Source organism: Grampus griseus (genome assembly GCF_964374135.1).
Source record: "Grampus griseus genome assembly, chromosome: 3".
Classification (NCBI taxonomy): Eukaryota; Metazoa; Chordata; class Mammalia; order Artiodactyla; family Delphinidae; genus Grampus; species Grampus griseus.
The window spans coordinates 8725482-8847931 of NC_139019.1; the positions used below are offsets into that span (position 1 = coordinate 8725482).

The 122450-nt window shown below is 46.9% G+C and overlaps 2 protein-coding genes across 4 annotated transcripts; both read left to right on the forward strand.

Moving 5' to 3' along the window:
- Nucleotides 1-15103: 15103 nt before the first annotated feature.
- ANKRD33B (ankyrin repeat domain 33B) lies at nt 15104-108745 on the forward strand (the record flags this gene model as incomplete). Of its 3 annotated transcripts, none has more annotated exons than XM_082651475.1 (5): nt 15104-15457; nt 61224-61353; nt 85737-85877; nt 101629-102465; nt 106186-108745. In XM_082651475.1, the coding sequence occupies 4 exons, from the start codon at nt 15104-15106 to the stop codon at nt 102459-102461; spliced, it is 1458 nt and encodes a 485-aa protein (XP_082507601.1). In that variant the 3' UTR covers nt 102462-102465; nt 106186-108745. The 3 variants fall into 3 exon arrangements, with proteins under 3 accessions (XP_082507601.1, XP_082507602.1, XP_082507603.1); XM_082651476.1 differs by lacking the exon at nt 106186-108745 and adding an exon at nt 104557-104584; XM_082651477.1 differs by lacking the exon at nt 15104-15457 and adding an exon at nt 53969-54101.
- On the forward strand, nt 86790-91012 carry LOC309821280 (son of sevenless homolog 2-like; the record flags this gene model as incomplete). The annotated part of the gene is given in 7 exon segments (XM_082652469.1): nt 86790-86916; nt 86919-87055; nt 87059-87090; nt 87092-87293; nt 87533-87694; nt 87698-88210; nt 88214-91012. Coding segments are annotated over 7 exon segments (3972 nt in total).
- Nucleotides 108746-122450: the final 13705 nt, after the last annotated feature.

The following is a 122450-nucleotide window of genomic DNA, read 5'->3' on the forward strand; positions in this document are numbered from 1 at the left end:
AAACAGTCCTGAATTCCAGATCCCCAGAAGGTCTGGAGCTGGGAGACGCCCTCCTCACACCACAGAGTGGGGTGGAAGCAGGAATTCCATTCTCAGCGGGGGGCTAGAGGAGGGTGGGCTCTATCCCAGAGGGTTCCTAGGAGGCCTTCTGTAGGGGCACAGCCTCCAGCTACAGGGATAAAAGGAATTTCTGGGGTGGGGAGAGAGCTGGGGCTCTGGGTTTATCCTTCTTTCACAAACCTTCACTGAGTGCTAATCATAAGGATATTAGCTAATATTAATGCAGCGCTCATTCAATGGCACTTTCCATGTTAAACCTTTCCCACGTATTGCTTTTCTGAATGTTCTCTTACAACCTTGTAAGGGAGGTGTTACTACCTGTAGAGAGGAATATGTAGCCCTACAGCGTTTAAATAACTTGCCCAAGCCAAAAAGAGCTGAACTTTTAGAAAATGTATTGAGGTATAGCATACATTTGGAAAAACCCTACGTGTATAGATGGATGAATCATCTCAAAGTGAACCCATCTGTGCAGCCACCTCTCAGGATCGCAAGTAGGACATGACATTCCAAGGGCCCCAAACCCCTCTCTGTACCCTTCCCAGCCACTACCCCCCCTCCTCCCCAAAGGTAAACACTATCCACCTTTCATACAGCAGACCACCTTTCATACAGCAGAGCTTAGTTTTGCCTGATTTTAAGCTTTCTATAAATGGAATCATGTGGCATGTGCTCTCTTTCGTGTTTGCCTCCTTTTGGCCAGCATCATGTCGGTGATATTCACCCATGTTGTTGAGAGCAGCAGAGTTCACCCATGTTCACGGCAGTATAGTGTTCCACCGTGTGAATACGCCACAACAAATTTATCCAGTCTCCTGTTGGTGAACATTTGTTTTCTTCTAGTCCTTGTTGTTTTGTTTCTCACCTCATTCTCCTCCTTCCTCCTCTTTCCTGTGATGAAGGAAGCTACCGTGAAGAGCCCAGTCTCTGTCTTGTTGGAAATATGTACACATTTGTGCCGGGTACGTGACCAGGAGTGGAATTACTGAGTCACAGGGTTGATGCTAAGTAGGGTTTTGAACACTGATGTGCCAAATCTCAACTTAACAACCATGCCATATGCCCCCATGTGCAATGGATAGTACCAGGCTGGGGATATGGACCTAAAACCCCAGACAGGCGTCCTGAGCAGACATCTGATGTGGCAGGGGACACAGAGAGAGGGGTAGGGAAAACAAGCAATGCTAGGGGAGGTCTGGAAGTCAGGAGGAGGACTGAGGCTCTGGCTTGGGTTTCTGGGCAGGTGGTGGTGTCACTAAACGTAAGAAGGGCAGAAGGAGAGCCAATTTGTGGGAGAAGAAGATGAGTTCAGTCTGGCCCAGAAAGACTCCTAAGATGCCTAAGGGACCTCCAGGAGGTGCTACCCAGAGTACATCAGGCTCTGTGTGTTTGTAAAGCTTACCCCAGGAGCCCTGTGTATGGGGGAAAGCCAGGCAGAAGGTGAGATTGCCCGGGGAAGATGGGCACGGAACGAAGAGCTTTGTGGACCACTGACGCTGGAGAGTCAGGGTGCCTGGTAAGACCAAGCCGGGGAGAAAGTGGCGAGTGTCTAGAGCGGCAAGAACCAAGAATGCACACAGACTTGTTGAGGGGCTCAAAGACTGGCCCCCACTCAGTGTGCAGACCACACCCACATTGTCAGGACCCCTGATGGGTGCGGTACTCAACAGCCTCGGTGATGTTCCAGCAGGGGGGTGGTAGGCGTGACCCCAGGGAAGGGGTTCTCTTGTTGTGGGTGGTGGAAAGTCAAGGGTAAGTTCTGGAGGCAGAGTCTGATATGAGAAGAATTTAGGTGAGACCTTGTAGAATTAACCTGCAACAGGGAAAGAGAAAGAGCAGGAACGAGGGTGTGGTGCTGAGTGATCGAAGAAGGGGTTGGAGGGTTCTGGGATGTGGCAATGCCTAGCAACAAGGTCAAGTGAGGCACGAAGAGTTGGGTTAGAGGCGGGGTGGGAAATGAGGCCACCAGAGGGTCCGCAGCTAGAACAGAACAAAGGCAGTCTCTCCCAGATTCGCAGAAAATGAATTCCACTCGATGTGTAGAATTCCACCATCTCAGTGTCAAGGGTCATTTACACAACATTTTAACTCTACTCTCTAGCGTCTGATTCTGCTGAGGGGCAAGTGTTCACAGATGACCCCACGGCAGAACTAGTGGAAGTAAATGTTACTAGGAGTATTTGCAAGGGGGTGATCCCACTTCATTTGAGAACTCTGAGACCCGAGCACACATTGGCTGCGGCGAGGGACGCGTTTTGATTCTCTGTTGTGTGGGTACAGCTCCACTTCCTGCTGCCAAGAGGGATCCCAGGTCGTGTGGTGGGGTTCAGTGGATGCTTCATCAACAGGGTCCCAGTGAGCACACCTGAAGTTTGGAGAGTCAGAGACATAAAGACAGGAGGTGGGGCAGGGGCACTGATAGGATGCCCAGAGCAAAGAGCCCGAGGCGGACTGGTGTGGGACAAACAGAAACGAAGTTCAGTTCGAGAAATTTGGGAGATTTTAGGGAAAACATTTTTAAACATAGACTGGGGACTTCCCTGGTGGTCCAGTGGTTAGGACTCCGCGCTTTCACTGCAGGGGGCATGGGTTCAATCCCCGGTGGGGGAACTAAGATCCCACAAGCTGCACGGTGGAGCCAAAAATAAAAATAAAAATAAATTAAAAAATAGACTGATATAGTTCAGACATCTTCAAAGGCTAGAATACCTGAGATTCTCCAGATGGAGAGCAATTTGGTTTCATTCCTCTGACAATCTAGCGAAGGGCAATCTGGGTCCAAGAACTGGGACTCAAAGAGAGAGTGGAGATTGACATGATGAGCAGTGAAAAATCATCCACAATAGAGAGCAAGAGAAGCATTAAGTCAAAACTGCTGTGATCTCTGTCCTCTACGGTGCGTGTGTTCCTGCCAGTTCAGCGTCAAAGCTCTTCTGGTTGAGACTGGAGGGTTTGGGGCAGGGAGTGTGGGGACAACCGGAGCCTGTCAGCCTACAAGACACAAAGGAGCCAGGTTCCCTTTAGCGCACCCAGCACCCAGACACACTCACGGTAAGGCTCCACTGAGGTTGAAGTGAGATGAAGTATTGACTTCTTTACATTATTCTGGGTCTAATGCCTGCACGTTCAATCAACTGGCAAGGCAGCCTCTGTCTGTCTACCCTGCCTCTGGTTGGGGTCACAAAGACTCTGGTCAGGCTACTCCCCTCGAGACAAGTATCCACTGGGCTCCACTATTGGAATCCAAGACAGTCTGAGAGAGATTTGCCATGGTGTCCTTCTTCAGTAGTGCTTGGAGCACCTGGCCCTCCTCCCCAACCCCAGCGGGCCCCTGCTCCCCGGGCCCTCAGACCCCCCAGGCCCCGCTGCCACCGCCAGGATACCTGCATCCCCCCGGCAAAGCCAGCAGGACTCCGGGCAGCCATCTACCTCCAGATCAACCTGGAGCTCTGTGCCTCGACCTCCCCGTGCCTTGACGACCTTGACCCGGTGATGTTGCTTTGAAGAACTTTGCAAAGTCTTTTCTTCACTGATCTCGTGAGGAGAGTGAGAAACCGATGAAGTTGCAGAACCAACGAGGTGGCCGAATCTTCCTTGAGGAGATCAAGAAACCGGGCCGTGACACCTGGGAGAACAGGCTGAATCTGCCGGAGTGTGCATTTTACATGGAAAAGAGCATGGATCTGTTATCACCAGAACCGCACAAACTGGCCGCTGACAAAATGACCCCCATTTGGGTGACTTCATTGAGACGCATGACCTGAATGAGCGGGTGAAATCCATCAAAGACCTGGGCGACCACATAACAAACTCGTGCAAGATGGGGGCCCAACTCTGGCCGGCAGACTGTCACTTTGACAAGCGCACCCTGGGAGACAGTGACGACAAGAGCTAAGCCTCGGGCTGGCTTCCAGAGCCACGGGGGTGACGTCCTGGGCACCAAGGAAGTGCATGCATGTTGGGGTTACCTTGACCTTTTCTAGAAGTTGCACCAAAACATCTGCTTAAGTTCCTTTCTTATACCATTCCTTCCAATAAAGTAATTTGGTACCTCCCCCTGCCAAAAAAATAATAAATTTGAGACCTTTATTAAGTCCTTCTCTCTTTGTGACATTGTTCAGCCCTTCCAGTGTGAGTCATCGACAGCCCCAGCGGTTGGTAGCTGTCGGGGGACCCTGGCTGCCTATGTCGTGAGCACACGGGCAGGTACAGGCATCTCATCGTCGGGAGCAAGTGCAAGCCTGCAGAGCAGGACCGTGCTGAGACGTGTTCTGTTCCACCCATTCCATCAATGCTTACTCAAGAAATTCTGTCGAGGAGAATGTTTGTGAGGGGTGGGAGGGGAAGAGAGAGGTCTGTGCTAACAGAGAAGAAACCAGAAACCAGAGACCAGGTCTCAAAGGGGAGCTGATCCCTAGAGCAGCCTTGCAGTCTGGTAAGGGGGACTCAGAAGCCAACTGCTGCTGCGGGGAATGTGGGCGTGAGTCACCAGCAGGGAGGATTCTGTGGAGGAATCTGTGGTACAATGTGCAAATTGAGATGCTGGTTGTGCATCTGCTTCCTCCAGAAACCAGGTGACTGAATAACTGCAGATTAGGAGAGGGAAGAACAGAATTGGGGGATTTTTATTGTCGTAAACTGGGGATATTTCTGGTCCAAGAATAAAATGCCAAAATGTTCTGGTGAATTCTCGAGACAATCTATACCATGGGACCAGAGGCAGTCGTAGTCAACTGTAAAAATGTGTCCAAAAAAAGTCATAACTGTGGGTTCACCACAGTTAATGTGGTAAGAGGTGGGTGTAGATCCCACAATCTTTGTACCGGGGGTTGTTTGTCTTTGGAATTGACGAGCTAATGTCTTCCGGGTCGGGTAGGATACTCCAGGTTGGGCAGGGTGAGTGAGTTGCTTTAGGTTTAGGATCTCAAGAAAGCTGGGATTGCTCAGCCATCTCTTTTATTTACTCAATCAGGAACGTTTCCTGAGCATCGTCTGGGCCACGTGCTGCTTTAGGATACAGCTGGACAGGTCTCTGTTCTTGAGATTCACAATCTGGTTCACACCCCTTGAGCCTTGCCCTCTGCAGTCCCACATGGGCAAAACTCCCACCTCCTTCCCATTCCTGGAGCCTCAGGAAGGACAGGGGTTTTGGAATATGGTGCGAGGGAGGCTTCTCACTTCCCAGCTTTGGACTGGAGAGCTGGGCGACTACCGTGCGAGCAGCCAGCGTGAGTCCAAGCGACGGCGTCTGTGTCTGCTGTAGATGGTCACTGTTCAGGCAGAGTATGGGGCTCGTGCTGATGTCAGATTTGGGTGAGGCTGGCAATGTCCATTGAATTTAAAAGAAAAGAAGCCCCTGCAGGACCCTTGGGAAAGGAGAGGAGGGGCAGAAGCACATGACAGTGATTCAAATAGTAACAGGGAGAACAGAGACGGGAGACATCTTTACTTTATACACTCAGAGTCTTGGGGGTGGAGGCGCAGAGTGTTTCCAAAAAGCACATACTACTTTTGCAATTTGCAAAGAAACATTATATATATATATTTTTTAATGAGTAAATAAAAGATGGAAAGTGGAGCTTGTTGAAGGAGATCTTTCTTGAGGAAGGTTTGGCTGGGACGGTGAGGCAGGTGGGACTGAGGTGGGTGGAAAAGGGTTGGGGGAAGCAGCAGAGTCTGGTTTAAGATGCAGAGCTGAGCGGGGTTGTGGATTGCAGAGGACAGTTGCCACAGGATGACATGAGGACCGTCGGGGGTTGGTTGGTGGTAGTATCCAGAATCCCCAGGGAGGAAGGCTCCAGGTTTAGCTGTAGGGGAGAGGTCTTTTCCACCGGAAACTGAGAAGTGACAAAGGTCAGGGACGCAGATAAATCTCAGCTGGGAGAGGGGGGTCTGGGGCGCTCCGTCTGGAAGAGATTGCTCCCCTTTCTCTGTAGAGCAGGAGGTGAGAGCTTTGGAGGAGGGTCGTGGCTTAGGCTTGGGGGAAGTCGGGGAAGATCTGAGGCCACCGTGGGGACTGAAGGAAGGATAGGGTGGCGGGTCCAGCACCCTGGGGAGTCCAAATTGCTGGAGCCGGGATTGGGGCGGGGAGAGGACGAGGCTCAAGCTGCTGGAGCAGGTAGGACAGGGATCACAGGACCCTCCCCGAGGGGAGGGACATGCAGACAGGAGACAGGGATGCATGGGGACCCCACTACCTGCATGGCTCACTCCCCCACTTCCTTTAAGTCTTAGTTCCAAAGCCCCTTCCTCAGCGGGACCTTCTCTAGCCTCCTCCACTAAAACTCTAACCCCAGGATCCTTCCCATTCTCTGTCCCTACTTTATCTTTGTTTCTTGGCAGGTAATACTATTTCACATGCAGTGCATTTCATGTATTTGTATTCCCAATAGAATGGAAGCCCTCCAAGGGCAGGGGTTATGGATTGAAATGTGTACCCCTAAAATTCATATGTTGAAGTCCTAATCCCCCAGAACCTCAGAATGTGACCTTACTTAAAAATATTGTTGTGGCAGATGTAATTAGTTAAGATGAGGTCATTAGGATGGGCCCTAATCCAATATGACTGGTGTCCTAAAAAAAAGGGGAGATTTGGACACAGAGACACACACAGATGGAGGTAGACATGGGGTGATGCTTCTACAAGCCGAAGAAAGCCAAAGATATCCAGCAAATCAACAGAAGACAGGGGAAAGAGCATGGACCAGATCCTCGCAGCCTCAGAATAAACTAACCCTGCCGACACCTTGATCTCAGGCCTCCAGCCTCCTGAACTGTGAGGGAACACATTCCGAGTGTTTAAGCCACTCACTTTGTGATGTTTTGTTACAACCGTACTAGTAAACTAATATGGCAGGGAATTAATTTTTACTTCATTTTTAAAATATTTGCCCAGTGATCCTCTCATCATGCACGGCACGTTCAGCCCAAATTCTCTCTGCCCTTAGCTTTGACCCCCTGAGAACATTTTGGCGTGAAATGCAGCCAGGAGAATTAGGCCAAGAATAGGTGGAAGCCAACCTGAATGATTCATCATAGTCATTTAAAATTCTGATTTAGTCTTTGCTTTGATTACTGAATTTAGGCTCAGTTAGGGAGAGCGATGGGGCCTGAAAGCCCTGCCCTAAGGACACGTGGGTCCAGGCTCAGAGCCGTGCGTGTCGCCCCATCCGTCCTGTTTCACAAGATGCCCCTCTAGAAGCAGGACCACCAGCACTGGGTGAGACCCGAGTCTCCTTAGCGTGTGCCCCCAGCAGTCTGATTGGTGGTTACACATGGCAAGATATTAATCCGGCTTTATAGAGAACCGCTGCTGGTCAGAAGCCGGTACAGAATGCAGACATCCCCAGGGTCCTATGTCTTCCTACCTTTGATAATGTTTTTTTTTTCTTTTGTTTGTTTTTAATTCCTGAAGATCCAAAGACTTAGACATGCAAGTGGCTAAAGAAAATTCAGTTTCCTGATCTGTGCTTGATCTTGTCTAAACTCAGAAGGACCTGACAGACAGCTGGGCCCTGGTTTAGGATGCCGTATCTTCTCTTTCATTTAATAGAGATCTACTGAGCATGAATCAAGATGCTGAGACACCCTCTTAGATGCTGGAGATTAAGTAAATTAATAATAAACGACAAGGTCCTGCTGTAGAGCACAGGGAGCTATATTCAATATCCTGTGATAAACCATAATGGAAAAGAAAATGAAAAATAATATATATATATATGTATATATATATATGTATAACCGAATCACTTTGTAGTACAGTAGAAATTAACACAACACTGCAAATCAACTATACCTCAATTAAAAAAAAAAAACCCAAAAACCAATAAGACCTGGTCCTTGAATTTGGTGAATTCTCAGTTTATGAGAAGGAAAATAGTTTTGCAAAAAATTTTGGGAAACAGGGTAATAGGAACTATTATAGGTGCATAACAAAGGGGCGGTGATGGGGAAAAGAGTGTTTGCCCTGTACCAGGGTGGGAGGCCAGGGTGGGTCGTGGAGAAGCCTTCTGTTCAGTAGGTCCTTTAATAGCTTTTCACATCACATATGACTTCCTAAATTGGCCTTAAAAATCCAACCACTTTTATTCAGATGAGGATCCAAGGCCTTTTGTCCTTGGAGTAAACATGGCTTCCCTACTGATACCCTTTTATCGTTAACTCCCATCAAGAACAGGAAAAAGGCAGAAGAACTGCCAGTTAGATGCACACATGCATATACTTCTTCCAAATATTTAATCACAAAAGCAGAAATCCTTCCTAAAAGAAAATGAAGTTCTTAAATGTTTACGCCAATCCAGATTACAATGGCAGGGATCTCGCAGCTGTCCACTGAATCGAGTTAGCACCAAAGACCTGCTAATCTCTTTAACAGGGAGACCCAGAAATACACAGGAGACTTTTTCTTGTATTTTTAAGTAGGTCAGAAGGGTAATCTGGCCCAGCCATTCTGTAGATGGACTTCAGGACACTTTTAATTTACTACAAAAAACTCAAGGAAATTTGCAAAAATTCCCAACCAAAAATGTTTGGTTTGCTTAAATTGTTTTTTGAAAAAAGAGTGACTAAGAAAAGTCCCATCCCCCATGCACTTCTACTTCTCACGTGGGCAGGGGGAGAGCTGGAGGAGCCTGCTGCCAACTTCAGGAAGTGATGAGCTTCTCTGAAGTCCATCCTTGAAGATGATTTATGAGAGGAAGGTGAGAGCAAGAAAGTAGAGTGTCTCAGCCTTCAAGCGCAGGGTCTCCCCAAGCCCCCATTTTCTTCCTTGACACCAACCCCAGGCACTGGGCTAGTTTTCTTTGCTTTTAACTGCAGCCGTCACTCAGTCCAGACCCCAAGCCTGCCTGGGGTGCCCTCGTCCACAGCCACTGAAACCGAGCAGGACCCTGTGGGGTTCCTGCGTACGGAATTCTTTCTATCCCCCATTTTCTCATTTATAGGGAACGGACCCCAACCTCCGTGACCTTCCGTGAGTTCCAAAGGGCAGACTCAACAGGTGCTAATCAAGGGAAGAGAAGCCAAGAAACCAACTGAGGCTACATGAAAAGAACCAGAGAAGCTCATCAAGAAGATTACCTGAGACCAGGTAATTAGAGGAGTGCAGGCCCTGCACACACCTTAATCTTATCAGCAACCCCAGCCTTGAACCTTTGCTGTAAAACTCCTCAACAAATCCTTCTGGGTTGGGACACATAGTTTTTTGGGGGCAGGAGCCCGCTGTATCCTCCTTTGCCTGACAAAGCTATTCTTTTCTACTTCACCCAAAATTCTGTCTCGGAGATCTGATTCGGCACCGGTGCACAGAGGCCCAGCTTTCAGCATCACCACCCAAAGCAAGAAACAGGCCTTTTCATTTTGGCAAGCTACATTGCCACTCACCAGGGTTAACAAAATAGATAGATATGCCCAGTGCTTTCTTCTTGATTTGCAGGCAATCTCCCTATATTCCAGCCATCAACCACTTGTAACAGGTGGCACAATGAATGTTTTTCCTACAGTTAATTTTTTCCCCCATTTGGCGTTTTTTGTTGTTTTGTTTATTTTTATTTTTTTAAATTGAAGTACAGTTGATTTACAGTATTGTGTTAGTTTCAGGTGTACAGCAAAGTGATTCAGTTATACATACATATATAACTATTCTTTTTCAGATTCTTTTCCCTCATAGGTTATTACAAAATATTGAGCAGAGTTCCCTGTGCTATACAGTAGGTCCTTGTTGGTTATCTATTTTATATATAGTAGTGTGTATATGTCAGTCCCAAACTCCTCTTTTATCCCTCACCCCTGTTGTTGATTCAAATATGCTTTATTTATTTATTTTTGCAGAATTAAAGTGCTTTTAGTTGCTGTTATGGAAACCAGCTCTGGAAGCTATAGAACAACAAAGGAAATTATTAGATGTGTATTATCTCATGAGATCTGCTTTAATTTGGTTGTGTCTACACCACCCCCAGCCCATGAATTTCCACTGGAATTTGGTGGTTTCTAGAACAGTAGGAGACAAGCAGGTTCTGAAACCAAGCAGGACCCTGTGAGGCTCCCAGGCACAAGTCCTTTCTGTGCCCCCCGTTTCTTGTTTGTAGGAAATAGGCTTCATTCAGCCTCCTTGACCTTCCCTGAGTCCCAAAGGGCAGGTTCGGACAGTTGCTAATTAGGGAAGGGAGGGGATGCAGAAACAAAGGAGGAGCGGTCAAGAAAAAACAGTGCAGCTTTGGAGCAGGGTCCTAGGAACTCCTCAAGGAATATATGTAGCAACACCTCTGAGTTTTTCTGCAGAACAAGGCCCTCACCCAGGGGCAGGATGGCAACTTCAGGTTAAGTGCAAGATTCCTGGATAACTGCTCTGTTACATCAGAGAAAGTCACATACCCTTCAGCCCTCACCCCAGATTTTGCCTATACAAACTTTTCCCCCAAAACCATCGGGCAGTTCAGGTTTCTGGAGTACGTGCCACCCGTTCTCCTTGCTTGGCTTTGCCATAAACCTCTCTCTGCTCCAAACTCTGACATTTTGGTTTACTTGGCCTCACTGTGCTGGGCACATGAACTTTGTTCAGTAACAATTTTCTTTTCATTCGAGATTTCCCATCTGAGATCATGGTATGGCTCTCCATTGACTCATGTCTCTTTCCTTGAGAACAGTTTTTATACATTTCTTGAATTTTTTCCCCAGTAGTCTAGACTTTGGGTTACCATTTTGAACACAGCAGTTAAGAAAATATTGAAGTTTAAGATGCTCAAGCCACCTGATGTGGGAGGTTCTCTCAAGAAAATACCAAGTAAGGATGCATTTGGATGTGTTGACTGAAATAAAAACACACAACATAAAAGTTGCAAGTGAAGTTTTATTCGGGGATCTTACTGAGGACTACAGTCTGGGAAACAGCCTCTCAGATAGCTCCAAGGTACTGCTTTGAAAGAGGTAAGGGGGGAGACTGAATATATACGAATTTTTTGCTGGAAAAAAAATGGAGTCGAACATCAAAAGATCACTGCTAATCACAAAGAACAGCCTCCTAAAATTAATGATTTTACTGCTTTTCTCTGTATGGGAAGGTGCAAGAATCTGGGATCATTGAAATTTTTCTTTAGATGTGTATTTTAACTATCTAGGGGCAGGTGTCCAAAGAACAGAATGCTTCCTCTCCCCCCCCACCCCATCCTGAATTTCCCTGTCAGTGGGTGACTGCAGTGGCTTATGACTTGATTTTTGTAGAACTGGAATGGCAAGCAACGTTTTTTTTTCTTTACAGATACGGTAAGAAAATGCTGGGAACGTCCTAAATATCAAGACTAGGAAATTGGTCAAATACACACTGGTATACCCAGTAATAGTCAAAATTTAGAACTATTATGGCTGCAACTCAGCAGTGGAGGAGACGGAATTGGAAGACAGTTCTGTCTGATATCACAATCTGCTCTTTATCCCCAGCTACACTGCCTTGCGAAAGAAAAAATAAAAAGCATTACTCATTCACCTCACGTGAGCTACTTCTCTGGCAAATAGAGCAACACGTTTGGAGAAGCAGCTCCTGCAGAGCAGTTTATATGATAAGTCGAATGGATACTTTAAATTTAATAATAATGAACGTTAACAGTCATTTGTGTGCTAAATTCCAGACAATGTGAAGTGTTTAAAATCACTCTGCCATTGGATCCAGGGGTGGGGTGTTATTTGGTGAGCAGTGGGGAGGGTTTGAGTTTGCTCCACCGTTAGGTCCCCCATCCTGCCCCCCCAGCACTTTGCCTTCTAAACATATTTGCGGGAGGAGGCCATTACAGGTGCATTTGGTTTTCAAGCTTTAAATACACCGCTTGTAATTTTGAAAGATCTTCCTGGTGTTACAGGTGCTGCAGTTAGGTGGCCTCTTTGAGAACCATAAAGTAGTGAATCTTTTTTTTAGTGGCTCAGAGACAAATTATTCAACTAAATCAGTAAGTTGCTTAATTGCCATACATATACAACACTTAAAAAATCATAAATTAAAATAGTTCATTGAAATTGAACAGTTCTGGATAAAATACAGTTTTGCACAATGTTACTCATTTAAGAGTTATTCTAAAAAAAAGAGTTATCCTGAGTGTGTTGGCAGTTTTGATAAGCTACCTTCACCTTCTTATGTAGATTTTGTACATATAAGATGCAACGTTGACTTTACAAAAAAATCTAAATGCCTAATTTTATGTTCTTTTATAACACCGAGACTCTCTTGTCTTTGTGGTAGAAGGGGTGCATTTTAAAAAATTTATTTATTTATTTATTTTTGGCTGCATTGTGTCTTCGTTGCTGCGCACGGGCTTTCTCTAGTTGCGGCGAGCAGGGGCTTCTCTTTGTTGAGGTGCACGGGCTTCTCATTGCAGTGGCTTCTCGTTGTGGCGCACACGCGGGCTTCAGTAGTTGTGGCATGCGGGCTCCGTAGTTGTGGCTCATAGGTTCTAGAGCGCAGGCTCAGTAGCTGTGGCACAAGGGCTTAGTTGCTCCGCGGCATGTGGGGTCTTCCCGGACCAGGGATGAACCTGGGTCCTCTGCATTGGCAGGCGGATTCTCAACCACTGTGCCACCAGGGAAGCCCCAAGGGGTGCATTTTTGAAAGAGAAAATAATCAGTTTAGATTTGGAGTCCGATCACTCACAAACGACGAGTCCTTATTTGGAGCAGGCTGTTTCAGAAGTTTACCTTTAAAGGCTAAACCATTTAGTGCTATTTGCACCCAAATTTCTGAGGAAGGAAAGGAGGAAGTGGTGAACTCTAAAGATAGAGCTTGAATTTTGTTGCTAAGTGACCAGGGATGAGGACCTAGGGGCTGCCCACTCCAGAAGAGGGTGCCCTGTGCTCCACTCCAGGACTGCAGCCAGGAAGGCCACTGCCCCAACTCCGCCGGGACCCTGTCACAGGCCACTGGGGTTCTTTCTTTAATACCACACGGTACCCTGCACTGGCTGGGGGAAAAAGAGGGCCAGCAAACCCAACCCACCTTGGGGGTGAGGGGGTGTTGGTCACTTCAACTTGTAAGTCCCCTGACTTCATTTAACAGGCCTCTGGAAACACCAAAACAGCCATCAACTTTGAAAGGGGGAAATTCCAAGTGGGAATGTACGTAAATACGGCTAGTTACAGGAAAAGGTAAAAAGCAAACAACGATCTGGGTTATTTTGGGCTTCGGAGAGAAAGCCCCGGACTACAGAAGGAGGCCAGTGCACGCAAGTTCGCTTCTGGCTCAGGGCTCGCTCAGGCGTCCAACTGTCTTCACGAGAAGTTGCTGTCCTCCGGCCGCGGCCCTCCCTGCCTCAGGAAGCCACGTTAGCCGGTCCCGAGGACACTGGAGGCCGGCGCGATCACCACCGCAGTTGCGGCCCAGCGCAGGGTAACGCCAGGGGCTCAAGACCAAGCGGCCTTCGGCAGGCAGTTCAAACTTCACTCTGGCCTCCACCGCCCACCCCGGGTATTTCTGACCGCGTTCCCCACTGTGGCCCTCAGCTTGCCCGCCCGGGGCCTGGGGTCTTCTAGTTTGTCCCCAGTGCCTGCGGCGGCCCGGTTTGGTTCACCTTTGCACCCCGAGGGCCTCTCACGCGCTGGCACCTGGCAGGCACGCTGTTAAGAGCGGTGGAAAGAAAACAAGGAAAGGAGGGAGAGGGGACAGAGAGAAAGAGGTGGTGTTTGCCTTGTGGTCTCTGCATCCGCCCCTGGATCTGCGATGCTTTCTGTCAAAGATGCAACACCGCCTACCCAGGCTCGGCGCGCCCTCACACCGCGCCTCCACGCAAAGACTTTCCAACGAGGATTTGGCCCACGGTGCATCCTCTTCCAGGAGGTCAGGGGCTCCCCGCAGCTAATCCTCAACCCCTGCACCGGGACCGACGGGGAGAGGCCAAGCGCCGGCCAGGGAGAGTCCGGCGATGGGACCACGGCCGTCGCCTGCGGGCCTGCTCTCTGGGTTTGGCGGCCAGCCGCGAGGTCAGCGCCCCGTCTCGGCTTCACGCAGTGAATCCGTCTCGACTCCGCAGATCCAGGGCACGGTGACATTGGCCAGGGGTGAAGGAGGAGGGAACCCTTCTGGCCGGGAGCCGCCCTTTCCCACCCAAATGTTACCCCCAGAGGCTCCTGGACACCTGCCCAGGGACGCTCTTCTAGGAGTAACCTGAAAGCGACAGCTGGTCCGGGTTCTGAGTGACCTGGGGACTCCGCGAATCCTCCCCCCGCACCCCACGCCCCGCCCCGGGTTGGGACAACCCCGTGGCAGCACGGAGCTCCCAGTTCAGAGGGGCACCGGGGTGGACACCACCTCCCACGCATCCACTTGTCCTCCGTGCCCAGTGCGCCCCGGGGATGCCCGGGTCTGAAGCCGGGAGTGAAGTTGGCCCCGGAGCCCAGACTCCTGGGAAGATGCAAAAATGGGCTCCGAACCTCGGATGCTGAAAAACTTCCCCCACCCCAGCCCGGAGGCCTGACGCCCTGGGCGGCTCCGGGCCTCGGGGATCTGGGCGTTCCCGACGCCAGGGCAGGCTCAGCCCGCGGCGTTCTCCGACCCCTACCTTCGCCCTCATCCCCGGGGCCGCCGGAGGGGAGAGGCGGGGCCGCCCGCCACAAGGGCGTTCGGGTTCTGTAGTTATTGCTTCTGGTTCTCCCGCGCGTGCATTTCTCCGCTCCCCGGCAAAGCAGTCGGGTGCGCTGTCCCCGCGGGGCCGAGGAGCCGCTGCTTCGCTCTTAACTTTTGGCAGGATCAGGCCTGCGGGCTCGGGACCCGGGGCGCGCACCTCCTCCTGCGCGGCCGCCCCGCCCCCGCCCCCCCCCCCCCCCGCGCCAGCCGGCCGCGCTCAGAAAGCCCCCGCGGCTCCGCCCACCCCTTAGGGGCTTTCTTCAGCCTCCAGCGACTGGAGTCCTGGAGCGCAGCCGCCTGGCGCGCGTTTCCGCCGAGCTGGGGCGCGCAGAGCATTGCTTTTCTGGGGCCGCCAGAGACAAGAGGCGGTGACCTCGGTGCGCGCCCCGCGTCCCCGGCTCCTGGCCAGCTCCCCGGTCCCCGGCCCGCGCCCCGGCCGCCAGCATGGTGCTGCTGGCCGGGCCCGGGCCGGAGGGCGGCGGGGCGCGCCGCGTGTCCCCGCAGTCGCCGTCCCCACCCCGGGACGCGCAGGCCGGGGAGGACCCAGCTGACTTCGAGGAGTACGAGGACTTCTCGAGTCTGCCCGACACCCGCAGCATCGCCTCGGACGACTCCTTCTACCCTTTTGGAGGCGAGGAGGAGTACAGCTCCGTGAGCGCGGAGAGCGTCCCGGAGGCCGTCCCGGAGGCGGCGACCCTCCTGCGCGCCGCCTGCGCCAACGATGTGGGGCTGCTGAGGGCGCTGGTGCGGCGGGGGCCCAGCGCCGAGGAGGTGCAGGAGACCGACCGCAACGGCCGGGTAAGCGAGCGTCCCCGCAGGTTTCGGGTGCCCTCCGCGTACCTCCTATTGCCCGCGCCACCCGGATCCTGACTCTCTTCAGCACCCGCGGTGAACCCTTTTCCTCGCTCTCTGGGCGTGGGGCACGTGTGGAGCCTTGGGTGGCCTGCCCATCCCGGGCTGGGGTGGGGCGGCACGATTGATCTGCCAGAGGTCACAGCGCCGCGGGGGCCAACGCTAGTCCCGGCGTGCTCACCTCAGCCCCCTCTCGTTTCCCGCCCCCGGAGTCCTCTTACTCCTGCCTGGGGCCCGCGCCGGGATCCGGGTTGGAAGCCTCTCGCCGGTTCCCTTCACCCTCGGTCCCCTCTGACCGTCATCCTTGCTCGCCTGCCGGGGAGAGCCCTTCTGCCCAGAGCCCCACTTGTCCCCAGTCCTCGGCCCTCGCGCTGCCCCTGCACTTTCCCTTCCACGCCCGAGCGCGGATTGGCTTGTTCCTGCCCCCCGGGTTCGGAGTTTCCTCTGGGACCCCCTGCTTACCCGTACCCCTCCCCCCTCCCACGCCCGGCCGCTCCTGGTGACCCACGCGGTGACCTGCCAGCGTGATGTCCGACTTGGCTGTCTGCACGGTCACCGCGGAGAGCCAGGCCCCGGGGAGGGCCGCGGAGGGGCGCGCGCCCAGCAGGTAAGGCAGGCGGGCGTGGAGGCGGGGAGAGGCACGGGGTACGCATCAGTCAGGGCGAGACTCAGAGACGATGAGAAACACTTAGAAAAAGTTGGCTTGAGAGGAACTGGCTCTCACAACACAACCCACCAAAGCAGCTGGAGGGAAAAACCAAAGGGTGCCCACGGTGGCCAAGTGCCCGTGGTCTGTGCTGTGTGCCTAGTGGCAGAGATCTCACCTGATTGTCACATTCCTCGGTCCCCGGGGGATCCGCAGCCTCAGCCTGGCACAGATCGGGAGGGAAAGTGCTTTTGCTCGGGAGCCCACGCCTGATAAGAAAGATGTGCGTTTCCTTGGGAACTGGTGGGACCCTGTGCCTTTGGTTTATCTCAGGGGGCCGGCTGGTTCGCCCCCGACTGTGGTCTGGGCCCGCTTTAGGCAGACAGGAGCCCTTAGGCAGACAGGAGCCCCGGGGAGGGTCATTTTCTGCTGCTACACGTATGGTCTAACTTGACACAGCATTTGAACTTGGGGAAGGTTCTGCACTTGGTGTGATGTGTCAGATGGTGCCGGCCCTGAGGCCCCTAGGGCTGGGGGAGCTAACCTGGGGTCTCCGTGGGCAGATCACCCTGGTGGCGCTGGGACACCCGGCAATGACTGCACCTCAGCCCTCCCTCTGGTGGCCAGGCGGTGGGTGCTGTTTCTGCAGGCTCTGCTTTCACTTTTACTAAGGTGGCTTTTCACAAACAGATGCTTATGTGAGACCTCACTTTGCTGAAGCAGGTACCCAGGGCTGCTTTAAAGGAGGCCCGATAAGCATCAGGAAGAACACGGGTGGGGTAGGTCCCTCCCGGGTTTCGGGCAGCCTGGGGTCTCCAGTGGGCAGGGGTGGGTCTGGCTCACCCAGCCCCCACTCTGAGGCTCCACTGGGCTGGGCTTTGTTTTTTCCTTTGGGGCCAAAAAATAAAAGCTGGAAAACAGCTGCATTGGAGACCACTGAGAACAGCGTAAACCATCCCCAAGGGGCTTGGGTCTGATGGACTGAGTTTCTGGGCCACTTTGAAAGCCCCTCCCTCAGTGCAGAGTCAGAGGAGGCTGGCTCCATCTTCCGAGCGCCCCTCTGCCTCAGTTTACCCGTTGTGATGTAGGGCTGACAGCAGCTCCAACCTCCCGGGGTTGTGAGCATGAGATGCCCTAACACACGGCGCTCTGACATGGCCGTGTTTACTGTCTTGTCCTGTTTTTCACTCACCTACCTTCTCCTTGCTCGGAAGAGCCATCCTCCAGCTTTTTACCTTTTTTCCTTCGGCCAGGCAAAGCTCTTTTTCTCTCTGCTTTTGCCCTTGATGAAAGAGCCTCCCTTTGTTTTTCTGCTTTGAGTCTCCTTTCTGCTCGCCACCAAATCTGGATGGAGAAATGGCACTCGGCCCACCAACAGCAAGACCCCTGGTTCTTTTATCTTCTGATCAGAAGGAGAGCGTCCTGGTTTCTTGGCTTTGAAGGCGTGAGGCGAGAGCTTCTGTTCTTCCCAGTGGCTTCTTGATGCTATTATCAAACAGTCTCTGTCTATTCTAAAACACTTTGAAAGAATAAAGTGTCTCAAGGTCCAAAACATGACCCTGTAGTGAATGGGAAAATGAGTGGTTATTGCAGACCTACTGTGTACAAAGCACCGTTTGGCGCTGCAGGAGACTCCAAGGTGAATCAAACAGTCTCTGCCTTTTAGTTGAGGAAGAACTCAGAGTAATAGTACCCAGTGCTTAGATAGTAATAGTACTCAGTGCTTATTGCCGAAGGCAGGATGTGAGAGGGGCCCTATAATAATGCAGAGTAAATGTCTTGGAAGCAGGGAGCTGAGGACAATTCTGGAAGCCCAGCAAGGGGAGCCTTTTGGAGATGGTGGTGGGAGTCTAGCCAGACAGATGGAACGAAGGGGGTGGTGGCAAGTGCCGTGTGGTTGGTTGCAGTGCGGGATGATGTGGGTGCTAAAGCCCGAGAGGCTTCCCGGGGCTAGCTGATGAGAGGCTGGCCTGGAACAGCCGGCTAAGAAACAGGAAATCGGGACACAATGTGGTTTCAGCGTGCCAGGGTCCGACCTTGGGGCTGTGGTGTGCCTCCCCAGATGGCCATTCACTCACTGCCTTCAGGTTCTGGTCTGAAGGGCATCTCCTCAGGGAGACCTTTCCTCCCATGCCTAGCCAAGCCAGTGGCACTGGGAGCTGGGGAGGACAATCCAGGTGTTCAGAAACTAAGGGCTGAAATTGTATATAGGTAGGGTGGTCATCTGAGAGGACATGTGACATTCAAGTAAAGATGTAGAGAAGATAACTCGGGAAGAGCACTCCAGACAGAGGGCACAGCATGTGCAAAGGCCCTGAGGCAGGAGCCCTTTGGGACTGGTCTATGATTAGTAGCAGTAAAAAAGCTTACAGAGAGCCCAAGAGCTTTTGCTGGAGGAGAGAGGTAATTGCATTAACTATAGAATTACAGGTGCTGCCGGCAGCAGCTTCGCAGAAGAAAAATGTCTCTAAATGTTTTTTTTGGGGGGGGGGTGTTTTTGTTGAGCTGTTGATCTCTGGTCAGTTGAGAGTTTTCCTGAGCTGAGAGGTTTCATTTGGTTGGAGTAACTAAGGATCATGTTTGTTTTAAGGTGTGTTCTTTCCTGGCTCCTGAGGTTTGTAGAATTTCGGGTGTGGCTCAACACAGTCTTCTAAAATATTTATTGCTCTAAAAGGATGGCGTAATTGAATATGCAACCTGTAAATATCTGTCAAACAATTCTTCAGCAGTATTCAAAGTGTGCTCTGCTGTCTCGTACATTTATGCGTGTTTTGTTCCCACTGACACTGGGGCAATGGAAGCTACCACACTTCTTCTTAATTCTTCACTTCTCTCTCAAGGTTCAGCCTTACAGCCCTGACAGCTCTGCAGACAGTACTGAAACCAAAGGAAGTGTCTGTGCTGTGTTCACTGTTACAGAACGGCAGTTTGAATGTCAGACAGCTGCTCTTGTACCAAATTAGGCCCAATTATGCTAAATTTAAAATATTGTACTCCTTTCTTTTCTTTTTAATTTTTAATTTATTTTTATTTATTGATTTTTGGCCATGGCCCGCGGCTTGCAGGATTTTAGTTTCCCGACCAGGGATTGAACCCTGGCCCCTGGCAGTGGAAGCGTGGAGTCCTAACCACTGGACCGCCAGGGAATTCCCACTCCTTTCTTGATATAATTCTTCTCATGCATGTTTAAATTCCAGGGCCTCTTGCTGAAGTTTTTCGAAGGCCTCTCCAGCCATTTGCTCTATGGCTCAGGAAGGCCCACACTGCAGACCCAGTATGGGGGCGTCTCCCTTTGCATCTGGGGGGCTTAAATGTTTCATAGATTTGTAGCAGTGACTGGGACCTTTAACTTGACATATACGTGAGAAATGTTTTGTTTCTGTTTTTGTTGGTTTTTTGAATGCCATAGTAAGATTTATAAACTTTGGAATCACCTTTCCCTAAAATGAGAATCAAGTTTGAACTCACACCCCCTTCTGCATTTACCAGGCCTCAGTATTCATGGGCTTGCATGCGCTTAGAACTGGCTAGTTGGTACTGACAGTGAATTCTGGCCTCAGGCCTCCATACGTCTGTCGAGGGTCATCCAGCAGAGAAGGAGCCTGGCTTTGCTGTTTAGGGATGTATCAGTATGTTAGTGTGTTAGCTGCACATTCTGAAGTGTGGGAAGGGGGGTGAGAAGGGAGAATAAGCAGATTAGACTGGGAGCCTAGGGGACCAGACCAGGGAAGCTGGAGTGAGCCTGGAAAGCCTGGGCTTGGGACGGGCAGGCTGACAGGTGTTGGCCTCTTCCTTTCTCCACTGACCAAGATGGCCGCTCTGGGCCCAGAAGCAGTTGAGAGGCTCATTTGTTTGTTTTTTTCATTTTTTTTTTAAAAAAGGACACAGTTTTTTAAAGAGCAGTTTTAAGTTCACAGCAAAATTGAGGAGAGGGCACAGAGATTTCCCATATACCCCCTACCCAGTCCCCCAGGCACATTCTGCCCCATGCCCCCATTGTCAGCATCCCCCATCAGAGTGGTACATTTGTTATAACTGATGAACCTACACTGACACATCCTAATTAGCCCAAGTCCACAGTTTACGTTAGGGTTCACCTTTAGTGTTGGACATTCTGTGGGTTTGGACAAATGCGTGATGATGCTTATCCATCACTGTAGTATCATATATCGTCCCACGTGTTCTTCGTGTAAGTGTATCAGTTATCTATGGCCACAGCAATGCTGCATAACAAAGAACCGTGAAACCTCATGGGTGTATACACCAGTCACATTTTGCTAAGGGTGGCCCAGCTCAGCCAGTCTCAGCTGGATTTGCTTTTAGCTGGGGTTGGCTGCAGATGGCAGGACTGGGAAGGTCTTGGCTGGGGTGGCTGGTCTCTGCTCCATGTGATTTCTTGTCCTCCAGCAGGCTGGCCCAGGTTTGTTCTCCATGGCAGGGCTCCCAGGAAGCAAGCAGAGCAAATAAGGTTCAGCGTCAATTCTGCTGAAGGAAGTTACAAAGCCAAGCCCAGATTTACCCTCTAAGTGTGAATTTGCTTTTGTTTGTAATGAATGCTGTTCACTAACCCTAAGCATTTCTGTTTACCTAAAATTTATTTTTATTGAAAAACATTTCAGATAGGTGCCCAAGAAGAGGATATCAAGACCCTCCCATGTCCTAATCATTCAGCATCAACAAGCGTCAGCCCCTGAAGGCAGGTTTTAATTTCGATGGAAAGGATTATAGGATTTAATGCCGCTTTTGGGGTGTGTGTGTGTATGAAGGTTTCAGAAACCTAGGAGGACAATTGTCAGGGGGTTTTGAAGCTGGAATGGATTTTAGAGGCTAGTGGTCCCCATCATTTTGTAGTAGAAGAAAGTGGGGCTCAGAGAAGAGGACAGCTAGATGTATCAGGGGAGCTGGGTTCTAGAATGACCCGGAAGCTATTCATGATCCTTCTTTTGACCCCCCGTGGGCCTCTCCAAGGGGCTTCTGAGCTTCCCCCCTTTGCCTCCTGGCTGCCCATGAGGAATGGGCTACCTAGAAATTCTGTGAGGTGGTTTGGGTGATTTTGAACATTTGATTTCTTTTCCACGCTATGCTTGTAAAGGAGACTAAGGCAGGTGTTATAAAAATCTAAAACAATAAGAGAACTTAGGGACCCTTTTGGAACCTCATTTATTCATCTAACATTCATATCAATATAATATGTGAGCTATTATTCAAAGCTATTTTGAATGACAACTTCTAGTAGATATGGCTACAGTTTAGGAAAAGCTTTAAATGTTATTTAGCTAATTGTAAGTTCAATTCCTCCAATCAGACCTTTAGGTCAGTAACTAATGGTTATAGGATTGTTCAAATTTTCTCTTTCTTCCTGAACCCACTATGGTAACCTCTATTTTTCTAGGAAACTGTTCCATTTTTTTCCCCCTGAGTTTTCAAGGTTAATAGTATGAAGTTTTTACAGAGTTCTCTTTTTAATCTCTGCTATAACATTATTATATCCTGTTTTTCTACATTTTTGAATTTATGCTGTTTATCTTTTGTGACATATTGTCAAAAATATTTTATTAGTCTTTTCAGAGAATCAACTTTTGTTCTGGATCTGTTTCCTTCCTCACTATTTCATCAATTTCTGCTTTTCTTTTTATTCCTTCCTTCCAATTCCTGCTTTTCTTTTTATTCCTTCCTTTTATTCCATTCCTTCTTATTCCTTCCTTTCTTTTTATTCCTTCCTTTTCTTTTTATTCCTTCCTTCCTTTATTCCTTTTCAGAGAATCAACTTTTGTTCTGGATCTGTTTCCTTCCTCACTATTTCATCAATTTCTGCTTTTCTTTTTATTCCTTCCTTCAGGTTTGTTCTACATGTAACTTTCAAAGTATCACTTTCATTTTTTTTCCCCACAAGTTTTGATATGTAATATTTTATTATTGCTGTGTTCTCATTTACGTTATGATTTCCTCTTTTTCTGACCTAGAAGTTATTTAGAATGGTATTTAAATTTTTAAAATACATATTGTTAAGCTTTATTAAAATATTTATTTATTTATTTTGGCTGCGTTGGGTCTTCGTTGCTGCACGCGGGCTTTCTCTAGTTGCGGCGAGCGGGGGCCACTCTTTGTTGTGGTGCGCGGGCTTCTCATCGTGGTGGCATCTCTTGTTGCGGAGCACGGGCTCTAGGCGCGCTGGCTTCAGTAGTTGTGGTGCGTGGGCTCAGTAGTTTTGGCTCGTGGGCCCTAGAGCGCAGGCTCAGTAGCTGTGGCGCACGGGCTTAGTTGCTCCGTGGCATGTGGGATCTTCCTGGACCAGGGATCGAACCCGTGTCGCCTGCAATGGCCCGCCGATTCTTAACCACTGTGCCACCAGGGAAGTCCCTAAAATAATTTTTAAAACCTGATTCAGAGACTATGGTCTGCATGATATTTTGAAATTTCTTGAGACTGCCTTTACAGCCTATTGGGCCAGTAATTCTAAATCATAACCATGTGACATTTTATGATTTCTCCAAATTAACTCAAAACAGTTCCATATGTAAAACAATATGTAATTCCCTTTAATTAAAGGAAATAAGAAGGATGTAGAGAAGTTGTTAAAATATGTGAACAAAGGAAATAGGCTTCACTCCAGATGGTTGGGAAGTAATTCTTTTAGACAGCTGGTCGAATGAAGGTATATATATGGCTCTGTGTGTGTGTGTGTGTGTGTGTTCTTATGAGGTCGGATTTTATGATGAAGTAGGATGTTAAGAATCCTGGATGTCACTCAGTATGTGTGTACAAAAAGAATAGAGCCTGTTTTTAATGGTGTTCCTGAATTTGAAAGACAGTTGAAGGTGGCATTTACTTATTTATTTCTTCTAAGTCAGAGACACAGAAATTCGGGTAGACGTGAAATCCCGAGCGACAGTTGGCTTGGTGGCAAAATTGGATTAGAGTGGTGGGATTTGAGAGCAATTTCAAAGTAACGGAAAAGCAATGTATGCTTACAAAGGCACATCTACGTCAGCTCCGAGGACGTTCACGTCCAAGGTAGGCATGTGATACGGCGGAGAACCAAGCATTTCCCTCTGGCTTCTGTTTCTGAAACTTAACTGACTCTTGGGTTCGAGGCCACCCCTGGTGAGGGACATCCAGCGGAGGGGGGTGTGGAGATGAGGCTGCCGAAGAGGCACGAGCCCTGCTCAGGGGCAGTGCCTGCCCAGTAAAGGGTGTTACATTCACAGTAGCACATTTTCCGGAATAAAGGAAGACACGTGAAGTCAGTTTAAAAATAAAGGAAGATGGAGAAATTAGGCTGAGTGAAAAAGAGTCCATCTCTAAGGATTATATGCTGTACGGTTCCGTTTATGTAACCTTCGCAAAGTAATGCAGTTGGAGGGATGGAGAACAGATTAGAGGTTGCTGAGGTTAGAGCTTTGGGGAGAGGAGTGGGTGGTACTCTAACTGGGACAGGCCTGCTGCTAGATTGTGTTGGTGGTGGTTATGGGGAGCTGCATGAGGGTTAAAATGGCAGAGAACCCCCCCGCCCACACACACACACGTGACTGGGGACACCTGAACAAGCTCTGTGGATTTCAGCCATGGCCATTTCATGATGTTCTTGTACTGTAGTTATGCAAGATGTTGGTACTGGGGAAGAACGCCCAAGGGGGCAACTTCCTGCCAGTCTATCACTATTTCAAAATCAAAAGTTTAGTAAAAATGAAGGAAGGCATGCATTACCTTTAATCTGCAGCCCTATCGCATGAATAGACTGGATTTTGGAAACTGAAGCAGGATCAGAGCTGGTTAGTACGGGGGAAGTGGGACCGACTGGGAGTATTGGGTGTTTGAACTACTGCTACTCGAGTGTGGTAAAACGAGTTAGCAGCATGGCTTCCTCTGGGCGTTTTTCCCAAATGCGGGATCCCAGGCCCTCCCTAGACATACAGAACCAGAACCGACACTCACTTTAGGCTGGTCTTGGTATGTACGCTTGTTGGAAGAGCTCTAGAACTTTATTCTGAGAGTAGAAAACAAGTGTGGTGGCCAAAGATAGCAGGCTTAGGTTGGTCACATGATCCTGGACAAGTCACATGATCTTTCCATCCTCAGTTTCCCCTAGATCCCCGTCTAGAAAACGGGGATGCTTTTTATGAGGCTAACAACACCTCACAGAGGTTCTAGGGCCTAAAAAAGTGACTTACACGTACAGCGGGTACCACATCACAGGCGCCTAGTGAGTGCGGCTGTTGTTTCTGTGGGTGAGTTAACCTCAAGATGGGTGTCCAGTCCTGCTGTTTCAATTTCAGCCAAGGGAAGAGATGGGAGCACATGAAACCTCTAACCAAAGAGGAGTGGTCGAGAAAATGGTGTGTCCGCTTGGTAAGGACCCTTTTGTAAGTGTAAGCATTAGTTAAGAGGGTCGATCTCCTGTTACGTGTTCATACCGCAAGGAAAGTGGCAATTGGAGCCATGGCCGCAGGTGAAGCAGGGTGGGAGCGGGCGGAGGGGCAGGGCAGGGGCTGGGGCCACATCTGGGCACATCTGGGGAGCACCTGTGATTGCGGGTGGGGGGAGGCAGAGGCTTGGAGGCGAATGAGCGGGCTCCAGACTGATGACCAACGAGGAAGCAGAGCGCCCCAAGCAGGGCAGAGATAACCGTTGTGCCAGGGACGGTCACGAGCCCTTGTCCTTTCTTCAGCATTTCCCGTGAGTTCAGGTTAGGGCAGAGCTCCGGATGGGAGCCCTCGTGCATCCCGGGACTTTCAGGGCCTGATTCCGTCGTGATGTCCTGCCGTGAACAAGCAGCTGCTATGGGTCCCCAAAGTTTCCTTCCATTTCTGCTTCTCCTCCACTTTGTCAAGACAGGCATCCCCAAGGGGCTGGCCCTGCCCACTCCGATCAGGAGGGCCAGGGTGCATCGCTGCCTTCTAGACCTTCCAGCTCTTGTATTTGGAAAACACAGTAGTCGTGCGCTAAAAATAGCAGTGGTGACACAGCTGCCGGGAAGGTTTTGCGGAGCTGTGAGTCAGGCCTTCTTTCCTTGGTCATAGGAAATGGGTGGGTTTCTAGGAAATGAATTCCATGTACAGCGGCGCCGGGATGGCCTGATGGCCAGCTGGGGGTGCGCAGTCCTCGTGTCACCTGACGACGCTTCTCCCTGCTGACCGTCGTGCTTCAGATGATCCAGTGCTTTGGGAGCCAGTTCATCCGCAGTGAAAAGGGACACAGGAGACACTGTGGAGCAGGGGAAAGAGTGACTCAGGTGTGTCTTGTCACCTACACGTTCCTCCTCTTTTGAGGTCCCCAGGCTCAACCTCCATGTGCTGTGATGTCCTGCCGTGAACAAGCAGCTGCTATGGGTCCCCATATGGTGGGAGGCATCCACTGGCCCTACAGAGGGATCAACTTGCTCTGGTCTGCCCAGGATTTTCTCATGTTGGCACAGAAAGTCCCACATCCTGGGAAACCCCTGTGCCCCTGGCCAGCTGGGGTGGTTGGTCACCCTACCTAGGAAAGCCACTCCCGTGTTGGGGCCACACACAGTGTCACCTCAGAGAAGCTGAAAGGCCCACTGAATGCAGAATTCCTCCTTTAGCGGAATCTGGAAACCCTACTTTGGAGGAAAGCTTCTGCATTAAGTTATGGTATCTGGGGCACACCCACTGGGAGGGAAACGTTTGCCTAAATGCAGTCGCTTAGACTGGGTTCTTTGATCACAGGACAGAGCTGTCTCCCAAGGGAGACATTATCTTGGGAGGCTTTCGGGAGACAGCAGAGCCCTTGATCGGGAGGGCCCATGGCGGGAGGGCCTGGAGTGGGGTGAAGTCTCCACTGCCATACATGAAAAGTAGAATAAATACATTTTTCTAAGAAATTCAGCTACTTAAAATGCACCAGGGAATCTCTGGTGAATTTGTTTTTAATAGAAATAATTATTTAAAAATGTTGTTCGGTGTAAGCAAATCTAAATGCTTTGGGTTTGTTTAGAGTGAGGTACAAGTGTATGGAGTTAACTCATGTCGTTTGTGAAAGGCAGTGAGTTACAGTGATTCTGCTAATAATACTATTGGGTCCAAGAATACTTAAGATACTGTTACCTTGTTTTTTTAAATAACCTAAGGTTAATTTGGTTGAGGGGCCTTTGAAAATAACTGAAAACTCCTCAACATTCTGTTTGCACCTGGCACGTTCCATCTGTCCACCTGCAAATGGCTTGGTTTCAGCCTAAGTGTTTTAGCAAACGCGTGGAGTCTGTCTTTCCTTATCAATCGCGTGCATACTTTAGAAAAAGTCAAAGTAAGAAGAAAAAGACTTGTTTTTCAAAGAAGTGGGTATTCCTGAATGTTGAGTATTAAAACAGGTTTGAGTCCATTTGGGCTGCTGTGACACAATACCACAGACCAGGGGGCTTATGAAAATCAAACATTGATTTCTCACAGTTCTGGAGGCCGAAGTCAAAGGTCAGGGCCCTGCGGATTCGGTGTCTGGTGAGGGCCCGATTCCTGGTTCGTAGACGGCCGTCTTCTCTCTGTGTCCTCACCGGACAGAGCAGGGGAAGGAGGTCTGTGGGGTCTCTGTAGGGACAGTCATCCACCCTCATGACCTAATCACCTCCCAAAGGCCCCATCTCCTAGGACCGTCACACCTGGGGGTTAGGATTTCAGCATATGAATTTTGGGGGGACACAAACATTCAGTCGAGAGCAAAACACATCAATTACTGAAGGAATCAGTAAAAAAAAAAAAAAAAAGCATTTAAAGTGTCTTTCCACTTGCAGAAGAGGTACATAACTTTTCAAAATTTGCTATGTGTATGACTTCCATTCAGAAAATTCCAGAGTCCCTATGTGGAAAATTGGATGGGTTTACATAAAGAGAATATCCGTATCTAAAAATAGGGAATCCTGCTATTCTGTGATTTAAAACAAAAGTTCAGATGAATAAAATGAAATCATTGAAAATTAAGTAGTCACAAGATGCTTAGAAATAGAAAAAAAAAAAGATTCTCAAAGAAAACAGAGCCTTTGAAGTTCTAAGTGATGGGAAATCCCCAAAATGCCAAATAAAAGGAAATAATCTAAAAAGGAAAGTGAAGAAAATGGATTGTTTTTTAAAAAGCAGTATTGATATATAATTCACATACTATACAATTCACCCATTTAAGACCGTACAATTAAGTGATTTTTTTAGTATATTCACAGATACGGGCAGGCATCACTGCAGTCCATTTTAGGACATTTTCATCACCTCAGAAAGAAAACTTGTACCCTTCAGCTGTCACTCCTCTATTCCCCATTCCCTCCAGCCCTAAGCAACCGCTAGCTCCTTTCTTTGTTTACATGACTTATAAAAGGGTTTTTATGAAAGATGAACTATATGCCAACATATCTTGACAGTTTTCTCAGCAAAGGAATACAACGCACTTCACCACAAGAGGTGCCTGCCAGACAGGGTGACGTGTGTGGGTTCTGCCTTCAGGGTCTTAACTGTGAGTTTCCTATAAATTATGGTGTATGATAAAAAATTACGTTTTTTACAAAGTATGCAAAGCCCCAAACTTGAACCGTTTCCCAGTGAGCCTTGGGCCTAGCTGTCCTTTTGCTCACCTCTACTTGGGCTTGCTGACCTGCCGCTGAGGTCCTCAAAGTGTGGCCTCCGTTCAGCAGTGTCAGGGGCACCTGGGGCCTCGTGACTCGGGAACTCTGTTGAACAGATCAGCACTCTGTTCAACAACCTCCCAGGGGATTCTGATGCGCACTTTGGGTACCACTGCTCGACTGCATTTCCATCTTCTGTTTAATGTTTCTGCCAGCTCTGCCTAGGAGGCTCTCTCTCCACCTGGGCACGGCCTGGCTGTCTAAATATTTTGAAGAGAGGATGGAGGGCCAGCCTGGCTTTGCCCTTGTCCGGGTTTTCGGGGCAGGGGACGTGGGAAGTGCCCAGTGAAGGCCGCGGATGGACTGTCACGGCCGTCCCTGCCCCTCTGAGTGCAAACCCCTCCCTCAGTGGGTTTGGTCCCCACTTGCCCCTGACCCGGCCACTGTCCACCGCCGCCTCTCACGGCCTCTTCCATCTCTTTCCCTTCTTACATCTTTGGCTCTCTTCTGTCATAAAAAAGAACACACACACACAAACTCCAAACAAGCCCAAGACTCACTTGCCTGCAGGCTCCTGAAGTTCTCTGCTTCCCAAGGCCAAGGGTGTGCGGGGCTGGCGGGTGCCTGCCCGGTGCCCAGCCTTGACCCGGGGGCTGGGGGGCTCTCCTGCCCCAGCTCGCTCTGTTCCGGCACCTTCTCTGGCTGCCCCTGCAGCTCAGTCTTCCGCTTCATTGTTGGGGCTTGTGAAAGCGTCCCTTCCTGGGTCCCGGCCTCACCCTCTTGAGCTCTGATATCTTCCCCCCCAGCCCACCCCTTGGACCTGCTCATGGCCGTGGCAGGGCTGCCTGCCTCCCCTCCCCCCCAACATTTTGGGCACTGTTGTCTGCATGATCTTGACCGTGGCCTGACTGGGGGTGAAAGCATCCATTCCCTGCAGCTGGGATCACGCCTCCAGAAGCCACTTCCTGGGACTCCACAGGTCTCGCACACATTGCCCACTTCCGGTTTCCCCTGGGCCTTCTGGTGGCCACTTCTTTGCCCTGAGACTCTCTTAACCCGCTTCTCCCTTTACTCCCCATGGTGGCTATTGTTAAGTGTCAGCTTGGTTAAGCTATAACACCTGGTTATTCAACCAGACTAGTGCCATGAAAGTATTCTGTGCATGTGGTTAACAGCCACAATCAGTTGACTTGAACTCAAGATGACCACGGACAGTCTGGGTGGGCCTCATCCAATCAGTTGAAGGCCTTAAGAGCAAAAGCAGGTTTCTTGGGAAGAAGGAATTCTGCCTCCAGACAGCGGCATCAGCTCCTGCCTGAGTTTCCAGCCTGCCAACCCCACCATCGTGTGAGCCAGTTCCTTAAGTGTCTGTATCCCCTGTTGGTTCTGTCTCTGCTGAACGCTGACTCGCGTATTTCTTGGGAATCTCACTTGCTTGGCAGAGACCCCCGGGCTTGTACAGCTGACGCCAGCTCTCAGCCCTCGACTGCTCTCCTAAGAGTCACACTTGCCTTCAAGATCAACTGCAGGGTTTCTCCCGCCAACCTCCCAGCATCTTGTACTTTTCTGTGAAGTCATCCCAACGCCCCAGCCCCAACTTTTGGGCACCATTTCTGTTGCCAAGACTTTGTGGGGATGTAACCTGTGCAGCTCCAGCGCTCTGTGTGTGAGAGGGCGTGTGTTTGGTGTGCTGCTCTGCTGTTGCTGTCTTGACATTCTTAATGACTTTGAACCTGGGGTCCCTTGTTTTCACTTGGCACTGAGGCTACAAATTACGTAGCTGACTCTGATTGCCCCATGCTGCTGGCTGCTCATATTTGCAACCCTGGAGGTGACCCAGCCTCGCTCAGCTCCCACTTCCAGTCATGTTCTAAGCACTGCACAGTCTCCAGTGATGGTCCCCACTTTTCACTGGAGTCTCACCACCTCTCTAGCTTGAGGCTTTGAGACATCTCACTTTAACAAATGTGGTACCTCCTCTCCGGTCTCCCCACTGCATCTCACCACTTTCCAGTCTGTTGTGTGACTACTGGATTTATTTTCATTTGTGTGGCTCGTGTTACAACAGCATCATCTTCAGAAGCCTTTCCTTGAAGGCCCCTGACAATAGTGTTTCAAATGCCTGCCTGATTTTCCACGGTTTCCTTTTGTGTCACAGAAGTGGGTGACTTTCTGTCCCCACAGCCATGGTAGATCCTTATTCTCCCTGGGACATACATCGTTCCCTTCTCTCTACTGCAAGGCAGCATCACCTTCCCCGTGAACTCCCGTGCCCCTTGCTGGATGGTTTCTTTCTGACTTTGGAATCTCATCACAATTTGCAATTTGTTTCTGAAACTCCTTTCTTTCTGCTTTGTTTTATAACTATTTGTTGATAATTGCTGTCTCTGAGCTTGATGAGCTCCACGAGGGAAAGTCCTCAGCATCATTCATTCAGCTTGTGTTCTCTTCAGTCAAACAGAGTTTGCTGCACATAGTAGGTGATTTGTATCTGCTTATTGGATAAAATTGGGCTACTGTGTCTTGCTGCCAGTTATATAACCTTGATTTGAAAATACTTAAACAGATAGTTTTGGGTCTTACATTTAAGCCATTAATCATTTTGAGTTGATTTTTGTGGTTGGTGTAAGATAAGGGTCCAATTTCATTCTTTTGCAAATGGATACAGTTTTTCCAATACCATTTACTGAAGAGATTATCCTTTTCCATTGTGTATTCTTGGCGTCTTTGTCTAAAATTAGTTGACCATACATGGTTGGGTTTATTTCTGGGCTCTTTCTTCTGTTCTATTGATCCATGTGTCTGTTTTTGTGCCAATACTATACTGTTTTGATTACTATAGCTTTGTAATATAATTTGAAATCAGGAAGTGTGATGCTTTCAACTTTGTTCTTCTTTCTCAAGATTGCTTTGGCTAGTTTGGGTCTTTTGTGGTTCCATATGGATTTTAGGATTCTTTTCCCTATTTCTGTGAAAAATGCCATTAGAATTTTGATAGGGATTGTGTTGAATCTGTATACCTCTTTGGATAGCATGGACATTTTAACAATATTAATTCTTCTATATCTTTCCATTTATTTGTGTCTTCTTCAGTTTCTTTTACCAATGTTTTATAGTTTTCAGTGTAAAGATCTTCACCCCCTTGGTTAAATTTATTCCTAGGCATTTTATTCTTTTTGATGCCATCGTAAATGGGATTGTTTTCTTGATGTTCTTTTTGGATAGATCTTGGTTGGTGTAAAGAAATGCAATTGATTTTTGCGTGTAGATTTTGTATCCTGCAACTTTACTGGACTTGTTTATTCTAACAGTTTTTTTTTTTGGTGGAGTCTTTAGGGTTTTCTCTATATAGGATCATACCATTTGCAAACAGATAATTTTACTTCTTCCTTTCTTATTTGGATGCCTTTTATTTCTTTTTCTTGTCTGATAGCCCTGGCTAGTACTTCCAGTACTGTGTTGAATAGATATGGTGAGAGTGGTCATCCTTGCCTTGTATCAGAAGTTAGAGGAAAGACTTTCAGTTTTACCCCATTGATTATGATGTTAGCGGTGGGCTTGCTGTAATTGGCCTTTATTGTGTTGAGACTTCTCAACCTTGGCACTGCTGACATTTGGGGCTGAATAATTCTTTGTTGTGGGAGCTGTCCCACGCATTGTAGGATGTTGAGCAGCTGCCCTGGCCTCCACCCACTGCATGCCAGTAGCGCACCCACCCTGCCCCAGTGTGACAACCAAAAATGTCCCCAGACATTGCCAAATGTCTCTGAGTGGGTGGGGGGAGCAAAACCACTCCCTGCTTGAAAATTACTGAAATAGAGAATAAAGGCAACAAAATTGTTTGAGTTGTGGACAAGAGTGCCTTTTACATGGACAAATTCCCGAGGTTGTAGAAGGATCTAGAGTATTTGTCAAGCCTGGTTGCTCTCTCCTCCCTCTTCTCAGTGAAAGTTTGGTCAGGTGTTGTTTAAAGTGAAAGAATTTACATGGCTTAGCGGAAAAATTATATCCACCAGCTCCTCCGAGTCCACAAAATGAGAGAAACCTATGATTAGAATTGCCAGCACTTGTAAACACTCCTCAGTTTCTTACTTGGAGTATTTCTGGTTAGAATCTTAACATTTGACCGTATTTTCCTTTTGAAAAATACTCGTAATTGGACAAGTTGTGCCTTTAAAAATGTAATACGAGGAGATTAGCCCCAGGAGGCATGACACATCCACTCCAAATTTCAGAGTCTGCCTTTCACGGTGATCACGCCATCTTCATCCAGACCCAGGAGGACCTTGGAGACGGCCATCACATGCTCAGTGGACATTTAATTGATAATGAAGCTTATGAGGAGCCAGAGATGACCATTTCATGCCTAGCAAGATGGTGTGCGGTGCATTCTACCAGGAAAACTATCAGACGCTGTGCAGCGGTTCCTCCTTTAAAAAGAAATATCACAAAAAAGTGTGTACCCTGCACCAGGCACTGTTCTAGGGAACAGAGAGCTGATCAAAGGGGGGAATTCCCATTCAAATGGGGCTCACATGCTTTTGGGGAGGAGGAGAGGTAGACCAGGCAGGGCACGGGTTATGCAGTGTTGGGTGGATGCTGAAATTCTCCTTGAGGAGAGAACCTTCGAGTAAAGACACTGTGGAGGGGAGAGTCTCCCTGCATGGTTGTAGCGGAAGATTGGTCCAGGCAGATGGAGCAGCAAGGACAAAGGCTGTGAGGTGGAGGACCTGGAATGTTCTGGAACAACCAGGAGGCCAGAGGGGCTAGTGCAGAATGAAGTGGGGGAGCCGGCAGGAGCAGTGGTCTCGTGTTACTACTCAAGAGACAGACTTGGGCAACCAGTTAGAGCGTCAGAAAAAAGACCCACTTCCACTCAGATGTGAAAGTTTTAGTAATGTCTCACTGAGATTTGGTGCTCTTTCAGGAGGACAGAGTGTTCCAGGCCAGAGGTTTTTTAGGGCTGGTGTGGTGAGCTTGCCTCTTGCATCATACCTAACTGGACTGATGCCTTTTCAATATTCATGTAATTAGATCATCAACTATTTCACGGATGCACATGGCATTTGAAGCTGAGCTCCCCAAACACTGTCCTTAGATTGACAGATCTGTATTTGGGCTTGTCATCCGGTGTCCTTAAGCTTTGCTTTTTATTATTTGTTTGTTTGTTTATTTATTTATATTTTTTGGCCGTGCCGCACAGCGTGCAGGATCTCAGTTCCCGGACCAGGGATTGAACCTGCGCTCCTTACAATGGAAGTGCAGTGTCTTAACCACTGGACCTCCAGCCAAGTCCCAAGCTTTGGCTTTCTGGATCTGACTTCAAGTCTGGGGGATCATTTCTTGAACAGGAAATTTAAGAATGTGATTATGTGAGTCTGTGGAGCACGAGGCTTCCCTCTTATGAAAGGAAACCCTGAGAAAACCCCCTAAAACTAAAAAACACTTCCTGGGGGCTTGTGGCTTCCCCTGTTGGCCTGTGGCCTGGCTGCCCAGAGGCCTGTCTGTCTGAGAGGTGTGCTGGGTGCCTGGTCGGAAGAGGAGGTGCTGGGCCGTGGGGTTTGACGGGTTTCCACCTGGGTTTGAGAACACCGCATGGGGCGTGCATCAAACAGAGAGATGCGAGGTTCTGGGGTCAGAGATTCAGGATGGCACCTCTGAGCCCTGCTAGGCCCCTCCCACCTCCTTCCTCACCTGCATGGAGGCACCCATCCATCCTCCATCCTTTCCAGATCTTCCCTGATGCCTTCTCAGTGCCCAGGGATGATGCCTTCTGCATGCCAGGCCCTGGGCAGGAGCCTGGAGGCCCAGAGAGCTACAAGGCCTGGGGCCCCGTCCTCAAGGAACCGACAAACGGCAACATGGTCTTGAGAGTTTCTCCATGAGCTCAGTGCCACACTGAGTAGTACAGTTGACCGTTGAACAATGGGGGGTTAGCGGCTCCACCCTCCTGTGCAGTGGAAAACCCACACAACTGCCATCTCTGTCTGAAAAACAAAGGAATTGATAAGTGACTCACCCAAGGGCAGGAAGCAGAAACAGTTTGGACAGTCTGGACTCAAACCCCAGTTGTTTTGCATTCATATGTTGTGATCTCTAATCAGACAGAAACTTTCCCTCACACTTAGTTGATTTCAAGATCTGTAAAATGAAAATACATACTATATTTATTGAAAAAAGTACATGTGTAAGTGGACCTGTACAGTTCAGACCCATGGTGTTAGAGGGTCGGCTGTATTTCTCTTTTCCATTATGTGATAGTAGGAAATCATGCTACTCTACAGGAAGGAGAAAAAGCCAGGGGGTCTTTACCTGGTTGGAAGTCATTGAATCTGATACACTGTGAAAACACCATGTGTATGCGTTCCTGTAACTCACTGTGTGTGTGTGTTTACATATGTGTATAATGTTTTCTTATCTCTATTTTCCATCTAGTTCATTACAACATTAGACCAACAGAATGGTTCTTGTCTGGTCTTTTCATGCTTAATTTTTTGGTGTGCTCTCTTTTGTGTGTGTGTGTGTCTGTGCTCTCTTAATGTTTAATTGAGGAAATTACTGTTGGTCTCCTGTAGTCAGAGCTGATTCAAACGGGAAAAGATTTTTCCAGTGCAAATGTGAGTCTTTTCCACTACATTTACATTTCTCTGGTCATTATCATGTGTTTTCTGGCTCTCAACAGCAGTATGTGCTTGGCTAAGAGGTTGGGAGACCCTTTTGCTTGCTGAATTTCAAGGGGCAATGAAGTTGGGGTACATGAAGGTTTCATTGGGCAGACGTTTCTGATGTTAGTGATTTGTGAAACTCCTGGATAGAGCTTGATTTTTTGCTGTGAATGAATGATCACACCACCCTCTGATCCTTGCTCCTTTACTCTGACATTTAACAGTAATATTTATTAGATATTTCTTTCTGCTTCCAATAGAAATATTTAGGTGTGGAAAATGGGGAAAAAAAAGTACAAAGGAGAAAATAAAAACAAGTGACCAGTACCTGTAGATAAAGAAGTTAACGTTTGATATGATCTGTTCATCTGTTTATCTATCTCTAAAGTTTATCTTATAAATACAATTTTGGATCCTGCTTTTTTCACTTCTAAGCATACTCTGAGCTCATTTCTATATTAAAAGTGCTTTAGAATCTTGATTTTTTTCAAAACCCATTTCTGTACACATCATAGTTTATTAATGTGTAATGTTAATCATTTTTGGGCGTTTTGGTTGTTTCTGAGATTTTGCTCTGTGAATAACGCTCTGATGAATGGATGTCTTAGTATATCTTTTATTGGCACTTGGAGCATTCCTTTTCAGATCAGTTCTTAGAACGTATATTAGCTTTACGAGTATGAGCCTTTTAAAGGCCATTTTACTTTCTAGGAAGATTGTACTAATTTCTCCTTCCACCAGCAGGCAATAAAACTGCCTGTTTTGCTGTATCCTCATCATGCAGCACATTAATTATTAAAAATGTTGAAATGGCTTATTGGTCTTTGCAACATTAAAAATCATACATGCTTATTGTAAATATTCAGATAACATAGATAGGTAAAATGCCAAATGTGAAAATCGCTGATCTAGAGATAATTAAATTTTTTCGATATCAGTTGAGTCATTTCTTATGCTACATGTAATCTACTTTTTTCCTTAGCAACTTATTGAGGCAATGTTTCCATTTCTGCACATACACATCATTATTTTTAATTACTGCAATATATTCTGTATTTTGGATATTTTGATTTTTTAAACTTTTGACTTCCTGATGGACGTTGAGGTTATTTCGAGTTTGTCATTTATGAGCACTACAGCAATTTGCGTATATCTTTGCACACTGATCTGATTATTTTTAAGGAATTGTTGGGTCTTGAGTGTGGATCCACGTGGTGGGTCCTGTTATTTTCACAAAGACTTCTGCCTCTCCCTGGAGCAGTAGACTTCTCTCTCTGTAGCGTCATGTTTGGCTGGCCCTCTTGCTCTGGCAGATTCAGTGTGAGAAGTGACTTGAGTAGCTTTGCTCATGATTTTTAAGACCCAGCGTATGCTCTTCCATACCCTCTTTTCCCTCAGTGATGAAACTCGTGACATTCCAGGTAGAGAGAAAACAACATAGGAAAGAGCTGCAGCCCACTTACAGTGGACATGTCATGTGGGAAAGTAGACTTTTGTCATAGCCATTGAAATTTGGGGGTTGCTTGTTACTGCCACATGACCTGCTTATCCTGACTGGCTATAATACATGGTAACAAATTGCCCTTTAGGAAGAGTGAACCTGCTTGTGTTCACCAGCACGATAAGAGAGTGCCTTTCCTTCCACTTTGCCAAAGCTAGTTATTTTAACTCTTTTTAATCTTTTCTAACTCATGGTCAAAAAATGATAACTCACTTTAACATGTGTGTCTTTGATGACTAGTGAGGTTAAAACATGTTTCCTATAACATGTTCCTAGCCGTTTAGCTTTCTTCTTTCTTTGTTTTACTTCTTCATATCCCTTGCTCTCTCTCTTTTTTTGGGGGGTTAATCTGTCTTTTCTTCCTGAGTTCTAAGAACTTAAAAAATATGCTTAAGATATTATTCTTTGTCTAGCACATGTTCCACATTGTTTTTCAAGTTGGCATGTATTTATTTTTATTTTTATTTTTATTTTTTATTTTTGGCGGTATGTGGGCCTCTCACTGTGGTGGCCTCTCCCGTTGCGGAGCACAGGCTCTGGACGCGCAGGCTCAGCGGCCATGGCTCACGGGCCCAGCCACTCCGCGGCATGTGGGATCGTCCCGGACCGGGGCATGAACCCGCGTCCCCTGCATCGGCAGGCGGACTCTCAACCACTGCGCCACCAGGGAAGCCCCGGCATGTATTTTTTAAATCTTATTTGGGGTTTGTAGAATTTCTTGAATTTTTGGCTTGATATCTTTTGTCAGTTTGGGAAGATTCTTTGCCACAGTCTTGTCAAATATTGTTTTGTCTCATTCTTTCCCGCCTCCCTCCCCCCCCGCCAACATTCTATGACACCACATTCCCATATATTAGACCTTTCTACCATGCTCCATGTATCTCTTACGAGTTTTTTTTCCCCCTATCTTTTCCATCCTTTTTTTCCCTGTCTGGGCATTTTTGGTCAACTCATCTTCCAGTTTACTAATTCTCTTTTTAGCTTAATCTGCTTCTTAATTCCTTTTAAAATTCTTAGTTTTAGTTATTATATACTTTATTTCTAAAACTTTTGATTCTTCTTCAGGTTTCAGTTCTCTGCTAAAATTCTCCTTTTGTCATTACATGTGAATTATGGTCTCATACCTTCAGTATCTGTGTCTCTTGGAGATGTTTTCTATTGTCTGTCTGTTTTTCTCTTGGTCCTTTCTCTGATAATCTCTGGTAATTTGTTGTTTTTAATGATAGACACTGTATATGAAAAATTGAAGTAGTTCTAGATAGTGTTGTCTTTCACCAGAGAAGATTTAATTTGCTTCTGGCAGCCAGAGTGGGGCAGATGATAGTAGGCTACATAGGTCTGTGTAAGGTCTGTCCTGTCTCTGGCTTGCCTCACTTGTGGGCCTAGCCCTTTGGGCTTCCCACAGAAAACGTGGGGTGTTCAACAGGCCTGTCACCCTTGGCAAGGCGTGAACTCCCATGCTGTGTCCTTAACCCTTGAGACTGTGATGACTCTGCCGGAGGCCTCTGATCATTGCTGCTGCTCTCTGCTTGGTTTCTCAGTCTCTTAGCCTTTATGAATCAGCAAATACCATGATGGGAAAAGGGATGAGAGTGGAAGCTTATCTCAGGGCGTTCACCTTCTTTCTTGGACATTGGGCCCTCAAGTCCTGGTTGTCTGGGAAGTCTGACGCCTCCAAATAGATTTAAAAACAAATGGCTCAGTCTTACTGTTCTCAGTGGGAGAATGGATCAATCAAAGCTGGTTTTTCATGGCTGAACGGGGAAGTTCCTATCATTTGCCATTTTACTTTCTTTATACTATTTTGCTGAGAAGGAATAGATTTTTGTTTAGTCAGATTTATCTGTCCTTTTCTGTATGGTTTCTGGCTTTGCTATCATGCTTTGAAATGCTTTTTTAAAGCAAATTTAATAGTTATCTAAATTTTCTTGCAGCATTTTTATGGTTGTATGTTATTTAATGATTCATTTTGGCATAAGACGTAAGGTAAAGATCCAACCTTATTGTTTCCCAAATGGCTAGGGCATTTGTCCAACACTGTTAACTGAGTAATCCACCTTCTGTGAATATCTGAAGTACCATCTTTTTTGTTAGGTATGTGGTGTCTCATTACTATTTTAATTTGTTTACTAGTGATTTTTCTGTTATTTATCCATTTAAAATATTGTACTCTTAGTATAGTTATGCTGATATTTAATATATTTCTGTGATTACTTAACTAGTCCTGTATATGTCATTAATTTTGGTTACTGCTTTTAAATTTCCCTTTAATTTTGCTTATGACTTTTTATATAAATGGAAATTATGTTTTCATGTACAGTAAAATTTTTATTTGTTCTTTTATTCATTGTTATTACGCTATTGAAACCCTTCCTTGTCTCACGATCAGTTAACTATTTTAGGATGTAAATATGTATGTATATATTTATTTTTGCTCTTAATTTTCTTTGATCTGTATTTTGATATATGGAATGTGTGTGTGTGTGTGTGTATTTTTCCTGCATAATTGTCAACTTTTCAACAATGTTGGTTAAATAACCCATCCGTTTTCCAGATTCTTCTTTAAACACACCTTGACCTTTAATGACAAGGGTCTTATTTGCTTAATTTTTTCCCATTTAATATACTTTTTTATCCTTCTTAGTATTTTGCTCTCCTCTTCCCATTTTTAAAAAACTGAGGTATAATTGACATATAACGTTATATTAGTTTCAGGTGTACAAGATAATGATTAAATATTTGTATATACAGTCGCCCTTCTGTATCCACGGGTTCAGCACCTGCAGATCTGCATCCATAGATCAAAAATATTTGGAAAAAAAATTCCGGAAAGTTCCCCAAAGCAAAACTTGAACTTGTTGCCAGCTGGCAACTATTTGCACAGCATTTCCATTGTATTTATAGCTATTAACATAGCATTTCCATTGTATTTATAGCTATTTCCATAGCATTTCCATTGTATTTATAGCTGTTAACATAGCATTTACGTTGTATTAGGTATTATAAGGAATCTAGAGATGATTTAAAATATATAGGACAATGTGTGTGGGTGATGTGCAAATACCATGCCATTTTTATATAAGGGACTTGAGAGTCTGCTGGTTTTAGTATCCGTGGGTGTCTTGGAACCGATTCCCTGGGGATACCAAGGGCCGACTGTCTTGTGAAATGACCACCACAAGTCCAGTTAACATCCATCACCACCCATTAGCACGTTTTTTTTCCTTCTGATGATAATGTTTAAGATCTTCTCTCTTAGCAACTTTCAAATATAAAATACAACATTGTTAACTAGTAACCGTGCTGTACCTTACATCCTCACAGCTCATTTATTTCATAACCGGACGTTTGTACATTTGAACATCTTCCTCCTTTTCAGTTAAAGTCACGCACGTACATGGTAGAAAAGAGGCTCTTACAGATGGACTCGTATGAACAGCTGCAGCTACTCACCCCAGACCGTTCCCTCTCCTGTCTGCTTCCCGGAACGGATAACCATCCCCACTTCCATTTCTTCTGGCAGCCACTCCCTGCTGATGTACAACTTGCTCATAATGGGCATATTGATTTATCCATTTGGGAGAATACCATTGACTCCCTGCAGTGACAGATGGAGATTTTGCTGAACTGCACTCCTATCTCCCCCTCTCTCTAATCAGACACACCCACCCAGAATTCTTCGTATTTATGGTTCTAATGCCTTGTTGCTTTGTGTGTTCTCAGCCTATTGACAGTGATGCTGTAGGCTAGGCCCGCCTGGGGCACTCACCTGGGCCCACTCTACCTGTGGCAGCCTCCACAGACATTTCCCCACCAGAGCCAGGGTCATGCCTGGACCAGCCCTTGTGGTTCTTAGTAGGACTGCAAGACACACGCCAGCCACAATCAGCAGCAAACTTTGAAAGAACAAGTTTTATTACTTTCAGGACCTGTAGGGCACACGGCATGCTTGGGGCCACACAGCAGAGGGGGTGAGGGTCGTCGGGGTGTGGGGGGAGAGAGAGAGAGGGAAAACGAACACCTGGGGTTGTGCCTTTATTGGCAGGGTGAGGGCCTAGGGTTCACTCTTTATGGGTGAATTTAAAACAAAAGAGTGGGAGTTAAAGTGCAGGAAGGGAAGCTGTCCACAGCTATCTAGATCACCTGGAGGTTTCTAAAAAGAGGAACATTATGTGCGGGGTGGGGGGGGGGGCGGCGCCTGCCTCTTTTTGTAGTCGAATAGCTGGCGATGTGTTTATTCGAGATGGGTGTCTTTGAAGTGGATGCCTCAGCAATCAAAAGCTTAATGTCAGGCACTTACGTTACAGATCACAAAAGCTAATCGTCAGGCACCTACGCATGTATTTTATTTCACCCTTGATTTCCTTTCCATCCGCTCTAGTCAGTATTTCTGGATTTCTCCTTTAGGGAAGGACATTCCTGGCCTTTCCCTACCTCCTCTGCTCCCATCACCTCTTTTTGTGCCCTCCTTATCTTTCTACTGACAAGATTAATAACATTTTTTCCCTTTAATCTGTAATTAAGCTTATGTACACCTCGATTTTATCTGTTGATTGATTCTAACAGTTGGAAACAAGTGACATTTATATTACTATTATAACAATGAAACGCTTGTTAATTGAAGAATTGAGTGTGCTCAGACCACCTTTCCTTTTCTATGCAATCCCCCATTTTAAACTACGACACGTATTTACTCTATATTTCTTTTTCATTTCTTTTTTGTAAAGCTTTAGTGTTAACCTGTTACGCTCTTAAAAAAATAATAATAATATAAATAAAAGGCTAGTCTTAGCTTTTATAGCTGCATTGTTGAAATTTGAATGTAGCATAGGACTTCCTTTGCTCTGAACATCATTTCAGGTATCAAAACTTTATAGCCAGGGAGCACTTCCCTGGTGGCACAGTGGTTGAGAGTCTGCCTGCCAATGCAGGGGACACGGGTTCGAGCCCTGGTCTGGGAGGATCCCACATGCCTCGGAGCAGCTGGGCCCTGTGAGCCACAACTACTGAGCCCGCGCACCTAGAGCCCATGCTCTGCAGCAGGAGAAGGTACCGCAATGGGAGGCCCGCGCACCACAATGAAGAGTAGCCCCTGCTCTCTGCAACTGGAGGGAGCCCACATGCAGCAGCGAAGACCCAATACATTTAAAAATGAATAAATAAAATAAATTTATTTAAAAAAACAACCAAACAAAAAACAAACATTACAGACAGGGAAATCTTTGCACCTTCCATCCGGTTTTGCTGTGAACCTAAAACTGCTCTATTTTTATTTTTTTGGCCATGCAGCATGGCCTGTGGGATTTTAGTTCCCTGACCAGAGATGGAACCCGGGCCCTTGGCGGTGAGAGCATGGAGTCCTAACCATTGGACCGCCAGGGAATTCCCTAAAACTGTTCTAAAAAATAAAGTCTGTTGCAACAACAGCGACAAAATGTTGAGGGTGTGTGTTTGGAGCATTTGATCAACTCACATGCTGATTTTGGAAGGACCCAAGGCACATGTCACTGTAAGTAAGAGACCGGAAACCAGAATGAATTAGAGGCGTCAGGGGAGCATCAGTGTTCGCTGTTCATTGGTCTGTGACTTACAGGTGTGTTCCGTGCCAGGGCACCATCTTCCCGTGGGTAAATAATTCTTGTGAATGTAAAATTCTCCTTCGTTGGGAATTAGGAACTTGGTGTAGTGAGTGGGCTGAAAGCCAACGGGCTCTGCTCAGAACTCGTGTTCCAGAGAACCGTAAGCTCAGGCAGGCCTGGGGTCTCCCTGCTGTCGACGTCGGATGATGCGCTTTGATGGTGCCGGTGGCCCAGGTGGTTGGTTTTCTTTGCATTCAGCCACTTTGAAGGGACAGCATTCATATCACAGGGCTCTATTTACAGGGTATGCGTTCTGTTCATTTCCCTAATCAGCCATATTTTCCCTTTTATTAAAAGTTGAGGTTACCAGTGGCTGGAGGAATAAAAAAACTGAGCAAATTACCAGGCGTTTTGAGTATTTTACTGCACAGCATGGTTGGATCTTATTTTTTGCAAATGCACCAAACAATACTTGCTTCTACCACAAAGGTGTCTCCGACATTCATGGTGCCCTTTCAGGCTGGGGACGGGGGCAGGGGCCAACCTGGGCTTTTCTTCCTGAGGGTAACCAGGGATTGACTTTTTTTTTTTTTTTTTTTTGTGGTACGCGGGCCTCTCACTGTTACGGCCTCTCCCGTTGCGGAGCACAGGCTCTGGACGCGCAGGCTCAGCAGCCATGGCTCACGGGCCCAGCCGCTCCGCGGCATGTGGGATCTTCCCGGACCAGGACACGAACCCATGTCCCCTGCATCGGCAGGCGGACTCTCAACCACTGCGCCACCAGCGAAGCCCAGGAATTGACTTTTTTGAGCTGGGAAAACACAGGAGTGTAGAAGGTGGAGGAGAGTGAGGCAGGTGATCTGATGGGGGCTTCTTGCTGCCATTGCAGGTGGGTGCGGCTGGACCCACGGGTGTCATCCTGAGCGGGAGAGGAGGGGAAGGTCAGGTGGAAGAGATTCTCCGAGGATGCAGGGTGATTGTGGTGCTGGAGCATCGATGTGTCAGTTTCCTAGGGCTGTCGTAACAACTTACCACAGATTGGGTGCTTTAAACAACAGAAATTCATCCTGTCCCAGATCCGAAGGCTAGAAATCCAGAATCAAGGTGCCAGCAGGTCCGTGCTCCCTCCGAAGACTCTAGGGGAGGCTCCTTCCTCACATCTTCCAGCCTCTGATGGCCCCAGGCATTCCTGGCCTTTAGCTGCATCACTCCTATCTCTGGCCATCTTCACATGGCCTCTGTCTTCTGTGTGTCTGTGTCTCAAATCTCCAGAATGATCTCATCTCAAGATTCTTAATCTAATTCCATCTGCAAAGACTCTATTTCCAAATGAGGTCACATTTGCGGGTCCCAGGTGATATACTTGGGACCTGTGATATACTTGGTATCTCTTGGGTATACTTGGGTATATCTTTGCGGGGGGACACAATTCAACCCAGGGCAGGCGGTTAGTGAGTAGGTGAGGGAGAGAGGTCATGGCTCGGACGCCTGAGGGGAAGGATGTCTCAGAAGAGGGCTCTGGGAGGCAGGATGCACCACGGGCGGGGTTGTCCTGACGGGCCCCTCCACAGGTGAAAGGGATCTCAGAGGTTCATCACTGCCTGCGATGCCACCTTTCTGGGCTCATCCCTGTACCCCCAGGAGATATTTTGTCCCGTGTTTTCTAGCTGCCACCATCCGGATGATTATGACGCTGGAAATCTGCCCATTGTTCATTTCTCCCCCTTCTTACCGGACGGGCAGGTATGAGGTATGAAACGAGGACGGGGGCGGTGGAGGCTGCCAGGGCAGGGGAGGGGGGTCCCGAGATCTGTTCCTTGGCACAAAAGGAACTGTGTTCACTGACTCATGGGAGAGTTTGCGGTGATCTTGTTTCGCATGTACCCGGGGAACACATCGTTTTTGGCATAAGTCAGGCCACTTGTTCCTGGGCAGAAAGAAACAAATTGAAACACGCCAACAAAACAACTTCATATGCACCAGTACCCTTGGAAATTATACTTTCTACTGTGAACCTCTGATTCAAGTTGAATGTTTCTTGTGTGTCCCTGGGGTGTTTCCTTTAGTTGGCTGCAGATTTCTGGGCCTTCATTTGTTTACCAAGAGTCCTGGATTTTCTTGCTGTGTTTCTTTGCTTGGCAGATGACGGACATTTTCTTAGGCCCCCAGGTCAGAAGCCGTTCCCCTGTCCTTTCGTCCCCTCCCACATCCATGCGTCTCTTCTGCCTCATGAGTTCGGGGTTGGCTTCCCTCTCAGCCTCCCGAGGCCCTCACCTTACTCCGTGGAGCCATGTCTACCTGGGGGACTGAGAGGACGCTTGTAATTGGTTTCCCACCTCTGGCCCTGCTTTTCCTTCGCCACACCCTTCCCAGCGCTATCGATGCCTTGTTGCTTTTTAACCATATTTTGTGGTCATAGCTGTTTAGTGAGGTACAATTTGCATACAGTAAAGCGCATAATAGATTCTAAATGGACACCTGGATGATTTTTTGACAAATTCATGCACTTGTGCGACCATCCCCCAGCTCAAGATAAAAAGCATTTTTATCACCATGGTTAAATTTCTTCTTAGTCTTTCTCCCCAGGCCCCACCCTTCAGATTTCTATCACCGTGAACTAGTTTAATGTGTAAAATATACAACGTAAAATCCCTGTTTTAACCGTTGTAACCCGCTTACAATTCAGTGGCCTGAATTACGTTCATGATCTTGTGCAATCGTCACTGCTATCTATTTCCGAAACTTGGTTATCACCCCAAGCAGAAACTCTATAACCATTAAGCAGGAACTCCCGATGCCCTCCTCCCCCTAGTTTCGGTAGCCTCTAATCTACTTTTTGTCTTTATGAATTTGCCTAATCTAGATATTTCACACAAATGGACTCATACGTTATTCGTCCTTTCATGTCTGGCTTCTTTCGCTTAGCATAATGTCTTCAAGGTTCATCCGTGTTGTAGCATGTTTCAGAATTTCATTACTTAATTTAAAGGAATAATTGTCCATTATCTGGGTGTGCCACATGTTGTTTATCCATTCATCTGTTAGTGGACACTTGGGTTGTTTCTGACTTTTGGCTATTGTGAATAATGTTGCCACAAACACAGGTGTACAAATATCTGTTTGAGCCCCTGCTTTAAATTCCTTTGGGTGTACACCTAGGAGTGGAATTGCTGGATCATATGATAATTCTATGTTTAGCTCTCTGAGTAATGACCAAACTGTTTTCCACAGTGGCTGCACTATTTTACATTCCTATCAGCAGTGCCCAAGGGTTCCAGTTTCTCCACGGGTTTCCCTGTGGAGAAATAACACTTGTTATTTTCTGTTTGTTGTTGTTTTATTTTTAATTGTAGCCATCCTAGTAGGCTTCTAGGATGTAAAGTGGTATCTCATGGTGGTTTTGGCCATTTGTATATCTTTGGTGAAGTTGTGTTTTATGAGATACAGTTTACACACGGAGAAATGCATGACTCTTAAGGGTACGGCTCAATGAATTTTGACAGGTGAATATAAACATGTAAATATCACCCAGATCAATATATATGATGTTTTCATTACCCTAGAAATTTCTCACCTATAGTAATCCCCTTCACTGTTTTTTTTTTTTTTTTATCACCATAGATCAATTTTGTCCGTCATTGGATTTCATTAAATGGAATCAAATAGCATGTACTTTTTTGTGTCTGGCTTATTTTGTTCCATGTAATGAGTTTGAGATCTGTTTGTATTGTTGCCTGTATCAGGATTTTGTTCTTTTTCGTTGCTGAGTGGTATTTCTAAGTTTGAATATAGCAGAGTTTGCTTATCCGGTCTCTTGATGTCGAATATTTGGGTTGTTTGCAATTTAAAGCTTCCCTAAACATCCTTGTACACACCTTTATGTGGATATAGACTTTATCTGTCTTGGGAATATACCTGTGAGTGGAATTGCTGGATCGTAAGGTAGGCGTGTGGTATGTTTTATTAGAAACTGCCAGTTTTCCAATATGGTTGTTCCATTGTACACTCCCACCTGCGGGGAGCCCCGAACCATCACCAGCATTGGGTATTGTCAGTCTTTTTAATTTTAGTCATTTTGGTGGGTGTATCTCAGTGTGGGTTTAACTTGCATCTCCCTGATGACTAAGGATATCAAGAACCTTCACATTTGGAAAGGTTATAATTAAAATTTTTACATTAAAGAGAAAATCAAGTTGCAAGACATTAAGGAACACCTGAAGCACAGACAGCCCTAAGCCCAGAATGTTCTGTTGAAGCTGTCCGCCCTGACAGCCATCAGTCAGACAGACAGATGTCAGTTTCAATTACATCTTAAATCACAAAGGAGTTGCCAAATCAGTTTAAAAAGGCGAGTGGGGAGGGCACATATTTAATGACTATTTTGGAAATAGAAAGAAGAAAATGGGGAGGCTCCCCCCTTCCACCTCTCCTCTCACCTGAGAAGCAGCATTTTAGAAGGAAAGTCTGCTCATGACACATCTCGCTTAAGACCTTGAGCGGTTCTCCATTAGCTTCAGGTGCAATTCAGACTCCTTAGCCCATGTCAACCCTTAGGACTTCATGAGCTATCTTCCCCGCCTGTGTGGGCAGCCAGGTGAATCTACTTGTAACTTCCCCAATTCCCCAGGAGCCGTCAGCTCCCAGCCTTTGCTTGTCTGACACTTGGACCACCGTCCCCGTCCTCCCTGGCACCCTGGGATTCCTGCCTTTGTTTGGCTGACCAGGCCTAGCTGGGTGGGTGCCTTCCCCCAGCCTGGACCTGTTTCCAGTCCTCTGTCCCCTGTGGGAAGGCTTGTCACCACTGTTGACTTTCCTGTCTCTTTCCTCAGGCTGAATGTCCTAAGGGGTAGGACTGTCTGATTCCAAAGTTCATCTTTGTCTTCTCAACACCCAGCCCAGGTACCTGTGGACCATCTGTACCAGCTTGTTGGATGGAGACCGAATGCTCGGTTGGGGGAGAGGGAGTTCTGGAAGCAGTGCCACCCCCCTCCCCTGGGACCCTGCTTTCCATTGCGTTTGTTCTATTACATACATTGTAGGGCTAAGAGTCAATCTATAAGGCAAATTACAAACCACAAAATCTTGCTATCTCACATTCTCTCTGTGACTTCTCCATCCCAGCCCAGACAAGAGGATGCGATTTGCCCTGGTGAGACCAGGGGTGACTCAGGGTGAGGGATCAGGGAGCAGGTGGCAGACAAGAGCACTCAGGGGGCATTTGAGAGGGTACTGTTGGCACCTGGGCCAGGACCAGGTGAGAATCTGATACATGTATGACAGGAACTGGGCATGACAAGAAAGTGGACACACCTCCCCATGAAAAGAAAAACCAATCAAAACTAAAATTAACAGGAAAAGCAAGCTGAGCTCTGTTTCTGAGATCCCGGAAGATGTGACCGAGAAGTCTGTACCCTAGGATCCCAGGTGTAGTGATAGCAACCATCACCGTCCACCGGAGAGCCCCAGCCTGTGCCCCAGGGGCCCTCATACTTTATGTCCTACAGACCAGCTGTGGGCTTGTGAAAATGTAGGCTCTGATTCACTAGGTCTGGGCTGGGGCCCAAGGGTCTGCATTCCTAACAAGCTCCCAGGCGATACTGCTTACTGCTGGTCCAGCGACCCCCACTTTGAGTGGCCAGGGTCGACCCCGAACCAATCAGAACACAGTAGGTAGAGGGTTTGGGGGAATAATTACCCAGGTTGTTTATCCTCCATCGATTGGATTGGATTGTACTAAGGGATGCCACCTTCTGTGTGACCCAACCCAGTACCTGTGCATTACAGACCTAATATCTGAGGAAGAAATGGCCTTGAAAAACAGTTGTAGAGTTTTATTATCATGAGTAGAACGTCCCGTTGTCTGAGAGCCTACGGCAGAGCAGCTGGATGGGAGCTTTGGGGTGAGAAGCACTTGGAGTAAGTTAAACATCAGCAAGGGTTTCAATTCTTTGAGGCCAACAGAATAGACAACTTGGATTTCTTTCTTGAAACTTTATGGAGGGTTTTTGTAAGAAATTCATGAAACTGATCATAATCTACAGATCCTGAAAGGTCCAGTTTGTTTTTCATTTATCGATTGCTTGCTGGACGGTCAACTTACTTAAACCCTCCCCATTTCTTTCCGGAAGGGGATAAGCGGCAGCTTCCTCTTGTTTGTACTGTTTCCTCCCAGCCTGTGAACTTGCCATTTACTGCAAGCAGGAGATTGGGAAGCTTTATCAGAACTTTGCTTCCTTAAAAATTTAAAATTTTCTGATTATTAAATCGAAGTAAGTTCATGATAGGAAAAATGGGACTTTTTACTACAGAAAAGTATAAAGAAAAAGATGTCACCTGTATGTCATCAGCCAGAATCAATCTCTACTGAAATCTTGGTGCATTTCTTACTAGTTTTTTTTTTTTCATGCATTGTTGATGCAGAATTTTGCAGGCTAGTTTAAGTATATATATTTTTCATTTTTTAAGTTAAGCCTTTCCTCATGACTGAAATTCTTTATATACCTCATTTTTATTAATGTTTGATAACATATAAGATTATATAATAAGAACATGTTCTTTAACTTCTTTAAATTTCAAAAGGAGAACATTTTTGAAAGAAGGAAAAAATAGCATTGTTCTCACGTCTTCTGAGAATGTAATGAGTCTTGATTTAAGCCCAAAAGGAAAGTTTCCTTAGCTGCTTTGTAGCATTAATTATATCTCTCTTGTAACTAGCATAATATCTAGTAGTAGCTCTTCAATGGCTGAGTATTAATGAAATACTAGTATATTTTATTTAATTATGTATTTCTTTATATAAGCATATATTCAACCTGAATCCAAGGATCCAGTTCTCAGGATGAATTTATTAACATAAATTGTCGCAGACCAGCTAGAGAATGGACTTGAGGATACGGAGAGGGGGAAGGGTAAGCTGGGACAAAGTAAGACAGTGGCATGGACATATATACACTACCAAATGTAAAATAGCTAGTGGGAAGCAGCTGCATAGCACAGGGAGATCAGCTCGGTGCTTTGTGACCACCTGGAGGGGTGGGAGGGAGGGAGACACAGGAGGGAAGAGATATGGGGACATACGTATATGTATAACTGATTCACTTTGTTATACAGCGGAAACGAACACACCTTTGTAAAGCATTTATACTCCAATAAAGATGTTAAATAAATAACTAACTAAATAAATAAATAACTTGTCTCAGTACCTGTGGGCTTCAGAAGACTGTGACTGGATTTTGGATAGTCTGTCCTTAGGACTTGCTGGTGTTTGTATTAACTTATCTAATGCGGCATGGCATCACCCCCAAATACAGTGGCTTAAAAGAACAATTAGCATTTATTTTCACTCACAGTTCCCGAGGCTCAGGAATTCAGGGGCAGCTTGGCTGGGCAGTTTTGACCCAAGATCTCTACGTGAGGTTGCCGTCAGATGTTGGCTGGGGCTGTATGAGCTGAAGGCTTGACTAGGGTTGGAAGACCAGGCCCCTGGTGTGTGGATAGGGGCTAGGGCAGCACACCCCGTGGGAGCTCGTTCTCATCGGGGAGGGTGGTTTCTGCTCCATTTGGTTTTCTATATTTTGCTCTTCCAAGTGTTCTCTCTCTTTAAAGGTCTCTGTTGAGCTTTGTGTATCCATTGTAAAAATTCCAAGGCTGACTTCAAAAAGATTAAGTAAATAAATGGTGAGAGGAACGTGTTATTATTGATGACAATTGACCTGCCTTCAGGTCAGCTGTTAGTTAACAGGTGTGGTTTTCCAACACTGAATACTTGTAAGGGGACTATCTGAAACTCACAGTCATTATTGGGAAAATTAGACAATCTTCTGAGATATATACCCTTTGCATTAGGAGTATATAAATGAATTAGAATTAGAAGTACTTGGGGATGTGTGTGTGTGTGTGTGTGTGTGTGTGTGTGTGTGTTTGTGTGTGTGTGTGTGTGTATAAAAAACTGGATTTGAAAAGAGACTATAGTTGAACAAAGTAGTTTCCTAAAATCACTAACAATCTAAGATTATAAATCCAGTGATAGTAAAATTCACATTTTATGCAAAATTTAATCCATAGGGAAATTATTTTGAATTATGACAACCTTGAATTTATTCTACTTCTAATCTAAAGATAAGCCCTGCTGCTGAAAGAATTCTGCTGATATAATTGTATATGTTTTATCTTTAGTAATGTTTGTTATTTCTTTATTTAAAACAGGCATCTCTTTATTTATTAGGCATCTCTTTATTTAAAGCAGGAAAGCATGAATAACAATTAAATATCCTCTGTAACCTCACTGCCAATATTACTTTATTTGTATAATGAAAAAAAAGTGAGTGCCTCGAAAGGACATTGAAACAGATCCCAAATACATAATACAACTTTGAAGGCTCCTCTCTCACAGTGTTTGGATTGAAGGTGGCCAGTTAAATTTCTTATATCCTCTTTCAGAAAAATAAAAGATCTTTTATGAACAGTGCCATTGCAGGAGCCATGCACACATTTTAGAAGTTCACACAAAAAGAGGTCATATCACACACAGTTGTCCCTTGGTATCCGAGGGGCATTGGTTCCAGGACTGCCCCCCCATACCAAAATCCATGGGTGCTCAAGTCCCTTATAGGAAATCATGTAGTATTTGCATAGAACCTACACAATCCTCCTATCTACTTTATTATTTTTTTAATTAATTTTAATTAATTAATTTACTTATGGCTGCGTTGGGTCATCGTTGCTGAGTGTGGGCTTTCTCTAGTTGCAGCGAGCAGGGGCTACTCTTCATTGCGGCACGTGGGCTTCTCATTGTGGTGGCTTCTCTTGTTGTGGAGCACGGGCTCTAGGCACGTGGGCTTCAGTAGTTGTGGCACACGGGCTCAGTAGTTGTGGCTCGCGGGCTCTAGAGCACAGGCTCAGTAATTGTGGCGCATGGGCTTAGTTGCTCCGCGGCATGTGAGATCTTCCTGGACCAGGGCTTGAACCCGTGTCCCCTGCATTGGCAGGCAGATTCTTAACCACTGCCCCACCAGGGAAGTCCCTCTCCTATATACTGTAAATCGTCTCTAGATTATGTATAATATCTAATTCAATGTAAATGCTATGTAAATAGTTACCAGAACACAGCAATTCAAGTTTTCCTTTTGGAACTTTCTGGAATTTTTTTCCCAAATATTTTCCATCCGCAGTTGGTTGAATCCAAGGATGTGGAACCCGTGGATACGAAGGGCTGAATGTACACTGTTCTGACCTGTGGCTATTATTTTTTTTACTTAATGCTACCCTGTGAAGATCTTTCCACATCAGCTCACGCATTTTGGCCTCATTCCTATTGGGGGTGACATAGTGCCACATAGAGTGTGTGTTTCATTAGGCCGTCATCTCCATGTGTAGTATATTTGGGTTGTTTTCAGGCTTTTGCAGGTACAGATCCCTTGACGTACTTTTGATGTCCCTAAAATGAATCCTTCCGACGGCTTTCGTTTTCTTTGAATGCAGCTGTTGTTTTCATGCCTATTATTATTCAGTCCCAAATCAAAAGCACCAGCTTAGAGCGATACTTACCACACTAAAGGCAACTGTCTTCTTTGAGGTTTTCTTGGGACCTCAGGTCATTTCCTTACTTGAAGGTGGAAGTAAGATAAAAAGCCCAGAGCTCATGTCATCGTGTGTCAGCACCTCGGTTCAGAGTAAGTTGAGTACTTGCTCGAGGTGGGAGGTTCTGACACATCTCAGGGGCGTTTCATTCATTCAGTAAATGCTTATTGTCTTGCAGACATGGGGCACTGGGGAAAAGTTAAAAAGATGTGGTCTTTCTCCACTTGGAGCTTACCTCCCAGTGAGGAGTGGAGTGTGCAGGGCAGCCCAATGAGAGCATCAGAAGATGGGTAGAAAAGGGCTGAACCAAGATGTGGAGGAGAATCAGACATGCGACAGGCAGGCTGGGTGATGGGGGCTGGAGGGTGGGAGGAAGGGCACCCCAGGCAGAGGTGCCTGCACGACCTGCAGAGGCTCGGAGGCAAGGAAACTGAGGTAGGGGTAGGGACAAGGGATGGCTCTGGGGAGAACCCAACCATAGGGACTTAGTTCAGAAGCCCTGGGTGGCAACCACGCTCAGGCACTAAATGGTACCCATGGAACAGTGGTTCCCCGGTGGGTGGACTGGCCTCGTGTAAGATATTTTTGGAATATGTGGCATGACATGGTTACCAAATTTTTATTTTTCAAGCTAAGAAAGAAATTAAAAAGATAACCCTAAAGTTCCTATCCCTGTCATTTTTATAAAGGAAAGTAAGTTTTATGCCCAGTCAAGTAGCAAAGACATAATCTTAAAGAACAGTTCTTTCCAAGGGAAAAATAAAGAGTAACTATTGACATATTTATAAATATACACTTCTATGCATATTATATAATAAGTTGTGTTTGGATGGGGTATGTTAACTGTGATAACATACAGCCCCAAATCTCTGGCGTTTAAAATGACCAAGTCCTGCTTCTTGTTCATTCACGCTCTTGAGGGTTGGCTGGAGGTGATGGTGGGGCTCTGGGCTCCGTGCCTGCACACACCCAGGCTCAGAGAGAGACATTCCGGCTCTCAGCTTCAGGGAGAGTCAAGGCAGAAAAAGAAAAGGGAATGTGGCAGGTCCTGCACTGTCCCTTAAAACTTCTGCCTGGAACTGACACATGCCATTTTGCTTGCATTTCACCAGCCAATCAGAGAGTCCAGTCGGAGGTCAAAAAGGAGTGATAAAGCAATTCTACCATGTGGCGGGAGGAGTAGATAATGTGGGAACAGTTAGCAACGACCACAACCAATCGTCCTTGTGTTTTTGTTGTGTATCTAGTTTTTGTTGTGTGCCTTCACCAGCTCCTTCCTGGCCCATCACATACTTGGGTGAGTATGCACCCTCTACGTGCCAACGATAGCATAAGTGAAAGAGAAGGGAGAATGTCCATAACGACATTTTGGAAGAATCCTAAGGCTTACTCAGGACAGCAAAACACACTAGGTGGTGAGCTTCCAACTATTTATTTTGCTGCTAGACTCTGAGTTCATTTATTATTTATAGCTTGACATTATTGAGGCAGCAGCTCTCCACAGCAGTTCCCTTTGCCCCTTTCTAGGCGACAAAAGCCTATTCCTGGCAATTTAAGCACGTCTTAGGGCATCTTCTTAGGACCTATTGTTTCATTAATGTCTCATGAAAAATTTTAATGTCGATTACATGTTAAAATCCTAATATTTTGGCCATGTTGGGTTAAATAAAATATTACATTATTAAAATAAATTCCACCCATTTCTTTTTGCTTTTCTTAACATGGCCACCAGAAAATTTTAAATATGTGGCTTACATTTGTGGCTCCCGTTATATTTCTGTTGGTTAGTGCTGACCGCGAATATATAAAGAACTCAGGCTGATCAATAAGGAAAAGAAGCCAATAGGAATTGGGCAGAGGACATAAATTATTCACTGAAGAGGAAGTGAGGTTGGCCAATACACATATTGATTAGATCTGCAATCTGACTGCTAGTCAGGAGAGTGCAAGTCAAAAACACAATAACAATGTATACGCATGCAGTGGTGAAGGTTGAAAAGTCGCTGTTTACTCACAGTACTGGGTATTGATGAGAATGAAGAGAATTGTAACTTTCACACACTGAAGGGGGCGTCTAGGTAGTTGCAGTCACTTTGGAGAGCATTTTGGTACACGTTCTACCCGCAGCTAGTCCACTTATCACAGGGGTTCTCACCGGAGAGGCGATTTTGCCCCCCAGGGGACATTTGGCAATGTCTGGAGACATTTTTGGTTGTCATAAATGAGAGTGAGGGATACTGCTGGCCTTTAGTGAGTAGAGGCCAGGGATGCAGCTAAACGTCTCACAATACAGGGGACTGCCACTCAAACTCAAGAGCTATCAAAGGCCCCCAAAGGAAAATAGTTCTGTGGTCCAGAAACTCTGACCTAGGCACGGATTCCAAGGTTGCCCTAGCCTAGGTGCATCAGGAGATACAGATCAAAGTTTTCATTCCAGGGCTCCATATTTACAATTGGGGGAATTTGGAAGCAGCTTAAATGTCCGTAAGTTTAAGGGATAAATGACTAATGAGGGACCCACCCGCGGAGGTACTATACTAGTCACGATGTGGAAAGATCACCCGTCCAGCACTGAGTAAATCAAGTTGCAGGCTCACATGTACGTGGAAATACTATTTTCCATAAATACTTAAACTACAAACTAGTACTTTATGTTTTATGTATTGTGTATAGATGCATGCATGCAGAGTAAAAAATCAAAAGCAAAATCAGGAAGGTTAATCCATCAGCACCAAATAGTGGTTGCTTCTGGGGAGAAAGGTACATGAGGGAATCACTTCTGGAATGTTGACTTCGGACAGAAGTTTGAAGAAATTATGACAAAATATTAGCTTTTGTTATTGTAGCTGATGAGACATGGGTGTTTGTTATATTACTTTCTGTTTTAGTTTTTTTCAATATTGGATTTTTTTTTCCATGATGAACACGCCTGCGCACTTGCTGAAGTGCGCCGCGGGGTCGGTAGTATCCGGTGCCAGCCCGTGATTAGGCGTTGTGCCTGGTTCTGTTTGGTTCCCCAGTGTCGACATGGGCCCTCGCACAGCTCAGCCCATGGTAAGTGTTTGCTGCACAAGGTGTACATGGGATGCTCCGTGGGGTTCCTCACTGTGAGCTGTCTGCTGAGAGGTGCTTGGCCACACCCTGCAGTGCGATGACCCCTCGGGACCTGCCTGCTGGCCAAGTGGTCACCCCCAGGCCCAACCGCTCCTCACCAGACCTGGACATGCCCTTCACCCTCTGAACTTCTAATGGCATATTGCAGAGAGTAATCCAGCTGAAGATACTAAAAATCACACCTCCAAGAGTCTTGTGTGTGTTCAGAGGGAAATAGATGTCATAGCATGTAAATTGCATGCAAATCTGAATGCCTGGGGAGACACTGCAGAGGGGAAGTCTGCTGTTTGGGCTTTGCTGTTGGGTTCATTCGACAGCCCTGACTCAGCCGGGAAGGGTTTCACAACACCATTTCATAGTTCAGTGAAATGTTGAAGACCAGCAATGGTGGGCTTCCTCACAAGCCGCGTGTTTTAGGATTCCCCACCTTACAGGGGGCGCCCTCTCTCACGATCATTCGAGGTTAGGCCCATGGAAAGGATTTCCGCCTGTGGAGCTGGGCTTGTAGCCTCATTACCCACCATTTTTTCTGTAATACATTGAAATAATGAACTGATGTCATGGGAAAATAGAATTATTAAGGCTTTTATAAGATACCCCTTCCCTTTAGAATCTCAGTGGGAGAACAGCTTAATTAGATGGTCGGAAGGTGTTTTCAAAAGACTTTCAGAATGGAAAATCCAAGTCAGTCTTGCGCTGGTCTGTGTGTCTGCATCACAGAGCAAGACTGAACCAGGAATCCAGTCCCTCATGGGGACCTCATCCCTCTTACTGTGACCAAATGGTATAATTGTACCATTGTATTTGCTGTGATCAAATGGTATAATTTATTTTCATGCTGGATTCGATCTTCATCCCCCAGTGGAATATCCTTTTCTTAAGTCCCGGTATTAATTTGCATCGTCTTTAAAGTTAACAGAGGGAAACTTTGCTGCAGTCTTAGTACTAGAAGGCCAGCCTAGTAGCTGTTTTATTATGTCTGTCTGACAGATTTTCAGGCTCACCAACAGTCCTCCTGAGATTATGGGCTTTGCTGACTACCTCCCATCAGCCCCTTGACCTCATCAGCTATCCCAGTTGTAAACATGTCTCAAGGAACCCGGAAACAATCCTCAGAGTAAAACGTCCTGTCACACACATCTGCAAAAGTGTTTTTGTTGGTTTGTTTGTTTTGTTTGTTGGGTTTTTTTTGGCCGCACTGTGCGGCACTGTGGGATCTTAGTTCCCTGACCAGGAATGGAACCCGGGTCCCCTGCAGTGGAAGCGTGGAGTCCTTAACCACTGGACCACCAGGGAACTCCCTGCAAAATGTTTTATGAGATACATAACACCAAAGCCACACTTACAGAGTGATAGTTTCGATGAGAATTATTTAAAGTCCGCAAGTTCAGGCATTGTTACTGTGAGAGTTGCTGGGCTCTTTGGCCTTCCACCAAATGTGCAGGAGTGATGCCCGTAAGTGTACGTGCCAGGCCGGGGTTGGGCAGTGCCTGCTGCCCAGAGGGTCCCGGCCATGCCCTTGCCATTGAATGCGATGGTGCAAAGTTCAGATCCACTTACCATCTAGGAAGAAACTTTACTGAAGCCCTAGTCCTCGTTCATTTATTCAACAAGTATATATCAGCTCAGCTATGTTCTCAGAGCTGGGGACCTGGCAGTAACCAACATAGATCAAATTTTCATCCTGGAATTTACTTTCTTGTCATGGTGGTTAATCATAAATGAGATTATCGAAACAATGGCTAACACATTTTACCCAACAAATTATGCCCACAGTAGCGGTGACGCATGGTCACCTTTTAGAAACATAGTGTAGCTTAAGAAGACCAGAATTCTCAAGTTCTTTCATAAAGTCACATAAACTTTTCCCTGCCCCTGTCGGTGGTATTATTATGGAGAAAGGCATAGACATCAATTTTCAAGTAGCTGAGTGTACTCTCGGTTCTGGACCTAAAAGTTATACAATGAATGGTGGAGTTTTTCCTTACAGTCGGAAATGGGCACTGTCCTGTTTCTTCTGTATGGTCAGGGGAATTACTCTATTACTGTGCCATATGGCTGTGGGGTTTGTACGTGCGTCTTGGTGCTGCAGTCTCCCCCTTGTTTGTCTCAATCTGTTTCTTTTGCCCACTGCCCCCCTCCCCTCTTCACAGATGGTTCTTTTTTTCAGTTGTTGTTATAAAACTGTATTTCCTCATGAGACTGTTGTTAAACACCGTGTTTGCTTTCTTGTTTTTCATTGTGAAGTAAAGTCGTGTAAGTTCCTCACGAATACGGCTTTGTTTTAAAGAATTCTAATGGTACCAAAATGGAGTGAAAAGTGAAATTAGTTCTCTGAAGTGTTCCTTCCCCAACTACCCTGTATTAATCCGGGGTCTCCAGAGAGCTAGAACCAGTAGAGAGTGTGTGTGTGGTGTGTGTGTATCTATAGACATGTAGAGAGATACGTGGTTAGATAGATACATATATTGATTTTTAGAGAGATACAGCTATATAGTTAGTGAGATTTATCCATAGCTGTCCATTTATATCTGTATCTCTGTATATAGGGGGATAGAGACATTTATTTTAAGGAATTGGTTCACACAATTGTGGAAGCTTGGGCGAGTCCAAACTCGGTAGGGTGGCTGGCAGGCTGGAGACCCAGGGGAGAGGTGTAGTTTGAGTCCAAGGGCAGTCTGCCAGGAGAATTCCTTCCTGCTTGCGGGGGCGGGGGGGGGTGTCATTCTTTTTCAGTTCAGGCCTTCAACTGAGTGGATGAGGCCCACGCATGTCATGGAGGGTAATCTGCTTTAGTCAGTATCTACTGATTTAAATGTTCATATCATCCCAAAAATACTGTCACAGAAACACCTGGAGTAACGTTTGACCAAATATCTGGGTACACATAAAACTAACAGACCTCTATTCCCCTTTCTTCTACAGAGGATGCTAATTCAGTATTTTGGTGCAATCCTTCCAGATGTTTCTGTGCATTTGCTAGTGTGTGTGTCTGTGTGTGTGTGTGTATTGAGAGGTTTAACACACTTAGAGGATGATCTTCTTTCTTCACCCTCCCCTTTCATCTGTTAATGTAATAAATGATGTTGTTAGAATCCTAGTGTTATATCATCCTTTCTTCCTACAAGGAATAGGGCTTTGGTCTGTTTATCTTTGGTTTTTCATGTACAAATGCTGACAATTTTTAAGCAGAAACATCTCAACCTTATTCCGTTATCATTGCTCTGACTTTTCCACCGTATGTAGGCTTTGAAAATTAGGGCTGTATTTCGAGGGCCTAGAGTTTCCAGCTGACCGCTAAATGGGGGCCTCCACTTGTAGGTAGCTTACTTTTTTTTCCCTTAATAATAATATTTTATTCTCATGAATGCTTTGTTTGTAATTTAAAAAATAAGCTGTCTGTAGCTTCAGGGAACCACGTGCCAGTGGGCTTCTGACAATTCGGCGGGTGGACAGTACTTTCCTTTGTGACAGGTCCTTTGTTGAATGGTCTTGGGAGGCCGTGGTCAGGGGTTGCTGAAGATTGTAGCTCCCCTCGCAGCTTCCTGTCGGGGGCACTAAGATGACCCAGCCAAAACAGAGTTTAAGTTATAGCTAAACACTAGTTTTAAAAATAGAAATGTCAGTCGTTTGGAACAGATTCCCAGAAAATAGGTGACAAAGGTCATGATTTTTAGTAGTAAGGGAAGTCTCTGTGGAGCCTAGAGCTACTGCTTCTGTGTTCAATACCATTTTACCCTGAGCCCTTAAATTGCATTATCTATTTTTTTTCCTGATAATCTTCATTTCTGACCTAAGGTTATGCTAAGATTTCCAAGGCCGCCATCAGAAGGGGCTTACTTCACATTTAGGGAAGGCTTACCTTAGGGGCTGGAAGGGGCTGTGGTTCTAGAACAGACCCCCTTTTGATTGGGGTAGGAAGAAGTGGAGGTGAGGCTGATTCCAAAAGAACCAGGAACTTCAGGAGCCCTGGAGAGCATCCCTTTATTTATTACCTGCCAAAGGGAAGTCTTCCTTTTAACCGGAATCCTTTTTTTTCTTTGGCTATACCACGTGGCTTGCAGGACCTTAGTTCCCTGACCAGGCATTGAACGTGGGCCCTCAGCAGTGAAAGTGCACTGGACCACTAGGGAATTTCCTGGAATCCGTAACTAATGGTTGGGTTGGCAGGACTGGTGAAAGTAGATGTCCTTTGAGATGTTTCTGTAGGGTGGGTTTGAAATATGTGTTAAAAAACTCTCAGAATAACTCTTTCCTTTAATCCAGAAATACGGCTTCTAAGAATGTCCTCTGAGAAAATAAGAAATGATATGCACACAGCCTCAGCTCTAGGAATTTTCATTGCAGGTTTGAGTCAGAGAAAAACAGGAAAAAAATCTCAGAGTCCACGAATAGGGATCCATTAAACAACTAAGATTCTGCCATATGTATGATACCCCACAGCCGCTGGAAATGTTGACGCAGAATTACTTTTATTGGTAGATGTTGCTGTATATTCCTGACAGACATATAGGAAATAATCCTGTGTTTTGGTTTAAAATTTTTTAAAAAAATGTGTGTGTGGGTGTGTGTGTGTGTCTGTGTGTGTGTCTGTGTGAGATTGTGTGTCTGTGTGTGTGTCTGTGTGAGATTGTGTGTCTGGACTGAAAATTTCTTTTCTAATCTATGTTTCTGGATTTTTTTTCTGTAGCAACTATGAGCTCCTTGTGGACTTATATAAAAAGGAAGTGGCTACATTTTGTGCAGCATGCCTCATTTATAAGTCAGGAGATGATTGTAGAATATTCGAGAAACACTGTCATCCAAAGAAACTCAGAGTGAGACTGCAGCATTTACGATGCGGGGAATCCCAAGTTTTCTGGACCATTTATGCAGCAGTGAGTTGACAAGTTAGCTGGGAGGATGCAGGTGTTGGTGGCAGTGACCTCTGGTTATCAGAGACACTGAAAGCTTAGAAGTAGAGCCTGCCTGGGCTGACTCCATGCTTGTTTCTCCTTAAAATTAAATTGTTGTGAAACATTTCATTCTGTAGATAGAATGACCTATTTCAAAGAATGCACAAGCAGGAGGGTATTAGATAGCCTTTACTGTAGTCACAGAATTATACAGTTCACTTTGCTGTAGTATGCATGCCAGTGTTAAAAAATGAATGGTATTCTCTAAAACTTTAAAGATTCTAATATTTGACATTTAATATATTTGGGTGGGCAACTAGGAGCCTTACTGAAATAAGCGTGAGGGGTTGCCCGTGCCCTCTCCTCATTCCATGAACAATTACATTCTTATTAAAAATCTGGCAAAAATAGAGCTGGGCCACTGTGGGATTGCCCTAAACTTAAGGTTTGCGTCCCCGAGCGCTGGTGGGTGCAGCTGGCAGGGCTCAGAGTCACGTGATCATTAACTCTGGATCTTGAATTCTTACCCTGGGTTGAATTTTAGGATCTCCCTGAATCCTTTGTTACAAGGTGACTTAATCAGCTTGGGATGCTATAACAAAATACCGTAAAATGGGTAGCTTAACAACAGAAATTTATTTCTCACAGCTCTGGAGGCTAGAAATCTGTGGTCAGGGTGCCAGCACGTGGGGTTCTCGTCCTGCTTCCTGGTGCATGATGACCACTGTCATCACCTGTCCGGCATCTGCAGAAAAAAACACCCTGTGGTGTTTTCTTTTTCCTGATGTCAAGCGTTGGGGTTTTCTTTGACACCAAATCCATGTCGTTTTTCCACACCAGTTCTCCAGTTCTCCGACACCAGCAGGGTGTCTAACAATTCAATTCAATTCTGACACTATCTAGAATCAGCAAGGACCCCATGGGTTAAGGGCTCAGTCCCCCAAGACTGCCCCCAGCTCAGATGCTAGTCGCAGGGCCCACGGGCCACCTTCTGCCTGACTGGCTATAAATCTGGGGTTTCCCGCAGCCCCTCCTTGGGTTCAGTAATTTGCTAGAACGACTCACAGAACTTGGGAAAGTGCTTTACATCCTGCTGCTGCTTTATTATAAAGTCTGTAACTCAGGAACAGCCAGATGGAAGAGAAGCACGGGACCAGGCATGGGGGAGGGGTGCGGGGCTTCCATGCTCTCTCCCGGCACCTCTGTGTGTTCACCAACCCAGCAGCTTTCTGAACCCCGTTGTTTAGGATGTTATGGGGGTTTCATTAAGTAGGCATGATTTGCTCAGCTATTAAATCATTGACCATTAGTCCTTGGACTCAGTTTTCCACCCTCTCCTCCCCACCCCAGAGGTAGGAGTAGGGGTGAGAGGGGCAGTGGAGCTTAAAGATCTAACCTTCTAATAAGCTCTCCTAGAGACCAGCCCCCATCCTGAAGCCACCAAGAGTCATCTCGTTAGCATCCAAAAAGCAAACTCTGAGGGTTTTAGGGGCTGTGTGCCAGGAAAGGGGGTCACCACAGCCCCACCTGGTCTCCGTGCTCCCACTCTTAGAGTCTGTTTTCCACCCAGCAGCCAGAATTGATGCAAACTATTGACAGCGGACTGCCCCAAACGTTCCCCATCTCGCTCAGAGCAAACTCCAGTCCTGCCCTGGCCACTGAGGCCACCTGTGGTCACCAGCCTCCAGGCTGGTCCCTGGGCAGCCAGGCATGGCCTTCTGCCTGCCCCTCCCCTCCAGGTCCCCTTGGCGTCTTCCCCCACCTCCTCGGTCTGTGCCCAGCGCCCCATCTCAGTGAGCCCGCCCCAGCACCTGTTCCAGACTGAGCCGCATGGCCCCGGGGCTCACAACTGCCCTGATCCAGTCTGCTTTATAGCACACTTACATCTTAGGTCTGTAGTTGATGCCTCTTCCTCCCGTTAGAATGGAACACCCCAAGGGCGGGGTCTTTGTCCCTGAATTTCCAAGCACAGCACCTCGCTCTTTGCAGTGCTCAGCACACACCTGCGAATGGACCATGGCCAGCTGCTCTAACCTGGTGCTGAGAACCCGGACTGGGTTCTCACCTCACTCCTGCCCGTCGTGCCCAGCAGGGCAGGGGATGCACGCTGCTGTTGGGTGGTGATGCTTGCTCTTCCCCTCTGACCTGCTTCCCTCTTCATTTCTAGACCGGCCTCATTGTTGCCTGCTACCACGGCTTTGTGGATACTGTGGTGGTCTTAGCAGACTGCCCCCACGTTGACGTCAACTGGCAGGACAGCGAGGGCAACACGGCCCTGATCACGGCTGCACAGGCAGGTAAGACCCAGCTTCTCTTCCCTCCCAGGCAGTGGTGCTGGGGGCTGCACTTGACCTCGCTCCCGAGATTGACGGCAGAAGGATGTAGTTGATCAGAGGTCGTGCTTTACTGCTAAGAGGGACAAGGAAAGGGCTGAAGGTGGGTGACATTCTCTGTGTGTGTTTGGGACAGTGTGTTGCTGAGTCCAAGCTCATACTGCTCTCTGTGTGACAGGCCGGTCAACCCAGAGGTGAGGTGTTAGGGTGAGGAACAGGGACTTTATTCAGAAAACCAGCAGACCAAGAGGATGGTGCAGGTGGACTGGTGTCCCAAAGAACCGTCTTCCGTGAGTTAGAATTCAGGCTTCTTTTATACTAAAAGGGGAGGGGGTGTGGCTGGTTGTCGGAAACTTCTTCCTGCCAGAATCCTTCGTTCTTGCAGCTGTCTGAGCAGGTCTGGTCACAATGTTCCTATAAACCTCCAACAAGACAGTTGTTTTCTGTTTTGCAACTTTTTATCTCTATGTGGATGGAAAAGCGTTACACCTTTAGAGGTCAGGGCCTGGAGAACGAGCTATCCTGTGTATTTCAGGCTATAGGCAACATTCCTTTACAAAAGGTGCAGAGCCAGCATGACTAAGCACAGGCGACAGAGCACAAAGGTGAGAGCAAAAGGAGTAGACCTAGTAGGGAGTCAGGTCTGCTGTCTGTGCCAAGTGCAGTTTACGCACTAGTGCAGGACTCAGCGTGGGGCAGAGCTAGCTCTGAAACTGCCCGAAGCCTTTCCACAAGAAGCTGCCCCGGAAAGCCAGCTCCACGTCCCCTACCCCAGAGCACTGCACCCCACCCTGTGCTCCCGGGATCTGGGAGGTGCTGGTGAGCTCATGAGTGGAAGAGGCACTAGTGACAGTGAATGTATACAAGTGGACGTGTTTATGAGGTAACCTTGCACTTGGCTTGGGGATGTAAAGGAGACCAGGGGCTTCTTGCGGAGAGTGTATCAGTGTAACAAGGTGAGGCTGGTAGTGAGAGCGCCTTGGAAAGGGTAAGTGAACTTCGTCCTGGGATGTTCATCTCCAGAGGTGGTCCTTACGCCAGCATTGCCAAGTGCCCTGTGCACAGCTCTCCTCTTCTGGAATTGTACTCGGACACTTTGGGGACAAACATGAAACTGTGCTTGTCCCTTCAGAACTGCGCTTCCTTTGTAACCGTGGTACTAACCGGGTTTGTAATAGACCACTTTCAAAATTCTTGGCCGTCAAAATTACATCTCTTGCATCACTCAGGTTCTCAGTTTCCAGCAGAGAAGCTCCTTCTGGCTGAGTTAGGAAGAAAAGGCGTTTGTTTATGAAAGAATGTGGGTCACCGTTGCTGAGAGTTGTTGAGAACCAGACTCAGGGCCGGGACGCTGCAGAAAATGCCCCAAACCACACAGCGTGTTGATTGTGGAAAGGGAATTTCTGCCGCTGCCACCCAAGGGGGACTCCCCTGTCCTGTCTTGCATCACAGGCCCCTGTGTCTAATCCAGCGTGGGTGACTGATTGCGGAGCCCAGTGGAAGCAGAGACTCCGCACCTTGCAGTTTTGTCCCCATAACGGGAAGTAGTCTGTGCTCACCTGCTTTTCAATCGAGAAGCCTAAGGCAGAAAACCCCCCAAACTTAGCCAGGCGTCAGGGCTGTGCTCACACACGTCCACCTCGTCAGGTGGCAGGGCGTGAAGCTTTCCCTGCATGGAGGCGCTCCAGACTTTGAAAGCCCAGGTGCACAACGTCCTGAACAGCAAAAGAGTAAAAGGATATTGTGAGAGGCGTTCAGTGACCGTGACCTGATCACTCATTACCCCCACTGGCCAAGAACCTGGGCAGGGACCAGGGGTGGTGAAGTGAAGGGCACTTCTGCCCTTGAGTAATTGTCCAGCTAAATGGCCATCTGATGGGGCTCTGATGAACGGGTGCGCTGAGAGCCTTGGCGTGAGAACACCCTGTCTAGCCTGGTGGTTTGGGACAGGGGTCGTGGAGCGGGTGGGCATTGAGCTGGGCATTGCAGAGGTCAGAGGGAGGCCATGCCAGCCGATGCACCACAGAGCTTCAGGACCAATAGGGAGCCAGGCATGTCTTAGGAAGAGCCAAGGACCATGTGTGTCTAGGATGGGGGAGGGGTGGCCCCACGAGGAGGCAGGGGACCGGGTCATCAAGGGTCTGGATACAATGCGAGGGAATGCGTTTGAGTGGCGTGAGGCTGGGTGTGTGGTGACGGGCGAGATGATCCTGGTGGGCACAGAGGCTGTTGCAGAGAGCAGAGAGGGAGCAGAAGCCGAGTGGCAGAAGGCTCAGGTCCTGGTGGTCGTGATGGTGGGCTGTAGGGGAGAGGTGGGTCTGGGCTGGCTTTCAGCCTTTGGAACGCCAGCTCAGAGGGGTGTACATGAAAGGAGCGGTGGTCGGAGAAATGTTGCCTCCACTCGGTTCCCAGGCCTTTGAAATGCTGAGCCATCTAAGTAAGAGGTCTTCACGGCAGGAGGAAAGTGTGGAGCATCAGACTCTAGTCCCTGCCTGAATACAGAAGGGATGCCAGGCGTTCCTGAGCAGCAGGGCCAAGGCATGGACGAGAGCACGAGTCTCATCCCGGAGTATGAGAAAGTACAGGAAGGCGAGGTTACTTATTGATTTGCGAGAGCTCTTTATGTGTGTAGGGATATTAGTGGTTGTTTAATACCCATGAGGCACTTTCTGAATTCTTGCCTATTTGAAAATGTTTTTATTTTCTTTTCATTCAGAAAATAACAACTTGTCTTTTGCTTTTTTTAAAAAAAAAATTTCGTGTTGCAGAGGAATAGTCTAAGAGTCCAGCCTAATTTTTGTCTTTGTTGATACCCTGTTTCTCAGCCTATAAAGATCTCCTGCCCCCTATCCTTGAGAAGAACCCAACCAACCTCCACCACCAAAAAAAAAAAACCAACTGTCACTATCGTATATTTCCATTCCTGCTCTCTGTGTTTGACTTATATTAGGCATATTTTTACTTCAGGGAACACGTCTGTTGTCTCTTTGAACACTGCACCTGCCTTGCTTTGTTCTTGCTTTCTGGGGCTCCCTCTTAGGTGTAGGTTAGGCCCTCGCGTCACAGCGCTCTCATCATGTTTTTTCTTTCCTATCTTCTACTCCAGGATCTGTGGAAATGCTTCATATCTCTCCATCAGTTTGTTTTTATGCTATTCATTGGGTTAAATTTATTTTTTTCTTCATGAGAATACTTATGTCTTAGCCCGTTTGGGCTGCTATTACCAAAATACCATAAATTGGGAGCTTAAACAACAGAAGTTTATTTCTTACAGTTTTGGAGGCTGGAAGTCCAAGGTCAAGGTGCTGGACCATTTGGTTCCTGGCATGCATGTGGCATCTTCCTGCTGTGTCCCTGTACGGTGGAGAGAGCAAGATCCAGGTCTCTGGTGTCTCCTTTTATGAGGACACCAGCCCTATTGGATCAGGCACCACTCTTCTGACCTCATTTAACCTTAAGTTACCCGCACAAAGGCTCCATGTCCAAGTACAGTCACGTTGGGGGTTCGGGGCTTCAACATAGGAATTTGGAGGAGGACAACGTTTAGTCCATAACGCTCATCTTTAAGCAGAGCCTGTGCTTCCCTGAACTGGTTTATTTAAGTCAAAGATGACACAGGTCCTTTCAAGGTTAGAGAGAGGCCCAGCAAAGGGAGAAGGAAAGGGATCCATGTGCTTTCCAGGCTCTGGGTCTGAGGCCTGGCGTGCAGAGGGAGAAATCCAGGCGGGGCTGAGGGCAGTCACAGCGGCGGCTCCCGTCCCTGGGCTGCAGGCATCCGGTGGGGCAGCGGTCTGGGCCGGCCAAGGTTGAGCACCACACACCCCTACCTGGTGTCGTTTCTGCTGGCCGCAGGAGCTGGGCGTGGGAGCACCTCAGGTCTCCTGCTTGGCTCGTGTGCCTGGGCATTGGAAACGGCATCAGTGGGTCTCCGTGCATCTCCGCAGCCCCCCTTTTCCCTGGGGCACTGCTGGAGTTGCCCCAGGTCTACTCAAACACATGTAATGCACAGACTCATGGACTTTGAGAACGAACTTATAGCTACCAGGGGGGAAGGGTGGGGAGAAGGGATAGTTAGGGAGTTTGGGATTGACACGTACACACTGCTATATTTAAGATGGATAACCAGCAAGGACCTGCTGTACAGCACAGGGAAGTCTGCTCAATGTTATCTGGTAGCTTGGGTGGGAGGGGAGTTTGGGAGAGAATGGATACATGTATAGCTACGGCTGGGTCACCTGAAACTATCACAACATAGTTAATCGGCTCTACCCTAATATAAAATTAAAAGTTAAAAACAGAAACAAAAACAAAACCCTGTCATGCCCCATCCTTCCCTACAGCTGGCTCCTGTCTCCACTGCCTCTGACACAAATTCCTTTCTGGAATTCTGGCCAGTGGATGGTGTCCTTCTGTGGTTTCTAGTACCAATAAGGCTTCTCCCTATTGCTTTGGTCATGGGCGCGAAACTGGGACAGGGGACAAGACTCCTGTGTTCATGGCCCTCCTGCTGTGACCTCAAGAGCGCTGGTGGTCCCCAGTGGAGCCTCCCCTCCAGACAGAGTTAGACTGGAGGGCAGTTGGCAGGACTCACATGGCTGGGGTGTGTTTAAGTGTATGGGTACCAGAGGTGAGGGCGTGGCAGGGGGGCGGGGATGTGACCCAGACCGGGTCGTGCAGGAGGCTGGCAACGTGGTGGCCATCGTGGGTGCTTTCTCCACTCAGCCTTGCTGATGTTCTTATACGCTGATCGTAGAAAACGATACACAGTGTTTGGAAAAAAACAACACATAAGCAATTAAACACATAAAGCAATTAAACTTAAGGGTGAAGATCTCTTAGCTCCTCACTCTTAGTTCTTTCCCGTTTTACTTTCTAGAGGTAATAACCATTGTTAACGACTGGATGCGTAGATAAGTTCCTTTCCATCTTCTTTTATAGAAACAAAATATTGTAACGTATTTTCTCTTTTTCCTGGCTTCCACGATCCTCGGCCTATTGACTGATTCGTCCAAGTTCTGTCTGTAGTGTCTGTTTCTTAACCACTCTCACCTCTGCGTGGTCCCCGCTCCCACCACGGGGGCTCTGAACCCTGGGACACCCACCCAGGGCTTCGGGGGTGGGGGAGGCCTCCTGGCTCTGCCCACCGGAGCTTTAGGATTGAATTGTTTAGGGGGAGGGGAAGGAGGGGGAGTATGGTTCTTGTGCTACTTTAAAAGAAGTCCAGGGCTTCCCTGGTGGCGCAGTGGTTGAGAGTCCGCCTGCCGATGCAGGGGACATGGGTTCATGCCCCGGTCTGGGAAGATCCCACATGCCGTGGAGCGGCTGGGCCCATGAGCCATGGCAGCTGAACCTGAGCATTCGGAGCCTGTGCTCGGCAATGGGAGAGGCCACAGCAGTGAGAGGCCCGCGTACCGCAAAAAAAAAAAAAAAAGAAGTCCAGTTAGAAAGCGTGTCCTTCTTTCTCTTAATTGCCTCCATGTAAGGAAGCAATTTTTCCCTAATTTATTGCCGCAGGAGGTCATGACCTCACGGGGCTGCTTCCCTCTCTGAGAGCACAGCCTTGAGCTTGTTACTGAACCAGACTTGGGTCTACTCGCCGCAGGCAGTAAAGCCAGTGTCCTGACAGCAGGTGTGGTGGAGGAGAGGGCAGCGTTCATTGCAGGCACCAAGCAAGGAGTCCAGGCAGCTAGGGTTTAAAAGGCCCGAACTCCCCAGAGGCCTTCAGGGAGAGGTTTTTAAAGACAGGGTGAGGGAGGGGGCTGTGGGGTGTGTGATCAGCTCGTGGACGCTCTTCTGATTGGCTGGTGGGAAGTAACTGGGAGTCAACATCATCAACCTTCTGGTTCCGACCCGTCTGGGGGTCTACATGCCTGTGGGGAGCATACGGTTAACTTCTCCCACCTGGTGGGGACTTTGGGATCTGCAAAATAGCTTAAAGGACATGACTCAGATTCTATGGTCTATAGCCCTTGAGGAGGAACTCAAGGGCCTTGACTTTGTGTGATGGCGAAACCATTATTAATTTGTCTGGCTTGCCTGTTTTCCTTTGTTTCTGCGTTTTCTCACTTCTCTGATTAAATTTGTTCTTTGGAACTCGGGGGAGGCCCACGAGGCTAAAGTTTTTCTACCAACAAGAGGAAGGCAGAGGACACAGGGGGTGGTGGTCTGTCCCGTGAAGACCTCATAGGGTCCTGCTCGGTTAAAAGCGGGATCGCTGTCACCCACAGGTGGGTGATCTATGTTTTAACCCAGATTTGGTTAAAACATGGATTTCTGGGCCCCGCCCCAGGAGTTCTGGGTTGTGTAGGTCTGGGGTGGGGCTCGAGACTGTGCCTTTCAGTGAGTTCCCCGGTGATGCTGATGCCGCTGGTCTGGGGACCTCACTCTGAGAACTGGGGCTTTCCATGTTCCTATACCGAATGATGACCCAGGGTGCCTGTCAGTGGGTATAAGAGTCAGGGGTGGGGTGGGGTAGGGGTAGTTCATGGACCTGGGTGAGATGTCGGAGGGACACAGAGCTGTCACTAAATCAAAGGGAGAATAAAGGAAAGCAACTGAGCATCTGCTCATGACTTTCATGTACTGTTTGACCAAAGAGAGGCTGTTTGGGCTTTCAGCTGATAGCATCAAATGATGTCCCGTTTTAATCCAATTCCATAACCAGCTTTATTTATTTGATGATGTCTTAATTCCAAAAGATGTCTAGTAATACATGCTTACAGTGAAAAATCACCACAGAAGTATTATTATATAAAAAAAAGAAGTCCCTTTTCACTCTCCCCAATTCTCTCATTGACTGACCACGTTCCAGTTGGTTACGTTTCCAGAACTCACTCTCTCTCCTTTTAAACACAAAGGGTGTGCACGCACCTTTTATTTCCGTGAATGGGGTAATTCTGTAGAGACTGTGATTTTAATTTTTTTCACTCAGTCTATCTAGGAGATCTTTCCGTGTAGACTTGTGCACACGAGATTTCCCTGCCTCTTACAGCGGCACACCCGAGTGATGGTGTGTTCGGGGCCGTGTCCCCCGAGTCCAGTAACTGAGACAGTTCGGTAAGCCATGGGTCATCCATTCTATACAAGATCCTCTTTTTTTTTTTTTTTGCGGTACGCGGGCCTCTCACTGTTGTGGCCTCTCCCGTTGCGGAGCACAGGCTCCGGACGCACAGGCTCAGCGGCCATGGCTCACGGGGCCCAGCCGCTCCGCGGCATGTGGGATCTTCCCAAACCGGGGCACGAACCCGCGCCTCCCGCATCGGCAGGCGGACTCTCAACCACTGCGCCACCAGGGAAGCCCCACAAGATCCTCTTTTAAAACAAATATTTATTCAGCAGTCACTTCATGTCCAAGGGCTGTGCTAAGTGCTGGGTCTACAGGGCGGGCAAGGGCACACGTAACCCCATCTCCCAAATTTAAAGTCTAGTGTGCACGGGTTTCTGAATGAGGCTGTTTCAGACCACGCTGGAGTGGAGCCCTTTGTGTTGATGGGCTGGGGACGAGAGGCGCATCTCTGAGGAGGGCGTACCTGTCAGCATCCCGGCCGGAAACAGGTGGAGGGGCAGGTGCGCTCAGAGTCTAAGCTGAGGAATGGGTAAGGGGACTGTGAGTAGAGGTGGCAGCAGAGCTCACGGGCAGGCCCTGGAGAGGGAGAGAGCCCGGGAAGGCTGCCCCCAGGAGCTGGGACCTGGGACACCTGAGCCACTCAAGGAGGGAGGTGGGCAGGGGACAGGGGCTCATACCCGCCCTCCTTGCACCGGGCCCCTGCTCAGTCACACCTGAGACTTCAGGGCTAAGGAACCCGGCAGGTGTGGTCTGTGGCGGTCAGAGCAGGGCAGAGAACGAAAGAGAAGAAATGGCACGGATAGATTCTTAGAACTCAACCGCTTCATCAAAGGACGCCCACCTTTTAAATGTGCACATTACGTAGCCCCTGCCAGTGGCCCTTAGGAAAAGCTGTACCAATTTATACTTCCCACCACGTTCCCAAGGGTTGAGAGTTTGTCAACTCAGAATGGACTTCGCTTGCTCTTTGTGTTTCCCTGATGCTTATTGGAGCCTAGGATCTGCTACAGTGCTTTTGGGTGCAGTCTACTGAATACCCAACAAAACAAGCTTCAACGATGAGGAAACAGTCTTCTCTTGCAACATGATGTGTCTGAAGGCAACAGTTGGGGGGTTGCTTCACCGCATGACTTCCTGATGTCAGGACCTGGAGCCGGCTTCTCAGAAATGCTCCTGACCTTTTGTCTCATGGTCCCAAGATGGCCTGGCAGCTCCAAGCAGCGTGGCTTCACGTTACAGCACAGGAGGCTTCAGGAAGGAGGAACAAATCCCTGTCCGTGTTCTGTTCCCTAAGATGGGACAACATCTCCAGAAGCCTCCAGCACAGCTTCAGTTACATCTGCCAGGGTTGCATCACACACCCTGCCCCAGGCAAAACAAATCGCTGGCCAGGGCGGTGGAGTGACCTCAGTCACCTTTGGCCCCCGCAGAATCTGTGTGGTTAAGGAAAACTGTAAAGTGACCACATGTTTCTATTATTTGATATCGCAGCTGTGTAGCTCGTCCGAGAGTCGGGAGTGTAAATGAGGATGCAAATGCCTGGGTCTGCCTGGCCGTGTTCTCTGCGAAGTCTCACCTTCTCAGGTCCTTATGCAGAATAAAGATACAGCTGAATCTAAGTTAGGCCTTTACCATGGAGAGGATATATGAAAATAAAGCCTCAAATAATCCCTAAATCTCATTCAGCCAGTAATTTCAATTTCTACCTTACTTCCCCTAACAAAAGTATAAAGTAGGATATAACCAAAGAAATGAATTACACGCCCCGGGGATGGCGTTAGGTGTTTACTTTCTCCGTTTCTTCTTCCCCTTGAACAGAAGAGCAGGAGTAAGATGAAGTGAGAAAACTGCAGGGGTCCTTCTGAACTGGTGATACTATCAAGCTGGTTCAGTACAAGTAACCTCTGGTGCGTCCTTAAAACTTGTTATTCCTTGAAATTATCTTTAAGATTTTGAAGGAAATGCACTGAGAGCCAGCCTGGCATTATTCATGTCACTTGTTTGCTGGGGACAGGGTGGCAGTGAGGCTCCCGGGAGTGGCTGGCAGGCTCAGGCTGCCTGTGTGTGTTCTGAATTGTGAACTGGGTTTGGGGAGTGTCCCGCTTCAGAGGAGAATGTATGACTTGGCCTGAGGCAGGCCAACGCCTCTTCATTGTATTTATCTTATTATCACTACAGCCGATCACGATTTCTAGTCTGACTTCATTGTGATTTTTATGGATTTTTGAAGTGTTTTCCTTTTACTCGGTTTCTACTGTTTTAAGTACATTAGAACTTGGCACGTCTCTGAGATTTCCTAGCATCGCCTCGCCTTTTCCCATAAACTCCATTTTTTGGAGCCTTTCTGACTGAGCACAGCAATGCCACCTCCTTCGCAGCAGCTGGCCCTGCTCCTCGGTCAGACAAGAGGAAAGCCTGTCTGTGCTGCCCGTCCCCTGCTCCCCTTGTGCATTTTCCCCTCCTCTGGATGGGGACGAAGAATCTGTTCTCTTCCTCAGTGCTGCTGGGACCTGATATTTCCAATCAACAGTTCCCTCTACTGGCCTGGTTTGGAAAAGTGTATTTTGAGTACCTGGTGTCAGACCCATCAAGTCTTTAGACAACCCTAATTCCATTTTTAGATCTGCACACGTTTATTGTCTGTTTCCTTTCCTTGAATAAAGGAACAAACAAGACATTTAGCCCATCATTGGTACCCAATTACATGTTGAATTAATAATTGTGATGGACATGTAATCTTAGTTAATGTGGGTTATGGCTTGAAAATTAGCAACCTTTTTGATAAGTGAATTTTTTCAAGGGAGAAGTAGGAATCCTTCCGCCTTTTTACTTACTAAATATTTATTGAGCTTGCAGTCAGTTGGAAGTTTTGAACTTATGAGCAACAGTGGTGGCTGTGGGAATCCACGGCCACATGGAAATGTGGACCATGAGGCATGATGGTTCAGGTGCCTAATCCAGGCTTGGGGGACCAGGGCAGAGCTTCCAGTGGAAGGGAAGGCTCATCAGGTAATTGGGTAGAAAGCAAAGAAAGAGTATACCAGGCGGGGAACTAGCCTGGTGCGAAGGCCACCAGATTAGAGAAAGTGTGGTACACGGCTGAATTAAAAAGAGAGTTATGATTAAAGAGTCGAGGAGAAGGGCATTGGTGCAAGAGCTGAGGATGAAGAGGGGATATAGGGGAGGAAAAATAACCTTCTCTCTACCCTTCTGGGTTCCCAACTGAGACCCCTGTAATAAAAGACTAACAAGAGAGGACCAGACATCTATAAACACGCGTGTGTAAATGGGGGACACCCAGGGAAAAATGAATAACTCAAGGAAGTGGCTTAGAACTCTGGCTTATACGTCATCTTCCATAAAGAGCAATACATTTGTGGAGAAATGACAGGACAAGGGAAAGCAGTTTTTGAAGAGTTCTCATCACAAAGAAGAAAAACGATCCCCCCCCCTTTTTGGTACCTATATGAGATGATGGATGTTAACTAAACTTACTATGGTAATGTTTCACAATACATGTAAGTCAAATCATTATGCTGTACACCTTAATTTAACACAGTGATATATGTTAATTATATCTCAGTAAAACTGGGGAAACATAAAGCAATAAAATAAGAAAATGTATGTCCTGCTTTTAGGCAAATGGGGGAGGACAGGGAACTTTTCTTGTAATTGCTTCTTCTCAGTTGCCTTCAGCTCAAAATAAATGTCAAAGTTGCATGTTTTGAGGTGGCATATTCTGCTGCCCTTCAGAGAGCAGGGTCAGATAAAAAAGGAGCTAGCTGGTTAAAGAGTTGAGACTTCATCTAAAGAGTAGAAACCATGACGGGTTTTAAGTAGTTGTTGTGCTGGTCAGAAGAGTTTCTTGCTGGTAGTGTGGAGAATGGGGCAGAAATAGGACCAGGAAGTCCAGGTAGGAGAGGGGTGGACCCCAGGAAGGATGTGGTGGCCCTCATGTAGGTTAGAAGTGGGGATGGAGAAACATGGACAGGTTTGGAAGATGTTTAATAGGTGGCATTGGCAGAATTCCATGATACTTGGATGGGGAAGGGATTAGGGGAGGGCTGAAGAGAAAGCCCAGATTTCTGTCTTGGGCACCTCTGTCAGTTATTGGTGGTATTCATCATTGAATAAGGAATGTGGGTGAGAGGAGCAGTTTGGAAGAAACATGTTTTGGGTTTGATGTGTTGAGTTTGCTTTGTTGGTGGGATGCCCAAGATGAAATATCCAGTAAAGATATTTAGGTAAGAAACTCAGAAAGAGAGATTAGCTAGCAATAAGTGATCTGGAAGTTTTAGGATGATAACTTGATCCATGAGGGGATAGGATCACCAAGGGAGAGTGTAGGGGATGAGAAGAGGGCTTAGTCATACATCTGAGGAACAGTGGCATTTCAGAAAGCAGAGAACAGAAGAATTCACAAAGAAAATTGAGTGGCTGGAGAGAGAGGAAGAAAAGCAGAAGGGTGAGCTATCAGGACATTTGCAGAAAGTGTTTCAAAAGGATGGAACAAGCAAGTGGTAAATGCTACAGAGATGTCTAGTAAGATGGGAACTGACTAGTAACCATTGGATAGTGCTACAAGACAGTCATTGGGGAATGATGGAAGACGGTTTCAGGAGAATTGGTGGGGGGTATAAGTAGCAAGAGTGAGAGTAAAGACTCTGGAAGTTAGCCTGAAAAGGAGTCAGATGATTGGTGTTGGGTGGCGGGAATACAAAGACAGGTCCTGGGGATTACTGTTGGTCACTGCAATGAACTGGATGTTTATGTCTTCCCTCCAAATTAATATGTTGAATCCTAATCCCCAAGTGATAGTAATAGGAGGTGGGGCTTTGGGGAGGTAATTAGGTCATGAGGGTGTAGCCCTCATGAATAGTTAGTGCTTTAATACAAGAGACTCCAGAGAGCTCCCTCACCCTTTTTTCCATGTGAGGACACAGCAAGAAGATACCCTATGAACCAGGAAGTGGGCTCTCACCAGACACTGAATCTGCTGGCATTTTGATCTTGAACTTCCCAGCCTCCAGAACTGTGAGAAATAAATGTTTGTTGTTTAAGCCACTCAGTCAATGGCAGTTTCTTAGAGCAGCTTGAATGGACTAAGACAGTCATATATATTTTAAGATGGGAGACCCTTGAGCATATATACCAGCTTACTGCTGCATGACCACCCCCAAACTCTAGTTTAAAATATGTTTATAGTTGATGCGTCTGCGGATGGGCTGGGGATCGGCTGATCTAGGCTCCCTTTGCTCGTGTGTCTGTGGGTGAGCCGGACCATTCAGCCGGGTCTGCTCTGCTCCGTGCATTTCTAATCCTCTACCTGGGACCATTGTATCAGCCTGGCACGTTCTTCTTAGGGAGATAGCTGAGGCACAAGTGTAGAAGGAGTCCCATCAGTGAGTGTGTTTCAAGCTTCTGTTGGCATCATGCCTGTAGATGTCCTGTGAGCCAATGTTCTTCTTGACAGAAGAACTTAGAAGCCACGTGGCAGAAGGCAAGGTGAGGAATTTAGGCCGTTAATACAATCTGGTGGGAATGAATTTGCAAGGCGGGAGAGGTTGAAGAGAAAGAGGAAGTAGTTTGTAGCACAAATATATTCCCCAGAAGTAGATGGGGAATGGCTTTAAAGCACTGCAAGGGGAGGAGAGATTGGCATCTTTAAATAGGAGAAGAAACACCCTCCTTTTCACTAAGAGGGATGTGGGGAAGTTTTGGGAGTGATGGGGGAAAGTTGAGGGGGTTCCCTTGTGGTTTCAGTTCCCTCTATGAAGTAGGAGGTGTGTCATCTCCTGGGAGAGGGGTTTGCTGTGAGGTAGGTGACTTAAGAGTTGGAAAGTTTAAAATTCCCCCCTTGGGGTTTGGGGGATTGTTGCTCAGTGGAAATCAAGAGTGGCTATGATGCTTCTAAGAACATATAGATATTAACCTTTTTTCTTTAAAAGCATGACAATGAACTGAAGGGAGCTTTCCTTTTCTTTGGTAACATAGATAGCTTGAAAGATAGTCCAGCTTGGCTACCATGGACTTCTATCCCCCGTACACTTTCAGAGAAAATGCCATTGGCCATCCAAAGCGAGGCCAGAACCCTGGGGCTGGGGTGGTACCAGGAGTCAACTTTGACTTTTCTCTTTCTGTTACTTGGCTCAGCCCAATAATCACCAAGACCTGTCCATTCACTTCGCTCTGAGTCAACAACTCCTCTCTACCCTCCGGCCCTCCCCGGGGGCTGGCCACCATCTCCTCTGTCCATTGCACACCCACTTGGTGAGCACCCCACCTCCCCCACCGCTGGTGAGGCTTGTGGACGGTGTGGACGGGATCCACACCCGGCAGCCAGTCAAGAACCATCGTCCCTACCTTGCAGTCTTATCGAGTGGCCCTAGCCTAGATCTCCCTTTCAGAAGATGAACTTTTGATTACAGAAAAACTGTAAAGATTGTGCAGAGAATTCCCGTATACCCCACACCTGGTTTCCCCTTTCGTTAGGCTCTTACACTAGGATGATACCTTGCACAAAACAAATAAACCCATATCGATGCATTTTTTTTGAATTTTATTTTGCTTTTTTTATACAGCAGGTTCTAATTAGTTAACTATTTTATACATATTAGCATATACATGTTAATCCCAATCTCCCAATTCATCACACCACCACCACCACCCCTGCTTCCCCCCTTGGTGTCCATACATTTGTTCTGTACATCTGTGTCTCTATTTCTGCCTTGCAAACCAGTTCATCTGTACCTTTTTTCTAGATTCCACATATATGTGTTAATATACAGTATTTGTTTTTCTCTTTCTGACTGACTTCATTCTGTATGACAGTCTCTAGGTCCATCCACGTCTCTACAAATGACCCAATTTCGTTCCTTTTTATGGCTGAGTAATATTCCATTGTATATATGTACCACATCTCCTTTACCCATTCGTCTGTCAATGGGCATTTAGGTGGCTTCCATGACCTGACTATTGTAAATAGTGCTGCAACAAACATTGGAGTGCATGTGTCATTTGAAATTATGGTTTTCTCTGGGAAAAAGTAGTGGGATTGCTGGGTCATATGGTAGTTCTGTTTTTAGTGTTTTGAGGAACCTCCATACTGTTCTCCATAGTGGCTGTATCAATTTACATTCCTGCCAACAGTGCAAGACGGTTCCCTTTTCTCCACACCTTCTCCAGCATCTGTTGTTTGTAGATTTTCTGATGATGCCCATTCTAACTGGTGTGAGGTGATACCTCATTGTAGTTTTGATTTGCATTTTTCTAATAATTAGTGATGTTGAGCAGCTTTTCATGTGCCTCGTGGCCATCTGTAGGTCTTCTTTGGAGAAATGTCTATTTAGGTCTTCTGCCCATTTTTGGATTGGGTTGTTTGTTTTTTTAATATTGAGCTGCATGAGCTGTTTATATTTTTTGGAGATTAATCCTTTGTCCATTGCTTGGTTTGCAAATATTTTCTCCCATTCTGAGGGTTGTCTTTTCATCTTGTTTATAGTTTCCTTTGCTGTGCAAAAGCTTTTAAGTTTCATTAGGTCCCATTTGTTTATTTTTGTTTTTATTTCCATTATTCTAGGAGGTGGGTCAAAAAAGATCTTGCTGTGATTTATGTCAAAGTGTGTTCTTCCTATGTTTTCCTCTAAGAGTTTTATAGTGTCTGGTCTTAAATTTAGGTCTCTAATCCATTTTGAGGTGTTTTTTTTTTGTATAGTGTTAGGGAGTGTTATAATTTCATTCTTTTACATGTAGCTGTCCAGTTTTCCCAGCACCACTTATTGAAGAGGCTGTCTTTTCTCCATTGTATATTCTTGCCTCCTTTGTCAGATTAATTGACCATAGGTGCGTGGGTTTATCTCTGGGCTTTCTATCCTGTTCCATTGATCTATATTTCTGTTTTTGTGCCAGTACCATACTGTTTTGATGACTGTAGCTTTGTAGTATAGTCTGAAGTCTGGGAGCCTGATTTCTCAAGCTCCGTTTCTCTTTCTCAAGATTGCTTTGACTATTCGGGGTCTTTTGTGTTTCTACACAAATTGTAAAATTCTTTGTTCTAGTCCTGTGAAAAATGCCATTGGTAATTTGATAGGGATTGTATTGAATCTGTAGATTGCTTTGGGTAGTATAGTCATTTTCACAATATTGATTCTTCCAATCCAAGAACATGGTCTATCTCTCCATCTGTTTGTGTCATCTCTGATTCCTTTTATCAGTGTCTTAAAGTTTTCTGAGAACAGGTCTTTTACCTCCTTAGGTAGGTTTATCCTAGGTATTTTATTCTTTTTGTTGCAATAATGAATGGGATTCTTTCCCTAATTTCTCTTTCTGATCTTTTGTTGTTAGTGTATAGGAATGCAAGAGATTTCTGTGCATTATTTTGTATCCTGCAACTTTACCAAATTCATTGATTAGCTCTAGTAGTTTTCTGGTAGCATCTTTAGGATTCTCTATGTATAGTACCATGTCAAACAGTGACAGCTTTAATTCTTCTTTTCCAATTTGTATTCCTTTTATTTCTTTTTCTTCTCTGATTGCCGTGGCTAGGACTTCCAAAACTATGTTGAATAATAGTGGTGAGAGTGGATATCCTTGTCTTGTTCCTGATCTTAGAGGAAATGCTTTCAGTTTTTCACCCTTGAGAATGATGTTTGCTGTGGGTTTGTCATATATAGCCTTTATTATGCTGAGTTAGGTTCCCTCTATGCCCACTTTCTGGAGAGTTTTTATCATAAATCAGTGTTGAATTTTGTCAAAAGCTTTTTCTCCGTCTACTGAGATGATCATATGGTTTTTCTTCTTCAATTTATTAATATGGTATATCACATTGATTTGCATATATTGAAGAATTCTTGCATCCGTGGGATAAATCCCACTTGATCATGGTGTATGATCCTTTTAGTGTGTTGTCGGATTCTGCTTGCTAGTATTTTGTTGAGGATTTTTGCATCTATATTCCTCAGTGATATTGGTCTGTAATTTTCTTCTTTTGTAGTATCTTTGTCTGGTTTAGGTATCAGCGTGATGGTGGCCTTGTAGAATGAGTTTGGGAGTGTTCCTTCCTCTGCAAGTTTTTGGAAGAGTTTGAGAAGGATGGGTGTTAGCTCTTCTCTAAATGTTTCATAGAATTCACCTGTGAAGCCATCTGGTCCTGGACTTCTGTTTGCAGGAAGGTTTTTAACCACAGGTTCAATTTCATTACTTGTGATTGGTCTGTTCATGTTTTCTATTTCATCCTGGTTCAGTCTTGGCAGGTTATAGCTTTCTAAGAATTTGTCCATTTCTTCCAGTTTGTCCATTTTATTGGCATAGAGTTGCTTGTAGTAGTCTCTTAGGATGCTTTGTATTTGTGCAGTGTCTGTTGTAACTTCTCCTGTTTCATTTCTAATTTTATTGATTTGAGTCCTTTCCCTCTTTTTCTTGATGAGTCTGGCTAATGGTTTATCAATTTTGTTTATCTTCTCAAGGAACCAGGTTTTAGTTTTATGATCTTTGCTATTTTCTTTGTTTCTATTTCATTTATTTCTGCTCTGATCTTTATGGTTTCTTTCCTTCTACTAACTTTGGGTTTTGTTTGTTCTACCTTCTCTAGTTCCGTTAGGTGTAAGGTTAGATTGTTTATTTGAAATTTTTCTTGTTTCTTGAGATAGGATTGTATTGCTATAAACTTCCTTCTTAGAACGGCTTTTGCTGCATCCCAGAGGTTTTGGATTGTCGTGTTTTCATTGTCATTTGTCTCTAGGTATTTTTTGATTTCCTCTTTGATTTCTTCAGTGATCTCTTGGTTATTTAGTAATGTATTGTTTAGCCTCCATGTGTTTGTGTTTTTTTTTACTCTTTTCCCCCTGTAATTGATTTCTAATCTCATAGCGTTGTGGTGGGAAAAGATGCTTGATATGATTTCAATTTTCTTAAATTTACTGAGGCTTGATTTGTGACCCAAGATGTGATCTATTTTGGAGAACGTTCCATGTGCACTTGAGAAGAAAATGTAATCTGTTGTTTTCAGATGGAATGTCCTATAAATATCAATTAAATCTGTCTGGTCTATTGTGTCATTTAAAGCTTGTGTTTCCTTATTAATTTTCTGTCTGGATGGTCTGTCCATTGGTGCAAGTGAGGTGTTAAAGTTCCCCACTATTGTGTTACTGTCCATTTCCTCCTTCATAGCTGTTAGCATTTGCCTTATGTACTGAGGTGCTCCTATGTTGGGTGCATATGTATTTATAATTGTTATATCTTCTTCTTGGATTGATCCCTTGATCATTACATAGTGTCCTTCCTTGTCTCTTGTAACATTCTTTATTTTAATGTCTATTTTATCTGATATGCGAATTGCTACTCCAGCTTTCTTTTGATTTCCATTTGCATGGAATATGTTTTTCCATCCCCTCACTTTCAGTCTGTATGTGTCCTTAGGTTTGAAGTGGGTGTCTTGTAGACAGCATATATATGGGTTTTGTTTTTATATCCATTCAGCAAGCCTGTGTCTTTTGGTTGAAGCATTTAATCCGTTTACGTTTAAGGTAATTATCGATATGTATGTTCCTATTACCATTTTCTTAATTGTTTTGGGTTTGTTTTTGTAGGTCTTTTTCTTTTCTTGTGTTTCCTGCCTAGAGAAGTTCCTTTACCATTTGTTGTAGAGCTAGTTTGGTGGTGCTGAATTCTCTTAGCTTTTGCTTGTCCGTAAAGCTTTTGATTTCTCTGTCAAATCTGAATGAGATCCTTGCTGGGTAGAGTGATCTTGGTTGTAGTTTCTTCCCTTTCATCACTTTAAATATATTGTGCCAGTCCCTTCTGGCTTGTAGAGTTTCTGTTGAGAAATCAATCAGCTGTTTACCTTATGGGAGTTCCCTTGCATGTTATTTGTTGTTTTTCCCTTGTTGCTTTTAATAATTTTTCTTTGTCTTTAATTTTTGTCAATTTGATTACTATGTGTCTCAGCATGTTTCTCCTTGGGTTTATCCTGCCTGGGACTCTGTGCTTCCTGTACTTGAGTGGCTATTTCTTTTCCCATGTTAGGGAAATTTTCTACTATAATCTCTAAATGTTTTCTCGGGTCCTTTCTCTCTGTCTTCTCCTCTGGGACCCCTATAATGCGAATGTCACTGTGTTTAATGTTATCCTAGAGGTCTCTTAGGCTGTCTTCATTTCTTTTCTTTCTTTTTTCTTTATTCTGTTCTGTGACAGTGAATTCCACCATTCTGTCTTCCAGGTCAGTTATCCATTCTTCTGCCTCAGTTATTCTGCTATTGATTCCTTCTAGTGTATTTTTGATTTCAGTTACTGTATTATTCATCTGTGTTTGTTTGTCCTTTAATTCTTCTAGGTGTTTGTTCTTTAATTCTTGTAGGTCTTTGTTCAACATTTCTTGCATCTTCTCAATCTTTGCCTCCATTTTTTTTCTGAGGTCCTGGATCATTTTCACTATCATTATTCTGACTTCTTTTTCTGGAAGGTTGCCTATCTCCACTTCATTTAGTTGTTTTTCTGGGGTTATATCTTGTTCCTTCATCTTGTACATAGCCCTCTGCCTTTTCATTTTGTCTCTTTCTGTGAATGTGGTTTTCATTCCACAGGCTGCAGGATTGTAGTTCTTCTTGCTTCTGCTATTTGCCCTGTGGTGGATGAGGCTGTCTAAGAGGCTTGTGCAAGCTTCCTGATGGGAGGGACTGGTGGTGGGTAGAGCTGGCTGTTGCTCTGGTGGGCAGAGCTCAGTAAAACTTTAATCTGCTTGACTGCTGATTTGTGGGGCTGAGTTCCCTCCCTGTTGGTTGTTTGGCCTGAGGTGACTCAGCACTGGAGCCTACCCAGCTCTTTGGTGGGGCTAATGGTGGACTCTGGGAGGGCTCACGCCAAGGAGTACTTCCCAGAACTTCTGCTGCCAGTGTCCTTGTCCCCATGGTGAGCCACAGCCACCCCCCGCCTCTGCAGGAGACCCTCCAACACTAGCAGGTAGGTCTGGTTCAGTCTCCCCTGGGGTCACTGCTCCTTCCCCTGGGTCCCGATGCACACACTACTTTACGTGGGCCCTCCAAGAGTGGAGTCTCTGTTTCCCCCAATCCTGTCGAAGTCCTGCAATCAAATCCCGCTAGCCTTCAAAGTCTGATGCTCTGGAAATTCCTCCTCCCGTTTCCAGACCCCCAGGTTGGGAAGCCTGACATGGGGCTCAGAACCTTCACTCCAGTGGGAGGACTTCTGTGGTATAATTGTTCTCCAATCTGTGAGTCACCCACCCAGCGGTTACGGGATTTGATTTTATTGTGATTGCGCCCCTCCTACCGTCTCATTGTGGCTTCTCCTTTGTCTTTGGATGTGGGGTATCTTTTTTGGTGAGTTCCAGTGTCTTCCTGTCAATGATTGTTGAGCCGTTGTGATTCCGGTGCCCTCGCAGAGGGAGTGAGCGCACGTCCTTGTACTCTGCTATCTTGAACCAATCTCCTCAATGCATTTTTTTTTATTAACTAAAGTCCATTTTTTTATTCAGACTTCCTCAGTTTTTCCCTAATGTCCTTTTTCTGTTCCAAGATCCCAGCTAGGATCCCATGTGACATTTTGTTGTCATGTCCCCTCATGCTCCTCTTGGTTGTGACAGTTTCTCAGACTTTATGACTTTCACAGTCTGGGGAGTGCTTGTCAGGTACTCGTCAGGTAGAGTGTCCCTCAGTTTGTGTGTGTCTGGTGTTTTTTGCATGATTAGAGTGGAGTTGCGGGTTTTTCAGAGGAGGACTACAGAGAAAAGTGCCGTTTGCATGACATCATATGAAGGGATTTGTTAAAGAAAAATTCAATGACACCTGTTAGAGACGGTCAGGCAGACTTTATTCAAAAATCATCTCGATAGGTATGAGGGCCATCACAATGGGATTTTGCACCAGGGGAGAGGGTAGGCTCAACTCCGACTGCAGCGTGGATATGTGGGTGTTTATAGACAAGGAGCAGGGTGGGGGTCTGGGGTGGGAAATGACTAAGAGGAAACATCAGGGAGATTCCGGCCAAACCGACCTAACAAGATTCTTGCTGAAGACAGGCCAGGGTGATGGGATATCACCTGGGGGCTGGTGGAGGATGAGGAATGACCCGATAGCACGGTGGGGATGAGGGTGGTTCTCGTTCAACTGAAATGAGATTTTACAAGGAAGGGCCCAGATGGGCCTGGGGAGAAGATTCAGGAGCCTGAGTGACGTTTGATCAGTCGGAGAATCTTTGTCGGCACAGGCTCTGGACATGACCGTTGACCCTGGTCACTGGCTGAGGTCATGCTGGCCACACTTCTCTCTCGTGAGATTACCGCTCCACCGCCCTCCCCAGCACAGTCTGCTCTTTGGAGGGGAGTCTCTGTGCACAGCCCACAAGAGGACGAGTGGGTGCTTATGTGTCACCTCCTTGGGAGTGGAGCAAGTGCATAAGTTTTTCTGGAGTTTTTCTGCCCAGAAATTTGTCTGTTAGGCCCTTTTTATACAACACCTTATCTCCTGTCATTGTCACAGTTGTGAGGTTGATATTATCTCCCATTTTCCAGATGTGGAAACAGAGACTCAGTGAAGTTGACCTACCTCCCCAGGCTCACCCAGATTTTAAGTGGCAGGCTGGGAGCTTGAATTTGAGTGTTCTCAGAGCCAGCTCTCTTAAGTACTCAGTTCTCTGTCTGCATGGCCATTTAGTTACTCCACTGAAGCTATATCATCAAGAATTAACTTATTCCCTGGGCTGCTTAAGCCCTTCTCTTAGGCAGGGTAAGGCTCATGGGGTCAGTGGAGGACGTTCTTTAGCTCTGTGTGGTCAGCCCGCTCGCTAAGTCCACTCTGAGGACTTCAGGAAGCAAATCCTATACCATACGGTCAAAGTTGGACTAGGCTCAAACTAGATTTCCATATGGGGCACATTCTGTTATGCAAGGAAGGCTGTGTTCTTCCTATCATCTATCTTACTGAAGAAAAAGAAAAAAAGCTCCTTTTTGGTTAATTGGCATGATTTAAAGAAGAAAGGTTGGGCTTCCCTGGTGGTGCAGTGGTTGAGAGTCCGCCTGCCGATGCAGGGGACACGGGTTCGTGCCCCAGTCCGGGAGGATCCCACATGCCGTGGAGCGGCTGGGCCCGTGAGCCATGGCCGCTGAGCCTGCGCATCCGGAGCCTGTGCTCCACAACGGGAGAGGCCACAACAGTGAGAGGCCTGCATACCGCCAAAAAAATAATAATAATAAAATAAAAATAAATAAATAAAGAAGAAAGGTTAATATCTATTCAGGTTAATATCTATTCATTCTTAGCAGCACTGGGTCCATCCTTGATTTCAGTTGAGCGAGGTTGTTTCGTGATAACAGGTATTGTGCTGTCATTCTGGGAAAGCCAGTGGGGAGCTGAGAGTGATTTCACGGGTCACTGGCAGCTCGAGCCTGTAGTCAGTAGTCAGAACGAGTGGACTGCACGTTGGTTTTTCTGATCTCTACATAACATGCAGAACAGGTCTGTATAATGGGCCGTTTGTTTTGTGGATTGTCAGTTTTTTCTCTCCCTGCCTGTTCAGAGTGTTTAGGATATGTCGGTGCAAAGGACATCGTGCTGAAAATACGGCGGCCACGCTCTTTCGCGTTTTTAAAGAAACAGCTCCAATTGCAATTCGTTTCACTATGACCCTGGCTAAATCTAACTGACAGGTGCTGCAAAGTGTTTAGCTGGACGACAAACCCAACTGAGATCAAAGGACTCCCCTCCCCCGCCCCTGCTCCAACAGTTTAGAGCAGTTAAGCTGCTTTGGGCACCTGACAGCCAGCATCGTCCCCTGGCGGGGGTGTGCTCTGTAAAGGAGAGCAGAAAGCAAAGTGGTGTGAATGACTCAAAAAGTGGCAGCTGCTGGTTGGAACGTGTGAGTCACAGAGCGGGAAGGTCCCACCCATTTGCTTCTGGCTTGTTAACCCCCGGACACGATCGTATTAGTCAGTGCTTAAATCAGAAAGTCAGAAAGCTACATGATTTTTGCGATGAGTTCAGGAGGTGGGCTGAGGTCCATGGTGAGGGGACAGCACTGCTTCTGGAGGAGCCCACACTCTAGTTTCTGTTGCTTGTTTCATTTTTAAGTTGGAAGTTGAGGAGAAGGATGCACTGTTGCTTGGCCAGCAGCCTGCAGTGTCTGGGTGCCATTCAAGGAGGGTAACTGGGTCCCCGGCTGCACTCTGTCTGTCTCGGTCGGCGTGCGATTGGGGGTACGGAGCTCCTGCCGTGGGAGGAGTTACTGGTGGGCGTGCACAGCACTGGCAGGACCCGGATGGAGGCCCAGGAGACGTCGCTACGGCAGGGGAGGGGTGGGGTCTCCACGCTGCTGTGCTGGGGGCCTCCGCTCCCTCGGCCTTCTAGTCTGCAGGGCAAGGGTGGGGGCTGCATCTCGGGAGCACCTTGTGTCCCATGGCTGCCCGCCCTCCGGAGGAGGCCTCACCTCCTCTGCCATGTGTCCAGTCTCACCCATTGTGCTTCCTGATAGCAGCTGGGGACGGAGCCTCAGGGGTCCTGGCTTCTCCGTGGTGCAGAGGCCTCCCTTCGAGGAGCTAGTGGTGCCCAGTTAGCAGCAGAAGTCGCAGTGCAGTGTCCACCAGGCGTCACACCTGCAGCCCTGACAGCGGGGCTTCCGGGGGACATGTATGGGGTGGGGATGACGGCGGGATTTCCGAGCGAGTCCTCGGCGTGTAAAGATGGAGGCTGGGTCCCCAGCCCTCCATCCAGGCTCAGGTGAGAGCTTCTGCAGACTGCCCACCCTCCCGGGGTGTGTTAGCCGTCACGATTAGGGCCAGGATGGAAATGGCAACCAAGAGGCAGGCTGGCGGGTCAGGGGTCAGGGAGAAGGTAAGCAGGAGAGGAGGCCATCTCCCACCTTGGTCCTGAAATCTGAGCCTCTAGGAAGTGGCTCTCAACAGGGGTGATTTTGCCCCCATAGGGGATATTTGGCAACGTCTGGACACATTTTTGGTTGTCATACCTGGGAGGGAGGTGGGGTATGGTAGCTACTGGCATCTAGTGGGTAGAGCCCAGTGCTAATCGTCCCACACTGCACAGAACAGCCCTACAACAAAGAATAATCTGGCCCCAGGTGTCAGTAGTGCCAAGGTTGACACCCTGCTCTAAGGGACTGAAGAGTCGGGGCGGGGGAGGGTGGCGTGTCATTTCACTCGAGGACTTAATAGATGTGGCCAGTGGGCTTCGGGCAGCATGGGCATTTGACCCCAGAGCTCTTTATGTGGCACAAGAGTCGTTTGAGGATCTTTCTCTGGGTGAGCCAGGAGCATCCTGGGAACACTGCTTGTTACGTGATGTTCTCCTTATTCACCGCTATCCAAGCGTGCGTGGGCTTTTTGAAAACCCTCTGGGAGTGAGCAGAAAATCAGGCCCTTTTTTGGAAGTGCGAGACGATAAAGGGGAGAAATCTATATTTTGAAATGAATATTCTTACCTGCTTGGGTCTATGGATAAGGGTCTGGGTAGCAATACTCCCTGGGTTCCCTGCCTCTGTGTGTGTGTGTGTGTGTGTGTGTGTGTGAGAGAGAGAGAGAGACAGAGAGAGAGAGAGAGCGGGAGAGAGAGAGAGAGAGAGAGAGAGAGCGCCTCTGAGTGGTGATAGGGTGGCAGTGTGCACTGGCATATCCTGTTGTTATGATGATGAGATAAAGACTTTCTCCTCCCTGAGGCTCTGGAGTTCTGGGAAATGGCTCTGAGGTTCATCTTCTGTTTTGCATCGGCGTCTCCTGCTGGGCACCGACAGCATGCAGGGCCTCCCCACTGACCAGCCAGCGTCTGCGTCAGGCCAGCTCGGGTTTGCCCACGCCACCCCCGCAGTGTCCCTGCTCCCCACATTCCCTCCTCAACAGGTTGATGGGACAGCTGGACTTGCAAGTGGCTTGGCAGGAGGGAATAATGAACCAGAGGCAGCAACGGCATGGCCGGGGCAGGGCCCTGTCTTCTCGTTTCCTGGACTCCTGAGAATTATTTTTTGCGGCCTGAGAGGCAGACACACACAGACACACAGACACACACAGACACACACAGACACACACACAGACACACACACACACACACACACAGACACACACACACACACACACACACACACACACACACACACACACACACACACACACACACACACACACACACACACACACACACCCCCACCCACCCACACACACCCAGAGCGGTGGACCATGCCACGTTTCCCTCCGTCTGTGTAGGAAGGCCGCTGGAATGCCCGCTCTTTGTGGAGTGTGGTCCATACATGTGTGCATTTCTCTTTGCAGGGCACGTCACCATCACCAACTACTTGTTGAACTATTTCCCCGGTCTTGACCTTGAAAGGAGGAACGTGTTTGGCTTCACGGCCCTGATGAAAGCCGCCATGCAGGGCCGAACGGAGTGCATCCGAGCGCTGATGCTAGCAGGTACGTCCCCACCTGTCCCATGCAGTCCCAGGGTCCCGGGAAATGCTGAGTTGGCTCTTTTAAAGATATGTGTTGAAGGAATGAAACCCCCCCCCCCCATAGAAACCAAGCCTAGTGGATGCAGCAAAGAAACGTTTCTTTGTTGAGATGTATGGCTGTCATCATCCGAGTGTAAACAAAAACAAAAGCTCCGGCCCGCTCGCGGCGCGCATGCTCCGTGCGGGGCTGCTCCAGCGACACGGGGTAATGAGCGCGGGGCGGAGGGGGCTGGCCGAGCCGCGCTTGCTGGGGCCCGGGGCTTGGCGGCGGCGGCCCTGGGGCGCTGTGCGCGGCTGCTGAAGGGCGGCGGCGAAGGTGGTGGTGGCCAGCACTGTGCGCGCCAGTGTGGCTCTCTCGCCCGACGCGCGCGCCAGGTCTGTCCCCAGGGCCCTCTGGAGGTGACTCGGGTGGGCCGGGCCGGGCAGGGCGGCGTTGCCGGTTGGGAGGGCGGAGATGAGGCGATGAGGAGACAAGCCGCCGCCGCTCTCTGCCTGCCGCCGCCGTAGCGGAAGTTCGAGCAGGAGAGAGGCCAGCTGTACCCCTGCCGGGTTGCGAACCCAGAGGAGAAGGAGCCGCCCGAGAAGCAGGCCAGCGCCGCGGGGAAAGGAGGCCGCCCGGGTTCACGGGCCGCAGCGCTTCCTCTGCGGACGCTGCACTAGGCGACGTCGCGGAGCCGAGGAAGCCGCCCCCGGAGCCCCCGCCCGCCCGCCCGCCGGCGCCGTCTCCGCGCCAACTCGGCCGTAGCCGCGGCCCGGGCAGGAGGCGGCGGCGGCTGGCGAGGCGAGGCGGCCCACGCCCTGCCTGTCAGGCCACCGGCCCGGCCCGTTTCGGCCCGCGGGCCGCCCCGGCTACGGAGGCGCTGCCGCCGGGGCCATGCCGCAGGCGCCGCAGCCGTACGAGTTCGTCAGCGAGGAGAACAGTCCGAAATGGCGGGGACTGTTGGTCTCGGCCCTGCGGAAGGTTCAGGAGCAAGTACATCCCAATCTCTCAGCTAATGAAGAGTCTATTATCTTGAAGAGCTGATTTTTCAGCTGCTTAATAAATTATGCATGGCCCAACCAAGGACTGTTGAAGATGTGGAGGAACGAGTTCAAAAGACCTTTCCTCATCCAATGGATAAATGGGCTATTGCTGATGCATAGTCTGCCATAGAGAAACGGAAACGAAGAAATCCTCTTACTGCCTGTGGACAAAATCCATCCTTCATTGAAGGAAGTTTTAGGGTACGAAGTGGACTACCATGTGTCCCTGTATATTGTGGCTGTACTAGAGTATATCTTAGCTGATATTTTGAAATTGGCTTATAATTATGTATTTAATATCCGACATTATGAAATATCCCAACAGGACATTAAAGTGTCAATGTGTGCAGATAAGGTTTTTTGTTTTGTTTTGTTTTTTTGTTTTGTTTTTTGCGGTACGTGGACCTCTCACTGTTGTGGCCTCTCCCGTTGCGGAGCACAGGCTTCGGACGCGCAGGCCCAGCGGCCATGGCTCACGGGCCCAGCTGCTCCGTGGCATGTGGGATCTTCCCGGACCGGGGCACGAACCCGTGTCCCCTGCATCAGCAGGCGGACTCTCAACCACTGTGCCACCAGGGAAGCCCTGCAGATAAGGTTTTGATGGACATGTTTGATCAGGATGACATAGGCTTGGTTTCTCTTTGTGAAGATGAACCTAGTTCTTCAGGTGAATTAAACTACTATGACCTTGTCAGAACTGAAATTGCAGAAGAAAGACAGTATCTACGGGAACTAAATATGATCATAAAAGTGTTTTGAGAAGCTTTTATTTCTGACAGAAAGCTGTCTAAACTTTCTGATATTGAAAAGATTTTCAGTAACATTTTAGCTATACATGAATTGACTGTGAACCTTCTGGGTTTAATTGAAGACACAGTTGAAATGACTGATGAAAGCAGCCCTCATCCCTTAGCTGGAAGCTGTTTTGAAGATTTGGCAGAGGAACAAGCATTTGATCCTTATGAAACATTATCACAGGATATTCTTTCACCAAAATTTCATGAACATTTCAGTAAGTTGATGGCCAGACCTGCAGTGGCTCTGCACTTTCAGTCCATTCCTGATGGTTTTAAAGAGGCAGTTCGTTATGTCCTTCCACGCCTTATGCTGGTGCCAGTATATCATTGTTGGCACTATTTTGAATTATTAAAGCAATTGAAAGCATGTAGTGAAGAGCATGAAGACAGAGAATGTTTGAACCAAGCTGTTACTGCTCTCATGAATCTCCAAGGTAGTGTAGACCGAATTTACAAGCAGTATTCACCTAGACGCTGACCTGGGGATCCTGCTTGCCCTTTTTATAATCGTCAATTAAGAAGCAAGCACCTGGCTATTAAAAAAATGAATGAAATTCAGAAAAACATAGATGGATGGGAAGGCAAAGATATTGGACAGTGTTGTAATGAATTTATTATGGAAGGCCCATTGACAAGAATTGGTGCTAAACATGAATGGCATATTTTTCTCTTTGATGGCTTAATGATTAGCCACAAACCCAGTCACAGCCAGTCACACCTTCCAGGATACAGTAGTACAGAATACAGATTAAAAGAAAAATTTGTCATGAGGAAAATACAAATATGTGATAAAGAAGATACTTGTGAGTGCAAACATGCTTTTGAATTAGTATCCAAAGATGAAAACAGCATAATATTTGCTGCTAAGTTTGCTGAAGAGAAAAATAATTGGATGGCAGCACTTATTTCTCTTCATTATCATAGTACTCTACATCGAATGCTAGATTCAGTATTATTGAAGGAAGAAAATGAGCAACCACTTAGATTACCGAGTCCTGAAGTGTATCGTTTTGTGGTAAAAGACTCTGAGGAAAACATTGTTTTTGAAGACAACTTGCAAAGTAGAAGTGGAATCCCCATTATTAAAGGAGGAACTGTGGTGAAATTAATTGAAAGGTTAACACATCACATGTATGCAGATCCCAATTTTGTTCCCACTTTTCTTACTACGTATCGTTCATTTTGTAAACCACAGGAATTGCTAAGCTTACTGATTGAACGATTTGAAATTCCAGAGCCAGAACCTAGTGAAGCAGATAAATTGGCAGTAGAGAAAGGCGAGCAGCCAATCAGTGCAGACCTTAAAAGGTTTCGCAAGGAATACGTCCAGCCAGTACAACTTAGGATCTTAAATGTCTTTCGGCACAGGGTTGAACACCATTTTTATGACTTTGAAAGAGACTTGGAGTTGCTTGAAAGACTAGAATCCTTCATTTCAAGTGTAAGAGGGAAAGCTATGAAGAAATGGGTAGAGTCAGTTGCTAAGATCATCAAGAGGAAGAAACAAGCTCAGGCAAATGGAATAAGCCATAATATTACCTTTGGAATTCCACCTCCACCAATTGAATGGCATATCAGCAGACCAGGACAGTTTGAAACATTTGATCTCATGACACTTCATCCAATAGAAATTGCACATCAAATGATACTTCTGGAATCTGATCTCTACAGGAAAGTTCAACCTTCTGAACTTGTAGGGAGTGTATGGACCAAAGAAGATAAAGAAATAAATTCTCCAAATTTATTAAAAATGATTCGCCACACCACACATCTCACTCTCTGGTTTGAAAAGTGCATTGTGGAAGCAGAAAATTTTGAGGAACGGGTGGCAGTACTAAGTAGAATTATAGAAATTCTGCAAGTTTTTCAAGATTTGAATAATTTCAGTGGTGTATTAGAGATCGTCAGTGCAATAAATTCAGTATCAGTCTGTAGACTAGATCATACCTTTGAGGAAAGAAAAAGGAAAATTTTGGATGAAGCTGTGGAATTAAGTCAAGATCATTTTAAAAAATATCTAGTGAAACTTAAGTCAATCAGTCCACCCTGTGTGTCTTTTTTTGGAATATATTTAACAAATATTCTGAAGACTGAGGAAGGGAATAATGATTTTTTAAAAAAGAAAGGGAAAGATTTAATCAATTTCAGTAAGAGGAAAAAAGTAGCTGAAATTACTGGAGAAATTCAGCAATATCAGAATCAGCCTTACTGTTTACGGATAGAACCAGAAATGAGGAGGTTCTTTGAAAACCTTAACCCCATGGGAAATGCTTCTGAAAACGAGTTTACAGATTATTTGTTCAACAAGTCACTAGAAATTGAACCCCGAAACTGCAAACAGCCATCTCGATTTCCTAGGAAATCAACTTTCTCTTTAAAATCGCCTGGAATAAGGCCTAATACAGGCCGACATGGCTCTACCTCAGGTACTTTACGAGGTCATCCAACACCATTAGAAAGAGAACCACGTAAAATAAGCTTTAGTCGGATTGCTGAAACAGAGCTTGAATCAACAGTGTCAGCACCAACCTCTCCGAATACACCATCTGCTCCATCAGTATCTGCTTCTTCAGACCTTCGTGTGTTTTTAGATGTGGATCTCAACAGTTCCTGTGGAAGCAATAGCATCTTTGCTCCAGTCCTCTTGCCTCATTCAAAGTCTTTCTTTAGTTCGTGTGGTAGTTTACATAAACTAAGTGAAGGGCCACTGATTCCTCCTCCACTTCCTCCTCGAAAAAAATTTGATCATGATGCTTCAAATTCCAAGGGGACTATGAAATCTGATGATGACCCCCCTGCTATTCTGCCAAGACAGCCTCCTCCTCCAAAGGTAAAACCCAGAGTTCCTGCTCCTTCTGGTGCATTTGACGGGCCTCTGCATAGTCCACCACCGCCGCCGCCGAGAGATCCTCTTCTCGATACCCCTCCACCAGTTCCCCTTCGGCCTCCAGAACGCTTTGTAAACTGTCCGTTTACTCTTCAGCCACCTGCACTGGGACATCTTCATAGAGACCCAGACTGGTTCAGAGACGTTAGTACATGTCCCAATTCTCCAAACACTCCTCCTAGCACACCCTCTCCAAGGGTACCACATCGATGCTATGTGCTCAGTTCTAGTCAAAATAATCTTGCTCATCCTCAAGCGCCCCCTGTTCCACCAAGGCAGAATTCAAGCCCTCACCTGCCAAAACTGCCACCAAAGACTTACAAACGGGAGCTTTCGCACCCCCCATTGTGTAGACTGCCTTTGCTAGAAAATGCAGAAACTCCTCAATGACCCTAGCCGTATGTAGTCGTTGACACTGGAATGGTATTTGTACAGTTTTTTTTTAAATTTATTCAAAAAAGGCCTAGTATTTTAGTACTTTTAAAAAATAATGTTCTTACAAAAATGCTACTGATCAAATAAGCTTTTAAAGATTGGAAAAATAAAAATACAGAAGTCCTTTACCATTATCCTCAGGTGATCAGTAGCATTGCCTTGTCTTGGATCCTCAGTGCTGCCCAAAGGCCAGTATAAAGAATTTATATTTGCACTGTAGACTCTGCTAAAATATGGTTTAAAGTGACATTGATGGCACTGAAAGCGGATAGTGCATTTGTGGAATTTTTCAAATTTGAGTGACAGATGACTTTTTAAGGCAGTGAATTTATACACACATAGGGGGTGTGTGGTGATACTGATTTTTAAGCCTCTTTGACCATCTTCTAGTTTTTACATCTAGTTTTTACATTTCGGAAGATCGTGAATAACACCCACTGCTCTTAAACTCTTTAATGCCATGTCTTAAAAGCCAGAATTTGCTGCTGAAGACAAAAGTGAAAAATAGAACGAAAATAATAGAATGCACTGTGTTTATTGTTTTGTCGAAATGTAAACAGACTACCTAACCCAATCATAGAGGAGAAAAGGGCATATATCTTATACAGATGTGCCTTTTTGCAGACTATGGTGTCTTTAGCTAACGAGTTGCCTGTTGTTTTGGAAAACAAAGTTAATATGCCATACATGTACAGTTTTGTTTATATTGTACATTTAAAGATAATGCTAATAACCTATATAAATTTATGTGACTCAAGGCCTGTAATACGGTCCGCTACTTTACTAATTCATAAAGCTGGAGGATAAGTTTCTTACGGCATAGGAGCCAACTGCGTTGCCTTCAAAACCAAGTAACTTTCTCTATAAATCTCGCGTTAACTAAAAATTTTTAAAGTATTTTTTTAGGTTGGTAATATTTAAAGCAGCAGACACTTAAAGCTTGATTAAACTTTTTAATCAGAGACGTGATTAAAACTTTTATTTGCCATTTGTACTCCTTCGTTCTAAGTGATGAAAAAGCGTGTTCTCCTCTCAGTGCCGTAGCAGCAGTTGTAAAGTAACCCAAAGCCGCATTGCTTATTTACTGGTCTGCGGCCTTTTACTGCGCTTTGTGTCAGAGCTCCTAACAAGAGTAATAAATCACCCCAGTCTTAATTTTTAAAAGAAAAAAGACAAAGCTCCTGCTTTCAGGGTGGGTTGGGAGGTCACAGCACTGGTCACCCCGTAGGCCAGCCCTCCTGTTTCCTCACCCCCTAGCCTCATCCTGCCTGCATTTTTCTTCACAAACGTGTGCTCTGGTCTTGATGCCGGTAAGATGGTCCTATTGAAGGTGGGCAAAGGGATGGCAGGGTCTACCCAGGAGCCATCCCAGGTGTCTGCTTGCTGGTGGGTGGAGTCACGTGGTCCTATGATGTTGTAACTGAGCAAGGGCTCGTGTGCCTGCAGTGCAGAAAGCCGTACTCTGACGGTGGTTGTTCACAGCAAAGTAAGGGTTTATTTGCAGGGCGCCAAGCAAGGAGTACCGGCAGCTTAGGCTCAGAAGAGCCGAACCTCCCGATGGCTTTTAGGCAACGGTTTTTAAAGATGGTGTTAGGAGAGAGGGTCATAGATTGCCTGACCAGCTTGTTGACCTTCTGATCAGCTGGTGGTGAGGTAACGGGGTGATGCTTCAGGAGTCTCAACCATCAACCTTTGGGTTCCAGCCGGTCTGGGATCTAGTACTTGTGGTCAGCATAGAGTCACCATCCTCCACTGGGAGGGGGTCTTAGTTTCTGCAGAACAACTCAAAGATACGCACCAGATTGTCACCTATATCCCTTCAGGAGGAACTCGGAGTCCTGTGACTCTGTTGTCCTGGTCATTAACTGCTTAAGTCTGCTCTTTGGAACCCGAGGAAGGCCTAGGAGACTAAAGCCTTTTTCTACAAACAAGAAACAGGGGACACAGATGGGCTTTTGCACCCGGGAAGACCTCACAGGGTCCTGCTCGGTTTCAATCCCCCCTTTTCTTTGATTTGCATCAATCCTGAGGAGAACAGGAGTGGGACAAGAAAGGGATTAAAGTTTTGGGTAGAGAGGTTCATCATAAATTGCGGGAGTGGGACTGGGTTTTAGGGGTCTTGGTTTCTGTGTGGGGCAGTTTCTTTCTGCCTGGCATCACAGTGGAATGTTCTCAGGCTGGGCCAGCACGGCAGGCCCCCCTTTGCCCTTTTGGCCTCATCATCTTGAGGGAAGCCCCTCCTCTGAGCCTCTCTGTCCTCATCTGTGAAATGGGAGTAATGACTTCTTCCCCACCTCCCTGAGGATGAAATACATCACTTTGTAAACTCTCTGGGGCTATACATATTTAAGGAATTACTGAGCTGAATTCCTTGCGACTAATCTCTAGCTGTTTTCCCCCTCACTCTAAAATGGAATTGATGATCATTGTTAGGGCACCACCTCACTGGGTTATTCTGGCAATAAAATGAGAAAATTTGTGTGAAGCACACACCCAGGGTCAGGCGCAGAGGGAGCATCTCAAGCAGGGGGAGATGCTGTTGCGCCATTATTTGATTTCATTATCTTAGTTTATTTTGTTTCTGTTCTTGGCACTGGGTTCAGCCGGTCTTGCTTGGCCCTACGAGCTCCCAGAGAGGCGGCATCCCCTCCAGTCTCAGTATCTTGAGGACCACGTTAAAATTCTTCCAGGCATCAGCCTGGGCTAGTAGCTCTGTGTAGACAACTTGCTTCTTTTTGTAAATAAACCTTCATTTGGGGATAATTTTAGGTGTATGGAAAAGCGACAGAGATAGTAGAGAGAGCACCCACAGAGCCCCGACTCAGCACCGCCCTCCCTCCCCTGACCATGTTAGCATCTTACCGAGAGGCAGAAACTGCACAATACAAGTCACTAAAGTCCAGACTTTATCCAGATGTCACCAGTTCTTCCACAGATGGCCCCTTTCTGTTCCAGCATCCCAGCCAGGCTCCCACACTGAGTTGTCACATGTCCCCAGTCTGTTCTGGTCCCCAGAAGTTGCTCAGTCTTCATGCCTTGTCCATGACTTGGTCTTGACACTGCCCAATGAACACTGGTCCCCCAACCTGAGCCCATCTGTCTTTTTCCTTGTGATTAGATTGGGGTTACAGGATTTGTTACAAACCTACTTTGGATTGTTTTTTTCTCCTGCTTTAGCTGAAGTGTTTTAGGGGATGCTGTAAGAAAAATAAATTCAGTAAGCGAAGACAGAGGCTTCGAAGATGAAAACCTTCTTGGAATTAAAAAAGATCCTAATTAAAATTAATCTCATTGGTGGTTCTTTTGACTCAGTGACAGTTTCATTTTTTTAAAGTGAGGTAGCCGTTTCCACAGGGTTTATCAATGACATCAGGGAGGGACGGTTCCTCCTAATTTAATGGTGATTAGGATGCTTTTGTGTTTTGGGGGGAGCTTCGTCTGCTTTTACTGCTTCTGGATCTAGTTATAATTGAGTGTAAATTAGCAATTCACTTTTACAACCAAAACCTTTCGATGTCAATCGAGGCATTTTCCCCAATGAATTAATTTGAATTACAAACCCTCTTGTTTTCAGATTAATTGCCTTCTAATCAGTCTGGACCGTGCATGGGATTTGCTGTCATTTTTTCCCTGAGTCTGGTAGAGGTTTCAGGCATTTACAGATCACAGAACCTTTCAGATCTCGCGAGAGATGGGCCTGCTTGAGGGCAGTGTGTTCAATGCTCATGTGTTTTTTTTTCTTTTCCCTTAGTTATTTGGATAACAAATTTGGCATTAGGTTTTATATACCCTACCTTTCCTGTTCCTGTCAACGTGAGCACAACCCCATCAAAGTCTAGAATAATCCACACGAGTGCAGACCTCTCGTGCCTCTGTTCCTGAACTGTGACTGGTCAGAGCAGAATGGCCAATAGAACCAACTTGGAAATCAGGACCCCTGGTTTCAAATTCCAGCCCCACCATTCAGGCTCTCTATACCCAGGGCCAGCCACCTCCTGCTCTGGGCCTGTTTCTTCTGTAAAATTCGGTGAATGTCAGTAGTTACTGCAGGAGGTCATGATGTGTATTGAGTGAGTTCACACTTCACAGCTCTCAGGGGCTCGCCTGGCATGGAGGAAGCCATCAGTCATTGTTGGTTGTCATTGTTATTGGTGACTTTATGTGTTCACTATTATGTGTTAAATGAATGAAAAACTATGGTATATTTTTCCCTTTGAAAATATCCTTGTGATCAGATACTTAAACTTTCTATGGAGGGTAACTCAGGTTTCTTCATCCTGGCACTGCTGATGTTTGGGGCCAGATAATTCTTCGTGGTCGGGCTGTCCTGTGGGTTGTTTAGCAGCATGCCTGGCCTCTGCACACTAGGTGACTGTAGCACCCCCCCAGTTGTGATGATCAAAAATATCTCCAGTCATTGCCAGACGTCCCCTAGTGGGAAAGTGGCCTCTTGTTGAAAACCACTGATATAACGAATGTAAATGGGAAATGAAGGGAAAAGTGAAAAGAAAATCTGACGCCTTTTTCAGGGAGCTTTTGAGCTGCCCTCTAAGGCTTTTCTTGTTTAACTTACAGACTATTTTCATTTTTTACTGTTGCCACTAAGTTACCTTATACTTTTTCCCAGGAAAGTGGGTCACATTTTCTTCTTACAGATGAGTGTGTATGTTTTAAAAGAAAAAACAATACGTGATTGAATGCCTTTCCTGGGTTTGGTACATAGCAATAGGATACTTGTTGAAATGGTTAAACAATTTGCAACAGTATTTTAAAGTCTTCTTATTTCCGTTTGAATTTATCAATATTAAGAAGAACTAAGCCTGTAAAGATCCTAAAATCTGGGTATTTCTTTCGGATTGATGTTTACAGAATCAGGTCATCCTGTGATCATTTTAAAAGCAAAAGGCACGAGCATTACTACATATTAATAGTTAGGATAAAACTGTGTATCTCATTCTCATTTTTTCAAGTGCCGTGTTCTTCTGAACCTGAGTGTCTTTCTGCACCTGGGTTGAATTTCCGAGTTGCAGTTTCATAATATTCAATAAGAACTATTTCCTTTTGGAAATAGTGAATCATTGAATTGAATGCCCCCCTAGACTGTTTAGATTTTCCAATAGTTCATAACCTGTAGGTGCATATCAGCTCTTATCTTACCTTGTTGGGCAGAACGAAATAGTGTCAGAATTACCAGAACTCAGGCTTTTAATAGAAATATAACCAAGTTCTCCGGCTTCCCTGGTGATGCAGTGGTTAAGAATCCACCTGCCAATGCAGGGGACACGAGTTCGAGCCCTGGTCCTGGAGGATCCCACATGCCGCGGAGCAACTAAGCCCGTGGGCCACAACTACTGAGCCTGTGCTCTAGAGCCCGCAAGCCACAACTACTGAGCCCATGCACCACAACTACTGAAGCCCGTGCGCCTAGAGCCCGTGCTCCCCTACAAGAGAAGCCATCGCAAGGAGCAGCCCGCACACCGCAACGAAGAGTAGCCCCCGCTCGCCGCAACTAAAGAAAGCCCGCGCGCAGCAACGAAGACCCAGCGCAGCCAAGAATAAATAAATTAAATAAATAAATTTAAAAATATATATATATATAACCAAGTTCTGAACAGCTGATATATTGGCTCTTTGGTTTTTGGCATCCCGAGGAGTAACGTCAGCTCTGCTGATGAGATCCCAGGGGTTGGGGATAGGGCTGCAGAGCCTTGTTAATTCAGTGGAATATTAATACCCCCAAGTGACAGGTGTATTTAATAAATGCTCTTAGAAGCCGTATGAGGGAAGCCGTGATTATCTCTGAAGAGAAGCAGAACCTGGTGGAGGTTGGCAGGTTCCAGACTGGCTTAAGAGAGCTGGCTTTCATACCTGAGGTGTTGGTGTCATTGCTGCGGCACTTGGGGAGCAAAAACAAGCAAACAGAAGCCTTGAATCTCCCTGGGATTCCGGGCAACAAAGCAGACGGAAAGGAAGGTGTAGGAGGCTCGTTTAATGAACAGAGAGCAGAGGCACTCCCGCTGTACATCGTGTGCTCATCCTTGTCTTAGGCAAGCCCTGACTATGTGTTTCTGGAAGGCCGAAGGATATGATATCACCAGAGAGGTTTCTTTCTGTTTATAGAGGAAAACATGAATTTTCTGTGACTAAGTTGGAATAGTGTCAAGTTATTCGGCAGAGAAAGGGCTAAAAATCAGGCATTTCATATCACCAAGGGCACCGTCTTAGCCTGGGCATCCACGAGAGCCAACCGTGGGGCACGTTGTTTTGGAAAGTCACCCTTGGATGCTGGTCAGGGATAAGGAAGCCAGATTGGGAAGACTGGAAAACGAACCAGTGTGAGCTCATTAGCTGGCTACCCTGCAGGCTGTGGGCTTGAGCCCTGCTGAGACCCTCTGAAAGACTGAAATGCCTGAGGGTAGGGTGGGATCACCCGCCCCACCCCCTTCAAGGGCTCTCCCCTGTGACCCTGCATCCTGAGTATACCCCAGGTGCCCAAGATACAGGCCACAGACAGCACAGGAGGAGGCCTGTAAGGACCGGTCCACAGTGGTCTTGTGGTGACTGTCACCGGCGGAAAAAGGCGATTCCCTCGGCTCTCGTCCTCTCGAAGAGAAAGAATTCAGTCCAGAGACATAGAGCAGTTTTAAGGAGCAAGCGTTTTTTATTAAGCAAAGCAAAAGTACACTCCGGAGAGAGAGAAGGGGCGCGGGGTTGTTTGGAAACTGGAAGCAGCCCCGCGGTAGGGCTGGGGTTGGTTTTTCAGAGTGGTGGAAATCCCCTGAGGTCCTGCATCATTTGACTGCCAAGCTGATCGACAGCTTTAGGTTATATAACTTCTTCCCTCTGCGCAGGCGCTTACCCACAGGCACCCGGGCAGAACCCACAGAAGGGTGACGGATGCAGAAACCACAATGCTAATTTATTACAAACACGGCGTAACGAACCCCGGGTTACTCTGAGTCACCTTTTAGGTCTTGGGATGCCTGCACCAAGCTGTGCTGGTGGTTTTGTCTTGTTTGGTCTTGATAAGGCTGGAGACTTAACGGTCCTTGACCACAAAAGGGTGGCTCTCTGGGCATGTTCTAATCACCAGTGTCCAGATGGGGGAGGGAAAGATGACCCCGTCCAGGCTGGGGCAGGGACCCGCTCATGTCTAACTATCTGACATGACCAGAAGGGTCTCTCGGCAGGAGGGGGACCAGATTGGGGCTCTCAAGGGTAGGTAACATGGGGATGGGGGCTTATAGATAAGATAACATGGGGATGGGGGCTTATAGATAAGATAACATGGGGATGGGGGCTTATAGATAAATAGGAAAGGAAGCGACACACCCTGGGCTCTGCCTGCCTCCTGCTGGTCCCACGTACCTGGCCTTGACTGTTGGGGGAAAGCGTCCTAAGAATGAGCAACGGAAGGTAGATTGTTTTCCTTTAGTCCCTTTTAGAATGCTTTCTGCTTCCAGTAACAGAAATCCTGACTTGACGGTGGCTTAAAGAAAGCAAGTGTCTGTCTGTCTCGCCTCACTGGAAGTCACCATGCAGAGCTTGGCCCTGGACTCCGTGAGGACATCACAGACCCAGGTTTCTTCCTCTTGTCCACTCAGCTCCACACAGCCCCCCAGCCACCTGCCAGTGTGTTGACTGGTCACCTCATGACTGCACGATGGTCACCAGAGCTCCAGGCCTCAGATCCATCGGTCTCTTCGATCAGGGTGCAGCAGCCTTCTCTTTGGGGCTCACTGACCAGCTGCAAGGGAGACTGGGAGAATGGGGAACAACAAGGCAGGTCATCGAGGTCAGAACCATAATCCTCAGTGGGGTGGGGATATGTGTGATCCCCCAGGGGACATTTTCGGTTGTCACAACTGGTGGAACGCTACTGGCATCTAGTGCACAGAGAACAGGGATGCTGTTAAAAGCCCTACAGTCCCCCAAACAAATAGTCATCTGGCCCCAAATGTCAGTATGGCCAAGTTTTGAACCTCAGGGATAGAGCAGTCATGATGCATTGCCTAGAACTGAGCAGTTGCTGCCTTGAATAAAATAGAGGATTCTGTACAGACAGCTCACAGCACTTAACGTGGCAGCAAAGGGACTCATTGGCAGGAGCCCAGCCTTTGCACGGCTGGAGCCCTGGGCGAAACAACGTGGGGTGGGGGCATGAGGATGCCGGGCGTCTCTGGGGCAGGCGATGGGTACTTTGGCCTTTCAGAGGTGCGCCTTTTTTTCTAAAAAGATACAAGTATAACGTGCTAATCGTCAGTACTTGCTTTTCATGATTGAATGACTATGCCCAGGCCTTTAATATTACCCTTAATAGTACTTTCTTAAGGAAGTGAATCCCTCATTTACAGCATGACTCAGATTCTCGAGCTGCATTATAGTCAGAATGGCCTCTATTCTTTACAGTGTTTGTATTTTCCAAGGTGATTTTGAAAAGGAAGAGGTGCACTCAACTTTTGACAGCTGTTCCTTTAGTTTTCCATTAGCATTTGAAAAATGTCTCTTTCAAGCAGCATTCATTAAGATTTTAATTTTTCAGTTTGCTCCTTTTTTAAGTGACGTGCAACGAATTAAGGTTTAATGTGTCATCTATTTTTTGCAATGACATTTTTACTGCCCCCTTTTCGTTTGAGTCCGTTTATAAATTGTACTGTAGCTAATGAGTTCCATCGTGATTTCCAGTTCCCAATAATTACCACTCTTCTGATACGTTCTTTAACGTGTCACAGAATTAAGAGCATTACCGGGCGAGCTCAGGTGAGCTGCGTCTGCCTCAGCCGTGGGGCCACTGAGGGCTATGGGGCGGGGAAGTTGCTGAGACCCCCTGCTGCTCTCGTTCGTATTCACCAGGCATCGCGTGTGGGACACCCCGGTCTGTGTGGGATGTAAATGCGGAAGCTTCTGCTGGGCCTGGTCCCTGGGTAGACTAGATAATTGCCCTACTTCCCACATTGCTCTGCCAGTGGAAATATGACTAATGGGACTTGAAATCCTGAATGATTTTTAACTGTGTATTCAGCTGAGATTGGACCAAGATTAATTGAACAGCAATCCCTGGTTAATTTCTATTTTACTACCAAGCTGAAACTTACGAACATTTCATCAAGTTGAGCTGAAGTTTAACTTTGCAATGTTAAGAGGGGGCAGTGGCTGGTAGGAGGAGATTAAGGAAGTGACCAGTGTAAGGGAGACCGTGAGGGTGTAGGAGATGCAGCCTCTGTCCTGCAGAAAGACAGAACCGATGGGAGATATATATTAAGAGATTTATTTTAGGGAATTGGCTCACGTGATTTGGGGGGTTGGTAAGCCTGGAATCTATAGGACAGGCCAGTGGGCTGGAGACCTGGGCAGGAGTGGATGCTGCAGTCTTCAGGCTGAATTCTTTCTTCTCCAGGAAACTTCAACTTTTGCTCCTGAGACCTTGGACGAGGCTCACCCACATTTGGGGTGGTAATCTGGACTTAAAAGTCAACCAGTTGTGGATGCTAACTGCGCCTACAAAACAGCTTCACAGCGCATCTAGATTAGTGTTGGATTAAGTCCCTGAGTACTTGACCCTGGCCCTGTTGACACAGAAAAGTGTCACAGAGGAAGAGCCCCCCAGCACGGTGGTGGGAAGTGCAGGCAGCTGAGGGTCAGGACCCAGGTCTGAGCACTTCTCTCTTACCAGCTTCGAGGTCTCCAGCAGTGCCCTCAGCCACTGGGACCACCATCTATTCTGTAACAAACGTTTATTAAATGCATGCCTCCTACCAGCCAGAACTGTATGTGTTAAGGAAGCAAAAATGACTAAGTTTTTGCTTAAACTGCCTCTGTCCTGGAGAAGCCCACGACCCACGACCAACTAACCACCAGCACGAAAAGTGAAGGACCACACGTTTCCTAAGATAAGAACCATAATCGTCCCCACAAGAGCTCTTGGAGGAAAAAGGGAGATGATAAATAAATAGGACACTGAATGCTTTGCCCGTGAGTTACTGTTAGTATTTTTAGAATATTCTAGTATCATCTGCCAAGTGTTACAAAGCACCTTTCTGGTCTGATTGTGCCTCCATTGCTGGAAAGCCATGAAATCTTATTTCTATAAAAAAATTCCACGATTTAGGTGCTGAGTTTAGGGGGTTTTATTTAGGAAAGATAAACCATTAAGTGGAACACTTAAAGGTCGGTTGTGGGGCTTCCCTGGTGGCGCAGTGGTTGGGAGTCCACCTGCCGATGCAGGGGACACGGGTTCGTGCCCCGGTCCGGGAAGATCCCACATGCCGCGGAGCGGCTGGGCCCGTGAGCCACGGCCGCTGCGCCTGCGCGTCCGGAGCCCGTGCTCCGCAACGGGAGAGGCCACAGCAGTGTGTACCGCAAAAACAAAAGGTCGGTTGTGTTACAATAGTAAACGCAAGAGGTGACGGTCAGGTGTGGGTTCATCCAGGTGGCCCAGCTCCAGGGTAGGGTCTGTTAGAAGGTTTTGGAAGTTTCGCCTTTGATCCATTTCACTGTCTTTTCGTTTTCTGCCTGTGGAAGGGAGGTCTTATTGCATCCACCCATTCCTGTTTCTACTTTGCGGTTTTCAGGGGCAGATGTCCACGCCAGGGACCCTCACCGCGGAATGTCGTCCCAGGAGTGGGCTACTTACACGGGACGGTTTGAAGCGGTCCACGTCATCCAGAGGCTGCTGGAGCGACCCTGCCCAGAGCAGTTTGGGGAAAAGTACAAGCCAGAGCTGCCGCTGGCCCCCGAGGCGGGTCCGAAGCCTGCGGGCTCCAAGAACTGCTTGCAGAGGCTCACCGCGTTTGTGCGGTCCATGCTTACCTCCCGCTTGCGCCAAGGCCTGGAGGATGGGGGCGTCCTGGACCACATGGTCAGGATGACCACAAGCCTCTACAGCCCCGCCGTGGCCGTCGTCTGCCAGACCATGTGCCCCGAGAACCCCCCCTGTGTGGGGAAAAGGCGGCTGGCGGTGCAGGAAATCCTGGCGGCACGGGGGCGCCCGGACACGCAAGCCCAAGAGAGGGACAAAGCGCAAGGCGCCGAGCAGCGATTCCGGACCTCCCAGACCGCGGGGGTCTCCAGAGAGGGGGCCCCCAGAGCCAGCTCCACGCCTTCTTCCCAGCTGCCAGCTGCCCCGCGGAAGGCCAGCCTCCTGTCCCTGCAGCTGCTGCGGCGGAGCAGCGTGCGGCCGGGCGTGGTCATCCCCAAGGTGCGCATCAGCAAGGCGCCCGCGCCCGCCTTCCAGCCCGAGCGGGCCGCGAAGGGCAGCACCAAGGACAGCACCCACCTGCAGCTCCCCAAGTGGCGGTACAAGGAGGCCAAGGAGGAAAGAAGGAAGGCGGAAGAGGCAGAGAAGCAGCGGCTGGCCACGGCGCACAAGGAGAAGCGGGCACCGTCCTGGAGGAAAAGGACGTGACGGGGTGGGTGGGTGCGGGTGTTGGGGGGGGGGCGGCGGGGAGAAGGACGCAGAACCTCCGCCCGGCCCTTGCCTTTTACGCACCACACGTCCCAGTGCCCGCAGGCTCCTTCGGCCCGAGAAAGCGTTTGTGTTTGTTCAGGCTGCACCCAAGAGTGAATTGGGCATAGCACGAATCGATTTGCCTAAAACCAGTTCCCCTAGCAGTCAGTACACTTAGTGGGCGTTTTACCTAAAAGTTTATCTTTAGAACCTCAGTTAAGAAATTTTTAAGACCAGTTTGTCAGAAGGGCGTTTTCTGTATAATTCTGTGTTTTTAATCACAGTCAGATGTGCAGCACTTTACCAGCCCCATGCAAAGATGGGGCTCTTTGTACTTAGGATGGTTTTAATGCATTTGTCTGAAGACCCTTTGTTTAAAGTACCGTTTCTAGCAATGATTACTTGTGATATCTCTATGATTTCACACAGAATTAGTGGCATTCTCCCCCCTTTTGCTGTTTGTTTGGGTCTTTGCCTTTCCATCTCATGGGGGTGCCCATGAGCACTGCACGTTCTTAATTGGATTAAGTGATGCAGAATATTTCTTTCCATTTGATGGAGACATTTACTTTACAGCAAAACGATCAAGTAAGATAGAGGAATCAGATTTCCTTGTATCTTACTTTTTAAGCTCTCTTGTCCATCCAGTGCTAAAAAATGATGAAAACCCAGTTGTCAAAGTATGAGACTGCGTACAGAAGCACGTATTTATTGCTAGGACTAAACTCATTTTAAGCAAGGGATTTTCGATAAACTGTATACAAAGTCTTGAACATATTGAAAAATAGATATTGACATAAGAAAAAAGTATTTAAGAAAATAGGGGCAAATCTAATAAATTATTACTAGAAATACAAAAGTAAGGTATGTGCTCTTAGATAAATTGAATTCAGATATCCTTAAAATGTAAAAAAGATGCAAAAAGCCTAAGGAACCCAGTGTTCTGCAGACTGCTGAAATGGGGGCAGGCGTAAATTTTTTAGAGAAACAGGGATTACAATCGAATACTTAAGCAAACATGTTTTAGGCAAATTTGCCTGGAGTGAGCTGGGTTGCTTCCTCCTCCTGACTCAATTCCAAGGAATCCCTGGTGTGGAATTACTTTCATTTTTCCTTTGATGACTGCCCCTGATCTTCACTTTACCCTTATGCCGACTTTGTAGAATTTCCAAGATGTTGGGCCTTCGGCAGAGCATGTATGTGATTTGCCCCGGGCCCTGAGCTCTCCGAGGGAGTTATCTCCAAAGCACTGAGAAATTCTAATGAATCTCTGGCCATCTGGGTTGCAGAGTCTCTCTCACATATGCACTACCAACAGCACTTTATTTAAATATTATTCTGCTCAGAAGCCATAGATTTAAAATATTACAGACCAGTTTGGAAGCTCTTTATTATAACTCTAGATTCGCAGGGGAAGTCGTGCTCCCTGGCTATGCGGTAATGAGCACGTGTCTGTCTCATTACGTGGGCGGGGTAGCGCCACTCTCCCCCTTCTGCCCCATCCTTCAGAGTTGAGCATCTCACACTCACCTTCCCCCAAATCTCAATAAACAGACCATCAGGCTGCACCCAGACTGGTGGGAGACAGGCGTGACGATAATACAGCTCTTAAAGTCAGATTTTAGTGGGTTCCTCCCTCATCCCAGAAGGGCACAAGAAGAAAGGCACAGAGGTCTGGACCCACTTTGAGCATCACTGATGTAGTTGGCTGTTGGATCACTTTCGTGTCTAAGAGTTGAGGTTGGCCAAGTCCCCTTGGATGAGATGAAAGCTGGTCCCCGACGTGGAGAGAAACACCCGTTTCCCTGGCAGTCCAATCCATATCCTTTGAGATCATTTTCGTGTTTATGTATTTTCGTTGCTTTGAATGGTTAGCTGCATTTTTCTCACCAAGGAGTCAGCCCTCCTCCCTCCCCTCCAGTGTCAGTCAGGGATGCGGCACTGATGAGCAGTGTCCCCCCCAGCTCCGTCACCACATACATTCCCTGCTGACCCCTTTGCCTCCTTTTTTCCTTATTTGCTTTTTCTTTGTTTTGCCTGTTTTCTGCTCCAGATTTAGCTAAATGCCTTGATCATCCCTGGCACCACTACTCTGAGATCTAAAAAGGGCGGAAAAGCAAGGCAATGCTGAGAGATCAACAGTGCCCTGTGGAATTATCATGTCGTGCCCTCCCAACACCCAGGAGTGAATGAACGGCAGATTCCGCCGCTGCTTCTGTGCAGAATGTTGGCACAATTCCCCCACCTCCACCGCGCACTTTCCCCCTTTTTTTCTTTAGGGAGGGAGACTTGGTTTGCCCTCCTGGCGGGTGACAGCACCGCCCTGCTGTAGATCCCGTGTCTGCTTGCACTCCTGATGTCTGTTAACTGTAAATAGTGAATTTCAACTTGACAGGTACCCTCTCAGGGATTTATATATACATACAGTTAGGGGAAGAGTTGAAGTATATTTTAATACTTTTTAATATCTGAGTGAGTTATGATTAAACTAGATGGAAGAAGTATTTCTAAGACAATGTCAGTTTTGCTGTTTTCTGGGGAGATGCCTGGGAATCACCCCTCGTGTTGAGATTTCTTGATTATTAGAAACTCGGGACTCTGGCAGCTGAAACGGCTTTGGAGTGGATGTGAAGTCACTTCAGTGCCTCTCAGTTGCCTCTTGTGGATGTGAACCCTTGTATTAAAAAAAAAAATTGCAGCCTTTATGTACGTAGAGATGGCTGTGACAACACAGATGGACCGTTCATCGCTTTTACCTCTGCAATTGTTTCCTCCCCATCTGATCCAGGGGTGTGTGGTGTGACAGTGACAGTGTTTTCTATCTGCTTATGTGAATCGTGTTCTACAGTCAGTCGAGCGCCAAGCTCACCGCTGGGAGTGGGGAGGGAAAAGCTGGAATGACCGCGTCATTCAGAGACCTTGCATGTCTTTGGCTACCTTTGAGAAATGCAACACGTGACATTGCGGACCTTCGTGACTTTTTCTGCAGCACCTCCCCACGAGTTCCTGGCGGCACTAGATGCCTCAGAAATAGGATTGGAAATTGCAGTAGTTCGTCATCTCAACTTCAGGCACCCCTGCTACTCACTCATTCTGCAGTGGAGGATGTGATGTCAGTTGGAAAGTGGGATTTGTGGATGCAGCGTGGCCGGTCCAGGCTGCCTCTGTCTGCTTCCTTCCGTGCTGTGGACGACCGGGTCTCTGGAAGTCCGCTGAGTGGAGATGAGGCTGTGAAACCATCCCGTGAGGGGGGCCACACCCCAATCCTGAAGTGGATGCAAAGCCTGCTGTCTCCAGGGAAGAATCATGGGTACCGAGTTATTATGAAGTAAACCCCCCTGAGGGGCCAATAAATGAGCTAAGACTAAGAAGGAGGGACGATTTGACTCTTGCGGCCTCTGGCAGGATCACAGGATTCCCCCCTTATCCACGCTGCATTAAGATGGAAGACTGTCTTTTCATCATTCACTTGAGCTCCACTAAAGGAGTTCTAGCCCTGACGGATGTCAGGTGCAGCGCTTACCCCCGGGTTCACTTGGAGACCTGTGCTCGCTCAGTTCCCATCCTGATACAATGCAGGTGTTCCCTGCAGTGCTAAGATTTATCAGGAACTATTGTAAGCTGCTAGTCGCAATCTATCTTTTATAGGATGAAGTGCTGACACACTTTTTCTTTTTCACAGTATTTGGGGAAATCCTAACGCGCCACCCAAGTGTTCCCTTGCGAGCCTTTTCGTCCCACGTGGGTGACTGTTTGGATTCTGCATTTGGCTGTGGGTGCCCGGCTCACAGGATCCCTCAGGGCCCTGGTCTGCATCTGGTCCTCGGTTTCCTCGGCGGCAGGCTCACGCTGGGCCCCTTTCAGCTGGGCCTGCAGGACAGTGGTCTTCTAGGGAAGGAATGGCAGAAGACCCATCACGACGGATCCTTTATAAAACAAAGTCCCCTTTGCGAAAACAGCTGGCATTGGGTACGTAATCATGGCAGCGGGAGGGAGGGCTGTTGCCATGAAGAACTTACAACAAAACAGCTCTTCCTGAAGACGCTGGTTGCTCTCCTCTCCGTGCATTTAGACTTTGTTTCAAACGTCCGTGTAACTCTTGAATCAGCTACTCACGGCTGTGCCCTTGAATTCACGTGTTTCTTCGTTAACATTTAAAATAAGAGGCTAAAACAATTCCTCTGGAGGTTTTTCGTTTTATTTTAAAGAAATGGAAAAAAACAAAAAACCACCACTGCCTGGTTTGATTTAGCTCATTTCTGAGGGACTCAGTTGAATGCCAGGGCTGCGTGCAAAACTCTCCTTACCCTGACCCAGCCTGAAATAAGGCTCATGTGAAAGGCACAGCCCTGCAGTGCTCTGATGGCCTCAGCTGCAGGTGGAGGTGTGTGATGTGATATGAGTGTGCACACACACACACACACACAGGAAGGAGTCCGGGTTTTGTGCTCACAGAGGGGACTGCCGTTGTGGCTCCCAGGTAATGTCTGGTGTGACCTGATTTGATGGCATGTAGTGGAGGATGGGACAGCCCAAGACCCCCACTGGGAGCCCTCCAGTGTGTCCCCTGTGGCACAGAACGCAGCCAGTGTGTCATAACGCAGGTCTTCTTGTCGCAAGGTGGTGTTGGCCTGGGCGGCTCATGTGGGAGCTCCTGGGCGAGGTTGTGTAGCCGGGCCTGGGCCATCGCTCTGCTTTTGGCTGCGTCCTTGGCGTGGAGGGGCAGAATCCAGAGAGGGTGCTTGGGGAGCTCCACCAGGTATTCACCCCATGGCACCAGGCTAGCCACAGAGTCAGCATCTTACCCTGCGGAGGCGCTGAGATGTTCCCAAGTCTGCCTGAGTATCAGTACTCTAAACACTAACACAGTCTGGTTTTTGAGAGAATCATTTCATCATAGTGGGACACCTTTATATTGTTTTTGAAGAAAATGAAGACGAGAAACAAAATGAAACCAGCGGTTGCAGGCACGGCAGTGGCCTGTGTTGGTTTGACGCTTTATGAAATTTTGGGAGGACGCATTGAAGCACTTTAACACCAGCTTTTGAGCAGAAGTTCTAGAAGCTGGTTTGGAACCTCACAGCTCTGTCAAACAGGATGAAAACCAGAAAAGGATGCTATAAACCTGGCCGTGTTACCAGCAGCCCTGTGAGCCTCTCGGCCATCCTAAGGAATTTGAATAATAGACCCCATTCAAACAAACAGGCAAAGCTAATCTCATTGGAATTCTCTTCATTCAAATCCTTGTTCTGACTCTCATGTATTGGGTGTCTGAGAATGTGTGTTTTTAACAAGGGTGACTTAAGAACTGTATGGACTCTGCACAGGTGCCTGGTTTCAGGTTATGTCATGTTGGTATAAGCTTTGTTTTCTGAATGTAAAACTATTTTCATTGTCATTTCTAAAAATCCCGTAGATTTCCGGATATTGTAAAAATGTTGAATAAGGATATAGTTGTGTAAATTTCATAGTGTTTTATTTTGAGGTGAGAGTTTTGTTACAGTTTATAAAAGATATTTTTCTATTTAGACCTCAGGGCTATTTGGGGATCTACAAATAAATGTGACCCCAGCAGTTTCAATTCTTGATACCCAAAAGGTTAATAACCATCTTTAAGTTGAATAGGATATATTATTCAGCAGAAGGAATGTGTCTTTCCCTTTTAGCTTCTCTTTTAACAAACTCTGTATCTAAAGTTTAAAACATAGCAAAAAGGATATGGCTCATGTAAAAATGTGGGGAAGTTTTGGCTACGGAATTTAAAATCACTTGTGAAATAAAGTCTTATGGTACAACGGTGTGATACTTGGATAAACCTAAGTGTGTGTAAATTAGAAAATGATACAATGATACCAGTGTTTTTAGTGTTACTTATTTTGATCGAAATAGATGTGCACTTCCTTCATCTGACACACTTTTATTTTTCACATTTCAAAAGTAAGACTTTTAAATTCATGAGCTATCTGAATACCTCTGCACGTGTTAAAATAATCTCTTTACCTTCTGCCTCTTCTCAGAAGTACCCACTGGTAGGGAGGCATCCTTCAGCTGTGTTTCTGTGGATTTATTTACCTGTGTATATAGAAACAAGTTTAGTTTTGTTATTTATTTATTATTATTATATATATTATATAATATGTTATATAATATAGTTATATACTATATAATATATACATTTATAATATAATTTTTTTGTTCATTTAGTTTATTTTTTATTAGTTGGTTTACAATGTTGTATTAGTTTCAGGTGTACAGCAAAGTGATTCAGATATAGATATACTTTTTCAGTATAAAGTATATATATATATATATATATATATATATATATACTTTTTCAGATTCTTTTCCATTATAGGTTATTACAAGATAACTGAGTACAGTTCCCTGTGCTAAACAGTAGGTCCTTGTTGTTCATCTGTTTTATATGTAGTAGTGTGTATCCGTTAATCCCAAGCTCCTAATTTCTCCCTCTGCCCCTTCCCCTTTAGTAACCATAAGTTTGTCTTCCATGTCTGTGGGTCCATTTCTGTTCTGTAAATAAGTTCATTTGTATCATTTTTTTTAGGTTCCACATATAAGTGATATCATGATATTTGTCTTTTCTCTGTTTGACATAGAAATATATTTTTAATGTTTTCTCCCCTTCGTGTGATGTACAGTGTGGTATATACAGTTTCACCCAGGGTTCTTGTTGATTGCTGTGTAGTGTTCCTCTGCAGAGCTGCACTTTGGTACGTTTAACCATGACCTCATGATGGACTGTTAGAGTCTTTTCAGTTCTTACCACTTGTAAGTAATGAAGCGCCTTCATCCGACTTACCTATTTGTATGCACGAGTGAATGTTTCTCTAAGACAAGCGTGTAGAAGTGGGAGTTGCCGGTAGAAGGGAAGACGAGTTTTATTTCAGTAGTCACTGCTGTGTTGCCCTTTTCAAAGCCTGCTGAATATTCACCTGTCGACAATGGACAAAAGAGGCCCCTTTCCCCCTGCAGCGCACTTGCTGCTTGCCAGTCTGATGGTTAAGAAATTGTATCTCGTTTTAATTGCCTGAGTTACTGGTGAAGTAGAGCATCTTTTCATGTGTCTTTTTATTTCTTGTTTTAAAATTTTGTTATATATGTTTCTCATTTTAAAAAAAATTACCCTTTGGTGTCATTTTTGCTGATTTATAGGAGTTTGCTATAAATTTTGAGTCAGTTCTTTGACACATCCTGCATTTTTTTTCTCCCATTTTATCACTTATCTTTAAGGTATCGTGTGTAAGTCTTAAATTTTGATTTAGTCAAACTTGCCAGACTTTTTAGTTTATATTTGCATTTCTTATTTAAGAAGGCCTTTCCTACACCAAATCAACATTTTTCTTCTATAGTTTTATCTAATGATTTGTAGCTACTTTTTAAAAAGACATTCATACACAATTCATCTTTTCAGTAATTTTTGATGGGACTGAAGACAAACAGCTATTTATTTGGGAAGTTCTATTCAGCATTTGAAAAATCTGCAGTCTGACACGTTAAAAACCATAATTTTAGTCATTAAATTCTACTCATCCAGAATCATAATTATTAAGGACCTACATAGGATGTCAAATTTTAAATAAGGTTTTGTTCTAGGCCAAGATTATTATTGGAGATTATTTGTATTTATTGTTGTGAAAGACAAATGATGTGAAGGTAATATACAAGGAACTGTCCTTATTAGAAAATCTGAGAACTAGGGACGTCCCTGTCGGTCCAGTGGTTAGGACTCTGCGCTTCCACAGCAGGGGCCCGGGTTCGATCCCTGGTCGGGGAGCTATGATCCTGTAGTCCAAGGGGTATGGCCAAAAAAAGAAAGAAAATCTGAGAACTGACATGAAAAGTGAGGGAGGTGGTCTTTATTCCCCCGACTGGACCTGCGTCGAGCACCCTGAGGCTCTGAGGAGCACAGATGGACAGATGCTCTTCCCGTCCGGCGGCCCGGCCCCAAGAGCAGTGCGTCTGTGCTGCGCAGTCGTGCAGTCAAGAGCGTTGCCCCTTGAGGACCTCGAGGGCTTCTGCAAGCAGCCCTTCACGTGGTCACTGGCTCCCAGCAGGTCACTCCGGCTGTCTCCCTTGATGATAACCTAGCTGGTTTCCAGCCAGGGACGTGAAAGGTGGTCCGAAAACCCGCAGTCTGCCGACAAAACCAACTTTGATGTGCAGATTGCTCAGGTAAATTGTTAGCTCAGCCGCAGCTCCCAGTGCCAGGGGGCCACTGCCCCTGCAGCAGGGGCAGCCGATCACAAGCATGGGGCAGCCACCCTGCCCACTCGACATCATCTGCCTGGTCACCCCGCCCAAGCTCATTACTGCTCTCACTCAACCCCCAAACCTAACAAGATGTTAATACATTTTCCTGGATAAGTATATAAATGACAGTCAAATCCACCTTGCTATTTCAAAAGCGTGACACAAAATCAAGAAGTCAGGTAGCTGCAAGGATATGACACCAATTTTTCATGAGCTCTTAGAAGGTTTATTAGGGTCAAGAGCTGAGCGGAGAAGCTGGACCAGGACAAGAGGTCCTGGGCCATCAGAGACAAGAGGGTTCGGGCACATGGGTTGTGATGGGGAAGCTGTCACCCTACAGTGAGAAAGGTTACAGAATGTCCCCGCTCCCCGGCAGAGGAGTCCCTTAGCCATCCCATGGCCCCTTCACGCCCTGCCCCTGGGGGTTGGGGGACCAGCTTTTACCTTCTAACCTGAGTGATCATTGAAAGGTGCAGACTCGATGTCCTTCCTGACCAAACTCCATTGGAATGGGCCTCCCTTGGTTGAAGTGCCTGATGCCCTCTGTAGGGTGAAAGGTCATAGGTTGGGGGTCGAAAAAGCCACCCCTGCCTGCCTTCCCTCCCACTGCTGTGCAGGCGCTGGGCCCGTCCTGAGCCCCAGCCTGTGGTTCTCTAACTCTACACATTCCTAGTCCTGGACTCTAGGTGACTCCAGGTGACTCTAGAGAGATTTGGGCAACCCTCGTGCTCTCCCTGAGCTGGCAGATGGCCCTCTGCGGTTGCATAAAGCAATGGTGCTTGACGGGCCGGGGTTCCCGGGACAGGCAGCATCAGCACCACTTGGAAAATTTTCAGAAATACGCCTTCTCAGGCCGAACCTGTATTAGTTTCGTGTGATTGCTGTAACAAATTACCTGGACGGCTTCAAGCAACTGACATGTATTCCCTCGCAGTTCGGTCGGCCAGACATTTGAAATCGCTGTGTCAGCAGGGCCACGCCCCTCTGAAGCCTCCAGGGGAGGGTGCTTCCTCACCTCTCCCAGCTCCTGGTGGTTGCCAGCAATCCTTGGCGTTCGTTGGCCTGTGGCAGCCTCCATCTGCCTCTGTCACCACATGGCCGGCTTCCTTCTGTGTGTCTGTGTCCACACTTCCCACTTTTTTTTTTTTTGCGGTACGCGGGCCTCTCACTGCTGTGGCCTCTCCCGTTGCGGAGCACAGGCTCCGGACGGCGCAGGGTCAGCGGCCATGGCTCACGGGCCCAGCCCCTCCACAGCATGTGGAATCTTCCCAGACCGAGGCACGAACCCGTGTCCCCTGCATTGGCAGGCGGACTCTCAACCACTACGCCACCAGGGAAGCCCAACACACTTCCCACTTTTTATAAGGCCACCAGTCATTGGATTAGCACCCACCCGTCACTGGATTAGCACCCGCCCACCCTAACCGAGCATGGCCTTGTTTTAACTTAATTACATATGCAAAGACCCTGTTTCCAAATAAGGTCACATTCACAGGGACTTAGAGTAAATCCTTTTGGGGGACACAATTCCACCTACAACACCACGCCGAGCTACTGAGCCAGAGACGCTGTGAGTCTGGGAGTGCACCCTCCCTAACTCTGCACACCTGCCGGGCTCCCACCCAACACTCACGCTCGCTCCCACCTTGCTTACCACGGGGGTCATGTCATTACCATCCCTTCCCCCCACCCAGGCCCCACCCTACCCCTGAAGGCTAGAAGCCGGTTCCATCCTGGGGACCCTTCTCTGCCCCCCTGCCTGGGCCATCTCTACAGCTCATGGCTTTAAATGCCAGCTAGAGGCTGCCGACCTTCAGCTGTGCCCTTGACCACCACCTCTAGGCCTGGGGCCCACAGCCCACATTTCAAATCCAGCCACTGCCTGTTTCTGTCAATGCAATTGCATTGAAACACAGCCCTGCTCACTCAATGACATATTGTCTATGGTGGTTTTCACTCTCCAGGGCACAGTGGAGTAGCTGTAACAGAGGCCATATGCTCGCAAAGCCTAAAGTACTGACTGTCTGAACCTTTACAGAGAAAGCTTGCTGACATCTGCCTGGGCACCAGTCCCACAGGTGGTGGATGTTTCCATCTGGTGTGGAAGAGGCGCTGAAGACCTAATGTGCCCAGACAGCTCTTTTTTTTTTTTTCTTTTTTAATAATTGAGATATAATGGACGTAAAACATTATATTGGTTTCAGGTGTACAACCGAATGATTTGCTGTTTGTAGGTATCACAGAACAATGACCACAATGTCTAGTTCACATCCATCACTACACATAGTTATAATGTTTTTCCTTGTGATGAGAATTTTTAAGACCTACTCTCCTTAGCAACTTTCAAATACGCAGCACAGGATTATTCACTAGAGTCCCCATGCTGTCCGTTACATCCCATGGCTTATTATTTTATAACGGGAAGTTTGTGGCTTGGGACCCCTTCACCTGTTTCACACCCCGCTCCACGTCTTGCCTCTGGCAACCGCCAGTCTGTTCTCTGTACATGTGAGCTGGATTTTTTGCTCTTCATTTGTTTTCTTAGAGTCCTCATACAAGTGAGATTATACAGTATTGGTTTTTCTCTGACTTACTTCATTTAGCGTAATGGGTGGGACTCCCAGGTAAGTGAGTGGTGCTCTGAACACTGCCCCTTCCCCCACCCCATCTCCGCACCCACCCAGTCGCTTCCTGTCGGCTCTGAAATCTCCTTGACTTCACAGAGGCCACACCCTAGACCTGCCAAACCTTTTCATCCTGAGACTGAAAGTATGGTTACAGCTGGTTCCTGCACCAAATGTACTTAGTGTCTTCCACACCAAAGCCCCTACACCCCACGGAGGCAGGACCAGAGAGAGAAGAGCCTCACTTCACTCTCCGTTTCCGCCCTGGGACAGCCTTGAGGACTGTCATCCAGGGTATCGAGGGCCTCCCCGTTTGGGCTGCGCTGCCTTCTGAGCTGCTCTCTGTGCGTCTCTGGAGGTCGTTCCTGGGGCCCGAGCTCTGTTCCTGGGATATGAGCAGGGGCTGGAGGAAGCTTGAAACACAGCTGGGGCAGCCGTGCGGCCCTCACTTCATCTGCCCGGGAGTCACGGAACTGACTGGCCATCAGCTGCTTCCCACTGGCTGCGGGGGGTGATGGTGGCTGTCCTGCTACCAGATGCCTCTTGGGACACTGCTGATTAGATCCTGTTGATGAGGGCGCTGGTGTTTAACTAGGAGAACGTTAAATGACAGCCAGAAACGAGCTAAATCTGCTCGGTAGAAGCAGCAATGTGGAAAATACTCTGCGGTATCAGACTCAGCCTGTCTCTCCTCCCAGAAAAGCATACGGGAGGAAGATGCTCGGCTTGCTTAATTAAACCAAATGACAGTAGGCATATTCAACGCTGTGTGGGGAAGGGTCTCTGGAGACAGACAGACAAAGGTCTGGTCCTGGCTTTGCTACATGTTTTCTTTGTGATCCTGGCAGGGTAGTCATTTCCTTACAGAAGAATGGGTCTCTGTGTGAATGCTACACACCCTGCCTGGTGCCCATCCCGGGCAGAGGGATGCTGGGGGCCACTCTGAGCACAGACTCCGTGCTCATGACCTTGATTGACAGTCCTCAAGGGTTCTCCATCTCTTCTCTGCCTCCATGCCCAGCAGGTGATCAGGAATGTCTCTCCAGAACCCCAGTGACTCCCTATGGAAGGTAGATCAGCATAATATGGCCCGCAGTGGGGATGAGGCGAGATGCAGGTTTGAAAGGCCTTCTGAGTGCTAGTATCCTCCCCAGGGAGAATCAGGCCAGAGCCCTTCAGCCCCAGGCCCTGTGTGAGCCCCAGTTCTGGTGAGGTGCCTCAGACCACACATGGTCTCCAAGCAGGTGGAGAGGTGATCTCAGCTCACGCTGCAATCGTGGTCTAGTGGACTCTATGACTTGTGCTTGACTTAGTTGCTGTGGTGTCCTCAGTGCCCAGAACAGTGTCCCAGACTGTCTGGGTCAAGATCTTTCCAACCACGGTGAGAAGGAAGAAGGGTAGCCCCAAGGATATATAACGGATTTCTCCCCAGAGCATAAGTGAAGCCTGGCTAAGAGGTCCATCCTCAGGAGGAGAACTTAGAGCTAGATTTCCATGCAGTGAAAGTGAAATCTAGTCTTTCAAGATACTTACCCTTTCCTAATCTGGCCCAATGAAGACCTTCAAGAGGAATGGGTTTCGAATTTCTCCTAGGGTTACCCATCCTGAGAGCAGCACCTAGACATCTCTGAGGTGCCAATCAGGGTTTGACAACCAGAGCACCTAACTGTTCCTCCAACTCTGAGGGCCCTACTGTCACCTGGCGTGACATTTGCTGGTTGATGGGAACTGTGTAAGCAGAGGGACATCTGAACTCTTCTGTAAGGAGACAGAGGACACCAGAGATGGGCTGGTGGTCAGAGGGTGGCAATGGAAATCAGATGGGTGGGGGATGGATTAAGTGTGGAAATGACAGTGGAGTGTTCTGGTCTTTAAAGGTTGGTGGTGGAAAGCATAGGAGTTGGTGTCAGATTGATCTTAGCTTTGCCATCTACTACTTACATACATGATTTTGACCACACTAGGCCTTAGTTTCCTCATCTGTATAATAGCAATAATAACATAGTACTGGTACATAGTAAATGCTGGTACATAGTAAATGCTCAATAAGGTGAGAAGGATGGCAGTGGTGGTGATGATGGTGATGATGATGGTGGTGATATGATGTTGGTGGTAATGATGATGGTGCTAGTGGTGTTGGTGATGGTGGTGGTGGTGATGGTGGAGGTGGTGAAAGTGATGAGAATTATGATGATAAAGGTGATGATGATGGTGGTGGTCATGATGGTGGTGGTGGTGGGGGTAGTGAAGGTGATGAGGATGATGGTGGTGGTGGTGATGACGGCGATTTAGGCTCAGAATCTCTTCCTGAGGGTAATCTGTCTACTTGGATGCTTTTGTGATACATGAAAATAGTCACTCTGGTTAAGTTTATATAGTTTAAACACAGTGTTAATTAGTAAATGCCCATTTATCATGTCTTCTTATGTTCAGGTTATCTAATTGTCCTTGAAAACTACTTGTTTATCAAACTAACGCCAGTTCTTATTCTTAGATGTTGCAGTTTTGTGCCTGAAAATTAATAATCTTTGGTTTTGTTGTTGTTTCGTAGGAAAACTTTTTCTGGGAGATTCTTTTGATATGTTAAGAGCCTTTATGAGGATAATTAAATGACTTACCCTATTAAGCTGAAAAAAATTAGTATTAAGTCAGAAAAAGCTTTAGCTGTGAAACCCAAACAATAAATATATGAGGGACTTTATTACTTATTTTAACTGGCAAGGTGGGCTAAGGGCTGTTAAGTATACATGACGTGACATTATATGTAATTTGAGGGGTTCCCTTATTATGCTGTATGGAAACCTCACTATGGTTACCCCAAACACTGTTTCTTAGGTTTTGTCTATGGTTTGGGGTTTTTTTTGGTTATTGTTGTTTTTGTTCAGAGATCCTTTCTACTCTTAAAATCTCCCTTCTTAGGTCTAGTGTGTGTCTGGCTGAGACGTGGCACTCGTCAGGATGCGGGTTTCTCACACTGGTCCCATTAGGTGAGGATGGATGTTCACCCACAGCACTCTGGTTTCCAGTTTTCAGATAGACTGAGGAGGTCCGGGAACCACAAACACTTTAAAAGCCTTTCTGGTTCTGATATGATACATCTGATGCTTGTTAACTTTGGTGACGGGGATTGAGATGAGTCTTCCCCCAGCTGAAAGTACTGCTCATTTACACGAAATGACTTGGGGAGTCCCACACGGCTTCCCCCATTAGTAATGGCACCCTGACAAATCATGCTTTTGGGAGGTGACTGAACCTGACAGTTGCTAGCCAACTGACGTACAGAGGTGTCAGCATCCTTGGCACCCAAGGTAGAGAATTTTGTGACAAAGCATGTGACTTCTGCAAACTTTTGTTCCATGAAATTTGTTTTTTATATGCCTTGTGATGTAATCTAGTGGTACATGCTGCAGCTAAAAGTAGAACCAAGTCATTGAACATTTTCAGTACCGAGGGATGTCAGCCTCCCAGGTCTACAATCTAGGTAGTGTGGAGTTATGGGTAAGTTCCAGGGGTAAGAAATGGCCACATTCCCAAGAGTTCACAGCTAGCCTCAGTCCTTCTGAGATAGAAACAAGGATTTGAGGAGGGGCAGCGGAGGGGTGGGAGTGGGAGCTATGCTAGGAGACAGGGATACAGGATGAGGACACAGACCGGGCTGAAGGCAAGCTTCACCCACGCAAGGTTCCCCTCCCCCGAGTCAGGCTTAGCCGCTGGCTCTGCAGAGACTCATTTTCGTCTTCTGCTTCCTGCTCCGCCGCGCTTACTGATAGCTCTGAGGTTAATCAGCTTGAGACACACTCGGTCCATTTTGGAAAATAGGCTGCAATTGTTCGGAGTGGAGTTTCTATATAGATCTTCTCTGGAGAACATGAAAGTAGCCGAGCCAAAAGGCTGAGAGTCTGTCCTGACTGTCCTGGGTGAGTGAAGCCACCCAGGGAAACGCATCTCTGCTCCTCTTTGTATCAGTGTCTGAGAAAACAATCATTATGCTGTAGAGCTGTTGCACGCTCTCCCTGGAGGAAAAGACTTGCTTTATCTAGAATTTTCCATTGCATCCAGGAGCAAATCTGCATCATAGCAATTGGTTGTTTTCTGCTCCAGGGACTGAAAAGCATAAACAAGCTTGAGCTACTTTAGCTGCTTCCACGAAATGTGCCCTTGTCACTGACACACATGTAAAACTTTTTTCAAGATTCAAGGATGAGGGGAATTTGCCTTTAATTGTTTAATTGCATTACTATAAGAACAGGACCAATAGAGTTCCTCAACCTCGGTACTGCTGACGTTTCGGTCTGGATACTTCTTTGTTGCAGGGGCAGTCCTGCACATGGTAGGATTTGTATGAGCATCCCTGGCCTCCACTCACTAGATGCTACCTGCTAGCATCCCCCTCCTCTCTAATCCCCAGTTGTGACAACCAAAGATGTCTTCAGACATCACCCGGTGTTCTCTGGGGCTAACATTGCCCACGCACCCCACCCTTCCGGTGGAAATCACTGCCCTAGAGATAATGAAGATCCTTACTAATACTCCAAGCGCATCACATGCTCTCAATGCATCTCTGTTTAAAGAATGACACAAAGAGGTTTCTGGTTAATTTGCACAGAAGCTGAGCCCTTGTGCTATAAAATGTTGAACTCTCTTTTTTAGGTGACCCTCGGCAGCACAGAATGACAAAGCTGAAATGTAATCAAAAAGCTCGTTCAAGGCTCCTGGGTAGAGTCCCAAATCCTCCAGATTGTATGAGTTCATTATGTTAGATCATGTTGGGTCTTTTCTAGTAGACAAATGGGATTTTTCTTAAAGCATGGCATTTGGATTTATAATAATATTTAGGATTAAAAGGGAGGATGAGGGAAAAACTATTTTCTCTTGTCATGAATGCCTTTAATCTAATTTTAGAATGTCTGTTTGGAAGAGCAAGCTAAATGTTGCTCACACAGAATGTAGTAAAGATGCGGACTTCCCCGGTGGTGCAGTGGTTAAGAATCCACCTGCCAATGCTGGGGACATGGGTTTGAGCCCTGGTCTGGGAAGATTCCACATGCCGCAGAGCAACTAAGCCCATGCGCCACAACTACTGAGCCTGCACTCTAGAGCCCGTGCGCCACAACTACTGAAGCCCGCGCACCTAGAGCCCGTGCTTCGCAACAAGAGAAGCCACCACAATGAGAAGCCTGTGCACTGCAATGAAGAGTAGCCCCCACTCACCACAACTAGAGAAAGCCCACGTGCAGCATCGGAGACCCAACACAGCCACAAATTTAAAAAGATACAAAAAAAATTAAAAAAAAAGAATGTAGTGAACATGTGCAGATGCTCCCACATGGTCAAAGTAAAAACAGATCCAAGATGCTCAAGGATCCCAAGAAAAATGACCTACAGGGAACTCCTGTCATGGTTCATTTCATGTGTTAACTTGGCTGGGCCCAGATGCCTAGATATTTGGTCAAACGCAATTCTGGATGTTTCTGTGAGGGTGTTTTTGGTTGAGATTCACATTTAAATCAGTGAACTCTGAGTGAAGCAGTTTACCTTCCATAATGTAGGTGGGCCTCATCCAATCACGTGAAGGCCTGAAGAGAACACAAGACTGTCCTCCTCAGAGAAGAGTGAAAGCTGCCAGCAGAATGCCTTTGGACTTGAACTGCATTGGCTCTTCTCCCCGCTGGCCCACCCTGAAGATTTTGGACTTGTGAGCCTCCATAATCACATGAACCAATTCTTTAAATCTCTTTATCTATCCATCCATCTATCTATTATCTACCTGCTTCTTTATATCTATTCTATCCATCTATCTATCATCTACCTAGTTCTTTATATCTATATCTATCATCTATCTATCATCTATCCATCTATATCTATCTACCTATCATCTATCTATGTATCTATCATCTATCACCTATCTACCTATCATCTATCCATCTATCCATCTATCCATCTATCCATCATCCATCTATCATCTATCTATCATCTATCACCTATCTATCTACCTATCATCTATCTATCCATCTATCGATTTATCTATCATCTATCCATCTATCTATCATCTATCCATCTATCTATCCATCTATCCATCTATCCATCCATCTATCCATCCATCTATCCATCTATCTATCCATCTATTGATTTATCTATCATCTATCCATCTATCTATCCATCCATCTATCCATCCATCTATCCATCCATCTATCCATCCATCTATCACCCATCCCCTGTTGCTCTGTCTCTATGGAGAACCCAGGCTAATACAACTGCTGAGGCTATTTCCAGTGCCCAGCATTTCCTGTTAACCGCCACCATCCCCTCACCTTCTCTCCGCTCTTCAGGAGCGTAAGGCTGTAGACGCCTCCTGGGAGGGTTTACGAAATGCTTGGTTTTTTGTTTTGTTTTTGTTTTTATACTGCAGAGGCAGCAGCATGCCAAGTCTTGGGGAAGAAAAGTTTACTTTGGGGTTTGTAGAGGGAAGCATTTAACCAGCATGGCAGCTGTGAAGTTAGAAAAAGCTGCAGGACCACAGAAGAGCCCCACAGACTGCAGAGGCAAGAGGCAGATGTTTCAAAAAGAATTCATTGATTCAAAACCCTCTGGGTCTGGCAGTATCTCCCGCCCCCCAGGCCCTCCCCGCTGCCCTTTCTCGGGGTGCCCGAGCCCGCTGCCCATAGGGGTCGGGCAGTCCCTCCACGTCACGTGGGCCTGTCACACCTGCAGCCTTTCTCCTGAGCACACACGGGCTCACTGCATCCACACCTGGCTTGTGGAAGAGCCAGGACCAGGTCCGGGAGCAGGCTCGTTTCAGGCTGGCGTGCGCTGGTGCACGCTTGAGTCAGCGTAACCTATTAGTGTGTGCAAAACGCTCATCTCAGGGCCGGGTTTCCTTTGCACCTGCCCCTCAGACTCCAGGCATGTGCTTTAATCGGGTGGAGTCTCATGGCGTCTCTGGTCCTACATCATAAACGAACAACAACCACAATAATGATGGTAAGTTAACATCAACTGAATGCTCGTGCAGCCCCATCAGGGAGGTTCTGGAGGGTTCCTCTTGCTGGTGATGAAGCTGGGCGCCGAGAAGAAAACCCAGCTGCCCAGGTCCTGCAGGTACCGAGTGGGGACGTGGGCATGGACTCTGAGGGCGCATGCTTGCTCCCAGGCTGTGCCGCCGGCTCGCACAGCTCCATCAGGGGCTAACTCTGGTTTGAGGGTGCAGCTGAGGCGTCCGCTGAAGCTGGCAGGCATCGATGCCGCAGGTGTGGACCTGAGGACCAGCACAGTTCTTTCTCCCTGGACCCGGGGAGGAAATGTCCTATGGCTTCTCAGCCCCCCAGGAGGGCACATGCCAAGAAGGGAGCTGGTCTCCCCAGGTCTGGCCAGGGCAGCAGTGGGCCTCACACATGGCCCACCGGGGGCTTGGCAAGGGGGTGTCTGCTTCCCGGGTGACCCTGGGTGGGCATGGGGCTCTGGGTCCCAGGGGCGGTGGCCAGGTGAGGCGGTGGCATGGGAAGATCACATGGCCGCCGCCATGGGAAGACGATGTGCTCCGCTCAATAACCTCTCAAGGCTGGACTTGAACTGGTAACGCTTGTAAGCTGTGAGGGGACTTCTTGCCGAAACCATTCAAGGACTGTTTGTACCGGGGTGACATGAGCCCAGAGACGGGGGCATAGCGTGCAGGAGCCGGGGCAAAAGCCAGCCTTGTCGACCTCTGGGTCACACGGGGTCCGCAGAGGGTCCTTTGGTCCTCAGGATGCCCGTCCCCGCTCCACTGACCACTAACTGGGCCTCTGGCCTCCTCTGTGCTTCCTTGCTGCTGTTCCGGCACACAGTCTAGACTGGCACTGATCCAACCATCCCCTTCTGGAATCTTCTCTCCCTGCTAACCCACAGTCTCTGCACCATCCCAGCATGTTGTCCGTGTTGGAAGCCCTATTCTACTGATACTGGTTTCCATGTTAACCAGGAGGTTAGTATCCACAATTTTCTTTTCATGTTTACAAGATACTGCATACAAAATGGCCCATTTAGACAGGCGGAGAACTGAGGTCCAGAGATGCTAGTTGAGGAACTTCTCGCTCCAGCAGGGGCCAGGTGTGAACCAGGCAGGTGTGAGGCTGCCGCAGTGCAAAGCCCACCACCCCACACCCTTCCTCAAGCCCCCCCCCCCATCACTTTACAGTTACCGGTGACTTCCTTACGGCTCCCATAAGGTGTACGATTCCATGGGTCTAGCATATTCACAGACATGTGCGAGCATCCTCTCAGTTGATTTTAGAACATTTCCATCACCTGAAAAAGAAACCGTTTCCTTTAGCTCTCACCCCCTGTATCCTCCCTGCCCGCTCACCAGCTCTGAGCAGCTGCTGTCTCTAGATATTTCCCTATTCTGGACATTTCACGTAAATGGAATCGTATAATACGTGGTCTTCTGTGGCTGGCTTCTTTCACCGAGCATAATGTTTTCAAGGTCCACTCGTATTGCGCCGTATATCAGTACTGCATTCCTTTGTATGGCCAAATAATGGAATAATATTTTACAGTGGAATAATATTCCATTTGCGTGTGTGTGTGTGTGTGTATGTATGTATGTATATATACAACATTTTGTTTATTCATTCCTCAGTTGATGGACCTATTTGGGTTGTTTCTACCTTTTGGTTGTTATATGTAATGCTGTCCTAAACATCTGTGTACAAGTTTTTGCATAGACACTTGTTTTCATTTCTTTCAGGTATATACCTAGGAATAGATATTCTGGGTCACATGGTAACTCTATGTTTGATCGTTTGAAGAACTGCCAGACTGTTTTCCCAAGGGCTGCGCCATTTTACATTCTCTGCATGAGGCACGGTATGAGGGTTCTGATTTCTCCACATCTTCATCAACACTTGTTATTATTTGGATTTTTGATCCTAGCCATCTTCGTGGGTGTGAAGTGGTATCTCACTGTGATTTCGATTTGCATCTCTCTGGTGACTCATGATATCGAGCATCTTTCAGGTACTTATTGGCCATTTGTGTATCTTCCCTGGACAAGTGTTGGCTAACAATGACTCTG